The following is a 131,450-nucleotide window of genomic DNA, read 5'->3' as shown; positions in this document are numbered from 1 at the left end:
CTAGGAATGAATGGGACCCCCTGCCTAACACCCCCCCATGGACCGAACGGGGGTTCTCCTAGCTTATACCCCCTTCTAGGAATGAATGAGACCCCCTAGCTAGCACCCTCCCTCCATGGAACAGGATGGGCTCTCTTCGCTTTAATCCATTTGCCACCCAGCTCTCCTCCTTTTGCCTCTGTGAGGTCAGGGCAGTTGCTGGAGAGACCTGCTTTCTCCTACTCCCTTGTGCCATTTGCTTTTCCTGTCTCACCCCTTCCGCTCCCGTGCACACCTCTCCGGGATCGGTCGCACGTGTCGTGCACACCCCAGATCAGTGCAAGCAAGTCACACCTGCTTCCTAGCCGGCTGACACCTGCTTTGTAACTCGCACCCTGGGCGAAATCCCTCCCGGGGCCACTTGGCGATCAGATGGGAAGGGTGCCCTCCTATGGCAGGCATGAACTGGGCCCAGGGAAATGCGGGGAAAGTGGCCAGAGGACCACAAACAAGAGGGCGAGGAGGAGAGAGACACTCCCCGGCGAGTTGGAGTCATTCGCTCCCTGGCCGACTCCCTGTACCGGCTCCTGTTGCTTCATCCCAGGGTCCCCTGCTCGCGGACCGGTTCTGCCAGGCTCAGGTTCCCTCCGGCATCAACTCTGCGTCGTAGGCCAGAAACGCCAGCCAGGTTCCCTGATTGCTGGCCCCCCTTGAGGTCAATGCAGCAGGCCTAGTCCCATGCAGAGCCCAGCTGGGGGATCCCGGAGTGGTTCTGCCTTGGGGAAGGGTTGTTGGGGGGGTGTATGGGGAGAGTGGGCGCAATCTCTGCTCAGGCCTCCTCTAGGCCCGTCCTGTGAGTAATGAGGGGAAGGGAGCTGCAATTAGGGTGACCAGACAGCAAGTGTGAAAAATCAGGATGGGAGTGGGGGGTCATAGGAGCCTATATAAGAAAAAGACCCCAAAATCAGGACTGTCCCTATAAAATCAGGACATCTGGTCACCCTAGCTGCAATCTACAGTTCAGGCTCCCACCAACCCACCCTCTGAAGGTCACAACACGTTGATCAGGCCTGACTCATCCAAGCATCTTTAATGTTGCAATGGACAAATAGATGTAGGAGTCAGCCAGATTTGCCCTGTGGGGGTCCATGACCTATCAGGTCAAAGGGCATCTGGGGGTGGTGGGGTGACCAGCTGCCTACTACCCCTCTCCCCAATCTTAGGGGACTAGGGACACTCTAGGAGTCACCCAGACTTTGGCTGGGCTGTGGCTGCTGGGGTTGGTGTGGCCTGGCCAAAGGCCCCATTTGAAGAGTTGAGGGGAAGCAGGCACCAGCAGTAGAAAGTGGGATCTAGAGAAGAAATGCCTGAGCCGTACCCAGACAGGCCGTTCCAGGCACGGACGCCCCCTTCCTCCTCCCCGCTCACATTTGGAAATCTTCGGCTAGGAGGGGGGAAAATGCTTCCAAAATTACATTGTACAATAGCTCCTGTCTCTGACTGCGAATGGAATTGTGTCTCTTGGAGCAGACGTAAAGCAAAGGTCTTCACTAATCGTTGTCATTTTTACAGGAGGTGGTGTGTTGTAACCCCATTGTCCTGGCCAAATTATACGCAGGGTAATTACATTCTACCCCCTTAAATTCTCCCCTGCTATTTCAATTGGTTATTGCAGTATGGTGGTGGTGTGAGCTGTTAAACCAGCTGCAGCTTTCCACCCCAGAAGCAGCTGCATTTTCAGTGGCGGGTAAAGTGAGCTCTCTGTCTAAAGCACATTGAGATCCTTCCAGATGAATAGCAAGATTGTTACTAGGGCTCAGCAGGAATAATATTTATTCCAGGCTGGCAAAAACAGCACTGAAATTTGCCAGCCCATGCACAAAATTGACTCAGTGTGAGCGTGCCAAAAATGGGACTGATCAATAAAGAGACTTTATGTGGCTGTCAAACTGAACATTGCGGGGCTGACTTATTCTAGAGACACGATGATTATCATTGATAGGAGGCTCCAATCCAGATTATTGAGAGAAGGGGTCATTTAGGGCTGCAGCACTGCACTGTGACTCAGGAGACCTCAGTTCAGGACTGGGCTCTGACACAGAATGGCCCAGCCGCTCTCCTCAAAGTTATGTTAGGATCTTCAATACCTTTGAGGATTTGGGTCTTACTCACTCTGTGCCTCAGTTTCCCATCTGTGAAGTGGGGCTAAGGCTTCTCATTTCTTGTCTCTGTGGACTGTAAACTCTTTGGTGCAAGAACTGTCTCTCCTATGTGTTTGTACAGCACCTAGCACCATGGGGCTTTGTGCTCAGTTGGGGCCACTAAGTGTTACTGTAATACAATTACTGAGATGACTGGGGTCCTATTGGGTGCGGTGCTGTACAAATATATAGGAAAAAACAGTCTCTGAGTTTACTGTCTGAAGGAGGCAGAAACAGGAAGGGCAGGGGCCAGGGATATAACATGCCAAGAAGTAGCCACAGGGTTGACCGGCACCTCTTGGATGTCTCTGAATGTGAGTCTCTTAACATAGGCTAGGGCTAAAACCTAGGTGGTAGGTGGTTTTTTTATATGGTTTTAGAAAACAGCAAAGGCAAACTGACCAGGTTGCTCTCTGCCACAGTCAGGTGTAAGGGGGATAGGGCACAGAGCTAGGCTTCAGGAGCCCTGGGCTCTGTTCCCAGCTCTGCCACTGACTGCTGTGTGACCTTGGGCAAGTCCCTTCCTCTGTGCCTCAGTTTCCCCCACCCTTCCTCTGTCTGCTCTCTAGGGCGGAGACTGCGTCAATGTGACTGCACAGGACACAGCGCAGTGGGATCCCAATTTTGGTTAGTGCCTGAGGATGCTAAGGTAACATGGATAATAATGTCAGAGAAGTGGCCATAAGGCCGGAAGCTGATCCGCATGGCTTTGAGGGGCTCCCGCTCAATCAGCTTGTGGGGAAGCAGGGCTCGAGTCAATTTGTCAGGCTTGGCTGAGGGCAGTGAAGGAGTATTTCAGTGGCTGACATTTGGATGTGAAGCGTCCCATTTCATCATGCTCGTCCCGGGCTATGAAACCAGACCTGTTTAGCAATGGTGAGCAATCCCTCCTACCACTGCCGGATGACAAACTGTGTGGGATAGCCATGGGAAAAGGCTGAGTGCTCATCCGACATGTCCCTTCTTGAAAGGGGATGACGGGCGAGGCCAGGGCAGCCTGTGGCTACTGCTGGGTGTGGACAGCACCGGAGACAGCGGGGGCACTTGGAGAAGACCCTCTTGCTTAGTGGCCCCAGTCCTGCTTCTCTGACAGGACCACCAAAGGATATGCAATAGAAGGAGTCCCCTTTTCCCCCCATCCTGGAGTCGGATGACATCATCACTGTATTTTTGCAGATCCACCCGGGAAGGCCCACCAAAGTCAGGGGGGAAGAGGACAAACCCACAAGGCTCATGGCCTAAAAATACAATGAGAGGAGGATCAGGATAGTTACTTGGGGGGGTGGGTGGTATTCGAGTGCTCGGAGCCCCCTCTTTGTTGCATCGCTTTAAGCTGGACACGGTGGGCATCTCGAACTCAGCAGAGATAGAGACCACAGCTCAGCATGTGGAAAACACACAATTTTATTATGGTACAAAACACAAACCCACAAGCCATCACCCCAGGTCTCTTCATAGCAGCAAAGGATCCTACATGGTTTCCTCTGTGGGGCTCCTACAGTAACAGCTTGGGGGACAGGAAAGCAGCCCAGCACCCAGGGTCACGAGCAGCCAACTTCTCCCCTAGCCAAACTGACCACGGGTGACTGGGCACCAGCCTCTCCTGTCTCCCATGCCCCACATCAAGCATTGGAAGCCAACAAAACCTTCCTGCCATCTCCCCAGGAGCAGGTACAAGGCAGCAGAGTATCACTCATTGCCAATTCCATCCTTGTATCCTACGTGCGGACGGCCACATAGGAACAAACCAATGAGCCAGTTGGTCTGGTGTCTTGTCTCCTCTCACACTGGACCTGGCCAATGGCCCATCTAGCCCAGGGTCCCCACGTCCCCGATCAGACCAATGGAACAACATCTTTGACCCCATCAAATCTAGTCAATAGTCCACCTATCCCGGTGTGACAGGGATACCGGATCTCCTAGTCAACTCCATTAGCCCATCAAGCCTAGTCTCCCTGCCTCGCTGATGGACCCAGCCAATAAGACAGGGGTAGTCAATTCTTTTTCGTCAAGGTCTAGTTAAGGTCCGGACTCCAGAGAAGAAAAAACAACAGTGATGATAAGTAAATAAAAGAGGTCCATTCAAAAAGCATCTGGGACAGCGGTAAGGTTTTGGCCTGCGGTCCACCTATTGACTACCCCTGCAATACGGTAGCCCCACCTCACTGCCACTTCAGATCCAGCCAGTGGCCCATCTAGCTGGGTCTCCCCACTCCCTGAATCAAGCCAATTCGTCTCTGTAGCCCGGTATCTCCTGGATCAAACCAACACGCTCATCCCACCCAGCATCCTTCCCCCAATGGTTCAGCTACCCCACCTCCAGCTGTGTCTGACATCAGATGCTCCTGTGCTGTATCTACCGATGTGATACTCTGCTCTGAGGAGGGGAAATTCCCCCACAACCATCCAGCTAGGGATCAGCTTATGCCCTGAAGCACAAGTTTCAACGGCACTGCCCCACCTGGCTTGGTATTCCTGCCTGTAGGTTCCTCACCTTCCAGGGAGAGAGTGGAGGGCTAGGAGATGCTTGAACTAGTGAATTCTGAAGCACAGCACCAGCAAGCCCCTCCTGAAATCCCCACTATGCAGCAGGCTGGGCTGGCTGCAGCAGGCCGGGGACCTCGCCAGCAGTCTCTCCCCACCCAGTTTTACAGCCAGCATTGCCCCATAAATCAAAAGCCTGATGGACGGGGGCTGGGTTCTGAGACATCCTAGCTGCAGGGAAGGAGGTGGCGAGCAGGGGAGAAGCTGCCTAAATCCCCTGCTTCCACTGGTTTCCCTTCCATAGCGTTCAGCCACCTTGGGACAGACCTGTCTTGTACATGACTCTCTGGATCCAGGCACCAATTCAGAGGTCTGCTTCAAAACGCAGTTTTGTCCCCCAGCCTCTCCACTGCCTTCGCCAGCAGAAACCAGGCAGGAGCAATTCTATTAGGGGGAACAGCGATTTTGCCCACTATCGATGGAGGGGGCAGGCCAGATGTGATGAGCTGAGCCCAGATGCCAAGGAATCCACCCCAACACCCAAAGGCCCTTGTGTTCTCAGGACCTGTTCACGGGGCACAGGAGGGAGAGATCAGACCAGCTCTGCTTCAGAGCTCCCAGGGAATGATGCCCCACATCTGCTCTGGGATGGAAACCTGTAGCCATAAGCATGTTTAAACTGTGGTCACTGCTAACAAAGGGGTCAGGTCACCCAGCCCAACTTCCATCAGCTTCACTGGAAACCAGTGGCCTGAGGATCTATCTACGCTGGGCCATTCAGGAAAACTAATCTGAATTAATTTTTAAAGTGGATTAGTTCAACTGCATTAAACCTCTGTGTGGATGGCCTTATTCAGAAGTAATTTGATTTAGCTTCATTCCCATTTAACTAATGCACTTGTAAATTTACATCTGTAGTTAATCCAAATTATCTACTTTCCTGAATGTTCTTTTATAGACATGACCAAAAAGGCAAAGTTTAGAGCCACATACATACTTGCTCAAAGTTCAGCAGGGCTCTGGGTTCAGCAGGGCTCTGGATGGACCAAAACTAGAATTGTTGATGCAAACTCTACTTCTCCCAGCTCCAATTCCTGATACTGGGGGTAGGACACTCTGAACCTGGATCTAAACCCACACTGCTTTTGCTGCATAAATAACCAACCAGTTATTAGCAAGAATCTAGCACAGTCTCCTTGTTGACAGCACAGACAGGGATAGACTCTAGTTAAGGTAAGGTGGTTTTGGATTTTCAGTGGTGAATATAAATAACTGTTAATTTCTTCCTCCACCTAGAAAGTTATTAAAAAAAAAAACTCCACTGAAATTTACAAGGAGGGACATTTAAATACAGCGGCAGCCAGTTGTATCCCTGAAGTTAATGGAGGGATAAGCCAGGCCTCTGTTTTTTCACATAGGGAGGCAGCTATCCATCTCTTCCGCTCTCTGTTCTGTCTGGTAATCAGTCAATTAACAGGAGGATTTTATTTGTGACTGATGAATTGTGATTTCTACAATTGTGACATTTGGTCTGAATTAGTTTGGTGTCCCGGTTGTTTTTGTTGTCACTTTCTTGAGAGGGTAAAAATGCAAATACAAAAGAATCTGAAAATAAATCAGTATTATACCCTGGAAGAGACAGTGGGTGCACTGGGAATGTGACTAAGCCAATCACACGGACGGACGTCCGAGAGGGAAAAGGTCCTTGAGGAAACTGTGCTAGGGAACGGAGGAATCCTGCAGCCTTTACTCACACGAGTTATTCCAACAAGACTCAGACTTGCAACACGTTTAGATTCTTTGCCCTCAGCTATCCACGAGTGTCTCAGAATTTCTCAACCCTTTACCAAAGCCTGGCTGCAGCGAGCACAGTTCTGATCCCAGCCCAGATGGAACCAGAAACGAGCAACTGGTTTTTGAGACCGGTACTGGGCAACTGCCCCACCAAAGGTGCACATTAAACGAGCTTTGATTCTAAGCTTCCATCCTCCCCAATTGGCAAAGCCTGGTTTCACCTTATTAATAATAATAATAAAATAAAAATAATAATAATAAATCAGTCTAAGATAAAGAGCTCGGCTCATATTCGGAGATGGGTCTGAACCTCCTCCAACCTCCTAATGCTCTGGAAGTTAGAGGCTTCTTGGTCTCCAAACTCCACTCTGAATTTGGCAAATTACCCCATGTTTTAATAATGGGCCAAACCAGGATATCAGCTGTGAAAAATCCCCAGGCCAGATTCTTGGCTGGTGTCAATCAGCGCATTGAATGGAGGGGAACCGAAAGACGCCAGCTGAGGATCCGGCCCCCAGAATTTTGGATCTAGAGGTAGCCACAGCCATGTTTTAAAACCTCATCCCAACTCTAATGACAGAGGCCCAACCCTCCACTCCCCACAGTTACATTTGCGCTGGCGAAGATCCAGTCTTACTTGCTTGAGGGTTCTGCCGACATTTCGGAAAACAATTATATGAAACAACTACTTCATTTAAAAAAGGGGGGGTAGGATCAAGAGAAAAAAAAACAATAAAGTTTCCTTCAGGATAAACTGGTTGAAAATCAACAGTTTAACAAAAAAACAAAAACAAACAAACAAAAAAAAACGAACAGGGCAGGGGGAGGGTGGAATTTCTAGGGATGTTTCCCAACCCATCAGTTTCCAAAGCACAAATGATAATCTAGGCATTCAATAAATATCGCTGGAGTGCAGAGCTTGGGATCAGGCTCAGAGCAGCCTGGATTCAGCTTCCAGTGCTAAACAAGACCCACCCAGCCCAGGTGCTAAGGGAGAGGGTGGTTTGACGCTCTCCTCCCTCCCTGCCTGGCCCGATTGGGCCATAGGATCGGAATCCGGCTGCTGCCGGCTCCACTGGCTTCCCAACGCAACGCTCACCTGCCCCGGGGGCGAGCGGGTGACGGCCGGGAGAGGGGTGGGCGTGGGAAAGGAGCAGCTGCACACGTTGGGCAATCGCACAAAGGCTGGCACGTTGCACAACTCGCCCAGCAGCCTCAGCGCAGGCCCCCCCCCCAGGCTTCCCCCTGCATCCCCACCCCAGAGCGACGCTCCCCACACCCGAGTGGCTCATTGCGGGGTTTCTCCCCCCCAGTCCCTGTAGGGCAAGTGGGTTCCCACCATGAGAAGGCTCTCTTCTCTGCGGCTTAGCCCATCCCTGGGCATCAGCCTTGACTGGATTCGCCCACCCCACCCAGGGAAGATTGTCCTCCCAGTGCAGCCAAAAGCAGGAGGGGGCAGAGGTCACATGGCAGAGCCTGGACCCCCGTGGGAACCGCCTGAGGCAGACTCACGGGGGCCTGAACATCCAGGGGCTCCACTGTGGAACCGCCCCCTGCTTGGGCTGATGGGGGTGGGAACCCCTGTCCCTTTGGCGGATCATAACAGTGGCTGCAGGGACCGACAGCCGGGAGCGGGGCTGTAACAGCTAAACACGGGGCCTTCGAATGGGAGGTGTCGAGAGAGGAGATGCCGAGGTTGGCTAAGCTACTCTGGGGGTGGGGGGGATTTGCCCCCACACCTAGAACCAAGCAAGTCAATGCCCCTGACTCTGGTGGGTTCCAACCGGGGCCAGCTTGTCCCCTACACTCCATGAGCTGGGCAGCTCAGCTGGATCCCCGACAGGAGCCTGCTGCCTGGGTGTACGACACGGCAGCCGCTCAACCTCCCTTGAGCACCCTGTGGGGGCAGCTCAACTTCCCCCCACCCCCGCCCCGGGTAGCTGGGCAGGGACAGCTTTGCCCCAAACCATGCCGGGTCAGTAGAGACCGAGGGCTCTCTGCCCTGCGGCAGCTTCGAGGCTGGATTCTAAGGGCTGATCCCAGCTCGTACATGTCTTGGGGAATGGCGGGGGTCTGTTCCTTTGCGGGGGGGGGGGACCTGGGGGGGGCTAAGGGAGGAGGAAGAGCAGTGAACCCTTCCGCTCCCCCTCTCCAGGGGGTTCCCTTTGGGACAAGCTGCTTGTAAATGAGCCTTTCCCAACCCGCTGTTATAGTCTCCCCTTTTGGCCCCAGACGTGTCTGGACGGCTGCGGCCAAGAGGGAAGGGCCCTGGGTGCTCCGGGTCCCCCTTGATGTTCTTTCCAAGCAGCCTCCCTCCTGCCAGAAGTTGTAGCAACACAAAGCAGGGGGTGGGCAGGCGAGCGAGAGGATCCCCGAGCAAGCAGGGAAGCTTCTGCAGCCCAGCGAGAGCAGCCAGATGAGCGAAACCGCCCCAGGGCAGGAGCCAGCTTCTGGGAGCTTCCCAGGCAGGGCAGCAGGGAGCAAAGGGGATCGGGCCAGGAGGGTCATTTTGCAGGGTGGAATGTGAAGTGCGCAGCAGGGTGGGGTGGGGGTGGGGGGCTGGAAGAGGCGTTGAGGAGGGGAAGAGGAGAAAATGGTCCGGGGGTGGGGAGAGGAGAGGCGGTGGATGGGGGAGGGGAGGAGGTGATGGGGTGGGGGAGGGGAAAGGCAGCAGATGGAGGTGGTAGGGTGGCCTAAGACCACCCTCAGTTCTAGTGTCTTGCCTGCCTCTTCTGCCAGCTGAGCCCAGAGCACAGCTCTCCAGACTCTGACTTTGCTGTTCAGCAGGGAGCATCTGGACCCGGGACACCAGCCTCCACCGAAGACATCCCTCCCCGCCCCGCCACTTTGCATGGGGCCACCCCCACCTCCTGCCCTGTACCTCCACCCCATCAGCACAATTCCTCAACTCAGATCCTTCAAAAAAAGGTCCCAGCCCTTAACGCCCTTCCTCTTCTGGTTTGCAGACCAGCCCTCGGGCCGGACCCTCCCAGCCCCTTAGGGGAGGAGAGGCCCTGTGCCCAACGCACCGAGATCGCATCCTTTCCTCCTACAGAATATATAGCTTCATGCTCAGAGGACAAGCCACGTACGCCCCGGCCCAGGGATCATGGCCCAAAGCATGGCCCTGCCAAGGGAGACCCGGCGCGGGGTAGGGAGCGTCCATCCTGCGGTACCGGAGAGAGGAGGGGGCATCTCGGAGGGGAGAGAGGCTCAGTTGGGCTGGGTCGCAGGGCTGGAGCTGCCAGCCTCGGGCTCCCTCTTGCCTTTCCCCGGAGGGTCTGCCCCGCTCTTGCCCTCCCCCTCCGCTCCCTCTTTGGCGCCCTCGTGCGTCTTCATGTGCTTGCTGAGGTGGTCGCTCCTCATGAAGACCCGGCTGCACACGGGGCAGGTGAACTTCTTGGTCCCCGTGTGGGTCTGGAGGTGCCGCTGCAGCTCGTCGGAGCGGGTGAAGCGCTTGCCGCAGAAGAGCCAGTTGCAGACGAAGGGCCGGTCCCCGCTGTGCCACCGGAGATGGGCTTTCAGGTGGGACGTCTTGGCGTAGGCCTTGCCACAGCCGGGGATGTGGCAGTTGTGCAGATGCTTCTTCTTGGCCCCGTCCGGGCATGGACCCACCCTCTCAGCCTCCTGGCAGTTTGGGCAGTTGCACACTGCCTGCCCGGCACTCCGGGGCACTGATCGCCTCGAGCTCTTTGGCCTAGCAGTACCATCCACAGCCTGCTCGAGAACCTGCGGCTCTGGAGGCAAGTCGAGTGGCTTCAGCCCTTCCTGGCCCATCAGGTGCTGGGCCGAGGGCAGGAGGTGATGCGGCGGGCCACAGAGCTGGTGCTCAGCGGAGCTGTAACCCCCCAGCACAGGCTGGAGTCCACCCACGGGGCCAGGGGCTTGCAGGCTGCCCTGAGCCGGCTGCAGCTCCATCCAGCTGGATCCGGCATGGAGGTCCCACCAGGGATTCACGCCGCCATCCTCGGCGGCGTTGTTGGGGTGCGAGGGCCTGAACCAGGGCTCATAGGGGTGCGCCATTTCGGGAGGCGGCTGCAGGAGCTTGGAGTATGTGCCGGGGGCCAGCAGGCTGTCACCATCCAGGTCTAGCCTCGAAGAGCCATGCAGATCATAGCCAGGGGCAGCCGCGAACTCCACCCCGGGGCCTGCCAAGGGCAGGTGCTGGAGCTCTGTGGGCTGGAGAGGGGAGGGGAAGTCGCCGCCCGCCTCGGAGTTGGCGTGGGGCTGGTAGGGCTGCAGGTCCAAGCGCGGGGAGGAGGCGCGCGGCGTGTCCGAGTGCTGATTGGCAAGAGACCCGCAGACAGCCGTGAGCATTGCCAGACTCCAGAGCGGGGCCGCAGCTCCGGCAGACCTGGAGCAGGAGAGAGAGAGGGAGAGGAAGGGGTCTGAGTCGGGAGTCATGCTCATTCCCCTCCCATGCACTTAACCCTGCACTGCCTTCCCTTGGAACTGGCCCGAGTTTGCCCTTCAACCATGGAGCCAGAGATGGGTCTGGGCCAGGTCATTTGTTTCACTGGGGGCTGGGATCCTGCTGAGTCCCCCTCTGCACCAAGCTCGGCACAGGATGCCAAATGCATCCCGGGAGTAACCCCACTGATTTCGGTGGATGAATATGGCCAAGAGACTGCTCCTTTCTCATATGGCTGTGCCACCAACCTCCCAGCAACCGGACAGAGGACACCAGGACAACAACAAGACCTTGGTTTTTCATATTATTTGTATTTCCATAGCCCCCTAGGAGCACTGGTCTGGGATCCAGACCGTGTGGCGCTAGGCACTGTACAAACACAGACCATAAAAGATGGTTCTTATCCCAAGGGGATTGTCTAGAGAGCTTTTCAATCAGTAGCTCTCAAAGGGCTGTATCATTATCCCCATTTTACAGATGGGGAAACTGAGGCATAGAGAAGAGTAGTGACTTATTGAAGGTCAGTGGCAGAACTAGGAATAGAACCCAGATCTCCTGAGTCCCCATCCAGTGCTCTAGCAATTAGGTCACCATCCTTTGCCCCCAACCCTGCCCCCAAGGGCTGATGCCCTCCAGCTGAAAGGCTGTCCAGTTGGGTCATCGAATCAGGGGAGGCGAGGTGGACAGGACAGAACATGAGCCTTTCACCCTCACACTCATCATCCAAAGCTGGTTGGAGTCAGTGGAAACGCTCAGGTTGACTTCAATGGGCTTTGGCTCTGTGACGCGTGGCAGGTGGTGCTAAGAATCCTGAAGCAACAGACACCCTGGATGATAGATCTGATGCTGCTCCCCATCCCCTCACAGCTCCCCTCTGTCCGCAGAGCCCCTGAGCTGCCCAGCCCTGTATGGTCCCTGGACAGCATCTCAGCTTTGCATCTTCCCCTCTGTGCGCTGTCCAGATGGCCAGGGTGTTTCTGAAGGTATTTTAGAGGCTCCTAAAAAAGGAGGGGGAGGAGCAGATTTAAGTATAGTTTAGTTTCTGTTCCTAAAAGGCCCTCGGAGACAGGCCCCTCTAATAGGCAGCTTCTGGGAGGTGGATTACAGTAATTACAGACTGATCGTCTGCGTTGCTGGATGGAAGAGGCTCCAGCTTTGCTCTGGAGCACCTCTGAACTGGGCCCGGGGTGGCAGGGGCGGTGGGAGGCCTAGTGGGGTATTTAGAGCCTTGTTCTGCACAGCTCCGTAGAACGCCCCAGAACAGGCCCGCGGCGCTGCTCGTCGGGCCCATCCCTGCGGGAGTGGCGCTAAGAACACAGGAGCTGGTCGGTCAGGTATGGGCCATCCCTAAGAGTTGGCCCATGGAGGTATCCTGCCTGGCGCAGCGGCCAATCTAAAGCAAGCCAAACCTTGCCCCCATCCTTCCCTCCATAAGGTAGCTGGCTAGTCATGCAGCACCGTGCACAAGGAAAAGCCTTCCTCACTGCCCCTTGTGACTAGTATCCTGAGCGATGGTGCCTCGCTGGCCGGCGCTTGCATTTTAGGGCTAGAGCTGGGGTCTCCCCAGGCAGACAAAGCCCCCCCACCCTCTTACAGGGGAGGGCTGAGTCCCTGATTGGAGTATAAACAATCACTAGCTTGTGTGTCCCTACGGGATGGAATCAGGATTGCTCAGTCATGTGCCATAGGCCCAATACTGCCATGGGGCTTCTCAGCTTCCGTGGTCCTGGCTCTGTCTTAGGAAGCGTCTGAGCGCTGCCCCAGCTGACGGGTTGCAATCTGCAGCAAAGGGACAACAGGGAAGTCCTCAGAGGACTGGGACGATGCCGGGGTCAGCAGTAGATGTAGAAAGGAGCTCAGCCGTCCCACAGAACAGAACATCACTGCACTGCATCACTCACAAGGAGGCCACCAGAATGTAGGTTACCCTTTGCTGCAGAATATACAGGGCCGAGACTTTAATCTTGGGGCACAGCCTCCTGTCTTTCCCTTGTGTACAGCTGATCCCCAGGAGGGAGGGACAGATGGACACCAGATCCTTCCAGGGGACAGTTCCACTGGGTTGGTCCCACCTGGAGCTCAGCTGCTTTCCAGCACCAACCCCACAGCACCCGATTTCATCTCATGCTGCCTGACGGCAGGGTTGCGATATTGATGCAGCATTCACACCAAGCCCATGGGCATTTCACAGGGCCTCAGCTCTCTATCTTGCATACTTATCTGGCCCCTGTATCACCTGAGCATTTCAGTGTCCTACACATTTATCCCGATAACACCCCTGCAAGGGGCAATTGAGGCACAGAGAGATTTCATGACTTGCCTGCACAGGAAGCCTGCCGCAGAGCAGAGACATGAACCAGGGTCTCCCAATCCCCAGGCCAATGCCCTAACCATTGGGCCACCCATCCTCTCACATGAGGCAGGCTGGTGGCCTTTGCTCTGGCACCAGTTGTCCTTCAGCACTCAACAGCAGTGGGCGTGGGCCATCCGGCTGCCGGTCAGGACAGACCTGTGCAGCGGTTTAGACCACTTCACTGGAGGCTGATGCTGGTCACCATCCCCAAACCACTAAACTCCGTTCCCCTCACTCAACAACCCCGAGTTCCCTCTCCCTTCCCGGCTGCACTAGCAGACTGGGGGCTGCAACAGTGATGCAGAAGGCAGCCTCTGGTCCGTCTGGGCAACAGTGCCAGGGTAACAAGCAGAAGTCTGGGCGATTGACGGTGGCACAAGGGAGTTAAGGGGTCAGTTTAACACCCCATGAGCAGATTTCTGGGGAGCCAGTGCTGTGACTTTCCAGACTCTGATAAATTTCAACTGGGAATCAAGATGGTTGTTAAACGGCAGCCAGTGCCCAGCAGGGCCGCAGCTGCAGAGCCTAGGGATGCTAAACACAGCACCATTCGCTGCTGCAGGGCAGCCACCACCACAAAGCAGCGTTCCCAGGCAGCTGGGACACAGAGCCTACAGCTCCCACTGCCCAGATGATATGGGGGCAGGAGTCCTGTTCTCCCTGTAACCATGTCAGCAGCTCACTCAGGGCCTGTCTGCCTGTCCCAGGGCAGGAGTCGCCAGCCAGCCCTGCCCTGCTCCACAGCAACTGAGATCAGGGTTCAGGGCCTGTGTTGGGTCCCACGGGATCCCCGTTTGTTTCTCAGGATCCCAGCCGGTGACTCACTCTGCTGAGCTGTGGAAGCCCCATTGGGGCGAGGCGCCCCACCCCAATGTCGAAATCCACCTGCCAGTACTAGCACCCGCCCTCAAGTTTCCACCAGGAGTGGTACCCAGTCTCCTCCCTGGGGCGCAGCCCTCGCTCTGCTCCAATTGTCTCCTGCCCCCAGGAGTCTTGCTCGGCCTTGGTACCCTGTACCCCATCTTGCTCCCCCACTTGGCAGCTCTACATACATCCTCCCAACGCGCACTCTCCTGGGCCCCCATAACCTTCCTCATCTTCCTGCTAATGACCATTCGCTGGAGACCCAATCCAGACAGCCCAGCACTGCACAGGAGAATCCTCACCCTCAGGCCAGGGGATGCTGGAAAATCCTGACTCCATTTGGACAGAACCAAGGAAAACCGAAAGCTTCATTCCCCTTACTCTCTCCCCACTTCCCCCTACCCTGCCCTGCATTGCTACGGACAAATATGTGCAAATCCGCATGTATGACGACACGGAGAGGTGTGGGTGGACGTACGGGAATAGGGCAAAGACAGCCCTGACAGCAGGAAAACAGGGATAAAAATCCACAGACACACCAAGAGGTGTCCTGGAAAGAGGATGCATATGCCAGCCCCAGATGTATAGAAATCAAGAACGATGCTGCTCCAGAAATGGTCGCTACCAGCAGCATCCTGAACTTCCCCCCATATCACCAGGGCAGCTGACGGGAGTTTTCTGTCCCCTTTCTCATGCGTTGTCCCCCACAGATCCTCTCACCGAAGGACCTGCAGCAGCGCTAAAGGGGACACCCAACCTCAATTAAAAAACAGAGCAAAAAAATCACACCCTGTCGGAAAGCTTTTACCCGCCGTTGTTATAAGTAACACCCGGGAGGGGGGGATGGGGGCATGCTTATGTGACAGTTGCCGTGTTGGCCAAAACACTAGGGATTGAACCAGTGATCTCTTGAGTTAGAAGCTAGATAGGCAGGCCTCTCTAGCTGGAGGTTTGAAACAGTTGGATGGTGTCTGGGGATTGGCACAGAGAAGGATTTATAGCACTCACTGCCTGGTGGGGGACACTCAAGGCCATCTGAGCAGGTGGAGGTGACAAAGATCAGAGGAGAAAATACATTTCTCTGCTTTTTTTCCCCTTGTTTGTTTACAGCCTCTTTAACTGTGTCTCAAGTCAGTTTCACAGCTCCCCTCTGGCTAGTCAATTTCCCCTCTGAGTTTGTGTGGGTCTCTCATCCCAAGAGGAGTGGAGGGGAGGGAGAACAATTATTGTACAGGCAGGGAGATGGGGACAGACTCCAGGCCTGAAGTTATGTTTGTTTCAACATCAGAAACTGACTAGAGTTCACACTGATGGTGCCTGACTGAGCAAACAGGTTCCTCGTATATTTGGACTCGGGACACCAAATCCAATTCTCTGCCCACTCAGAAACTGTGGGGCTCAGAGCCGAGTTCAAGTCTCCATAAGCCTTAACCAGAAGAACACTCTTTCCCCCACATTTCGGTGGGGAGGTGGAGCTGGGAGTGGAATTCCCTCCCAGGTGGCATTGCTCCAGCCTCATCTTTGGCTCCATGACGCTGACCATGCTAGGGTTCTGGTCTGAAACACACTTGCAGCATAGGGTGGACTGTGTCCACATCCAACAAAAATCACAACCCCATGAGAGGGTGGGGCCCAGTGCATGATTTTAGCTAGCAGGGTGGCTTAAAGAGTAACACTTCCCACCCTACCCCTGCAATCCAGCATGGACTGGGAAACTGCACTACAACCATGCTAGCTACAGCCAGGTCCAGAAGCTGCTGTCATCATGGTTCAGGCCAGACAGGGCCCAACAGGGCAGGGTTGAGCTTGCTTGGGTGAAGCTGACCTTCTGGACAAAGGCTTCATGGACCTTCCACCACCAGGGGTAAGGGAGCAACAGTGCCTAGGAAAAGCAAAGCAGGGAAGGGAACTAACCAAGTAGCCAACTGGGAAGGTGCCCAGGGTGCTGATACGATCTGGGCTGGCTTCCCCAGAACTGAGCAGGTCCAGCTGCTGATGGAGAGAGGTGCGTAAAGGGTTAACACTGTGGTGGGGGGAAAAAATCAGGAGAGAAAGAAGATTTCCCCCCCCCCCCGGCACAGAACAGCAGAGCCCTCTTTAACCACTGAGTTGCCCTGAGCCTGAGGGGTGCTAAGGGCCCTCAGGTTTCTCTGACATCAGTGGCCACTTGAGGGCATGTGGTGTATCTCAGGATAAGGCCCACAAACATGGCAGCCCTCTGGCCAGCAGCCGGGGGCAGGAACGGATGTGGTCCCCTCTCTGTATGGAATCATGGGCCAGGCTGCATCTGTGAACAGGTGCCCAGCTCCCTCCCTTCCTGCGTGGCATAAACAGATTCAGCCAAGCAGCCCCTAGGAGATCTCAGCGCCCAGCCCTGCAGGACCCACCCCGGCCTCGCTCACTGGTAAAACGTGCAATTCAATAGCCCTTTCCTGCAGAACTCAGACAGGCTCCTACACTCCCCCGCCCCAGGTTAATTGCAAACACACACACAGACTCCATCAGTAGGAAGCTGGATCCCTGGGGATGGCTCCTGCCGGGATCCAGAGCTATCACCAGCAGGCCCAGCCCTGCCAGCACAGGACTCGGGTTGACTCCAAAGGGTAGCAGTGTCTAGGGGAAGAACTGAGCACAGGAGCCATCAAAGCCAGGCTGCGCTACATGGTAAAACTGCTTAAGAAGCAACGGTGCCCTGAAAGGACCCAATCCCTCTTAGGGCCAAGCTAGGACTCTGCAGGGCCAGTTTCAGCGTACAAGGTTTGGGTGACACGGGGATCTGTCTAATTCCCCTGCTAAGGAGCCAGGGCAGGCATAAGTCCTTGCTTTGCCTCTTCCTATCCCAGCTCTCTCTAGGCTCCAGTGGGGATGTCAACATCAGTCTAGACCTGGGGCCAATTTGTCACCTCAGTGAGGCACGCACAGATGCAGAATCATCCCCCTGATTTCCCAGGAGTCATTCCGGATTGACACCAGCAGAGAATCAGATCCTCCTTCCAGTTCTACACTTGGTTAACAAAGCAGAGGCCCCACCCACTGCAGCCGCTCCTGGCCATGTCACTAACACATGGTCTCTGAAACATTTTCCCATCCCCAGTCAGGACAAAAAGTTGGAATCGTGACAATTTTTGTGAACACACGCGACATCTTTGAAATAAATCTCTCTCTTTGATCCAAAACCAGGAACTGTTTCATTCAGAAAACACCAACGTTTCCCAAAAATAGAAATCCAAACATGTTTTCAATACAGGAAATCCATGTAGCCACTACATGCATTCCACGAAGTGGGTATTCACCCACGAAAGCTTATGCTCCAAAATGTCTGTTAGTCTATAAGGTGCCACAGGATTATTTGCTGCTCAGTACAGAAAAACCGGCCAGCAGCTCCCGTGAGCACTTTTGGTTTTCACATTTTCCAGCAAAAATAAATAAATGTGTTGATAAATTCCTGAGCAGCTCCACTAATAAACCCCTCAAGCCCCTTTCCCTGCACCCCCTGAGGAAAGTCTAAGATGCACGAGCACCATTTTACAAGTGGGGAAACTGAGGCACTGAGCAGAAACCAACAACAAGCTGCTGGTGGCCGGCATTGAAGAGGGGGGTGGCAGGAAGCCAAGATCATCTCCCCTTCAATCGATCCTGGCCAGGGGTCCAATCAACCACAACCTTGGTGGCGGGGGACAGGGGCTGGATTGGGCCCAGTTCAGACCAGAGGCTGGACTGAATTAATACCAGCCTAGCCCCCTCGTAGGGCATCCTGAGCATATCCCACTTTGCACCCCGGCCCCCTGTGCATTGGGGGGCCGCCCTGGCGCAGCTACCGTCGTAGCGGGGGGGAACCTACCTGGGGAACCGCGGCCCTTCTCCCCCCACGCAGCAGCGATCGCGGCCGCAGGAACTCCCGGGGCTTCAGCAGCAGGTGCCCCACGACGGGAGAAGGGAGGACCCGGTCCCGAGGCCCCTCCCCGCCTGGCTCCCAGGGGCGCGGAACGCCCCTGGACACAACCCGCTGCCCCCCAAGCGCCGGCGCCGCGGACAGCCGCCCCCACTCCCGCCTTAGCATCCGCGGGGGGCGCGCCCAGGGGCAGCCCCACGAAGTTCTGCTACCTGCGGATTCAGCGGGGCCCGGGGGTGCCGCGATCTCCCCGCGGAGCCGTCCTCGCCGGGGCGCCCGGTCCGCCCGCCCCACGGGCAGAGCCCCTCGGCCGCTGGCCAGAGCCGGTCCCCGCAGCCAGTGCGGAGCGAGCGAGCCCAGGTGAGCAGAGCGATCCCGCCCCGACTCTCGGCCGCGCTCCGCTTCTCTCCTAGCCCAGCTCCGCCCCCCTACCTGCCCCAGCTGCTTTTAACCCTTCCAGGCAGGGCCGGCGCCGCTGACTCCCGGCCCCGGACGGCCGCGGAGCCCACACGGGGGGTGGTTAGCGGGGGGACACCGGCTCCAGCGCTGGGCTCCCTCCCAGCTTGCTCCACGGGCCCGATCGCGGGCAGGGCGATGGACACGTGCTTGGCCCACACACCCCGGCCGGACACACCGGAACCCGCCGGCTCCTGGGCGCTTGGGAACGTAACTAGAGTGAGGCGTGATCATTAGCACCTCTGGAGGGGTGGCCACCGGCTGCCTGGGCCGGTCTCTCGCCTCTGTGTAGCTGTAGACAGCTGGGGCTTCCTAGCAGGGACCCAGCCCTTCTGTTGGCACTGCAGCCAGCTCAGCACACCTTTGGGTGCTGTAAAAAGAGAGAGACAGAAGGGATGGGGGATAAGTAGATGTGGGTGCATGGGGATGGATAGATAGATGGATGGGTGGATACAAAGAAGAGGGATCAGAGTAAAGGATAGATAGATAGTGGGGTGTGTATGGGGATGGATAGATAGATAGTGGGGTGTGTATGGGAATAGAAAGATAGATAGTGGGGTGTGTATGGGGATGGATAGATAGATAGATATTGGCATGTGTATGGGGATAGATAGATGTGCAGGGGACCAGGCAGATAAATGAGTACATGAGACTAGATAGCTAAGATACAACAGAGAGAGATTTGAGAGATCAAGTAGAAGAGGTGGCTACTGGGTATCTAGATGAGATCAGCTGGCTAGATTAGCCTGATGGCGAGTGCCTGACAGCTACTGACATTCCTGGCAAATTCTGGAGAAAGCCCCAAAGCAAAACACAGCTGACCCCATTCCAAACTCTGCTCTCGGTCACCTGGAGGTCACAGGAGGGCACTGCAAACTGAAGCGACTTCGCTCTCTGGGCTTTGTCGATGGAGTGTGTGGACACAGAGGGATGTTTCTATTTGACTATGAGGGCCCCCGCCCCGTCCTTTCACCAACCCTCCTCCCACCCCTTGCATAACCCACTGGCAGGAGCAACAACGCAAAGCTCTGCGGCCCTTGGCTGGGAGACATCTCGCTGAGGGGGCCATATTGGCTGTTTGTGGGCCATAGCGGTGAGAGGCAGCTGCATGCCAGGTGTCCTGATTTAGGAGGGACAAGTCTCTGTGGCCAGGAATATTGGCCAGCCCTCCAAAGACCGTTCCTGGGCCCTGATCAAAGCTGACTAAGGTCAGCGGAGTCTTTCCATTGACTTCAATGAGAGCGTATCAAACTCATGGGGGTGAAGTTGTCTGGCCTGCGCTATGCACGAGATCAGATTCAATGACCTAATGGTCCCTTCTGGCCTGAAACTCTGTGAGTCCGTTAGATTGGGCCCGCCGGCTGGTGCACATCAGTAGAATGAACAACCATGTCCCTGTTTTCTTCCTGGAACGTCCCTGTTTAAGGATGGCTAGAGCTGGCAGCTGGGCTGGAAAAACCCTCTTCGATCACTAGGTCCATCCACTTCGGGAGGAAGAGCAGTAGAGAGCAGACTGTAACCAGACTGTAACAGTATTCAAAAAAGAACTAGATCAGTTCCTGGAGGATAGGTCCACCAATGGCTATTAACCAGGATGGGCAGGGATGGTGTCCCTAGCCTCTGTTTGCCAGAATCTGGGAATGAGCGACAGGGGATGGATCTGTTGATCATTACCTGTTCTGTTCATTCCCTCTGGATCACCTGGCATTGGCCACTGTTGGAAGACAAGATACTGGGTTAGATGGACCATTAGTCTGACCCAGAGTGGCCATTCTTATGTTTTTATGACATCCTATTAGTGGAGGGTCAGCTCGACTCCTCCAGCCTACAAGCAGCCTTCTACTCAAACAGCAGCAGTCCTGCTAACTCCGAGCTGGCCAGAGCAGCCTGTCTTTATGGAATACAAACGGTGTGTATCTCTTCTTAGACCAATAGACTGGGAGTGCTTTGTAGCAGGGACCATGGCCTTCGGTTTGTGCTGCAAAGCGCAGAGCGTAGCTAGATACACCCATCCATCTTTAACATGTCTACTGAGTAGCATCTAAAAGCTCAAAGAAAGAACAGAGGTACTTGTGGCACCTTAGAGACTAACAAATTTATCTAGATAATACTTAGTCCTGCCATGAGTGCAGGGGACTGGACTAGATGACGTCTCGAGGTCCCTTCCAGTCTCTCTCTCTCTCTCACACACACACACACACAGAGCTAGGCCTGTAGAGAGAAATTTGAGGCCCCACGACATCCAGTTTGCTGGGGCCCCACTGTCTCCCATTTCACTTTATTTACACAGATGCTACAGATTTTTTGGCGGGACTCTGAGCTCAGGGCCCCAGTATGATTTTCCCTCCCTTACTCCCCCCTTTTGTCAGCCCCACACACAGCCCCTGCCCCAAAGATCTTGCAGGCTAATAAATCATAAACTCCAGCATCAATAACTCTTGATGTTCTGGAAATCCCCCTGCTGCGGGGGTAGGCTCTGGTGTGGATCTGTAGCCAGGAATCAAGCCCTTTCATGCATCCCAGAAGCACCATACTTTGGTGTTCTCCTCCCGCGTACGTAATCCAGTGCTGGCTTCTAACATGAAAAAAATGGTTCACAGGAAACCCCATGGGAAGATGAAAGGCTCTCGATTCCTGTGAACTGGTGACAGATCTGCAGCCAGGAGGCCCAGCCACTCCTTGGAACCCTCTGAGATGTGTCAGTAGTGGGAAAGGACAGGCAGCGGATGACTGTCCCCATCCAAAGCTGGGCGAGGCTGAGGCTGGCACTCGGACCTGGTGCAGGGGTCACTCTGTTCCTGGATGGAGGGGAATTTCAGGATTAACCCTTTCACTATGCTGTTCCTGTGGCTGCAAATGGGAAATTTGTTTACCATATCTTGCTAGGGGCTATTCTAGAGGTATGTCCCACTGGGCTAGGGTTCTGTGCTCCTGGGTTCTCTTCCCAGCTCTGCCAGCGTGGACGATTATGAGTCAGTCACTCCCCCCCACCCCTTGTCTATTTGGACTCCTTGGGGCAGCAAAAGTCTCCTACCAACACAACCGGGTCCCAGCCTTGGCTGGATCCTTTAGGCCCTACTATAAAATAAATAACGACATCAAGTGTGAGTAGGAAATATCGGCCTGCTTTGACTCTTAAACCACGTTAATGCCATGGGAGTTTCCCCTGATTCACATGGCTCTCGGATCACAACCTGGCGTGCGGTCTCCTGATTTCAGTTTCAGTCTCCAGTTTAGCCTGGGCAGCTGAAGCAAAGGAGCCGCTCTTGTTAAGCGTCCTGTACGTGATGAGGATTAGGCGCGGCCATGTGTCACACATCGCTGAAAGTGTGTGGGGATGTACAGCGGCTATGGTGTGTGAAGGTATCGAGGTTGAATTTCAGATGCTAAATTACACGGCGTGTAGAAGGGATTAGTCTGGCTCGGGAAAGGAGCACTCGCCTTCTTTTCCTAATCCCTTGCGTTTCTCAAATGCCTTTCATCTCAAGGAGTGTACAAGAATCACTTCCCCACTCGCTGAGATGCAGCCCCTCCTGGAGAGAAGAGCGGCCACCGCGCAACAGCTGCCCAGGCAACCTGCTGCCGCGGTTTTGGACAGACAGCTCTGAAGGGTCCCAGTTCCAAGGGAGCCCAGCTGGGGAATGTACAAAGGCAGAAGGAAATAGCCACGTTGGGATTTAATATCCCTACTCTTGCAAAAAGCGCTGTGGGCTTGCCAATGATCGTAAACAAATCAGGGGCTAGGTTTTAGGTCTCACGCGAAACAGGCACCCCAGGAACTTGGGCTAGATCGATGCGTTTGATAGCAGGGAGAAGAGCACCACCTGGACATTCACCAGCCTCCCGTCCAGCAGCTGGGAGTTCCACAGGCCTCTCCCATCCTAGCACTGATCCCTGCTTAGCCCATGAGGCCCCAAAGCAAGAGAGGGATAGGTATTCCTAATGGCATCCTTGCCCTCCCCTCATGGCTGTTTATACCTAGCGCTGCACCCTACAGAGACTCCAGAGAGTTTCCCATGCCTGCAGGACTTGCTGCTCTGGGGAGGTGCAGGGCAGAGCATTGTGAGCCAGGTGGGGGATTTCTGCTTGTGGTGCTGAGAGAGTCTCAGGGAGGAGGAGAGGCTCCTGCGCTTGCCAAATCCTTTGTGGAGGAGCTTTTGGTTTAATCCCGGAAGCGCTGGCCTGGCCGGGAAAAGCTCCAAGGAGCTCAGCGATCCCACAGGAAAGAGGATTGCACCTCGAGGGAGCAGCTGTGGGGGCTTCCGCTCCCTGGAGAGGGTGGTGTGGTGGAGTGGGGGAAGGTCTTCCTCTCGCCAAAGGGGAATAGGACTCCAGAACTGGCTCCGAGCTGTGCTGGTAGGTGAGATCCTCTCTGCCAGCTGCTGCATGGCACTTGGCACGGGCCAGGGCACTGGTGCAAGGAACCCCGCAGACCCACACTTGCCTTTGTCTAGCTTGCCCAGGTACCAATAGCTGGGAAGACATGGCAGCACGGGCTTGGAATGCCAGTACGTAGCCAGGGTTCTGGGTGGGTTTGTAGTGCACACCACTGCTATTTTCAGCAGTGCCAGCTAGACCAAAGCCAGAATGGGGGCGCCTTCCCATGCCACAATCCCACTCCCATTGCAGCGTTGGCATGCCGTAACAATGGATCGCTGAGGGAAAAGGCTCAGGAGCAGACCTGGCTGGAAGTTTGTCGTCATTTTGATAAAAAGGGCCATTTTTGTCTCAATCGAAACGTTTCGAGCCACGTGTGGATTTCTACAAAATTTCTTTACAAAAACCACCACCCACACACAACGTTTCAATAATGTCCCGCCTGGACATTTTCATGATGGGAGGTCTTGGTGCTCTTTGGGAAATGAAATTCCTGGGTTGTTTATAGAAGAATACATTTAAAATAGTTTTAAAAGATTGGAAACAGAACACAATGTTCCAGGCTGATCAGAAGGAAGCGTTTCCTTCAATCCAAAAGGAGATTTTTTTTTCGGAATTTCATTGTGGGAGAAATTTGGAGGTGGGGATGATCCATTTTGGAACAGAAAAATATTTGAAATCATGGACTTTTCCACGAAATGGAAAATCCAGTTCCTGTCCGGCTCTAGTCATTATGCACTTTTTCAGGTGGGGAAACTGAGGCACAGAGCAGAAAAGAGGCTTCCTCAAGGTCACACAAGGAATCTATGGCAAAGTGGGAAACACCTGACCACCGGACCTTGGTAATTTGTACCGGCTTCCTCCCCCTCTCACCTGCCCTGCTGATGACATTCCTCAAGCCCAACCTGCAGTCCCCCATTTATTCCAATCCTCTCCCCCCTGCCCTCCCTGCCCAGCAGCTCTGCAGATACACCTCATTTCTGAGTTGCCCCCTTGCTCCCATTTAACGGACCCCTGAACTCCCCCCATCCTGCCAGCCCTGCCCAATGCACCTCAATCCCAACCTGCCGCCCCTCCACCCCCCGCATTATCCCACTCCCCGCCTGCACAGGTCTCCTGATTCATCTCACTCCTCAACCCGCCTGCTTCCACTCTCACCCAGCCAGCCACAAGACTCTCTGAGTCAGCTCAGCTGCAGTTCGCTGATACATAGCAAGGGACGCCTGGGAGCGACGCGCCTGGGGGCTGAGGGCAAGGGAGATGGAGAGAAGTTACCAGATCCTAGGGGCTGGGTGGAGATCCAGGCCAGGCTGGGGACCCTGCTGTGGCACAGAGGAGGGCAGTGGTGAGTCGGGGCCCCGGCTGGCACAAGGTGGCCAGCACAGTGTGTGAGGCTGCCCGAACCCCACTGGGAAGTGGCCTGGGCAGGACAGAGCACCCAGCTTTGACACCGCAAGCACTGGGCTCCTGCTAGCCATGGCCTGGCCTGGGCTAGTGATTCCTGCTGACCCAGAGGGGGACGGATGCTCCCCACACCTTGCTGGGTTGCGCCGTGATTCTAGGCAGCGGTGTGATGGTACCTCTGCCCTGCAGCACCCCCTGCTGGCCAGACTTGACTCTGCACCAGCCCTGCCTCTGTTTCCCCCTTCAAGGGGTGCCTTAAATAAACTCCACACAGCCTTTATTTTTGCTCAAAGAGGTCCCATCTCCCAGCGCCCAGTTTACTGGTATAAAACGTCGCTGAGTCCTGGGGACTTTTCGACTCCTCCCCCCCAAAAGTCTAGTCTCTGCAGCTCTTCACTGCCACCGAAGGCCACTCTCTGCCCTCCGTGGCTGGAGTCTTCCACTCCTGTGCTCCCGCTGGCCAAACGCTTTCCTCCTGGTCAAAGGTCTGCAGGAAACCTCGATAATTCCCACTCACAGCAGCACCCCCAGGACCCTTCCCCCAGTTCCCTGTAAGCCTGTCCCTCCCCTCTCCGGTCCCAGCAAACACCCTCTGCAAAGAGCAACAGGTGCACTGGCCCCTGCTTCCTCCGAACAGGGCCAGTCACCCTGTGAGAAGGGGGCTGGATGGAGCAGGACTCTCCCCAGGCCCAGGAGGGCCTGAGCCAGTCACCTCCTGGCATGGCTCCCTGGGGGTCAGAAAGGGAGCCAGTGGCAGCAGCCCCTGCATAAGGCTCGTGGTTACTTGCCTGAGTCCAGGCTAGAGGGCCCGGCCTGGCACGGGCTCAGCATAGCACCGGGTCCCAGAGTAAAGGGAGTGGGATTGGACTGTGGATTGCGGCCCACCTGGAGTGGGGGTGATGTGCCCGCCTGGGGCATTGTGTCTGGGGGCTGTGTGGGCCAGAGCAGGACTCCAGGCGAGACCCTGGCTTGGAGATACCAGGTACTGGACGGTCAATCAGCCTAGGAGAGCTCGGGGAACACGGGAAGCGTCTCCATATGGCGACTCTGTTCCTGCCCTGCCAGCACCAGCACCAGGAATGGATCCCTCACCTTGGGCAGTGCAGAGCCCAGCCAGGCACTGAGACTGGAGGAGCTGCTCTGCCCAGGGGGAGGCGCTGTGCTGGGGTGGAGTCCTGGTTTTTTTAAGTGCAGGTGCGCAGCCCCTGCAAAGGGGACGGGCACAGGCCCTGCAGCAGATGCTGGCAGGGAAGAGGTTAAGCCCTCTGCCCCATTCCCCCAATGACAGCACAGTGTCCATATGCTGCCCTTGCTGGATTTAGCATACATCAGTGGGGGCCCAGGCTGTGGGGCTTTCCCCTGGGAAGGGGGATGACAGGGGGTTATTTCAGCACCCACCTGGTCCCACCTCTGTCCCTGCTTTCCCAGCCCTGGCCATGCGATACCCGAGCCCCACCCTGCTCCTAGGGCCAGGTGCCCTTGGACACGCCCTGGCTCTGCCTTCCCTGCTGATGGGCTGGGCTGCAGTCACAGCCGTCACTGGTACCCAGCCAATTGGACCGGTTTGGGGAGGTGTGGCAGGCAGGGTGGGATCTGCAAGGGGAGAACCAACCTGCCTCAGGTAGGAGGGGGTCTGGGGAAGGTGGATGGGGTGCAGAGGGGGCAACAGAGGGAGGGAAGGGGCAGTGGGGGGTGGTGGAAGGTAGATGGGGTGGAGGGGGGTGATGGAAGGAGGATGGGTGCAGTGAGGGTGATGGAAGGAGGAGGGGTGCAGTGGGAGGTGATGGAAGGTGGATGCGGTGCAGGGGGGTGACAGAAGGTGGATGGGGTACATGGAGGTGACAGAAGGAAGATGGGGTGCAGTGGGGGAGATGGAAGGAGGATGGTGCAGTGGGTGGTGATGGAAGGTGGATGGGGTGCAGAGGGGGCGACAGGGAGGGAAGGGGCAGTGGTGGTTGCAGGGGGGTGACAGAAGGTGGATGGGGTACATGGAGGTGACAGAAGGAAGATGGGGTGCAGTGCGGGTGATGGAAGGTGGATGGGGTGCAGGGGGGGTGACAGAGGGAGGGAAGGGACAGTGGGGGTGATGGAAGGAGGATGGGTGCAGTGGGGGATGATGGAAGGTGGATGGGGTGCATTGAGGGGTGATGGAAGGAGGATGAGGTGCAGGTGGTGACAGAGAGAAGATGTGGGTGCAGTGGGGGATGATGGAAGGCGGATGGGGTGCAGGGGGATGATGGAGGGTGGATGGGGTGCAGTGGGGGGTGATGGAAGGTGGAAAGGGTGCAGGAGGATGACGGAAGGAGGATGGGTGCAGTGGGGGTGACAGAAGGTGGATGGGATGCAGTGGGGGTGATGGAAAGAGTATGGGGTGCAGAGGGTGATGGAAGGAAGATGTGGATGCAGGAGGGTGCTGGAGGGAAGATGTGGGTGCAGGGGGGGTGACGGAAGAAGGATGGGGTGCAGGGGATGATGGAAGGAAGATGGGGTGCAGTGGGGATGACAGAAGGTAGATGGGGTGCAGGGGGGTGATGGAAGGTGGATGGGATGCAGTGGGGGTGATGGAAGGAGGATGGGGTGCAGAGGGTGATGGAAGGAAGATGTGGATGCAGGAGGGTGCTGGAGGGAAGATGTGGGTGCAGGGGGGGTGACAGAAGAAGGATGGGGTGCAGGGGGTGATGGAAGGAAGATGGGGTGCAGGGGGTGACAGAAGAAGGATGGGGTGCAGGGGGTGATGGAGGGAAGATGTGGGTGCAGGGGGGGTAATGGAAGGAAGATGGGATGCAGGGGGTGACGGAAGAAGGATGGGGTGCAGGGGGTGGTGGAGGGAAGATGTGGGTGCAGAGGGGGTGATGGAAGGAAGATGGGGTACAGGGGGGATGATGGACGAGGGAAGAGGCAGTGAGGGGGATGCGGAGAACTCTAAGGGGAGCGGGAGTATGGTCAGTGTGAAGGGAGTTGGAGGGGGAATGAGGGGCAAGGGGAGAAATAGGATCTGCTGGGGGGTGGGGAGGTGCCTATGTACGTTTAGTGACCCCCCTCTTTTACTGGTCAGCAGGGGCTCCCACGGCACTGGCGCCTCACCCCAAGGTTGCCAGGCGGCTGAGTTGCTGCTCCAGGGGTCTGTCTTGCCCAGGCATTGGGGACAGCGCTCCCAGGCCGGCATGACGCGGGGGCTGCCTGATTCCTTGAGGGGCTGCTCCCCAGATGCAGTCCACGGGGCTGCGCTGATTGACACCACCGGAGTATTTGGCCCCGTCTCTAGTTCAGTCCTTTCCCCTCGCTCCCCATCCCTGGCCTGCACCAGTAACGGCTCAGCGGCCCAGAGCCCCTTGCGGCCTTTGGAAGGAGTTCAGTGGTTGGGAGCGAAAACGCCCATCCACAGAGAGCGGCACCTCCCCTCCCCTCCCTCCTGGCTCTCTGGGGAGCTGCTCCCAACCAGTAATTAGAGGTTGGGGGGCCGAGGAGATGGAGGGAGAAGAGAGGCCCCGCCCATCCCCTGTGGGCAGAGCACTTCAAAGGGACTCCCAGCGCTTGTGAAACTGACGGGCAATTTCCTTTTCTGTCATAAAACAAATTGTAGTTTGTCAGGAGAGCTGGGTTGGCCGCTCAGCACTTGGGGGCCACGTGCGTGCATGTCCCACAGGCCCGGAGCCCTGCACAGGGCCGTGGGGCAGGGCCGGCTCCAGGCACCAGCCGACCAAGCACATGCTTGGGGCGGCACCTTGTAAGGGGTGGTCAATCTTGGGGTGGCAGGGGGTGCTTGGGGTTTGTTTGTTTGTTTTGGTTTGGTAGGGCGGCGCTCGAGGTTTGTTGTTGTTGTTTTTGTTTCAGCGGCGTGGCACGGCGCTTGAGGGGAGTGTTTCGGCAGCGCAGCGCTCGGGGGGTGTTTTGGCAGCATGGTGCTTGGGGGGGTGTTTTGGCAGCACCGCACTCAGGGGGGTGTTTTGGCGATGCGGCACTCGGGGAGGTGTTTCAGTGGCATGGCACTCGGGGCGGGTGTTTCAGTGGCGCGGCGCTTGGAGGGGGTGGCACAGCGGGGCGACACTCTTTTATTTTGTTTGGCGCAGCAAAAAAGTTTGAGCTGGCCCTGGCTGTGGGGTAGGGAGTGGCCATGGGGCGGCCAGCGGGCGTGTGTGTGAGGGAGGTGCAGAGATCAGCAGCGATGCTGAGACTGGCTGGGCGGGCAGGAGAACAATCAATTGCAAAGCTCCCCCACCCCCACCCCCGGGATGGTCACATGTGGCGGTGAACTCCTTAGGTCAAAAAGGCAAAAAGCCTGATTCTAGGCTCACTGACACCAGGATAAGTCCTGGGTCAGCCCACGCAGTAGCACAAACTGAGGGCAGGCCCAAGGCGAGCATCTGTGGGTCTGATTCTCCCACCTGGGCAGAGTGGCTGTGGACAGGGTGCACAGCCGCAGGGGACCAGCCCTTGCAGTTTTTCATTGCTCTGGAAGTTCTGTCTAATTCACCCTTTCCTGCCGCCTTAGGAGATCAGATGTCGGTTCACGAACATCTGGCACCTTTATCCCTTTTGCTGGGATTTTCATTCCCCTTCATCCACTAGCCGAGACGGGTTGACGCATGTGCATGGGCAAGAAACCTCAATCCATGGGCCACTTGCCTGCTGGCAACTTTCCAGATTTGAGCAGTGGGATTGGCCAGCTGGGGCTTTCACATGCTATCATTTCCGCCCCCTAATGGGCTGGTCCAACCTCAAGGAGAGCTAAACAAGACTTTGATCTCTCCAGCAAATTCTGGATGTCATACCACAGGGCTGCAAGCTGGGACTCCGAAGTCCTGGCAGGAACAATAGTAGCAGAAAGTCAGGAGGGCCGGGAAGGCGGCTGGAACCGAATCCTGCCTCAAAGCAGCTGAGATGTTTGTGATTGAGGTTGGAACTGTCAGAAGTGGGGTATCAGAGGGGTAGCCGTGTTTGTCTGCGCCCACAAAAATAACGAGGAGTCCGGTGGCACCTTAAAGACTAAGATTTATTTGGGCATAAGCTTTTGTGGGTAAAATACACACTTCTTCAGATGCATGGAGTGAAAATTACAGATGCTACAATTCATTTGCAAATTTAACACCATCAGTTTGGGCTTGAGTAGGGCCTGGGAGTGGCTGGCTCACTACAAAAGCAATTTTCCCTCTCTTGGTATTGACGCCGCCTCATCAATTATTGGGAGTGGACCACATTCACCCTGATTGAATTGGCCCTGGCAACACTGGTTCTCCACTTGTAAGGTGACTCCCATCTCTTCATGTGTCAGTATATTTCTGCCTGCATCTGTAATTTTCACATCTGCATCTGGAGAAGTGGGTCTTTTACCCACAAAAGCTTATGCCCAAATAAATCTGTTAGTCTTTACGATGCCACCAGATTCCTCATTGTAGAAGTGGAGGAGGGAGACCGGGAAACCCAGTCATGGGGGAATTCAGCTTTGGGCCTGGCATCAGAGACCACTCAGCCTTCAAGACGGCTGGTAAACACAGCCAGGCTCGCTCAGGGCTGAAACCACCCTGCAGGCTGACACATCATCGCCACGCAGGACCGGTCTCCCCGGCATTGGAGCACATGAGGGATTAGCCTCGACTCGGTGTGGGGCTGGGACAAAAGGGGCAGATCGTCAGGAAGGGCTGGATCTGTGGCACAGCGCAATGGGGATTCTGTGTTGCGCTCTCCTGGGGGAGCGGTGCAGAAACTGACCTCTCATTTACACTGAGGGTTAACTCAGGGGGAACATGGTCCTAGGGTTTGTCTGTGGTGCAGTCACAAGGGCTGGGGTTGCAGCTAGCGTAGACACAGCTGAGCTAGCTTTAAGCTTGCTTGCTGGGTACTGGAGCAGCGAGGCCGTGGCATCATGGAACTTCCCAGCGCAGACTGGTTTGGCGGTGAAATTTGCACCGTGACACAGCAGCGAGCTCTTGCCATGAGACCTGACGAGTACATGCTAAGGCCAGAAGGGACCATTCTGATAATCTAGTCTAACCTGTACGTCACAGGCCAGAGAAACTCACCCAGTGCCTCCTGCATCAAGTCCCGAACTGCTGGCTGAGCTCGAAAACCTTGTGGAAAGAGATCCAGTCTTGATTTAAAGACTTCAAGTGGTGGAGAAGCCACCACATCCGTAGGTAAGTTGTTTCACTGTTAATTACCCTCACTGCTAAAATCTGCACCTTATTTCTAGCCTGCATAGATTGCTGCAGCAGATTGCCTCAGAGGGTAACATTTTAGAGATGCCCTCCATCCCCTGGGTGGTTTTATTTTCTAAACAAAGGCAGGATCTCTAGACTATCTTCTAGTCAGGTTCTCACCAGTTCATGCTGAGCCGCAAGGAAGCATTCATCACTAGGAGTCTGAAACGGCCTGGGGGGGTTGACCTTTCAAATGAACAGCCTCCCCGTGCGTTTCCTAAGGAGACCTGACAGCCTGGAATCATTTAAACCCAACTCTGAATTAACCTGGCAAATCTCCCTCCCTCTCTGCAGCCCACAAGCATGTTGTCTGGCAGGAAAGGGTGGTCTCCTCTTTGCCAAATTGAGAAGCCACTGGAAAATCATCAAGAAAAATCATCCCAGATTCATGGGACACGTGGCAAGACAAGGTCTCTCTGACTTCAGCTGAGGGTCTGCCCGGAGCATCTCTTTGCAAAGTACAAGCTGCCCCTCGAAAAAACCCAACTACTGTCTGGGGATTTGTCCTGCTTTGAGCAGGGGGTTGGACTAGATGATCTCCTGAGGTCCCTTCCAACCTCGATATTCTATGTTTCTATGTAAACAGCAACAGCCAGTCCCCGCCCCAGAGAACTTACAAGCTAATAGACAGGACAGGCAAAGGGTAGGAGGAAAAACTGAGGCAGAAAGAGGTGAAGTGACTCATTCAAGGTCATCCAGCAGGTGCAGGGGCAGAGTCAGGAACAGACCTGAAATCTCCTGACTCGCAGTCACTGTCCTACCCATTAGACCATGCCATTGTATAGGGATAAACATTTCCCAGAACAGCGGGAGTTAAACTAAGCATGAAAACAATGTCTCAGACACACCAGGAAAGTTTTGCAAAAACCAGGATTTTTTTTCCTGGGTGCTGGGTGGTTTACAACCCTTCAGAGATCACTAGATTTCCCCCATTCGCCTGTCAATGGGCACAATTTTTCCATCGCCCTGAACCTTGTGCCGTTATTTACACCTGGGCAAAGCCGGGTGTAAAGCACCAGCATTCGGGTTGGGTGGTGTTTTGCACTGGGGCAAATGCTGACTTGCCATCAGGTCCCCAGCTGGTGTAAATCAGCATAGCTCCATCGACGTCAATGGAAAGGCACCCACTGACACAAGCTGAGGATCGGGCCCAGCCCAGGAGTTGTAAAGAAACAGAGATTCAAGTCCAGGGCATTTCCCATAAACTTCCTATCAAAAACTAATGACAAACAAACTGCAGCCATTCAGCCCCCGGTTCTGTCCCCATATGGGTCTTTGAAGTGCAGGGAGAATGACTGAAACAGCCCTCCTGGAAACCCAGCTACCCCAGGACAATGGAAAGCAGAACTGATTAGAACCACTGTGAAATTGACCAGTCTCCAGTACTTTCCCTGTCTCGCATGGAGCAAACTGCAACTCACCAGCAAAGCCAGCTGTCTGAAGACCCCCAGCGACTGCTCCCTGCACCACAGCTCAGGGAAACTGGCTCTAAGCTCCTCAAACAGAAGGGCCTAGATCCACAAAGGTATTTAGGCTCCTATCTTCCACTGAGATCAATATGAAGTAGGCGACTAAACCTCTTTAAGGATCTGCACCAAGGGCGTTAGAGAAATACAATAATTCTCATTCAAGCCAAATGCAGGAACAGGTTCGTTTAACAGGCACGACCAAAGGGAGCTGAACTTGTGAGCCATCCACGTGGCATGATGTCACAGCCGCCCCCCCAGGCACTGATGCCCCACTGGAGCTGGGTTACCCACATGTAAATTACACCTTTCCTGGGTTATGTGCCCTGCAATGAGATATACAAACCATGTTCATTCGTCGAAGAAATCACTAACGCGCCGGTTAACGATTTAGGCCCAAACGAGCAGATCAGATTTAATCTTAAGAAGGTGCTGTAATTGCTCCAGTTGAGAGCTGGTTTGGATTCAGTTCCCTCTTCTTTTCGAGCTGGGAGCCTTTATTCCTGACACCAGGCACTCGCTCCCCCTATAAATGGGACCCAGCTGTCTCTGAGAGAGCTGCCGAGCAGGACCTCACTCTGCAGGGGAATCCTTCTCCGGAGGAAGGAGGGATGTTGCAGTGACCAGTCAGAGTGCTCAGCCCCAGTGAGCTAGGCAGGTCCCATTTGGCCAGCAGAGTTTTGTAGAGCAAAACTGACCTAATTAGAATGGGTTAGAGCAGGGGGAAGGACAGTCCCATTGCATCCATCTCCTGTATCCAACATAGACCCACTGACACATATGCTCTGCATCAGAGGCACTGTGCCCCACACCCAGACCCACTGCAGCATCTGCACCCACTGATCCATCATGCTACATCAGATGCACTGCACCCCCCACCCAGACCCACTGCGTCAGGGACGACAGCACACCACTCATCTGGCGCTAGCGCCAGGTATCTACAATCACCGATAGAGACACGCTGATGACACGCATGTGTGGATGCACACACAGCAGTGGTGGAGGCTATGTCCATGCTACAGTGGCGCTGCCGTAGCACTGTGGTGTAGACACTTGCTATAGCAACAGAGGTGGGGTTTTCCCCCTCCATCTCTGTGGTAAATCCATCCCCTCGAGAAGTGGTGAAATTCTGCCATCAAGCCAGCGGCACCTATCCGGCGGCTTGGGCCAGTTTCACTACATCTCTCAGGAGGGCAGATTTTTCACACCTCTGAGCAACATACCTCGGTCGACCTAAGTGTTAGGTGCAGAGCAGGCTGGATTTGTGTTTCAGAAGGGCTCTTTGCAAAGAATGAGCCTGAGATCGCAGCATTCCCCCTCCCCTCGCTGCCAGGCCCCTTTTCCAGCAGGGGCTTCCCCAGCCGAGGCAGAGCAACTGGGATTGGCCTTGCACCTTGTGCAGAATCAAAGATGCACCCCCACCAGCTCAAGCAGCTGGACTCCGGGTGAGGCGAGGGTAATAAATCAGAGAGATGACACTCCCGCGCCTCAGCTGGTGTCACTCACCCACAGCCCTGTGCTGCAAGAGAGAGAGAGACGCAACAGTCTCATCCCCCGGGTCTCCTGATTGCAAGCGCTCCCCTGGGCAAACCTGTCAGACCAGCTCCGCCTTCCTGCAAAGCCGCTGAGCATGGAGTCCACCTACGGGCTGCAGCCCTCAGCTGGGTGGTGAGACGCTGCCTTAGGTAGGTCAAGCAGGTGCCCTCCGCCAGCTAATGCCCCAGCAGCTCCTATGGTGCTGCCAGGCAGGGCTGGCCTTACCATGAGGCAAACTGAGGTGCCAGACTGTGGGGAGGGGGGGTGCCACTAGGACCCAGAGTGTAGAAAATTGTGTCTGCTGCTGGTGCATAAGTATTGTCTCTACTCTAGATGCGCAGAGATGGAGGAAGCAGGGCACAAGAGACATAACAGGCAGGCAGGAGAACAGGTGAGAGGGAATGACAGAAAGCAGCAGGAGCTGCAGGGAGAGAGAGGAGGAGGAGTCTCTTGTATACCCCTCTAACACCCCTAGGAGCCTGCACTGATTCACGCCAGCTTCCCAGGGAGCTTTCTGTTTCCTGCTGCTTCCCTGAACCCACTTGAGGAGAACAGGCAGACAACTGAAGTAGTAGGAGCCAGTTAGGCCCTTAAGACACTGATATCTTCCCTCACTCAGGCCCTGCTACCAGCCTGCTTATTTGTCCCCTTCAACTGAATGTTGAGAGCCACTGTAGCTGGCACGGAACAGCAGTCATGAGTGAAAGAAGAAAACGCCCCTCTGGGGCAGCATTCAGGAAAAGAAAGCAAAGGAAGCTTTTCTATCTAAGCAGGAAGGAGCTCTCCTGAGATACGTAAACACAGATGTTCACGGTGAGCCTTCCGGCCCCAATGAGGATGTGAGTGGTGAGGAGATGCCTGGTCTTCCACTTAGTCAGAGTGCAGGTGATCTGACAGCTACTGCAGCATCCAGATCTCCATCTCAAAGGGATGTAACCGTGCACATTCCTGAAAAAGTGTGGTGGAGGCACAAGAAACAGCTGCTGCTGAGTTTAGTTCCTTAAGTCTAGAGGATCCAGGACTGTGGACCCATTTGAGCAGTAGCCTGAGGGACTTCCTTGTACTGCCTGGGCCACAGCAAGTGAAAAACTTCACGTTCCCCAAAGACAATGAAAATAGAAGTTTCCATCCAACACATTACTGGCGTGAAATCCCCAATGATGACAAAGTGGAGAGGCCGGGGCTTATGTACCCCAAAACTCAGAATGCTGCATACTGTTTTTGTTGCAAACTCTTCCAGTCTAATGTTCCAGCCACATTGGGTTCTACAGGAACAAAGGACTGGAAAAATCTGGCTAGGAATCTGGCATGCCATGAGAAGGCAGCAAATCACCAGAAAGCATTCCATAGATGGAAAGAGCTTGAGATGAGACTAAGATTAAAGGCCACCATAGATGATCAGCATTGAGAGAAGATTACATCAGAGTCTCTTTACTGGCAAAATGTTCTGAAAAGGCTCATTGCCATTGTGAGAATGCTTGCTACCCAAAACCTAGCACTGTGTGGCACTTCAGATCAGCTGTATGTGCCAAACAATGGAAACTTCCTTAAAATTGAGGAGCTGATGACTGTGGCAGATTGTGGCAGATCTGAAGTCAGCAAGATATTACTCTGTTATTCTGGACTGCACACCTGACATCAGCCATATGGAACAAATGACTTTAGTGGTGCGTTTTGTAACAACAACAGAACCTAGCGAAAATGTCCCTGCAATGGTGACTGTTAGCATTTTCTAGAATTTATTGACACTGATGATACTACAGGAGCTGGTATGACAAATGTGTTTCTTTAAAAGTTGAAAGATACGGAAATTGTGATAGCTGACATGAGAGGGGGCTATGACAGAAACTGTTTGTGGGAGAACAGTGGCAGAGGGAAATGGAATCACCAGAAAAATACATAACTTCAAATTTCTGTGTGGCTTAGTGTTGTGGCATGACATACTGTTTGAAATAAATATTGTAAGCAAGAGACTCCAAGGTGTTGACCTTGATATAAACTGGACAAAGCAAAGTCATACCTACAGTCATACCAGTTAGATGAGGGATTTCAAAACATTCTGAAGAGTACACAGAAATTGGCAGAGGAACTTCATACTGAAGCTATTTTCCCACCCATTCAAGGATACAAGAATCACTGAAGAAGAAGACATTTTGATTATGAGGCATGGGATAATCCCATAAGAAACCCAAACAACAATTCAAAGTTGATTTATTTAACCGGATGCTAGATTGTGTGATAGAGTCAGTTGAAGAACGTTTCATGCAGCTCAAGGAACACAGCAGTATATTTGGGATGTTATAGGATATTCCAAAACTCCTCACTCTACCTGAAGAAGACCTACACCAGCAGTGCAGGGCACTAGAGACAGTGTTGACACATGATGACATGCGCGATATTGATGCGAGTGATTTAGGTGATGAACTGAAAGCCCTTTCAAGATACATTTCAGCAGGATCAACTCCAAAGGCTGTTCTGGAATATATGTGCACAAATAAGATGATCACCCTCTTTCCAAATGCTTTTGTTGCTCTGCGCATACTTCTAACACTTCCTGTAACTGTTGCCAGTGGAGAACGCAGCTTCTCCAAGCTGAAGTTAATACAAACACATCGACGCTCCACAATGACACAGGAGGGACTGGTCAGCCTTGTAACCATCTCAACAGAGCACGAGCCGGCCCAGACTGCGGACCTTCAGGAAGCAGTTCAATTCTTTGCAACCAAGACGGCTTGGAAAGTAGCACTCTGATTATTCAAACAGATACAAATGTCGGTGTTTACTATGCAGACAAGAAAAGTTACATTTGCTATTCAGGTGTTTGAAAGTTAAGTGTTACTTACAATTTTTGAACAAGGCATTTTAAGTTGTTAGTTCTCCTTTATTGCAGTAGGCAGCAGAGCAGTACCGTGAGAGGAGTAGAACAGGAAGAAGGCAGAATTGAGACCTCTCAAAGTTTTGGCCCAAGCGAGGGATTATGGGGGCGTCATTTGAGCTCCCTGCCTCAGGTGCCAAAATGTTGAGGGCCGGCCCTGCTGCCAGGACTAGGAGACCAACAGGTCCCGCACAGCCGCGTGGCCCAGCAGGCCCACTGCCAGCAGGGGGCAGGGGCAATTCCCGCCCCATGGTGGAATATTGCACAATTGGCTGCTGCCCCCTTAAGGAGCGAGGAGAAGGGCTGATTGCTGTCAGAAATGGTAGGCTGGAGTAGATGGCTACAGTCAGCTGCAGGGAGATTGTCACAGGGTTCTTTAAACACTGGTCCCCATTCCTCCTCCCTGCCTTCCTTGCTCTCACACATGTGCGTGCACACAATCATGCACAGTCACCCTAACCCAACATACCCCAATATCTCTCTTTCTGCCGCTTCTGGACCCAGTCTTGCAAGAGTCCAGGTACAGGCTTGGGTCTTATATTAGTACTCCAGGATTTATTTGTAATAATCCATAGGTCTCATTATGTCCCTTGTCTGGGGATGAGCAAATAGCGTATGAGTGGGAGGGCCCTTTTGAAGCAACATCAGCTGAGCCTCAGAACAGCCCTGGGAGGTGCGGGGGTGAAATTAGTCCCTATTCCAAAAGGGTCAAGTGAGTCAGAGAGAGGTTAAGTGACTTGCACAAGATCACCTAGTAAATCAGTGGCACAGCTGAGAAATTTACCCAAGAGTCTTGCCTCTCAGTCCCCTCTGCTCTGACCCCTAGACAGCATCCCTCCATAAAGCAACAAAGAGAACCCAGGCATCCTGGCTCGGATTCTGCCTGCTTCAATTCCCAGACGACACATCCTCCCAGGACCAGGAGAAAAACCCAGGCTTCCATTTCCTGCTGCTGTAAGTAACCACTAGACCACAGTCAGGAACAGAACCCAGGAGTCTGGCATCCCAGGCCCCCAACTCTTCTATAACCATTAGTCTCCACTTCCCTCCCAGCTCTAGGAAGAGAAGTCCTGCTGCCCCCTTCCTGCTGTTCCGGCCCCTCAGCAGTCTTGCTCCATCAGCACAGACTGAATACAAGGCTGCGGCGGGTAGGGCGGGGGGAGAAGCAGAGCAGGAGGCAGTGTCAGGGCCCAGCGGAGGGCCGGGTTTGGGAGTTGCACCCGGCTGCCAGGCAGTGAATAAGCAGGAGAGCGAATGAGGAGGGGAAGGTAATTAAAGAGGAAGGCAACTCGCCACAGCAAGTTCCCACAAATGAAGGCCCCGGGGCCACAGACACCGCACAACAAAGCACCGAGCAATTATTTGGCTCCAGTGGGAGAGGATGGTCCCATTCGGAGCCGGTTTCAGCTGCCCGCCCTGGGGCTGCTCGGAGGTTTGGCACAAGGGGACGTGGCAGGGAGCTGTGCGTGGGTGAGCGCCCTGCAGCCGCAGCCACCCCCACCCGCTGTGCCACAGGTGAGGGGGAGACAATGCCCACCAAAGCCCACACCCTTCTGTCCAGGGCATTCAGAGGGGGCCCTTGTGGAGCGGGGATGGGCTCCAGGAGTCAAAATGCTCCTTAACCCCTGGGTCAGCCCAGGTCTATGCCCATCATAACAACCCACCATAGCTGCCAGTCACAGTAACACACCTTGGCCACCCCAATACCCATCATAGCAACACTCGATGTCCTAGCAACCCTCAATGGATATCCTGCACCTGACATAGCAACCTGCCATGGACACTCCAATAGCTGTCATAGCAACCCACGCTGGAACACCCAGTCGCCCTGACACCTGCCATAGCAACCCACCCCACAGCCGCCTTGATATGCATCATAGCAACCTGCCACAGCCACCTCGATATGCATCATAGCAACCTGCCCTGGCTGCCCCAACACCTGGCATAGCAACCTACCCTGGAATACCCAGCCACTCCAACACCTGGCATAGCAACCTACCCTGGAATACCCAGCCACTCCAACACCCATCATAGCAACCCGCCATAGCCAACTTGATACGCATTTATGACAGCCACCGCCCCTGCCCTCATGCATTCTGTCCTGCGAGCCTCATACTGCCCAGGGGATGCAGATGGCAGCCTCTGGGCTGCACCCCACCAGCAGCTGCAGAGTGGCTTGTTTCACCCTCTAATCCTCCCCTAAAGTCCTTCTCCTGGAGTGGGAGGAGATCCTGCAATGACTGCTGGGAAGGGACGTGCTCCCCAACTGTAGGCGAGGGGCCTTCATTGCTCTGCACCTGGGGCAACCATCGGCGCCAGTGCACGTGGGTGTGACCAGATCCCAGCAACCAGGGGGCCCTTCCTTGGCAGGCCCAGCTGCCCCTCTGCCCTGCAGGTCAGAGGCACATGGGCAGGAGACACTGTGAGAAGGACATTTGCTCTTGATCCTTTCCATTTCTAGGGGTCATTGTCCGTTCTTTCTTCACCTCCTGCTGCTGGAGCTGCTCACGGATCCTCGGGAACTCTTCCCCAGGCCATGGGCCCCATCCCGCTAGCAAGGTTCAGAGACGGGTCCAAAGCCCGTTCAAATTGGTGGATGGGCACTCGTCGAATGGGCTTTGATACATCAGCCAAAGCATTAGTTGTTGAGCCCTCTGGGGTGGAGCCTGAAGAGAGAGCGATTGGGACTGCGGATGAATTTGAGTCCCATCCCCGCTGGCTGCCCCTCTCCCCTTCCTTATTCCTTGCCCCCACCGCCTCCTCTGTCATGTTTGACGCTTCAGATGGCCCCTCCTTGATGGGCGGAAGCCCTGCCATAGACAGATAAATACAGGTGGGAGAGACAACGGAGGTTTATTTATGGTGCCGGATCCACCCCTGGCGACAGGATTCCTAGCGCATCACAGGCACTTATCTCTACAGTCGGAAATGGAGTCCCAGCCCTGCCCCTCTGGGCCCAGGCCAAACAGAGCGAAAGGCAGGAGGGGCTGGCCAGGGTACCGTCCCCATTGACTAACCCTCACGGCCCCCCTGCTAGCACAGTCCTGGACAACCCATCCATCCACAGCTCTGCTGATACCCCTCACCCCGACCGACATCCCCCCTGCTGTCCCAGTCCTGGGCAACCCACACAGAGCTCTGCTGAAACCCCTCACTCCCACCCCACAGCCCCCCGCAACTCTGCTGATACCCCTCACTCCCACCTCACAGCCGCCTGCTATCCCAGTCCTGAGTGACTCACCCACAGCTCTGGCAATACCTCTCACTCCTACCCCACATCCTCCCCCCAGCTCTGCTGATACCCCTCACTCCAATCCCACAGCCCCCTGCTATCCCAGTCCTGGGCGACCCACACACAGCTCTGCTGATACCCCTCACCCTGACCGACATCCCCCCTGCTATCCCAGTCCTGGGCAACCCACACAGAGTTCTGTTGAAACCCCTCACTCCCACCCCACATCCTCCCCCCAGCTCTGCTGATACCCCTCACTTCCACCCCACAACCCCCTGCTATCCCAGTCCTGGGTGACCCACACACAGCTCTGTTGATACCCCTCACTTCCACCCCACAGCCCCCTGCTATCCCAGTCCTGGGTGACCCACACACAGCTCTGTTGATACCCCTCACTTCCACCCCACAACCCCCTGCTATCCCAGTCCAGGGTGACCCACACACAGCTCTGTTGATACCCCTCACTCCTACCCCTCAGTCCCCCCAGCTCTGCCGATACTCCTCACTCCCACCCCACAGCCCCCTGCTATCCCAGTCCTGGATGACCCACACAGAGCTCTGCTGATACTCCTCACTCCTGACCGACATCGCCCTGCTATCCCAGTTGTCAATTACCCCAGACCAGAGGCTGCCAAATCAGCATGGGGATGGTGATGAATCTGTGACAGCCCTGGGCGGAAAGCAGTATATGATGTTTAACCCTTTCTTGGACAAGTGCTCCCATGGTCCAGGCTGCTGGGTTTAGAAGTCAGGACCCTGCAGTGGATGATGCAAACGAGTGCTGACTAGGCACCAGTCGGTGGCTTTGAGTTCAGTCTTCACAAGCCCTTTCAGAGTCCCTGAGGCGGGGGGATTGGGAGGCACCAGGTGCCAGATGGCTCCTGCCTCCTGACTCACAGTGGGGATGGGAGAGATAGGCCTTAAGGGAGTTGGGTTTCTCTCCGTGGGGGATAGTGGAGCTCAGAGCTCTGCCCACTCCCTTGATAATCAAAGCAATTATCCAATTAGCCACCCTGAGCAAAGTCCTGGGTGCCTGGTGTGCATCCTGAGATTGCCACAGGGGACTAAACCTGCAGCAATCCGGCCTGGAGCTCCTAATTACAGAGTCCACAGGGCCATCACTGGGTCCTCTCTGACTTTTAGCGTTGGTCCCCTGATTCTGTTACACCACTGTGGCCTAATAGCTCAGGTCCTGATCTAGGACTCCAGAGATGAGAGTTCAACTCCTGGCACTGTGGCTAGCCTGCTGGGTGACTTAGGGCAAGTCATGTCGCCTTGCTATGCCTCAGTTTCCCCAGTTGTAAAACAGGGCTAATGTTACTGACCTCCTTTGTAAAGTGCTTTGAGAATTGCTGATGGAAAAGCAGTGGTGAGAGCTGCAGGTGCTCTGACCCCAGGAGGGCTGCCATCGGGCAGGAGCTCCCAGAGACTGCAAAGCCAGTGGCATTAACCCCCCTTCAGAGCCCACAGGCCACTGCAATCGGGCTTCTCAGTGCACGTGTGCAGTGCACTGGAGCTGGTCTCTTCCTTGAGGCTCGGCTGGAAAGTCCCGGCTGACTGGAAACATGCCTCCCCCTCCTTCTGGGTGAGGGTCTCCATCACACACTGAGCCATGCGGCCCTCGGAGAGGCATGGAAGACCGCTTCTTACTCAACTCACCGTGGCCAGGACCACATAGCAGGTCAGTGGCAAGACTGGAAATAGAATCCAGAAGTCTACCCCAGGCTCCCTCACAAAGCCAGGAAAAAAGACCCCTTGGCCTTAACGGTTTCCTGCTCTAACCACTATGCAACACTCCCAGCCAGAGCCAAGAACAGAATCCAGGAGTCCAGAGTCCCTCTGTGCCCTTCATCCCCCACCGTTGTCTAACCACTACATGGGGCTTCCCCTCCAGCCCCATCTGGTGATTCCCCGAGGTGTTAGAAAGGACCATCTCTTGTAGCTGCCAGCTACTGACGCACGAAACTGTCAGGGCGCCTGGTCCCCTTCCCTGGACCTGGGGTCTCCCATCTCAGCTCCACGCCCATCCCAATCCCATTCCCTGCCACCCCTCCCCTGGCTTCTCTGCCTTCTTAGTGCTCTGCTCTGTCTCCCCTACTTCCAGCGCTGTGGCCAGTCCCTCACTGCTCCTCCTCTCCCTGCTCCATTCCCTTCCTCCAGCCAGCATGACCCTTCCCAGCACAGTTCCTTCACCTCCAGCTGCTGCTTTTCCCCAGCCTCTCCTGGCCTCTGGAGCCGAGTGGAGTGAATTCCCCCTTAATCCCCAAGCCAGGCCTGTGCTGAGACACTTCCTCTAGGGAGCAGAAAGAACCGTTCGGCTGTGGGATAATCTGCCCAGGGGAACGAGGGAAGTCCTGTCACTTGGGGGCAAGGAAGAGGGTGGACTATTGGGAAGATCCCTGCTGCACTGATATCAAGGGATGGGGCAAGTGGGGCCTTTCCCTGAGTCTCTCTGTCGCTCGGGCCCTGGGCGCCCCCAATTCTCCTGGCCCCCCAAAGCCTTTCAGGGGCTAAGGGGCCTGCACTGCATTGGAAGAAGCTCCTATTTCCAGCCCGCTAGGCCTTGGTTCTATGGCTGTAGGGCATGTTGGGACCTGTCTTCCCTACTGCAGTCCGCAGGCAGGCCGGGGTAGGGGTAGGGGTCTGTAAAATCCTTTGCCTGCTCTCTGTTTGAAGGGAGATCAAAGCCCAGGCTCCAGCTGGAATCCTAGTAAAATCTCAGTCATCCGCTGAATTCTCCAGCCGCCCGGGGAGCCAGTTCTGGGAGCTGGGAGGCATCCCTGTGCCCGCAGCTGGGATAGAGCTCTGTGCCCAAACGACGCATTCTCCCTGGGCGAGGGGGATCTTGGTTGTACATCCTCTCCAAACTCTGAACGCTAGGAACAGCTGGCTCCCTTTGCAAGATGGCCTGAGATCTCCTCAGCTCTCCTCCGTACATCTAGCTAGGATGGTACTTAGATGAGGCCTGCAACCCAACCTGCACCTGATGGCCCCTGACTACAACTCTCTGGGTCAGATTGGCGAACAACCCACCCCTCTAGGGGCTGGGTTGGTTCTGATCACCTCCTCTTGCCCATGGGGTCGGCATGGCAGCAACTGTCTGCCCCGCTGCCGCTGTCTTGCTATGCTGTGGGGTAAGCCTGCAGATGAGTCGCAGCGCCACGAGGCAGTGGGGCTGGTGGGGGCAGCACACACAGCTGCCACAGCACAGACCCCACAGGCATGAGACAGCCCGAGATGGAGCGTGGGTGCGGGTCAGAGAGCGGAAAGGCCCCCCCAAGTTGAGCACCAATGACAAGGCAGCGGTGGCAGGGCTGATGCAGATTTGTGGGGAAGCACTGGGTTGGGGTCAAATCTGAAAACAACTTGACCCACTTGGGTGCGAGGGGAGGGCAGGTTGGGATTGTACCAGGGAAGACCTCAGGGAGTGGCATAGATGATACAAGAGAGGGGCGCTGTCTGAGCCAGTGCTGACCTTAGTGTGGTGCTAGGGTGCAATGGGCTGCAGGTCCTGGGGCATAGGGCACTGTTTGCTTTGATTCGGAAGGGAGTTGAGGACAGCTGTCCTGGTGGAGCTGCTGAAAACCAAAGTCCTGAGCACTTGTGCTCATTGGTGACCTCATGGCTTTTCCCACAGTGGGATGGGTGACAGCACAGGTGTTGTTAATTACACTCCAGCTTCGGGACGCCTCTTCTGCTCCTCAGCCCCAATCAACTTTCCCAACAGGATGCAAAAACACCCCTTTTTTTCGTGCACGTTTGCAGTCTGATCCAACTCCCCCAGAAGTCAATGGGAGTCTTTCCCTTGACGTTGTACAGTGACGGGAGCGGAATTGGCCCGTTGAGGGAAGAAGCCAGTTCAGGGACAGAAGGCCCAATCGTGTTCCATTGAAGTCAATGACAAATCCCCCTTTTTTACTTTAATGGGAGCAAGATCAGGCCCCTAGGGTTAAGGTCTTTAGGGAAGGGACTGTCTTTTTGTTCTGTGTTCGTACTGCAGCTAGCGCAGTGGGCTCCTGGCTCAGGACAGGTGCTAGGAAGTGTTACTGCAACACAAATAATATAATGATAAATAACACAGGCATCAAATTTATGATGATTATTGATGGGCAAGAACATGTATTATGAATAGGGCCGTTGATTAGTCGCAGTTAACTCTTGCAATTAACTCCAAAAAATTAATCATGATGAAAAAAATGAATTGTGCTTAATTGCAGTTAAACAGCAGAATACCGACGGACATTTATTAAATGTTTTGGATGTTTTTTCTGCATTTTCAAATATATTGATATCTATTACAACATAGAATACAAAGTGCACAGGGCTCACTTTATACTGTTATTTTTTATTACAAATATTTGCGCTGTAAAAATTATAAACAAAATAATAGAATAATAGACTATTAGGGTTGGAAGGGACCTCAGGAAGTCATCTAGTCCCACCCCCTGCTCAAAGCAGGACCAATTCACAACTAAATCATTCCAGCCAGCGCTTTGTCAAGCCTGACTTTAAAAACCTCTAAGGAAGGAGATTTCAACACCTCCCTAGGTAACCCATTCCAGTGCTTCACCATTCTCCTAGTAAGAAATAGTATTTTTCAATTCACGTCATACAAGCAGGGCCAGCTTTAGGACGTGTAGAGCCTGATTCGAAAGAGCTGCCGCTGAAATGCCGCCGAAGACAGCGGCAGCTCAATTGCTGCCGCTGAAGATAGCGACGGCAATTCGGCGGCAGCTCAATCGGTTGCCACTGTTTCCGGCGGCACTTCAACGGAGGGTGTGGGGACCCTCTTCCGGATGCTGCGGGGCCCTCTTAGGCATGGGGCCTGATTCCCGGGAATCGGTGGAATCGCCCTAAAGCCGGCCCTGCATACAAGTACTATAGTGCAATTTCTTTATCCTGAAAGTGTAGCTTAAAAATGTAGATTTTTTTTTGTTACATAACTGCACTCAAAACAGTGTAAAACTTTAGAGCCTGCAAGTCCACTCAGTCCTACTTCTTGTTCAGCCAGTTGCTAAGACAAACAAGTTTGTTTACATTTACAGGAGATACTGCTGCCTGCTTCTTCTTTACAATGTCACCTGAAAGTGAGAACAGGCATTTGCATGGCACTTTTATAGCCACTGTTGCAAGGTACTTACATGCCAGATATGCTAAACATTCATATGCCCCTTCATGGTTCAGCCACCATTCCAGAGGACATGCTTCCATGCTGATGATGCTTGTAAAAAAAAAATGCGTTAATTACATCTGTGACTGAACTCCTTGGGGGGGAAATCCTATGTTTCCTGCTCTGTTTTACCCGCCTTTCATGTTATAGCAGTCTCGAATGATGACCCAGCACATGTTCGTTTTAAGAACACTTTCTCAGCAGATTTGACAAAACACAAAGAAGGTACCAATGTGAGATTTCTAAAAATACCTACAGCACTCGACCCAAGGTTTAAGAATCTGAAGTGCCATTCAAAATCTGAGAGGGACGAGGTGTGGAACATGCTTTCAGAAGTGTAACACTCCAGTGCAGAAACTACAGAACCCAAACCACCAAGAGAGAAAATCAGCCTTCTGCTGGTGACATCTGACTTAGATGATGAAAATGAACATGCGTCCGTCCTCTCTGCTTTGGATCTTTATCGAGCAGAACTCGCGATCAACATGGAAGCATGTCCTCTGGAATGGTGGTTGAAACGGACATATGAATCTTTAGTGCATTTGGCATGAAAATATCTTGCGACGCCGGCTACAACAGTGCCATGTGAATGCCTGTTCTCACTTCCAGGTGACATTGTAAACAAGAAGTGGGCAGCATTATCTTCTGCAAATTGTAACCAAATTTTTTGAAATCAATATATTTGAAAATGTAGAAAACACCCAAAAATATTTAAATAAATGGTATTCTGTTATTATTTAACAGCATGATTAATTGTGATTAATTTTTTAAATCCTGTGATTATTTTTTAATCAATTGACAGCCCTAATTATTAACCTATAATCATTAATATTTGTTTTGTGTGGTATCCAAAGGCATTAGGTGCTTCAGACAGATTGTATTTTGAGGTCAGGCCATCCAATGGGCTATATTGTACCTTCAGTGAATTGTATTAGCCCCTATGTTCTCTTTAAATTGTTGTAAGAATGCCCAGAGCAATCAGATGGGCCCTTATTATTATAAAGAGAAAGGAAGAAAGAGAGAACAAATGCATGGAATATGTTATTCCTGTGTTTTCAAACTCTGGCCAGAATCTGGTTGGCAAATATCACTCTGCCACGTAGGACAGAGTGAGTACTGCAGGAACCCTGAGAACTGATTTGCAAATTCAGAAGCATTTGATGCCCCCTGGAGTTTCAGAATGACCTTTTCAGTCAGCTTCAGCAGACATCAGCTTTCAAGAGCCTCCCTCCAGTCTTGCTAGATTCCACACAAGGGATGATGGTAAATCAGGTCTAGTTGCATGTAAACAGTAGCCTCTGTCTGTACTCTGATTTCAGAGTGGTAGCCCTGTTAGTCTGTATCAGCAAAAAGAAGGAGTACCATGCCACACTGGGAGCTGCTGGATTCTTAGCATTTGTGAAAATCTGGCTCTTGTTTAGGTGCCTAAACAGGATTTAAAAATCAGGGGACAGCTGTGTTAGTCTGTATCCACAAAAACAACAAGGAGCCCGGTAGCATCTTAAAGATGCTTGGGGCATCTGAAGAAGTGAGGTTTCTTACCCACGAAAGCTTATGCCCAAATAAATCTGTTAGTTTTTAAAGTGCCACCAGACTCCTTGTTGTTTTTAAACAGGAGTTGAGCTCTTTTGACAAATCTGTTTCCAGTCTTGCATGCTGAACATTTGGCCTCAAGAACAGAGCCAGGAACAAGGCAAAGGATTCTAAAAATCAGAGCTCTAGCATTTAAATTGCATGTTCCCTTAACCTCCTTTTCCTTGCCTGCTTGCTCTTGGATTGTGAATTCCTGGCAGCAAGGACAGCACGTGAGTATTTGGATAGCCCCTAGCACTGTAGTGTGTGATACAATTCATAATAATATGTAAAAGGAATTTATTAGGTATTAATATGTAACTTCCTTCATCACACAGGATCCCACAGCACTTTCCGTACAAGAAGGCAATGAAATGCAACCACTTCTGTGGTGGAACAGGGCAGCTGATCACATCAGTTTCCAAAAAAAGTGGCTGTTGATTGATGTGTCTCTAATGTGGCAGAAGTGCTGAGCACCCACAAAGCCAGTTAGTCATTGGGAGCTTGGGGAGCTCAGCACCACTGACTCTCCAGAGCTGGGCACCCAACAACTGCAGCCAATTTGGAACAAGTTATGTCCATAGGGAGACGTAGAGGCCCAGCACTGAAATGCAACCACCTCTGAAGTGGAACAGCTGTCACTGTTACTAACCTTCCAGAATTCACAGCCCAGCTGATTTAGAAGAGCCAATAGGAGGGTGAGTTGGACCGTCTGGTTTTTTGATTGGCTATTATACGTATCAATCACATCTATAGCGACCAATCGCATAACTCTACCGAAACAAATCCCGCCTATTTTTAGTCTACTTCTCCCCCCAATTAACTTGTCAATCAATTACTAGTGGGCGATAGTTTGGTTTCCCGTCTATTGGTAAGCCTCACCGTCAATCAGAAATTGGTCTTTCTATTGGTCGACCAGATCCGTCCGTCATTCTCAAATCAGCCGCGCATTGGTGCAGCCGGCTCTCCATCAGTGGGCTCGATTGATCGGCGGAGACGCCAATCAGGCATTAGTTTCTCCGGATTGGTTAATGCAAGCGTGTCCCTGCTCCCATTGGCCAGAAAAAGTGCTGGTCGGGTGGGGATTGGCCGTACAGCAGCCGAGGGGGCGGGGCGTTCAGGGCGGTGCCCGGGCGGCCGAGGAGGAGGAAGATGGCGCCGTGAGGGGGTCGGAGCCGCCGCCGCCGCCTCCGCTCCAGCCGGGTCTGTGCACTTCGCTCACCCCTGCCCAGGGCGGGGGGCCGGGCGGGCAGGTCCCGGGAGGCCCCGCCCCGGGCCCGCGAAGGGGGCAGGTCGCGCGGGAGGGGCCGGGCCCGGGGCCCCGGCAGCGGGGGAGGGAGCGGCGCCGACCCTGGTGGAACGGGGACCCGGAAGGGGGCGTGGGGCCTGCTCCGCCCTCCCCGGGCTACGGGCGGGCGGCGCTTCCGGGCCCGGGAGGAGGCGGGACGGGCGGGGATAACCCGCCTCCCCGGGGACCCGCAGCTCTTGCTGTGCCGGAGTCTCGCGGGGACTTGCATGGCGCCCCGGTGCATTGGGGGCCCCGGGGGAGGGAGGTTTGCATAGTCCCCCGGTGCATTGGGGCAGGCATTGTGGGACCAGGGATGGGCAGGGAGGTTTGCATGGTCCCCCAATGCATTGGGCTGAACATTGGAGGGGCGCTAGGGATGGGCAGGGAGACTTTTGTGGGGTCCTCTGGTGCGTTGGGGACACTGGGATACGGAGGTTTGCGTAATCCTTGGTGCATTGGGATAGGGTGAGGGACACTGGGGTTGAGGGACATGGAGGTTTGCATGGTCCCAAGTGCATTGAGGTGGGTGTGGAGGGCACTTTGTGTGGCACCTTGGGGAAGGGGATGAGTAGGCTGCCCGGAGATGGGAATGGTGCATGGAGGGGATTAACTGGATATCTGCTTCCCTACAGTACATGGGGTATGGTGGGGTGAAACTGACGGGGTTAGCAGGGGTGTGTGGGGATGCAGGGATTCTTGGTCCCTGGGTGCTTGGAGCTGGAGAACCTCACCGGCATGGGATGCTTTGGGAGCCACAGGGTGCAGCAGGACTGTTGCTGATGAAGTCTCTGCAGGGCCTGATCAGCCCCTCATTCCCTGATGCTGCTGGAGTCCCAAGGGCTCCATGTAACGTGTTGTTTACTATCAAGCAGTTAAAATATCCACACCCTCCATATGTCTCCTACTGTCTGTTATAGGAAGGCTGTGAAGTACGGCTTTAGAGACCCGAGTCTGGGACCAAGTGACTCAAAACAATATCTTGGGGTTAGGACTATGTTAAGTCTAAATTATAAGAGTGTGAGTGCCCTGGGAGCCAGTCATCTTTATAACATGACACATATGTAGTCAAAGCACCAGTAGCCACCTGTAGTACTTTGTCAACGTTTGCACTCCCAGTGTTACAGTGGTATGAAGCTGAAATGGTGAGGGATTTCCCCAAAAAGTCTGCTGAGGACAAATTCATTCAGCAGACTCTGGTGTAGCAAAGTAAATTGTAAGCCTTGTGCTGTCTCAGTGCAGCCTGATGTGCTGGTTGCAGATTTGGTTTTAGTGAAAACTTTCTTCTTTGAGGGAAAAGACAGCATTAAAGAATCAGAATTGATGACAAAGAATTGATTGATGAAGAAACTCCAGAACTAACATATTGTAGTTTTGGTGCTAGAGCGATCACTCAGGTTAAACATCATATCTTAAAAACATTTTGCCTTAGTGATAAATACTTAAGAATATTAAAGGGGTGCTGTTAAGTTGAAATTGACACATTTAAATTTTTTTTTGTTAGAGATCACCCTTTGAATTCTGAAAATAAATTTTATATAAATACAATTTTCAGTTCCCTTGTGGATGTGTATAACGGTCTTATTACTTATTCTTTAGTGCCAATTATACTAATTTATATCTAGCAATAAGAAGGTGCACATTTTACAGGGAGGATAATTAACCACTTGAGCAGCTTATCTATGGATGCAATGGAGTTTCTATCACTTCAGATTTTTAATAAATCAGGATTGGATTCTCTCTCTCAGATGTATGCTGTAGGCCAACCAGAAGTTATGGCTTGATGCGGAAACAATTTGGTGAAATTCTCTGGTCTGCGGTGTGCAGGGAGTCGGACTAAATGATCACAGTGGTCTCTTCTGGCCTTAAATTCATAACACTTGTTTTTCCTTTGCCAGCTGCCTCTATATCAATGGTTCTCAACCTTTCCAGACGATTGTACCCCTTTCTAGAGTCTGATTTGTCTTGAGTTATCCCGCCCCAAGTTTCATCTCACTTAAAAACTACTTGTTTACAAACTCAGATATAAAAATACATAAGTGTCATAGCACACTAGTACTGAAAAATTGCTGACTTTCTCATTTTTGCCATATAATTATAAAATCAATTTAAATATAAAATGGTACTTACATTTCAGGGTATAGTATATAGAGCAGTATAAACAAGTCATTGTATGACATTTTAGTTTGTACTGACTTTGCTAGTGCTTTCATGTAGCCTGTTGTAAAACTAGGCAAATATCTAGATAAGTTGATGTACCCCCTTGAAGATCTCTGCATACCTCCAGGAGTATGTGTACCCTGATCGAGAACCACTGCTTCACAAGGTGACAGTGAAAGTAACTAAACACACAGTGCTTGCCAATCCACAAGGTAAACATACTGAAAAAATACATTTTCTGTAACTTCTTTTAAGCTGTGCCTACACTGAAAATGCTACAACAGCACGACTGCAGTGGTGCTGCTGTAGCGCATCAGTGTAAACACTCGCTGCGGCACCAGGAGGGGTTCTCGTGTTGCTGTAGGTAATCCACCTGCCCACAAGGCGGTAGCTAGATTGACAGAAGAATTCTTCCGTTGACCTAGCACTGTCTACGCTGGGGGTTAAGTCGGCTTATTACGTCTCTCAGGGGTGTATGTGTTTCATCACAAGCTAATAAGAATGACCATACTGGGGCAGAACAAAGGTCTCTCTAATCATCTCAAACAATTTTACTAAGATCCATTTTTTCCTCCATTAGCCTTAAATTTTGGACCTACTCTATCTGGCAGTCCTATTAAATGTGGAACCAGAGCTCTGCTCACCTACCCAATGTGCATCTCCAAGCATCTTGTTGACACTAAACAAATAATAAATAACCATTGTGAGGAATGAGAATAAAAACAAAATTTCTCCCTCAGCTGACTTTTATGGTTTTAGTAATTATTTTTAAGTTTCCCGAATCTGCTGTCTGACTGCAGTAAACATATATTTCTAATCCTCTGCTAAAGAGGAAGCTTCTGTCCCCATCTTTCAGTCAGTTTAACATCTTACTCTTTTTTAGGCCTGTCCCCACTAAGGGTATGTCTACACTACCTGCTGTATCGGTGGGTAGTGATTGATCTATCAGGTATCGATGTATCGCGTCTCATCCAGACGCAATACATCGATCCCCGAACGTGCTCCCCGTCGACTCCGGAACTCCACCAGGGCAAGAGGCGGAAGTGGAGTCGACGGGGAAGTGGCGGCCGTCGATCCCGTGCTGTGAGGACGGAAAGTAAGTTGATCTAAGATATGTCGCCTTCAGCTGCGCCATTTCTCATAGCTGAAGTTGCGTATCTTAGATTGGTCCCCCCCCAGTGTAGACCAGGCCCAGGGACAGGGCTTTGTTACCTAAAGCTGTGATTTGGTGAGGTCAGCTGTAGCCACATATACGAAGACTGCTTTTGGTTAGGTGGCTGCTCCTTTGTGTTTTTTATTTCCAGTGTAGTTTCTTTCATACATGAGCTCCAGCCATGCAGTGTGATCCATATGAGTGGGAAGGATGGTTCAGTGGTTAGGGGGCCAGCCTAGAAATTGAGCAATGTGGGATTAAGTCCCTGCTCCATTACAGCACTTACCATTTGGCCTCACTGTGCCTCAGTTTCCCATATGTAAAATGGGGACAATACGTTCCTACCTCACGGGGGTGTTGTGAGACTAAATACATTAAAGATTGTGAGGCCCTTGGATCCCACAGTAATGTAGATAGATAGACCTTTTACACCTATGCAGTCTTCATATCTGTGTAGGAGACTGCCTGCGTAGACCAGACTGCAGGACTTGGAGACATGTTCTGCCGCTTGTGGTACTGAGTGTTGATAGATGTCTTATGTAAGTATTTGCATAGGCTCTTTATACTGAGAAGGAAGTTGTAGATACAAAGGAAAATTTCCTGATGGCAGAACCTCAATGAAAGGGGCTAATTATCATTAGGAAAAAAAAAAAACCCCAAACCACTCTTCCCTTTATATCTTTTGTAGAATGTTGAAGATAATGGCAGAGTTTCAAAAAATTAAGTCTTGTGACAAGTGAAGGAGTCGCCTCTCAGAAAACCTACCAATCGTGCTGGTGTGAATGTTCCAGCTGGCTTCTAACAGGCGTTACTACTGGCTGGAAATGGGTTCTTATTGGCTGGCGCGATTGGTAAGTTTTCTCGTTCTTCTTCTACAGCTTGATTGCTCAGATTGCAGTCCTGTGGAGTTTTTAAATGCATCCTGAACTAATAAAGAGAGCTGTTTAGCCTGCGTGCTTAAAGACTTGGTACCTAGACAGTTAGCTAGTACACACATATCCCTGTTTGTGTATCCTAGGGCAGGAACAAGTCCTAATTGTATTTGCTCAAATAACTTGATAAAAGAAACAACCAGCAGTTTTCAAGGTATCTTTCTTTCATCTTCCTCTCAGAAGGCAAGGGAGTAGGAGAACATCAGATGGTGTGATGTTCAGACTGGGCTTACCTGGTGATATATTTTTTTTTGCACACAAGCGCGCCTGTGGCAAGCAGAGAGCCGAAGTACAGTGGGAATGGGGTAGACCGAGCGCTCTTTGACAGGTTCAAGAGGTGTTCTGTTCCGTTTGGCACTTGACTGTAGTTGTAGGTTTACAGAAGGGCAAAGTGACTCTGAATTGTTCAGTGACTTCTTGGTGAGTAAGTGTGTAGTTCACAGCAAACTGCTGTTAGATGATAAGTGGTGATTGTTTGCCAAGGAGGAACTTCTCCTGCCTCTCATAAAGGTCTGTAGCCCAGAAGACGACAGGTTTGGATACATTTACTCTGGCAAATTCTGGTTCTGTCCCCAAATCTAAACTGGACGGAGAGGTGGGCTCCTGGAAGTTGTGTTTAAATAGCCCATTGGTCTTACCATGCTGTAAGTGGATTTGCACTCTGCTGCCTTTCAAAATGTCAAACTGTCACCAGGGGACGTTGGGAGGAAATGGTTGGGTGACAGATTAACACGGGGTTCAGACAGCAAACACAGAGAGATGACTTCTTCTCTCTCCACATTTATCCTCCTAACTGATTTATAAAGGTTAATGACACCCCTCCCCCCCACCCACACTCCCTTAATGTGTTTCATTTTTTGCTCTGGCTTAATGTCATTCGTGTGCCATCCAAGAAGTTAATCCATAGCAGTTCCTGCTTCTGCTGAAAGGGAGGGTGCAGTCATTTAGGTTGGGCAGGAGTTCAAGCCCCTGGTTTTCTGGGAAGAATGTGTCCTTTTATCACAGGCCAGCTAGCTGGGCACAAACATCTGATGCTTCAGTGGTGGAGAGGTTACCACAGTGAATGAGCGAGAGTGGCTTGAAGGAATGGGTGCCCTTCTATCAGAACTGGTGCAAATAATTTCCATCTGATGATGTCCCAGGCTCTGGGAATCTCTAAACTGACTCTGTGAGGATTTATGCACTTGGCCATGGCAGGATGTGAAAGAGCCTTTGTGTAGCTTTGGGAGAAGTCTGGAGTCTCTCCTTACTCCGTATTGAACTGTCTGCTTTTGGGAAGTGGACTCCTGGGTGACTTGGCTAGGAGCCTGCTAGTTCAGTTTTCTTGCCACTCTCTGTTTGGGGAAGATTCAGCATTGCTCACAGAGAAGTTTTCTGTCTCTGCTGACCAACAATAGTCAGTAACCTGCAGGGCAGTCAAAACAGCAAACGGGAATGAGAGCATAGGACATTGACGGTACTAAGTGTTCTGGGTTTAATTGCATCTGAAATAGATAAATAGCCTTTGTCCTCGCCCTGAGCTGCATTAAGCTCAGATGACTGGCTCCTGTGTTGAGTAAAGTGTAGAGACACAGTGATTCCTAGAGTTACTCCTTAAACTGATATAACATACTGTGCTGCTTGATTTGATTAATTCACTAGGTCTCTCCATCGACCTACCTGTAAGAAATATTGATGTAATTCCGTTATACTTACTGTTTATTATTTGTATCATGGTAGCCTGTAGGAGCCGCAGTCACTGACCATGGCCCTATGGTGCTAGGTACTGTACAGTTACAGAACAAACAGGGTCCTGCCCCAAACAGCTTGTGATCTAAAGACAAGACATGAGACAACAGGTGGATACCGACAGATGGAGGAGCATAAGGAAACAATAAGACAGTACTGGTCAGCACACCAGCTGCCTAACCGTTGTCAAGTTTTTTAGAGGCATCGTGGCCCAGGAGCGTTTGAAGGAGGTCATGGGGGTGGCTTTGCAGATGGTTACAGAGATTCTCCTTCCATACGTGAGAGGCCGTGTGGAAGAAAGTGCTATTGAGCACTATTCAAGAGCTACCCACCTTGTCTGAATCACTGGAGATGTAGTCAAATCTTCTTGTACCTGGTGGTAAATAGCCCCAGGGTTCACACTCCTGGCACTTCAAGACTGTATTCCTTTCCTCCTATCTTTTCACAGCCTGATGCAGACTCAGCTGTTGTGTGCCATGTGTCTCCTGTTGTATAGAGACCATGCCTGCCATTCTGTTTCTCTCCCATTGTGGTGTCTTCCCTCACACTGTTGCTTAGGGTGTTGGGTGCTGTTCTTGGGTGGTGTGGATACTGCATCCTTGATTTGATCGCTGTGGCTCATGGCGAGCGCAGGATGCATGGGTACCATACATCTCCCCAGGGTTGGCAGCTGAAGCTGGAGAGCTGAGCTGCAGTACAACCTGCCTACCCATTCTGAGATCATCCCAAGCTTTGCCGTGAAGACCTGTCTAATTGTAAATGGGCTCCTTTTGCTCATAGCAGCAAAGGGAAGCAAACTAGAACTAAACACTTCCCCTCCCTATTAGCTAAGACTTGGCTTCTCCATGTCATGAGTGGATCACTTTTCTTGGACTTTAGCATTTGCCTTCTGCTTATGGGGAGGCTAGGTCTCCACTAGGGGAAAAAAGGTGGTTTTGCATCATGTGTTAGTGTGCTACCATGGACTAGGCAATTGTTGTTTTTACAAGTGTTTGCTAGTTGAGGTAAACCCTAGGCCCTCCCCATGTTCATCTCGACACTCATGAAACTACAGACTGCCTTGTCCACACTGGGATCCTACCATGTGCAAAACCAACCTTTTTCCTAGTGTGGATGCAGCGTTTGGTTGGGGCGAGTGTACTGACAGTGTTTCTGACAGTGGGTGCCAGACCTTTAGGCCTAGGATCATCCCTCCCTTTATCTCTCTAAGGTGTGAGAGTGGCTGTGAACATCCATGTTCCTCAAATGTCCATAACTCCATTTCAAACTGGTACAATCACTGGCAGGGTAACGCAGAGAGTCCGGGCTTAGAAAAGCTCCCACTTCTAGGTAAATATTATCTAACTTTTGAGCCATACCAAGATAGTTAGGTGGGATGACCGGGTAATTTACGAAAGGAAATATCATGGATGAAATGTCTTTCTACTCCAGGACAAAAGACACTGCAAGTTCTAAGGATTTAGGAGGGTCTTTCCCTGGCTTCACTGTATTTAAGCCTGTAAAAAAACAATCCTTTCTGCTGTGCTCATTGCAACCTTCCTCATTCCCTGCTGTCTCGCTGGAGTGCGCAGAGTGAGTGTTAGGGCTGAGAAGTTGAGAACTTGCCCACTCCTGTCAGAAGGATGTTCAGTGGAGAAGCACAAGTATTTCCATTAAGTGCTAACAGTACTAACCTTTTCACTGCTGACGGTTCTACTGGAAACCTCCAGGAGTGCTGTACCTGTAAGGTTCTGATGCTGTGTAACAGGAATATAGTATCTAATCAGAGTACTCCAATAACTGACATGGTTGCTACTGCAGTCTCTGCTTCCATCTGCTAAGTGTATCAGGCAAGCTCTTTTCTTACCGTGTCTCCACCTAGTGTAGCCTGACCCGAACGCTTCTCTCTTCCCATTAAGTTGCCTATTTCAAACTCCGTATACTCCACTGTCTAGCTTTGGCTCTGATGAAATCATCCACCATGTTTTCTTGTCCTTTCGTTTTGAGTGCTGCAGCTATATGTCCTCCCTGTCCAGCTGCATGTTCGCATTTTCCTTTCAACCTCCCACAGTTGCACTGCCAGCAGGGGACCTCCAGCAGAGGGTTATCCCAGAATTGCACAGTGACTTATCCACATTCTGCACCAATAACACACCAAAGTAATCACAGCACTGACTGTGTTTCCAACCCAAAACAGCATTAAAACTTTACCCTGATAGAAAACTTCAGGTATGTCTACACTGCAAAAAAATACCACCATGGCAATGAGTCTCAGAGCTGGGGTTTACAGCCTCAGGTTCGCACTGTGGCACTGAAAATAGCTCTGTAGGCCGTTTGGACTCCGAAGCCCGGGGAGTGGGGTGGGCTTCAGCGCCTGAGCTCCAGCCCAAGGCAGAATGTCTACGTGGCTGTTTTTAGTGCCAGAGCACAAGCCTGAGTCTATAGACCCAGGCTCAGCGATGCCTTGCCACAGGGTTTTTTTGGCAGTGTAGACATTCCCTTGGAAGCAAACAGAAGGTAGCATGGACTTGCAGACAGAGTACTGTACTAGGAGTGAGACCAGAGGATCTACTCTTCTTTCTGCTGCGTGGCCTGGGGCAAGTCTCTGGGCCTCTGTTTCCCCTCCCACCCTTTCTCTGTCTGGTCTGTGTAGATTGAAAGCTCTTCAGGGCAGGGACCGTCTGTCTCTTCCTCTGTGTTTGTACAGCACCCAGCACAGCAGGGCCCCGAGGTGCTGCTAAGACACAAATAAATAATCGAGGGATCCAGCCATTTCCCTCTGCTGTTTGCTGCCCACGGTGACATAATGGTTCCTTCTACAGTTAACAACAATCTGTGCAAAGGTTGAAATAACAAATTGCGGAATGATAAAATCCCACTTCACATTAAGGCGCACGCTGCCAGTAACTGAGCCATTTGTTAGGTCAGCGCTGATGATTTCAGAGGGCGAGATCAGTTCAGAGGACTGAAGTGTTGTGTGATTCCTCAGGGGGTGGAGGTGATGCAGAAGGGAGAGAACTATGCTCCTTGTTGTCACCATTCGCCTTACTCCTCCCTCTGTGTCTTTCCTTCCTGCAGATCAAGAGGACAGCATGGCCGCCACTGCAGCAGTGAGTCCGAGTGAATACCTGCAGCCTGCTGCCTCCACAGCACAGGTGAGAGAGAGATTGCCTGGCTCTTTACTGTGGCATTGAGTGCTCTGGGACACACCCTACTCACAGCTGTGTAATGTGCTTGTGAAACCGTTTTGCTAGTGGCTGCCTTGCTGCACCCTCAAGAGATCCGCATCTTCTGCAGAGCTTCCTCCCCTGTCTCTGTAGAGGTTGGTGCTGTTGATTCGGAAGGAAGAGTGGCCTTGTAAAACCCAGGACCAGAAGCCAGGTCTCCTGGTTTCTCTTCCTAGTTGTGCCGCCGAGTCACTTTGTGGCCTTGGAGAAGTCCCTTCGCTTCTGTGTGTCTCATTTTCCCCATTTGCTTAATGGGTCTAGTAACACCATCCTGTCTCCAAAGGGGGATGTGGCGGTATGTGTACGAAAAGTGCTTTGAGATCAAAAGCAGCAAAGAATCCTGTGGCACCTTATAGACTAACAGACGTTTTGGAGCATGAGCTTTCGTGGGTGAATACCCACTTGGTCAGATGCATGTAGTCCACTACATGCATCTGACCAAGTGGGTATTCACCCACGAAAGCTCATGCTCCAAAACGTCTGTTAGTCTATAAGGTGCCACAGGATTCTTTGTTGCTTTTACAGATCCAGACTAACACGGCTACTCCTCTGATATTTGAGATCAAAGGCGCTAGTGATGGGTAAGGAAGATTCTGACAGCTGTACAGAAACCTTAGACGCTTGCTTTGTGTTTACATCACCTCTGAAACTGATCTTCTGCGTCAGCTGAACCAACTCAACTCGACCTCTTCTCTCATTCCTGTCTCCTCCTCTAGGACTCTCAGCCCTCTCCACTAGCCCTGCTTGCAGCGACATGTAGCAAAATCGGTCCTCCTGCCGTGGAAGCCGCCGTCACTCCTCCGGCCCCGCCTCAGCCCACACCTCGAAAACTTGTCCCCATCAAACCCGCACCAGTTCCTCTGGGTTCCAGTAAAAACAGCTTTGGGATCTTGTCGTCAAAAGGGAACCTCTTTCAGATCCAGGGGTCTCAGCTTGGGACATCCTATCCCGGGGGGCAGCTGGTCTTTGCCATTCAGAATCCAACCATGATCAACAAAGGGGCCCGCTCGTCTACGAACATCCAGTACCAGACTGTCCCACAGATTCAAGCAGCAGGGGGGCAGACCATACAAGTTCAGCAGAACCTTGCCAACCAGATTCAGATTATTCCCGGCACTAACCAAGCGATCATTACCCCCTCCTCTTCCACACACAAGCCTGTGCCAATCAAGCCGGCTCCTGCGCACAAGGCCGGGGCATCATCTGTGCAGAGTGCAAGCAACGTCGTCAAGCTGAGTGGCGGCAGCAACGTAACGCTCACCCTGCCGGTTAATAACCTGGTGAATGCCGCTGAGCCTGGCGCTCAGGCTCAGATCATAACCGAGAGCCCGTCAAAGCCCTGTAAAAAGACTAGAAAGAAAGCCATGTCACCAGCCCAGACGACAGCCATGGCGGTGGCCGAGCAAGTAGAAACGGTGTTGATAGAGACTACAGCAGATAACATCATCCAGGCAGGAAATAACCTGCTGATAGTGCAGAGTCCTGGCTCAGGCCAGCCAGCGGTGGTGCAGCAGGTCCAAGTGGTCCAACCCAAGCAAGAGCAGCAGGTGGTACAGATTCCCCAGCAGGCCCTGAGAGTGGTCCAGGCGGCCTCTGCTACGCTCCCTACCGTCCCCCAGAAGTCCTCTCAAAACTTTCAGATCCAGGCAGCTGAGCCAACTCCTACCCAGGTACCAGGTCCTTAACCCTTTCTGGTGGGTACATCTCTGTCTGGGAGATCCACCAGGGATCCCTGACTCAGTGCGTGGTGCATAAGGAAAGGCAGAGTGGCCTGGGGGTACTGCATGAGACAGGAATCTCTTTGCAGGTAGGGTTTGTGTTTAGAAATGCCTGGGCAACTTCTCCTTTCAAGCTGCGTATTGCAAGCCCAGATTTCCATGTTATGCAAGCACGGTGGTTTGCTGTCTCGCGAGGGAGGTGGAAGACTTATTTAAGTCTGTTGTACAGAGAGGGGTTGATGTCACTGGTGTGTGGCAAGCGGCCACCTTCCTGTGTGTCAGAAGCTTTTCTTGTGATGAATCCTTGCAGGACTTGCCTTATTTTTACATAGCCTGCTCCTGATTCTTGACTGATCATGACTAGGTGGAGAGATCCAGGGCCATCCTGATGCTGGGAAGGCACAGAAAACTCCTCTAGCAGGCTGGTCGTAGTGTGTTAATTACATTTAATTCCTCATGAATTGCGGACTTACTACGGCCTTGGGTGTCCTGGACCTGAAGCTCATCATTCTGATCCTGTGGGTCACACCGGGCCGTATTTGTGCTCTTGCTAAGCGACGGCTGGTCTGATTCCTTTCCCGTTTCCTTCTTCCTTCAGGTCTACTTCAAAACCCCTTCAGGGGAGCTGCAGACTGTGCTGCTTCAGGAAGCCCCGGCTGTGACGGTGGCCCCTTCTCCCACCTCGTGCAGCAGCCCCGTGTCCCGCAGCTCCCAAGCAGGAGGAAGCTGCAAAAAGCCAGCTGCACGCAAAGAGCGCACCCTGCCAAAGATCGCCCCTGCCGGAGGCATTATCAGCTTGAACGCGGCCCAGCTTGCAGCTGCGGCCCAGGCGATGCAGACCATCAACATTAACGGTGTCCAAGTCCAAGGAGTACCTGTCACCATCACCAACACCGGAGGTGGGATATGCATTGTTGCACACTGGTTCTAGGGATCTGACGCGGGGCAGGGGGAGAAGGAACTATCTGAGCTCCCAAAGCCTTAATGTTCTGGAGACCAGGAACTTCCTAGCTGGCAGCGTAGATTTCAGTTGGATTCCCCCTCTTAAGCCAAGCCCTGGTGCCCGTGACAGAGTATTGCAGGGTGTTAACTGCCCTACAATTCTATAGCCCCTTTCATCCCAAAAGATCCCACGTAGCATCTCTGCAGCCCTAGGGAGGCCTCTCCAGGCCCTTCCTGGGAAAGCATTGCCCGTCAGATCAGCTGTGCTGCGCTCCAGCTGGGGATGCATCACTTGGAAGTAACAGAGGAGGAGAAGGACCTCGGAGTATTGGTTGATCACAGGATGACTGAGCTGCCAATGTGATATGGCTGTTTAAAAAAAGCTAATGCGGTCTTGGGATGCATCAGGCGAGGTATTTCCAGTAGAGATAAGGAGGTGTTAGCACCATTATACAAGGCACTGGTGAGACACCATCTGGAATACTGTGTGCAGTTCTGGTCTCCCATGTTTAAGAAGGATGAATTCAAACTGGAACAGGTACAGAGAAGGGCCACTTTTGGATGATCTGAGGAATGGAAAACCAATTTTATGAAAGGAGACTCAAAGAGCTTGGCTGCTTTAGCCTAACGAAAAGAAGGCTGAGGGGTGATATGATTGCTTTCTACAAATATATCAGAGGGATAAATACCAGCAAGAGAGAGGAATTATTTAAGCTCGGTACCAATGTGGACACAAGAACAAATGGATATAAACTGGCCATCAGGAAGTTTAGACTTGAAATTAGACAAAAGTTTCTAACCATCAGAGGAGTGAAGTTCTGGAACAGCCTTCCAAGGGGAGTAGTGGGGGCAAAAGACATATCTGGCGCCAAAACTAAGCTTGAAAAATTTATGGAGGGGACATTATGATGGGATCAATTAATTGCCTAAATTAGGCTATTAATTGATCTTTGACTATTAAAGGTAAATATGCCTAATGGCCTGTGATGGGATGTTAGATGGGATGGGATCTGAGTTACCACAGAGAATTCATTCCAGGGTGTCTGGCTGGTGAGTCTTGCCCACGTGCTCAGGGTTTAGCTGATTGCCATATTTGGGGTCGGGAAGGAATTTTCTTCCAGGGCAGAGGCCCTGGGGGTTTTCGCCTTCCTCTGCAGCATGGGGCACGGGTCACTTGCTGGAGGATTCTCTCCACCCTGAAGTCTTTAAACCACAATTTGAGGACTTCAGTAGCTCAGACATAGGTTAGGGATTTATTACAGGAGTGGGTGGATGAGATTCTGTGGCCTGCGTTGTGCAGGAGGTCAGACTAGACGATCATAGCGATTCCTTCTGACCTTAAAGTCTATGATTCTAACAGGGGGTTCACAGCCTCTCTGAGCTACAATGTTAATTAACGAATGCAGGGATTGATAGTCACACCTGTCTGAGGGCTAAGACTTGCTCTGTTTAGTCCTGAACCAATCTCCCAAAAGTCCTGGTAGATGTAGGGACCAGTGAGTTTTAAGGTCACCCTCTTACCAGACCACCCCAAGACTAGAGGTAGATGGTTTGGAGAGCTGGAATTCCTGCTTCGTCCTAGTCTATCCCTGTCAGGTGATACCATCCCTCCATCTGATTTCCTTCTTGATTCTTTTGCCTTTCAACTCCCAGTTATTTAAGCAGCAGCTATTTAAAACAAAACCATTAGTGCTGGAACCCAGTGACTGATACCACACAAAAGTTTGGAATCCCAGCTTCCAAGCAGAGTAAAGCCTTTATCTCTTATCTCTGGCACAGGGGTTCTCAAACTTCATTACATTGCAACCCCTTCTGACAACAAAATTACTACATGACCCCGGGGGAAGTAGGGGGCTGGAGACCAAGACCTGCCATCCTGGGTGGGGTTGGAACTCGGCCTTAAGCTTAAGTCCTGGGCCCCAGCAAGTCTAACGATGACGCTGGTGACCCCATTAAAATGGGGTTGCAACCCACTTTGGGGTCCTGACCCACAGTTTGAGAACCGCTGCTCTAGCAGGTGGTGAGTTATTCCCTGCCACAGTCACATGGGGAAGGCTATTGTGAAGGTGCCTCCAGTAGTCAGACCACTACAGATGCTTTCAGGATCTCTCAAATTTTCCAAGCGCTGGTCCCGGACTAGTGATTAGAAAGAAATCCAGTGAATTCTGAGTGGCTGTGCCTCCTGAGCCATGGCAGCTCCTGCTGGAAAATATCTATTTTCATAATGCCCTTGCTGTTCAGTTCTGGACACAGCCCTGTGTCCCCTTCTTAGGGCAAGTGGCTTTCCTACTATGCCAGAGAAAATATCAAAACCACAGCTGCGATCCTGCATTTGTGCAGGCTGGAGGTAATGGTGAGCGTTTGGCCTGGTCTACACTGCGGGAGGGGAGATTGATCTAAGTTACGCAACTTCAGCTATGTGAATAACGTAGCTGAAGTCGATGTACTTAGATCAACTTACCGCGGTGAGTCGACTGCTGCTGCTCCCCCGTCGACTCCGCCTGCGCCTCTTGCGGGGGTGGCGTACAGGAGTCGACGGGAGAGTGCTCGGGGATCGATTTATCGCATCTAGACTAGATGCGATAAATTGATTCCCGCTGTATCAATCGCTATCTGGCAGGTAGTGTAGCCAAGTCCCCAGATCTCTTTGGCAATAGAGAGGTTGCAAATACTGCACTGCATTCCACTCCTCCTGTTCCAAGGTGGCATGGCAGACATAGACGCTTCCTTTCATAGCTGACTGCAGAGAATCATTGCCTACATCTGCCCCCACCCAACGGAGTAGATCGACCCATTGCTCTCAGTGGCAGAGATCAGATGGGAGGCTTTTGCTGCAGGAAACATCAGGAGAGGAAGTTCTGTCTGGAGAAGGGCCATCTGCTTTCGGATCCAGAAAGACATGCCAGAGGGCTTCTTCCTCAGCAGGATGTGGGAAGATTCCCAGACGGATTTTTAAGTTGGAAGCTGTTCTTCCTCTCTTGGCTAAACCAAAGCAGTGTAAAATACGGAACAGTTGCTAAGTGAGTTGCCATGATTCATGGCTTGCACACAAATCTGTCTCGAAACGAGCAAATAAATGAATCGGCACTGGCAGATATTCACCCCTGTCAGCATCATCCATCATGGTGCAGTGGTTTCACAGTAAATTACCAGCCTCCAGCATAGGGTAGATGGCTGAAGAGGCTAGTCCTGAGATGATAATGGGACCTTCCACCTCAAGGGTTGCAAGTTCAGATCCAGTCCAGGCTCTGCAGGGCCTGCTGGCTGTTCCATACATGAGATGAGTTGATGGGTGTCTCAGCCCATTTTCCACAGAGACGTCTCCACTCCCCAGTTGGCACTTATTGGCCACTTGCTTGGAGGGCCTCCGTGGTGAAGCCAAGCACTGTGGAAGCTGAGCTGCCCTCTCAGCTGCAGAGAGAGGATCCCTGCAGAGCAGTCTTGAGGCATGCTGGAGGGAAAGCATGCCCTGTCGATGCTGTATTTGCTCAGTAACTACAGGGCTTTAGTCTGAAGAGGCGCTGAGCTGACCTTTTTCAGCAGCACTGAAGGATGTTGGATTTCCATCATCCAGGGGCCCTGGGAGGATCAATTCCACTCACTGACATTGACACCAGTTTTTTTCTTTCCAGCCCCCGGCGTGGCCCAGGCTCCTGCGTCCCTGAAGCCAGAGCTGGGAGCTGGCCCCTCAGGGTGCCAGGTAAGTCCCGTTTTTTTTGTAAATATATTGCACGTTTTTTCAAAGTTTCTTTTTTGTTTCCTGTTCCTGTTCCCCACCCCAAAGGGTTAACCTGAAAACTTTGAAAAACCGCACAGTATATTCAGAAAAAAGGGACTTACCTTCCCCTTAAAGGGCCAGCACCATGGGGTGGGGGATCCAGGGCCTTTGGGACACTGCATGCTGGAGTGGCAGAGAGGAGAAAGGAATTGCTGAGTATGGACTGGTCACATTATTGGAGCTGGTTCCTTTCCCTTTGCCAGGCCTCCCTTGTAAGGATTTGATCTGCTTAGGCAGCTGGAGCCTTACCTGCGTGAGGAGTATGGGAAAAGAGGAGTGTACAGCACCATCAGCGAGAGGGCTGCAACTCCCCTTGGAGTTGGGGGTCCCCAAGGGGGACACTGAGCAGCAGCCTTAATACCCTTCTCCCTCTGCTTCTCATCCGCAGGCCAGCAGCAGCTGACGGTCCAAAACGTGTCTGGCAACAATCTGACCATCAGCGGCCTGAGCCCCACCCAGATCCAGCTGCAGATGGAGCAGGCACTGTCCGGGGAGATCCAGCCTGGCGAGAAGAGGCGGCGCATGGCGTGCACCTGCCCCAACTGCAAGGACGGGGAGAAAAGGTGAGTGAGCAGATGGGGTGGGACAGGCGATGGGTCAGGTGGGGGAGACACACAGTGCCAGCCGTCTTCGCCCACCTCCACGTCAGCAAGAGTAACGGTTGCGACGGTTTCCTATCCCTCCAGGTCAGGGGAACAGGGGAAGAAGAAGCACATCTGCCACATCCCTGAGTGCGGCAAGACTTTCCGCAAGACCTCGCTGCTGCGGGCCCACGTCCGCCTGCACACGGGCGAGCGCCCGTTTGTCTGCAACTGGGTCTTCTGCGGGAAGAGGTTCACGCGCAGCGACGAGCTGCAGCGGCACGCCCGGACGCACACAGGTCTGTTGCCCGCCGCCCCTGCTCCCCATCTCCCGTGTCCTGCCAGGATGTTTTGCATGTAGTCGGGAGGAGAGCCCTGCCGCGTCTTGGAGCTGGTCTTGTGGGACTGTCTTCCCCGCTCCCCTGCTTCTGCTTTGCCAGTAACCCCAGAGCATGCTGCTGCCTTGCCCACCGAGGCGATGGGGAGGGGGGCTCCAGAATGTACGGGGTCTCTGCTGCCTTCGCGTTGCCCCAACCACAGCTTGGCACAGATCTGTCATCTCCCTGCAGGGGGAGGGCCAGGGTTTTAGCTGTGCATACGGGAAGCTGGGCGGGAAGGGGACCATGCATCGGTGCTTTCCACCTTCCTGGCATGAGGTTGCAACACACGCCCTTCCAAGCTGGAGCGATCGAGTCTTGGGTGCTTGGCTGCAGCAGAGCGCCAGCCTCTGGCGCATTGAACGTTGCTCTTGTTTCCCTGGCAGGTGATAAGCGTTTTGAGTGTGCGCAATGCCAAAAGCGCTTCATGAGAAGTGACCACCTGACGAAGCACTATAAAACCCACCTGGTCACCAAGAACTTGTAGGATTAGCGGCAGCCAGACAGGGACCGCCAGCTGGCCCTCTAAGCATCGGCTAAGCCCTGCACTGTCATGGACAGTCCCCGGCAAGGGTACGGCGTAGGGGTTGGGCAACCAGCCAGCCTGGTAATCCGCAGCCGTAGTCGCACTCCTGGCTTTGATACCCTCCCAGAGGTGTCTGCGTGGGGAGAGGAGTCATTGCTGAGCTTCCTTCCTTAGAAGCCATCCACCTTCCAGCCCAATCCTTGGGAATCCAGCTCCTTCCTCCGCAGAACACGTCAGAGCTGGACGTTGATCGCACGGGCCGGGACGAAGGAGAAGCTCTTATTTCCAAAGGAAAATGCTGACATAGGTGCGAGTGGCAGCCCCTCCTCGCTGCGCTGCAGGCTGGGGGGACTGAACAAGCAGGGCCATGTGTAAACGGCACAAGGATGCCAGCGAAACTTTCTCACGGTGGGCCCCCTCCTCCTCCCCGCGCTTGTGAAGCTTTGACACAGCAGGGGGCAGCACTCCACAGACAGCCCACCCGGTGCTGTGCGGCACATTCCTACTTTATATTTAAAATCTATAAATATCTATAAATATCTCTCTATATAAACTCCTTTGGAAGGTCCTTTTTTTCTATGGAAATTGTTGCCTTACGCTCCCAGCTCCCGAGTATGAACACTGTGTATTGTGAGTGCTTTTTTTTTTTATTTAATTGTGCCTGGTTAATAATCTCCCCTCCCAATCCTTTTCCCTCTAAAGTTCTTTTCTTTTCCAATAATGAAGAGGGTTTTTTTCTCTCCACTGATTTATTTTTCCTTTTCATTTCCCAGTGACATGGCGTTTCCTTTCGAATCTTGGATCTTTAAATCCTCTTTTGCCCATAATGCCCCCCCACACACACCTCCCCGCAGCCCATCACTGTGTATAGTGTATATTGTATCATAGACTATATTGCTTCCATGTTTACTACATGTTTCAAAAACATATATGGCTTGTTATTTTTGAGCTTTTAAATTAAAAAAAAAAATCCACTTTATTTTTTAGGTGTAACTGCTTGAGGTATGTTTTATGAATTAAGTGACAGATCTGTTGTTCTTTATTAACGATGTAACTGGCTGGCTGGTGCAGAGTCAGCCAAGAGTTTTTTCTTGCTAAATAAATTTAGTCGCCAGAGGCAAACTCAGCATGGGAAGCAAAGGATCCTTTGTCTCGTAAGCGTAACGCCCAGTAAGAGAGACCAGCTTTTGAGGAGAGGTGAGAAGGTTAGTTGGGGGGTGACCAGGTCAGTTGTTTAGACACAGCACTAAGAGACCGCTGAGATTTCAACCCCGTCCACTGAAGCCACCTATGTTGTCTCTGCCCCAAGGAGCTGACAGTCTACCTAGACAAAGCAAAGGCTGGGAGGAGAAAGATCGGCACACAGAGGGGAAGTGACCTGGTCAGGGTCAGTGGCAGAGCTGAGAATAGAACCCAGGTGTCCTGAATCCCAGGCCAATGCCCCACCCACCAGACCACACTGTTGTTTGTATTAAGGCCCCATTGTGCTAGGACCTGTATTGTTAGAATAAGAGACAGTCCTTGTTGCAAAGAGCTTTACAGTTGCTGCCCACTGGCTTTCATCTTTTGGAATAGCTCTCTAATCCTCCCAAGCTTCACCCAAAAAAGGATCCTGTCGGTGCACTCAGGCCAGACCTCAGAACCGTCTGTGAGTCCTTCCCTGGATGGGGCGACACAAGCTTTACCCTCTAACCTGCCTGACCTTGGGAAATGAACTGCTGGTTCCCCTCAGACGAGTGTCCATGTCGAGATGAACCACCATTGCCATAATCCCCCTTGGGGGCATTCTCAACCAAAAATCAGATGGAGGGTGCTGGCCCCTTTAAAGTCCCTTCTCCAGGGCTGGGGCACTATTGGGGAAGCCCTTGTGCTGTCCCTGCTCTGGGTACCCAAAGGCCTTCAATCAAGCCCTGTTCACCAGTACTGGGCAGGAAAAAGTACAGCCAATGACTTGCAAAAGCTGCCCGGTGACCTGGAGGGCGAGAGAAATTGCTCAGGAACTGGAGTCGTTGGAAAGTGTCCCCCTACCTCCATCCCTCCCCCTCCACACACACAGCTGCCCCTGCTGGGCTCTGTTAACATCTCCGGGAAGGGAGAGAAGGATCTTCTTAAAGGAGGCAGCATCATTGTCAGCTCATCCTTGGGAATGGGAAGGTGGGAATTGTTCCATTCTGAGCCTGCCAGATGAAGCCAGTAAGTGCACCAAACTGGCCACTTTGAATTCTCGTTCCGAGAGGCCTTCAGGCTGGATCATGGCTCGGGGGGTCGGTAAGAAATAGTTCAGCATCTGGGACAGGAGGGAAGAAACTACAGTTAAAATTACCCAGTCTGTTTTGGCTGTGTCTACTGTAGGTTGCTTAGCGTCCCAAGATGCTACTTTTAATCTCTCTAACAACCCTAGAGACTCTAAATTCCACCATGCTCTGCCCCCCAGCATAGGGAAGCAATAAGGAGAAACAACTGAGCCTGCACTGTTACATTCCAGCCTTTATTAGGGAAGTCGGGAAGAGAGGAAGGATTATTTTATTTACAAGAAATAGAGTATTTATAGGAACTTTCTTTATGGGGGGGAAAATGTCCCGCCCCCAGTTAAATTCTTACATCTACAGCGAGCAGAGAAATTGTCAGTTGAGCCACGCCATGAGTCTTCGCATGAGAGCAGACCTTGCTGGATGGGAGGGAGACTGAATCCCGCCCCCCTCCAACTCCAAAGACTTAAGGCTCTGGGTTTATCTACAGGCTCAGCTGGTAAACAGTCTGGTAAGAACTGTTTCAAAGCAGAAGTTCCCCTGCTCTTGCCAGAGTGTCCAGTGCCGTGACTGCAGCTTGGGCCCCGTTGCACTGCCGGCACTGTCCCTCTTCCAGACTGATGCGCTGGGAGAAGCGCTTGCCCAGAGGCGGGGGAGAGGGCTGCAGCGTTAATGTTCAGCATCGCGGAGCTGGGATTCCAGAATGGAGCTGACAAGTTTTGAAAGAGGACAAAGATTTCCCATGGGTGAGTGCGGCATCCCCAGTGGGATCAGTCCTTCCTCCTCAGGGACTCGTTAGAACGGAACGTCAGAACTATGGCGGCAGAATGCACCTGCCAGCTCTCTTCTCCCCCAGTGACCCCTCCCCAGGAATGCACGCACTGAGGTCTGCATGCTAGGACTGACTGCCCCAGGATGGCTACACAGCAGGCGCTTCAGGCCCCGCAGGGCATGTACTAAGTGCATGAGAGCTCAAACTGCACCACTGCTGCCCCTGTAAAGTCTGCCAGGAGGGGCGCATTATCTCCACCGTGCTCACCCTCAGAGCAGCTGTGTGGGAGGGGACCTGGGCCACCAGCACCCCAGCGTCTGTTGGAGTGGGGGCGACGACGGATCTTCTGAGGAATGTTTTCGGAGCTGGTTTGCTGTTGGACGTTTGGGAGGCTCTGGCCCAGGCACCGTCTACTCCATCTTGATGATCATTTTCTTGACCGCCCTTCGGGAGGTGCCACACTTGCTGTTGATCACGGCGTTGAAGTTGCAGCTCTTGCCGCACACTTTGGTGACATACTCTGGAGGAGGGTGGGGAGGGTAGAGAAGTGGAGCAAAAAACTAGAGTTGTTCTGGCTTTTTATGAATCCACTGAGATGAATCCTGCCAGATCCCATCATGCAAAACCCCTAAGATCCTGCAGCAAGTAGGACCAAGACAAGGACAGCAGGCTCTCATCTCAGAGGTGCTACTAACTTGCTGTGCGGCCTGGGGCATCACCTATCCAATCTGATCTTGCATTTAGCACGGCGGTCTCTTCACCCTCTGTGTCTGAATCCTTTGCTGCCAAACTGGGTGGTAATCCCTACGTCACAGGAACTGCGCAAGGACGGCTGATTAACTAGATCAGAAATGCTAGTGAGTTGAAGGCTTGTAAAGCGCAGGGGGACATGACTGGGGATCTGGGCTGCTGTGGCTTGTGGGTGCCCAATCTGAGACTCCTTGATGGGGTTTTCAGAAAGCACTTAGCACCGGCACTCCTGAAAATCAGGACCCTTTAAGGTGCCACGAGTGGACCCTTTCTGGAAACCTTGGCCTGCATCTGCTGTTAGAATTGTTCCGGCATCTCCGCCTGTCCAACCCAGGCACACAGCTTGGGGTATTAAAGCTAACCCTCTCTTTCTCACTACTAATGCTGGGTGGTTACGTTTTGGAATTCGCTGGGCCGGGCCCAATGGCTCTTTTGGCAGTAACAATGCTGCTGTGTTTGGGGTCATGCACTACGGCAGAAGGGGCAGTTGTACCAGCACAGATGAGGGTACGGATAAAATATATTCCCAAATAGCAGATTGGACGGTTTGAGGGGCTGGGAATGGCCTCTGAGCTTTTCTTTAAGTCCCCAGTTCAAATCAAGCCCAGCTCGCCAGGGACTGAAAAATCAGCATCTCCCTAGGGTGGTGCATGGTCAAAGTGAAAGGAGTGGGGCGGCTCGGTCCTTTTGCCAGTAGACAGCAAGTCCCGATCCCCAGCAGCCGTCACCACCCTGGCACTAACTGGCCAGCTCTGGCAGTCTCAGCAAGGGAGCTGAGAACTGAACCAGGCATGCAGACGGGAGAGGCTGCCTGAGGAAAACCCCAAGCAGGCCTCAGCCCCGTTGGCTTTGCTGTGGGACGGACACTCGAAGTGACCCTGCCGGTGCTATCCGCCAGCTCTGTGGATTCAGTCTCAGGCAGTCCGACTTCGCACCAAACAGAACCCCTCGTGCTGGGCAAGGACAATGGAGGAGGTGAGCAGAAGGAACCTGTCGGCCAGGATCAAACAGCGTCATCCTGTCCCGTCTGCGAGGGATTGACACCATGTGCGCTCTCCACCTTCCGCATTGTCGGGAGCCCCAGCCTCGCCCCATCTCCCTCCACAAAGCCCCCTGCCCACCCCCCCTACCTTTGATAGCATTTACCACTGCGACCGGCAGGCGGATGGGTTTCTCCATGGTCGTGTTGTTGTGGGCGATGCGCTGGCCGGTGGCCGAAGACCTGGCGAGCGTCTCCCGGGAGAAGAAGTAATCCAGCAGGCGCCTGGTCATCAGCTTGGGCTTGTCGGTAGAAACCTGCGAGAGGTCGTCCAGCTGGTGGTGGGTGATGTAGACCCCCGAGTTGGGGATCAGCTCCAGCTTGGGCCTCCCATTCTCCTATGGCAAAGGGAGAGAAACCCCTCGTCCTTCTGCCCTTTGTGGGTGCCTGGAGTCTGGGGAGACTCAGGCAGACCTTACCGTGCAGGCTAAACAAGCAACAGACAATGGGCTAACCCCCGCTGTCCTGTCTCAGGCCCAATCCCATTGATCTCAGCCCTCATTTTACAGATGGGGAAAGTGAGGCACTGAAAGGCTGCGTAACTTGCCTTGGCTCACATAGCATGTTAGTGGCAGAGCTGGGAATATAACCCAGGAGTCCTGACTCATCTCCTGCTCCAACCACTATACTACACTCCATCCTACAGCCAGGATTAGAACCCAGGATTCTTGCCCCCTGCTCTAGTCACTCGACTGCACTCCTGCCTTTCAACTGGAATTTAAGCAAGGGCCTACTTTAAAATAGGGCAGGAAGGTGTTTGTCCAAGAGCAGCGGCCACACACAGCACTCCAAGTTGAGTCCTGCCTATCACTCTAGATACTATAGGGCAAACCTGCACCCTGTTGGTCTTGGGAGAGATGCCAGAGCTTGGATAACACCCCCGGAGCCAGCAATAGGAGTCTCCTCTCTCACTCAGCCAGGAGAGGGTTAATGCTCCATTTCCGCAGTCCTCAGGAATCCAGGCACCTTTTAAGGCTGGAGCAGCTGCCTGTTTGGGCTTGGTTCTTCTGCCCAGCACGGCTGGGGGGGCAAGCGCGGGCCCAGGGAATCACAGAAGCCTGAGTTTGGCATGTGCTGGCTGATCGGTAAAAGGAAGAACCGAGGTGTGTCTGTTGCTGATTTAGGAACACCCTGTCGCAGCCATTTCCCCAACCCGTTCAGAGTGTGCCTGGGCCCCTCTTAAGAGAGCTGGAAGTGGTATGGGTGGGGCAGAATATCTGGCTTTGGAGCCTTTGATCCAAACAAATAGGGAGGGGATCTCAGAGCAGGGCCCAGTCAGCTTCCCTAGGGACGCTGGGAAGTAGCCGTGGTCCCTCCACGTTCAGCCTCTGCCTGGACAAGTGTGGGACCGAGGTGTCCACCTGTCCTGCTGGAAGGGTAGGGATGGTCCTGGCTCCAAGGAGAAAAGATAATGCTCAATCCTCCCTCTCCCCCCGAGGCATACGCGCCATCCCCTATTATGGCTACTGCTCTCCCGGGGTCCCATTAGGCAGCATCCCCAGGCATTCAATGAGCAATGGGCAACATAGGAACCGATCGCGGAACACCCACCTCCACGGGCGACGCCCACACCGGGGTGCCATCGGGCAGCGTATCTTGTATGTTCTCCTCCCATAAGCAGGTGGCGTCGCTGAGCGTGACGGGGCTCCCCGAGCCGTCCTCTGTGCTCAGCCAGGGTGGGAAGCCGCTTGGGACCCCAGCTCGCGTCCTCCAGACCGGGGGGCTTTTTGGGACTTCAGCTGGGGTGCACCTCTGCTCCCCCACCGTGGGAGAGGTGAATGGCTGGAGACCATTGGCCTGCAATAGGAGCGAATGCATGGGGATGCCACAGACAGGGATGTGTGGTGGAAAAACTAAGTGATAAATGAGCTACCCTTCTCTGCCTCCACCCCCGCCTGCTTCCCAGGAGGGGATAGGCCCTCCGTAAGCTCTGGCCCAACCTGCTTTCAGTTCTCGGCTCCTCAACACCAGAAAGAAACTGAAGGGTGTTCAGAGAAGAGCAGGGTCCTGGCTGGAGAAACTGAGCTAAACTGGTGAGGCTTGGCTAAACAGGAGGACGTGATCAGAGGCTATGGAGGGAGGAAACACCAAGGGGGTGCCCAGGAGCCTCTGCTTGCCCCTGCAATGATACAACGGGGTTTAACTGGGATATGGGGGCAGGGGGTGAAGAATGACAGCAGAGGGTGTGGGATCCTCTCCCCAGGAGCAAAATCCCCCCATTGCCTGGAATAGTTAAAATTACACTGGGCCAACCCTTAGAAAATGTTCTCCAGGGCCGTGAGGCTGCGCAGATGGGCTCAAATGGGGTTTCTTCATCTCCAGCCTCTCTGATTCGTACGCACCCAGGGAAGCCTTTTGCCTCCAAGGTGCTGGTAGCTACTGCTCGGACAAAGGGAGACACTGGGGCACCCACCTGCAATGCTGCGTTGCTCTCCAGCAAACCCACCAGGCCTTTCAGGAACTGGATGTTGCTCTTGTTGATGTCTGGGGAGAGACACACGCACAGAGATGGAGCTGAGCATCGCAGAGGAATTCCATCCCTGGACAGACCTCAGGCGGAGCTGGGCACACGCGAGTCCCAGACATGCACAAACAACGAGTCCTTCCCTAGCCATCCTGCTGCTCACCTTATGCCCACTTGCCCACAGCTCATACAGGTGCATGTCCCTTTGATCCCAGCCCAGGAGCCTCTCTACAGACCTGGCGTTCATGCAGCTGCCCAGATGGCTGGCCGTGCTCTTCTCTCTAGGCAGCACCGCTAGAGTTCCAGCCACCACACTTGAGCTGGAGGCAGGACCCCATGGAACCCCCAGCCAGGTGCAGCGGGAGGCCAGAGTCTGCTGCCAAGCCCAGATTGTCTCTCACGGGTATTCCCAGCTCTAACCTAGGGACATGGGGTTTGCCCAGCCAGATCACACCATTGGTCCATCAGGCTGAGCTGCTGCCTCCAGCTGGGGCCAAGGCCTGACACCTTGGGATAAGGTGATGCCCCCACTGCGCACGCTCTAATGCCTCTAGCCAGCTGGGCACCATTTTAAGGGGGGAATGGAGAGACCAGCTGAGGCCTTGGAGCCTGAGAGCGGGTTAACACCATCAGAGCTGGCATAGCTGCAAACTGCCTCCATGATGTTAAGGCAGGAAAGGAAGGAGGATTCGGTTACCAACACCGCTGGTTCCGGACCCCAGCACCGTCCTGCCCACCGATGCCCCTGCCCCGTTCCTGCTGGAGAGGAGGTCGTTCTGCTCCTCTAGGTTCCGGAGCTGGCTCTTCAGCTGCTGATTCTCCAGCTCCAGCTCCTTGATCCTCCTCTCCTGCCACATGGCGGCCTCTTCCCGAGAGGCGAGGAGATTCCGCAGCTCGGACATCTGCAGCTCCAGCTCCTTGACCAGCTCAGCATATAGACCCGTCACCTTGCTCACTCGGCTGCTAATGCTGCTGCCTCCTGAGGGAACTCGGCTACTCCATGGGCAGCCGTCCTCGAGTCCGTTATTCAGGGATGGAGACTCCAGCTGCTCTGTGCTGGGCCTGTAGAGCACTGAGGCCCCAGAATGCGCAGCTCTGGGATTGTCCAAAGTCCTGGTGTGTGGCAGCCCGTCCTGGGGACGTCTCCTGTGGAGATCCAGGCTATTGCTCTGAAGGACATGTCCAAAGGGGGACGGGCCCTGGGGCTGTGGCCCGCTCAGTGCACGAGGGAAGTGAGAGACAAGGCTGGGACTGGCCTGGGGTCCGTTGGAGAGCCTGGGTCTTTTCCGGTTCTTGATCTCCTCTTCCACGCACAGCAGAGAGTGGCTGGGCCTCCCAAGGCTGCTCAGGGCTCCATGAGGTTGGGTGCTGGAGACAGACAAAAGCCAAGAAGAAGCAAGTATAATTAAATCACATCTTTCCACCCTTTACTGTCTCCAAATACTGTACAAACTGTGTGTATGCACATATAGCAATCAGATCACCCACCAGTGAAATGCAGCCACTTCCAGGGTGGTATGTGGCAGCTGTTTAACAGCAATTTATGGGAGGAAGTGAAGGAGAATGTTATATCCACTTGATATTCCAGGGGGAATTTCTGGAGGTAGATTGGAACTGTTGGAATCTCCACCACTGGGCAGCCTACTGGGGCTAATTCTTGTGAAAAGTTCCAGAGGATCTTTAATGGCCACAAGCCTTCAGGATTGTGGCTTTCAGTGTAATTCAAAAGACAGTATATTCAAAGCCCCTCTGATTTCAGTGAGCATTGCAGGGGCCTCCCACATCTGCAGCTCAAACCTAAATTGCTGCTAAGCACCTCCTGGCATGGTGCCGAATCACCAGCACTGGGGTGGTCTGTGGAAGTCTCCTGGACAAAGACTAGGCTCTGCTTAGCTTGTGAGATCAGACAGGTCCTAGTGACAAAGAGAGCTCTTCCATTACCCCCCCACACCCCCCATAGCTAACGCTATTGTATTCACTCTGTCTAGGACAGGGGTCGGCAACCTTTCAGAAGCGGTGTGCCAAGTCTTCATTTATTCATTCTAATTTAAGGTTTCGCGTGCCAGTAATACACGTTAATGTTTTTAGAAGGTCTCTTTCTATAAGTCTATAATATATAACTAAACTGTTGTTGTATGTAAAGTAAATAAGGTTTTAAAAATGTTTAAGAGGCTTCATTTAAAATTAAATTAAAATGCAGAGCCCCTGGGACTGGTGGCCAGGACCCAGGTAGTGAGTGTGCCACTGAAAATCAACTTGTGTGCCACCTTCGGCACCCGTGCCATAGGTTGCCTACCCCTGATCTAGGGACTTAGATGGCCCTCCCCACTGCAGCATCAGAGCACCTCACCCTTATTAATGGACTCAGATTCCAAGGCCAGAAGGGATCATTGTGATCATCTAGTCTGACCTCCTGCACACCACAGGCCAGAGAACTCCCCCAAACAATTCCCAGGGCAGATCTTCTAGAACAACGCATCCTATCTTGTTTTAACATTGCCAGTGATGGAGACTCCACCATGACCGTTGGTAAATTATTCTAATGGTTAATGATCCTCACTATTAAAAATTTACACCTTATTTCCAGTCTGAATGGGTCTAGCTTCATGGGAGCGTGTTAGACTTTCCCCGCTAGAGTGAAGAGCTCATTATTATATATCTGTTCCCCATGTAGGTACTTACAGATCAAATCACCCCTTAACCCTCTCTTTGTGTCTATCACTACAAGGCATTTTCTAATCCTTTCCTCCTACTTGTGGCTCTTCTCTGACCCTTCTCCAATTCATCTTCAGTTGTGGACACCAGAACTGGACTGTATCCTCAACACACACCTGGGATATGGGGGAACTATTATCCCATATCCCACGTTACGGGCAGGGAATTAAGGCACGGGATGGAATAAGCAGCCTAGAGAGTCTGCAGCAGAGATGGGTGTAGCACCCAAGTCCAGCACCCTATCTGCTATGCTCACACGCGGTTCTAAATTGTAGCTGCTGCTTCAGGGGCTCTGCAGAGTCATTCTCTAGGAATTGGGACCTAATAAGTGGGACCAGAGGGCTACAGGGAATGGGAGCTGGGGCCTTTTCCCTATCAGGGACTGTTCAGATCCAGCCCAGTGACTGCCAGCTGTTACCATCTTCAAGGGATTGTAAGAAACAAGTTTGAGGGTCACAATCCAGTTCCTGCTGGGCTGGTGTCCCATAACAGCAGCAACCATTAAAGCTGGAGGTGTCAAGGAGGGGAAGAAGTAGCTTGTCCAAGGTCACCCATCAAGCCAGGAATCAAAGCCAGGTCTGCTGAATTCCAGTCCAGTGCTCTAACCTCTAAGCCACACTGCCTTCTGCAAAAAGTCACTTCAGGCCCCCACTACTGTGCCTTCTCACCAGTTCTCAGTGGGTCCAGCTGGGTGAATCTGTTGTGGCATGCCCTCCCTCATACCTGGTACATTCTGGGGGGGCGTGTCCTCGGGACTCCTGGAGCTCCAGCTCCTGGGGCTGCTGGAAGTCAGGGCTGCAGAGAACAGCACCTTCCAGCCCAGGCTCAGGCAGTTGGTACAGTGGGTGATCATCCAGCTGCTTGCCATCTCCCATCCCTTGCTCCATGGCCTGGAGGTGGCTCTGCAGAGCCTGCAGGTCAGTGACACGACCAGACATTGGCTCTCATAGTCACACCTTCCAGCCCCAATGAAACATAATGGAGGAGAGGGAGGAAAATTCAACCTGCTGGAGAGAGAAGGGGGAGAGAGATGGGAAGAGACACCAGCAGGAAAAAAGAAATGGAAAAGGATTATACAAATACCAGTTTTGATCTGACACTGTCCTAACACCCTCACCACTGGTCCAGTTGATCCAGCCCCCAACTTCTACCCTCAGGACTCACACACACATTCTCTTGGTTTAGGATTAGTTTAGCTTTCCATCCTTCTCTCTGATTAGCCCCATCACCCTCTCCTCTGATCTGGTTCCCTCATCTCCCTCCCCTCTCTCTGATGCACATGTCTGGCTCCTTGTCCCACATGTGATTCCCCAAACCTTCTCTAAAAACAGCCCTTTTCCTATTTTGACACCTGTTTCTCCCTCATCCTGTTCCTGTGTGGCCCTGCACTGCTTTCTGCTCCCTTCTCCTCCTCCTCCCTTACTACCCCTGTCCTGATCACCCACTTTGGTCCCTCTTTGCTCTCTGTCTGACCTCCTCCCTTTCTTGTAACCTTATAGAATCACAGGACTGGAAGGGACCTTGAGAGGTCATCCAGTCCAGTCCCCTGCACTCCAGGCAGGACTAAGTATTACCTAGATCATCCCTGACTGGTATCTGTCCAACCTGCTCTTCAAAATCCCCAATGATGGAGATTCCACAACCTCCTCAGGCAATTTATTCCAGTGCTTAACCACCCTGACAGGAAGTTTTTCCTAATGTCCAACCTAAACCTCCCTTGCTGCAATTTAAGCCCATTGCCGCTTGTCCTGTCCCCAGAGGCCAAGAAGAACATTTTTTCTCCCTCCTCCTTGTAACAACCCTTCATGTACTTGAACCTGTCTAGTCCTGTCTCTTTTCAGCTCTTTTCCCTGCTTTCTTTCCTTGTCCTCTGTTTGATTTCCCCCCACTCATGACATCTGTCTGATCCCCATCCTCTTCTCCTTGCCCTGACTGAACCCACTTGTCTCCTGTCTGGAGCCTTGTCTGTCCCCCCACTTCCTCCTCCTCTCTGTTTTCCCCACATGTCCCCTGTCTACCCCTTCCCTCTGTCTATTCCCCCACATGTCCCCTGTCTGCCCCCTCCCTCCTTGCTCCTGTCTGTCCCCCCCTTCCTCCTCCTCTCTGTTTTCCCCACATGTCCCCTGTCTGCCCCCTTCCCTCCTTGCTCCTGTCTGTCCCCCCTTCCTCCTCCTCTGTTTTCCCCACATGTCCCCTGTCTGCCCCCTCCCTCCTTGCTCCTGTCTGTCCCCCCCTTCCTCCTCCTCTGTTTTCCCCACATGTCCCCTGTCTGCCCCTTCCCTCCTTGCTCCTGTCTGTCCCCCCTTCCTCCTCCTCTCTGTTTTCCCCACATGTCCCCTGTCTACCCCTTCCCTCTGTCTATTCCCCCACATGTCCCCTGTCTGCCCCCTCCCTCCTTGCTCCTGTCTGTCCCCCCTTCCTCCTCCTCTCTGTTTTCCCCACATGTCCCCTGTCTGCCCCCTCCCTCCTTGCTCCTGTCTGTCCCCCCTTCCTCCTCCTCTCTGTTTTCCCCACATGTCCCCTGTCTGCCCCCTCCCTCCTTGCTCCTGTCTGTCCCCCCTTCCTCCTCCTCTCTGTTTTCCCCACATGTCCCCTGTCTGCCCCCTCCCTCCTTGCTCCTGTCTGTCCCCCCCTTCCTCCTCCTCTGTTTTCCCCACATGTCCCCTGTCTGCCCCCTCCCTCCTTGCTCCTGTCTGTCCCCCCTTCCTCCTCCTCTCTGTTTTCCCCACATGTCCCCTGTCTGCCCCCTCCCTCCTTGCTCCTGTCTGTCCCCCCTTCCTCCTCCTCTCTGTTTTCCCCACATGTCCCCTGTCTGCCCCCTCCCTCCTTGCTCCTGGCTGTCCCCCCTTCCTCCTCCTCTGTTTTCCCCACATGTCTCCTGGCTCCTGTCTGTCCCCCCCACGTCCCCTTCCCTCTGTTTCCTCCATGTGCTCCCTGTATGGACCCTCCCTTTCGTCCCCCACCCCCTGTTATCCACCCCCATCCTTCCCTCCCCCCGGGACACTGTACCTTTAACAGCCCTTCCATGTGCCTGTTTACAGCCCTGACACCATTTCCTGGTCCCCGAGTCCCGCCCCTGCCGCTTGCCCACTGGCTGAAGTCTGGCCCTGTCTCCCGCTGATTGGAGACCAGGGATCGGTTCCCTATTGGCTGCTGGGACAGGGGCGGGAGCTGAAATCGCCCCGCCCCAGCGTGCGGGACGTCCTGCCCCCCTGAAGGGGCGGGGTCCTTGCGCGCGCGCGGTGGGGGCGGGGCTACGATGGGATACGCCGCGCGGAGCGGGCTGCGCGTTTGGGCCTGGCTCGGCTCCCGTCCCCCTCGGCAGGTGCCGGCGCCGGCTGCAGCCATGGACCTGGGGCCGCTGAGGAAAAGCTACCGGGGGGACGAGGAGGTGAGAGGGGGCGGGGCACGTGGGAGGGGTCCCGGCGGGGAGGGGTCCAGGTGGGGGGGCTCCGGAGAGGGGTGCGGGGGGAGGTGTCCAGGAGGGGTGTCCCGGGAGGAGGGGTCCAGGTGGGGGGTCGCTACAGGGAGGGTCCCTGGGGACGAGTCCAGGTGGGGGGGGGCTACAGGGAGGGTCCCTGGGGAGGAGTCCAGGTGGGGGGGCGCTACAGGGAGGGTCCGGGTGGGGGCTTGGTGGCGGAGGGGCACGTGGGAGCGTTCTAGAGGGAGAGGGGACTTGAGAAGGGGGGGTCCCGATGGGGGAGGGGCTCAAAGAGGGAGGAGAAGGGGCGAGGAGGAAAGAGGAATCAGAAATCTCTGCTCCTCCTCCCCTCCCCCAAAGGTGGGGTGCACATCACCCTTCCCCCACAGGTGCCGGGCCTCGCAGGTGAGCTGGTCTTTACCCTGTGGCCCCCTGAGGCATGGTGCTCCCTCCCCTAGACACTCCCCCAGATCCTGCCCTGCTCTTATCCAAAGGCTGGTCGGGGGGATCATGGTGGGGATCACAGAAAAGCCCTGTTAGGACCCTGTTCATCTCTAGGGGGCCAGGGTGGGTTCCTTGCTAACAGCCAACCTGTGGCTCTCATCCATCAGAGGACAGTACGGAGACCAGCAGTACAGCAGGGCTCAAAGAATGACACGAGTTCCTGGAGCACAGGTCCATCAGTGGCTATTAGCCAAGACGGTTAGGGATGCAGCCCCATGCTCTGATTGTCCCTGATCTGTTTGCCAGAAGCTGGGATTGGACAACGGGGGATGGATCACTTGAGAATTACCTGTTCTGTTCATTCCCTCTGGAGCACCTGGCATCTTCCACTGTTGGAAGACCGGACACTGGCCTAGATGGACCGTTGACATGATCCAGTCTGGGTGTTCATATGTTACCCACAGGGCTGTGCCTGGCTTTAATAGCCCGCTGTTCAGTCTAAGGACTTGGCTGCATGAGAGAGTTATAGCCGTATAAGATAAGGTGTGAATTTAGATTGTAGCTGTACTGGTATAACCCCGATGTGAACACTCTTATTCTGGTATGAGAGGGCCTTTTGAGAAGTTAGCTTATGTCCATTGGGAAGGGTTGAAGTTAAACCAAAAAATCCCCCCATTTATTCCAGAATAAATAGGTCCACGTGGGAAGCTACACCAGTATAATTATATCAGTATCAGGGCTTTGGAGCGGAGCTGGACCGCGGAGCAGCTCTGGAGCAGTGGAGCTGCAGGTTTTGTCCTGGAGCTGGAGCGGAGCCGGAGCACAGCTCCAAAGCCCTGATCAGTTTACCGGGTAAAACTTTCCCATGTAGACAAACCCTGACCCTCTGAGCATGTTAAAACAAGTGGATTAATCACCATAACCACCTGTGAGGGGCCTAAATACTAATCTTAATTTACAGGGGAAACTGAGGAACGGAGAGGCAACAAGAGGGTAAGGTCATGCAGAGCTGGGACTAAAATCCAGGTCTCCTGACTCCCAGGCCCATGATTTAAGCTTCAAGACCAGTCTTTCTATTACTCAGCATAGGACAAGACAGCAGCTTCACAGAGCTCAGCTGACCTAAAAAAAAATCAACAAGCAATGAATGAAATAAAAAACCAGCGAGTGTTCCCCAGTGGCTAGAACAGGGAGATGAGCAGGGCAGGGTCATGACTTTAGGTTCTGTTTTGACTGTCATTGGCTCATTGCGTGACTTTAAGCAATCAGAGATCATCAGACACCGTTCAGTGGGCTAGGAGTTGTGACGCTGAAGTCATGTGGGCTGGTTCCTGCAGCTACAAGGTTAGCAGGATTTGAGATGATGCGTGGGGAAGCGAAGGATCCTGACGGTTGATGGGTGGGGGATGTAACACTTCAATTCTTCTGCCCCTCTCCCCATTTCTGTCCTGTGCAGGCATTTGAGGAGAAACATCTCGCCTCCTTTGACCCAATTAAGCAGTTTGCCATGTGGTTTGAAGAGGCCATGCGGTGCCCCTCAATCGGCGAAGCCAATGCTATGTGCCTGGCCACCAGTACCAGGTGGGCATTGCAAGGGAGTCGCTGGCCCAGAATCTCTCCTATCTGCGTCTTTGGGTGGCTTCCTTTTCTGCTTTCCTGCAGTGAGGTGCCCTGCCAGCTTGCGTATCCTGAGCTGGGTAACCTGGCGAGTAGGGGAGCAGACAGCATCTGGCGTGTTTGTATGGATAGTAAGGAGCAGATCCAGAGGCATAGCTATGTGTTGGAACGGGACTGGACGTTTGCCCTGTTACATCAGACAGGGGACCCAGCCAGCCCATTATGCTGGCTCCAGCGGGGTCCAGTCTCAAATGCTGTAGAGGAAGGCACAGAAACCTGTAATGTGCATCTTTCTATAATGAAGTATAGGGTGAGAGAGGGTGGTGAATCGTCCTTCCTGATCTCAGCAATGCTCAATTCATGACCAGAAAGAAGAGGGTAGATTCCCTTCACCTTTGCCGGGGCAGGAGGGCAGTCTCTGGAATGTACGTATGTATGTGGCTGCACTTCTGTGTTGACTGGTGCATTTGTTCCCTGGCTCAGGGATGGGAGGCCCTCTGCCCGCATGGTGCTCCTGAAGGGGTTTAGCCAGGATGGCTTTCGATTCTTCACTAACCACGAGAGCCGGAAAGGAAAGGAGCTGGTGAGAGCTGCCTCGTGGGTTACAGACCAAGTCATTCATGGATTTGTGTGGGGCATGTCACTGAGGGCTGGTTTTGGTCACGCTCTGGCTCTTCTGACCGGGGTGGGCATGACGCCTGGAGGGAGAATCTCAGGGGACATAGGATGTTGACCAGCAAGCAGGTAAACTACCCGCTGGCCTGTATTTTCCATGTCTGTGTGGGCACCCGAACTTTGCTCAGATGAGGGGCGGGACGCTGACTTGGCAGGTGCTCAAGGTCTACACCAGGCTTACATCAATTCAAGTGCACAGCAGCTGCCTCTCTCCTTTGTTATAGAAGAGCAGCCCACAGACAGCCCAAGGCACTTTGGTCCCTGAGGTGTATGTTGATCCCGGGTGTGGGGATCAGAGAGTGGGAGAGAGATGTCTCCTTGTGCCCCCCTCCATTCCCCATCCTGATTTGATCGAGCTGATGCATAGCATGTTGGCACCTCCCCATGGGCTGTGTTGGCTTAGGCTGTCTTGTGCTCTTAAATTCCTCCAGGTCCCAAACCCTTGGGCAGAGTCTGAGCTAGGAGAGGTGGGTAATTTCTCTAGCTTTTAGGATGTGACACATTACCCAGTTGATGAGTCCTTTGTTTTGTGCTTTTTATTCCCCCCGCCTCCCAACTCTGCAGGACTCCAATCCTTTAGCCTCAGTCGTCTTTTACTGGGAGCCCCTTAATCGCCAGGTGAGTTATGCCTTCTGATCCCGACGAAGGGGAGGAAGCGGCAATGGGGATAGGCTCAGCACCCTGCATGCAGTATCATAGTTACATTCCTTCGCTGGGATGCCCTGGTGAGGCCTGTTTGGGCGAAGTGCTAGAGGAGATGGCAGATGCAGTCTGCTTCAGAGCCACACCGGTCTCCCTCACTCTCAAAGTGCAGACCACAGCACTGAGCAGAGACCCTCTGTTTGCTCATCTTGGGCTGGGGAAGCTTCTTAAAAGATCAAAAACGGCTTCACACCAGATGGGATGGGTGACTGGAATCTGTAACTTATTCAGCTCCTTGGGGGCTGCGACTTTGACAGCTTGAGGTATTCTTACCGCACCAGAACCGTGCTGGACTAGCTTCTAGGTTATGAACTGCTTACAGAGAACGCTCACACACCACTGAAAGCAGCTGCCTCTGGGATGGAAGGTGGTAGCCATTTAACAGCCCTCAGCAACACTTCACAATAGTTCTTAGAAGGGGAATTGAAGAATAATGCCAAGAAGTGAGTCTATTGACTTGAAACTGCAGGATGATTTAGGTCAGCAAAATATAATTACCAGAGTCGGAGACTTTCTCAGCAACGAACCAGAGAAAAAAGGAAGGGAGCGGCAGGTTTCTTATGGGAGGAGGAAATCTGAGTCTTTAATAATGGACAGTGGGGAGAGGCACTGAAACCAATTGAGTTCTAAATGGATCTCGCTGGGTTCTCTAGACCTTCTTCCCAATTGACTCTGCCTGAGGTGGCTGTCTTTTGGGGAGCTAGCTCTGGAGAGGAGTTAGAGCTCTTTCTACCCTGCAGGATGTGATGGTGATTCAAACGGCCTCATCGCCATCTCATGCCGGGGTTGGTGATCACCTGTTATAACAGCAGGGAGCGGAGTGAGCACTTGACTTGGCGAATCTGCCTAGGGAGGATAGCCTGATGCCCCACCCTGGATCCTAATCTTGTTGGCAAAATGAACTTGGTCTCCTTCTGGCCCCTAGTGGAAGTGTGCCCACCTTCCTGGGGCCAGGTCCCATCTCACTGTGGCTGTTGCAGGTGCGTATCGAGGGCTCTGTGGAGAGACTTCCAGAGGAGGAATCGGAGCACTACTTCCACTCCCGGCCCCGAAGCAGCCAGATCGGGGCTGTCGTGAGTCGCCAGAGCACAGTGATTCCCGACAGGGAGGTGAGGCGCAGTGGGATTTGAGGGTGGGGTGGATTGTGCTGGATTCCAGCCCCTTGGGTTCCTCAGAGCTTTCCCCAGGGACTCTTGTTCCCTCGCTGTGTGTCCCAGTGCATCTTATCTCCTGCTGGGTGCAGTGAGGGCCCCAGGCCATACTCTGCCTGCTTTTTGCATGCATGCTGCATGGCAGGAGGCCCCAGGCCTTCAGACTGTCTCTCTCTCCCTGGCAGTATTTAAGGAAGAAGAACGCAGAACTGGAAGAGCTGTACCGGGAGGGCACTGTGCCAAAGCCTGCGTACTGGTGAGTGGTGCTTAGTGGGTAAAATCTGCTTTTGTGTAAGTTAGGCCTGGTCTTCCACTCTCTCCCTTGGGGTCCCTTCCCATTCCTCCACTACACCTCCGAGTGCCTCAGCTGTGGCTATTAGAAACTAGGGGGATGTTGGTTTCCTTAAAACTGCCAGAAGATCTCGGATTCCCGGCTGGTAGAGATGGACAGACAGCACTTAGGTTTAATCTTTCCAAAGGGTGATACCTCTCCGTAATGTTGCTGCTGCTTCCCCCTCTGCCAAGTGCTGCCCTGCAACATCAATGATAGATTTAGATTGAAGGCCAGGGGCAGGGCTTGAACCTAAAGCTTTCATGCAGCTGAGTACCAGCTCCTGACAAAGTCTGGATTTACTTAAAGGAAGCTTTGGGAATCGGTTAAGGTTGAGATTGGCCAGCTTCTGAGCCGTTCCCCGCAAGAAGATGTGGAGCTCATCCCAAAGCGGCAGGCATCATTGGGCTTGACGTGGTTGTGTGCAGACACTTCACGTCTTTTTTACGTGCCCACAGGCCGTCGTGATATGTGCTGCGTAAAAGCTTAGCTCCATCTGCTTCGTCGTAGGGAACTTCCTGGTCCCGCTTGGCTTTGTATGAAGGCTGCTGCTGTGCATGGGTGCCTCTAACAGCATCTGTTTTTCCCTCAGGGGGGGATACATTCTGAAACCAGACGTTGTGGAGTTCTGGCAGGGCCAAACCAACCGCTTACATGACCGCATCGTCTTCCGGCACCTCCGGGACGCCACTGCCCCCACGGGACTCATGACGCACAAGGGAGAGGGGAACTGGGTGTATGAGAGGCTTGCCCCTTGAAGGCCAAGAGCGAGAGCATTTCACACAGGGACCTGGGATATTTTCAATACCTTTTTGCCCCCACCCCCTTACCCAGGAGCGGCGAAGGATGGGGTATGGCCCCCTTGCTCCTGCACTTCACAGGGCAACTATCTTAACTTTTATAAAACCACGGAATATTTGGGGGTGCTCAGAGGTGCCAGATTGGCAGCCCTGGAGACTGAAGCCCTCCATCCATCCCAGTGGGAGCTTCCCCTGCCAAGGTGTGTCTGCCCTGACGTAAAGGGGCAACTCTAGGCCTGGGATCAGTTCAGTCTCCGAAGCTTATCTGATCCTTGGCACCTCTGCTGAGTCTGCCGATGAAGCATGTGTCTGTGGGGGCAGTTAGTGCCAACTGTGTCATGTGAATGCTGCTTCACAGGGAATTGGGCTGAGACCTACCAAACTCATTTCACAGAGAGGCCGTTGGCTAGTGATTCCCTCAGATCTCTTGTTGATTATCTGGACTGCCTACCAAGGGGGTGGCTGAGACCAAACCACAGGCAGGCTGGCTCTCCTGGACAGCCTCTCTGTCAGCGCCTCCTGCCTGAGGGCCCTCCCTGTTTTAACCTGCCAGTCCTCAAGCCCCAGTGTTACATGGGGAGCAGACATGTTGTGTGCTCGTTAGCTGTAATCGGGTGTTTAATCTTGTCCAGTGCTGCTTTGAGTGCAATAACGTAACCGATTCTGGATGTGGACGGAGCAATCATGTTGTTCGTAATGTCTGTGTGATCTGTATAATCTGTGTATAAGGATGTTCTCCTGTCAGACTCCAGCCTGAAGGCTGTGCCTCTGGGCTCGGAGCTGCTTTTATCAGTGCTGGTGTATAAAGTCTCCCTAAATGTATAAACTCACAAATAAAGTCCAAGCTGACAAGTGGAGCTGGAAGGGGATTTGGTTTACTATTAACTTGTATGTTGCTGTTTTTAAAAGGGAAAAAAACATGCGTAAGCAGGGGAGGGACTGGTTTGTATTATTCTGTCTGTCCAGCAGCGGGAGCTGCGTTTGTTTTTCAATCGCTCCCCCTGGCAAGCTGGCGGTGCCAGGGGCCTGTACCCCCCAGCAGGGGGAGCTGGTCTCCCGGCCTCCGAGCAGAAATTCGTCCGCAATTTGTTTTCTCCCTGGGTTTGCTCTCACTTTCTTGGGTTGTGTCCCAGTGAAACTGCAGCCTGATAACCTCTGCCCCCTTCTGGCTCCTTGCGCGAGTTTGTACCCTTAGTCATTTGCTTCCTCCCCAGCCAATCGGGGTCAGGGGCTGTCGGCTGTTTCACTTGTGATGGCAGGATTCCCATGCAGCAGGGGGAGTGACCTCCCTTAGTCCCAGGCCCGTCCCCGTCCCTCCTTTGCCACCTCATCACTGCGGAAGAGCAAAGGTAAAATCCATGGACTGCAGCTGGGAAGCGCCCTCCTGTCTCCCAGTCCTACTTTTATCTGCTATAAACACTTGTGAGCAATGAGACCCTCCCCCTGTGGGGATTGTTTTAGGAAGGCTCAGAAGGGGGCAGTTCCTTTGTCTCCTGCATGGCAATGAGCTGCAAGTGAAGTACAGAACTTCCATTCCCCTGCACGGGGTCTTTCAGTTAGTTGTCTGGGTTTCTTGCCTGGCTGCTGTCAGAAGCAGGTCTGCTCTGGTATAGCAATTGCCCCCTTGTGCTGGGAGCAGCGAGGGGTAAGCAGCAGCATCCTGTGGCAGGGAGGGATAGTGGGCAGGGGGAAAACAGGTACAGCAGCTGTCCTGCCGTGAGTGCCTCCATCAGCCTTCATCTGGCTGCAGAGCTAATCAGGGTGTTGCTCTTTCAGCTGCAGGTGTGGCAGCCTGGCTGAGCTGAACCCCAATGTACTATGTGTTTTGGTGGAAGTGCTTGGGAATCTTAGTTCAGGTTAACAGGGACTGTTGCACGTCCTCTACCCTTTAACGAAGCATTGAACTAATTAGTGAACTTTCACCGTCCAAGGTAGTCATGAACTATAGGGGATGGATACCTTTAACCAAAGGGATGGGTTTGTTACGTATCCTCTCACTGCTGTCACAGGAGCAGGTGCTTAAAGTCCCCCCCAGCTGCAGATATGGAGGAGAGCTGCAGAAGCTGTGTGGCTCTCATCAAAATACAGCTCCTCTTCAAAACCTCCCTCCCTGTAAGCTAAAATAGCTACATCCAGACCAGTCACAGGGTAACTGTCCCTGCTGCTTCCCTTTTCTGCTTACATTCTGTGTGCGCGAATACCCCTGCTTCTAGTGCATGCTGCCTGCTCCATTGACAGACAGGCAGTATTTCCAATCCAGCATCTGCTGCTGGCCTGAACTCGCTTGTCTTGCAGCGGGGGAGGTTCATCTGCCTAGGATCCCTTAGGGGTGCAGTGGGTTGTAATGGAGTGGCAGACCTGGCCCAGGGTTTTGCTGGGAGGCTCAGGGAACCAGATGTACCACAAGCAGGTTTCACTCTCAGCCGACATTTGCATATGCTTAATGGTTCATATTCAAATGAAGGTTTGAAGCTGCAGCTGATCTTTGAATGCCTGAGGGGAGCAGTGCAGATGAGGGAAAGCTGAAGAGAAGGGGGACCCCTAAATTCTGATGCAGATGGAGGAGCAGGATTGTCAGCCTAGAATACATTCTGAGGGTGTCTCACTGCAGCAATGGGAAATGCTTGGGATGGGTCACAGGTTGGCTCTGAGCAGCAGGGAAATGTGACCCCAAACCCGATCTCTGCAGGAGGGGAGATCCCAGCTCTGTGTGAAGGGTGGAAAATCATCCAGCAACAATAGCTTGGGAGTGAGTCATTCTCCACACCCTCTGCTAACTAAACAGAGAGGAGCATTGCAGATCCTGTGGGCTAGCTGTGTGCCCAGGAGAAGGGCTTGCCTCGGGGGACGGTAGGGAGCAGGTCTCACCACACTGGGCTGTGGGAGTCCCAAGGGCAGAGGTTGTATCCAACACAGCTCTGGCTTCCAGTACAGGCCAAATAGCTGTGAGCTGCCTCCACCCCTCCTGGGCTGTTTCACAATGAAACTAGCAAATGACAGGGAGATAGTGTCTGTTGCTACCAGCTGTTGCAGTGGTTGCCATGGCAACTTCTGCCTGACATGGCTTGAGGTTGTAAGTAGTACTTTAAACCTTCCATAGCCCCCTTTCCAAGGGGATCTCACAGCATTTCACGTACAGGTGAGCTCCATTTCACCAAGAGGTGAAAAGAGGTTTATCTTATAGATAAACTAGGAAAGTACAATTTAGATGGGGCTACTATAAGGTGGGTGCATAACTGGCTGGATAACCGTACTCAAAGAGTAGTTGTTAATGGCTCCCAATCCTGCTGGAAAGGTATAACAAGTGGGGTTCCGCAGGGGTCTGTTTTGGGACCGGTTCTGTTCAATATCTTCATCAACGATTTAGATGTTGGCATAGAAAGTACGCTTATTAAGTTTGCGGACAATACCAAACTGGGAGGGATTGCAACTGCTTTGGAGGACAGGGTCAAAATTCAAAATGATCTGGACAAATTGGAGAAATGGTCTGAGGTAAACAGGATGAAGTTCAATAAAGATAAATGCAAAGTGCTCCACCTAGGAAGGAACAATCAGTTTCACACATACAGAATGGGAAGAGACTGTCTAGGAAGGAGTATGGCAGAAAGAGATCTAGGGGTCATAGTAGACCACAAGCTTAATATGAGTCAACAGTGTGATACTATTGCAAAAAAAGCAAACATGATTCTGGGATGCATTAACAGGTGTGTTGTAAACAAGACACGAGAAGTCATTCTTCCGCTTTACTCTGCGCTGGTCAGGCCTCAGCTGGAGTATTGTGTCCAGTTCTGGGCACCACATTTCAAGAAAGATGTGGAGAAATTGGAGAAGGTCCAGAGAAGAGCAACAAGAATGATTAAAGGTCTTGAGAACATGACCTATGAAGGAAGGCTGAAGGAATTGGGTTTGTTTAGTTTGGAAAAGAGAAGACTGAGAGGGGACATGATAGCAGCTTTCAGGTATCTAAAAGGGTGTCATCAGGAGGAGGGAGAAAACTTGTTCACCTTAGCCTCCAATGATAGAACAAGAAGCAATGGGCTTAAACTGCAGCATCGGAGATTTAGGTTGGACATTAGGAAAAAGTTCCTAACTGTCAGGGTAGTTAAACACTGGAATAGATTGCCTAGGGAGGTTGTGGAATCTCCATCTCTGGAGATATTTAAGAGTAGGTTAGATAAATGTCTATTAGGGATGGTCTAGACAATATTTGGTCCTGCCATGAGGGCAGGGGACTGGACTCGATGACCTCTCGAGGTCCCTTCCAGTCCTGGAGTCTATGAGATTTGCACATCTGTGGTAGAGCTGGGTATAGAACAATGGAATCCTGACCTCCACCCCCCGTTGTAATCACCACTCTTGTGCCAGAGCCAGGATTAGAATCCAGAGCTCCTGACTCACAGTTCCCTGCTGTAACCACTGGACCACAGGTGGACATGGGTTGGAGGTACCCAGACTCCTTTGCTAAGGTGCAGGTTTGTTTTCCTCTGGCCCTTTGGAGTGGGGCCCAGAAGCTGCTAGAGCAGGTGACTGGGAGGCAGAATCCTTGTGTGCTATTCACAGCTCTGCCGCTGACTCACTCTGCGCCCTTGGAGCGGTCCCAGCTCTGCGGGTGGAAGTTCAGCCATCCATAAAATTGCAACAGCGCTTGCCTGCTTTGCAAGGGCCGGGGGGGATGAGGGGGCGGGTGAGAGAGTCAGGGAGCATCTGTGAAGCCGCTTTGGAGAGGGAAAAGGTTAGGTCACTGATGTTTGGGTTTTAAATACTAAGCAAGACTCTGGCCAGCCTTTTCCATTGCCCGATCGGAAATGGAATCTGCTTATGTCCGTTTCTGAAAGAGGAAGGATGACTGTAAGCGAGTGGACTTACCCCTGTGGTGTCTCCTGCTGGTTGTCCTCAGGAATTAGCTCACCAGCTCTCTGGAGCACCCTCTGCCAGCCGGTGATCCGCTACCGCTGGGCCACTGTGTCCCTCCCAGGACCCCAGTGCCCCTTTAATTGGGTGCTGCCCCCTGGCAGTACCCCCACAGTTCTGGGTCTCCCCCTCCCAGGGGAACCCCCACCCACTATCCCCACTTCCCCTCAGTCTTGGCTACTGCCCAGTCTCCATCTAGCCCCCATTCACTGGGGCAGACTGCAGTATAAACCACTCATCACAGGCAAAGGGGTTTGGACCTGCTGCCTCTGGCTACCCGTGGGCTGCACCTGCAACCCAGTATCTAATAGGCCTTACCAGGCCTGCAGCCTGGGACTTTCCTAGGCCGAAGCTCTGCGGCTCCCTTGGCCTTTCTCCAGCCCTGCTCCACTCCAGATACCTGGTTAACCTCCCTACAGGCAGGCCCTTCTCTCTCTGAATACAGAGAACATACCTGGCTCCCAGCCTTTTTATAAAAGCCAGCTGTGGCCCGACTGCGGCCACCTCCCCAATCAGCCCAGCTTTTAGAGCTGCAGCCCTCTCCAGGGCTGCTTTAAGCCCTTCAGAGCAGGAGCGGGGGAAGTACCCCGCTACAATGACCCAGTGGTTAGACTGCTATCCTGGGCAGTACGGCATTTGCATTCAGTTCCTTGCACTGCTACAGACTGCCTGGTGACCTTGGGGAAAGTCACTTGGGCCCAGATCCTCAGTTATTTAGGCACCTAACTCCCATTGAAATCGCTGGGAATTAGGTGCTGACACACCTCTGAGGATCTGGGTCTTAGGCCCTTGTGCCCCGGTTCCCCAGCTGTAAAAGGAGAACAGGGCTTGTGACAACAGGTACGTTAAAGATGGCGGCCAGATGCCTACCCCAGAGCGGGTTATTTTAAAATGAGAACATTTCAAAGCAGTGTCTTTTAAAAGAGATGAAAATGTTTCCTACTCCGGTACCAGGAGTCAGGCCACTGGGATGAGACATTGTCTGGTTGGCTGTGGAGATCAGAACTGTGGACAGAGACGCAGGAAAGAGCAGGAGGTTCTGCTCTTGACAGATCAGAGAGTAGCACATCGATGAACGAACTCGAGCAAGGAACTCCCCCAAAATACAGAACCTATCTTAAAGGAGCGGCAGCATACAGCTGCTGCCTGTCTCTGCTTACAGCTTTGCTCTGCCGCTCCCCATGTTCGCATGGCAGTGGTGCTTAGTAACCCCAGTCTTGGACTGGGCCTCTGTTGCGATAGGTTCTGTACAAACATGTTAAGCTGACAGCTCAGCTGCTTCCTGCTGAATTATTTCCTATCCCAGGCTTTACCGAGTGCTCTAACATGAGCAATGTAATCCTGTTTAATAGAAGATTAAATGATGAGAATATTTTTCCCCCTCCCTTGCAGCTTTTCCATTGTCGGTTTAGAGCCGCTATACCTTGTATGCAGCTGAGTGTAAGCTGGCCAGTCAGGCTGAGGACAGCTAGGGTAGCTACAGTGAATCTGACGACAGAGGAAATAGACCAGGATTTTCTACTCACAGTGACCAATTACAAAGGTGAGTAAATTCCCAGCATTCACAGCTGCCACTGATTTTTCAGCTTGAATTTTGCTTTAAAATAGGGTTGCAAATGCCCAGATGCTGCGGTATGGGCTGCCGTGTAAACAGATCTCCAGCTGCCTACTGCCTTTCCTTCTCCATCCCCATAGGTCTTAGCCAATAGTTACATCCTTCTTCCTCTCCACCCACCTGTTCAAGGAGCTGTGATTCTCACTGATCACTTGTCTGGGACAAAGAACACCTTGTGTGTCTGCAGAATTCTTCCCCTGTTTATTTTGGTAACAAACTATAAGGGTGGAGGCTGCTGGGGAACACAATACCCCTGGGTTATCTAGGGGCTGTGTGTTTGTGGAGTGGCTCATTATTGGAGGCGGGCGTCTGAATCAAAGCTGGTGGGATAATATGGCCTTTATAATAACTGGAAGGTCACTACTTCCTTTCCTTTCGGCTTCAGGCTCAGCCACTCCCTGCTAATAAACAGAAAATCTTTTTGAGCGTCCCTATTTGTGCTGATAACAATGCTCAGGCAAGGAGGGGCCCAGCCTGATTCACCTCGCCCTCCTGTCCGCTGGGCCAGCAGGTTTGACTCCTAGCATCAGGAGATGCGGTGGGGGGCACTGGTAACATGAGAGGGAGTGCCAGGGCTGGATGTGCGTGAGTGTGGCTTTCACTGGAATGGTGTGTCTGAATGCATCCCTCTGAAGCGGTACTGGAACCGGAGAGCTCTGCACAAATTAAGACTAAGCTTGATAAATTTATGGAAGGGATAGTATGATGGGATAGCTTAATTTTGGAATTGATCTTTGATTATCAGCAGGTAAGTATGCCCAGTGGTCTGTGATGGGATGTTGGATAGGATGGGATCTGAGTTACTACAGAGAATTCTTTCCTGAGTGCTGGCTGGTGAGTCTTGCCCACAGGCTCAGGGTTTAGCTGATCGCCATATTTGGGGTCGGGAAGGAATTTTCCTCCAGGGCAGATTGGCAGAGGCCCTGGAGGTTTTTCGCCTTCCTCTGCAGCGTGGGGCATGGGTCACTTGCTGGTGGATTCTCTGCAGCTTGAGGTCTTCAAACCACAATTTGAAGACTTCAATAACTCAGACATAGGTTAGGAGTTTGTTATAGAAGTGGATGGGTAGGATTCTGTGGCCTGCTTTGTGCAGGAGGTCAGACTAGATGATCATATTGGTCCCTTCTGATCCTAAAGTCTATGAGTCTATGAATGCACCCTCCTTCTAAAGCACTTCCCCCCAATACGTCTACATGCACGCTTCACCTCTACGGCCTCAAGAGCTAGAGTCTGAAAGTAGCGTTCCATAGCCTCAACAGTGGCACCAGTTAGGCCGTGAAGACTCATCCCCCACAGCTAGGTGCAGGGAGACACCATCTCCTTTAATTTAGATCCAGTATCACCTGCCCCCTTGTCTAGTGGTGGAGGGTGAGGGTCCCTCGATCTTTCCGAGCAGAACAATTTTCAATCTGATCCAAGCCCTGGGGTGTTTTCACAGATCAACCACTGAGCTCCCTTTGTTTTCAGGTTTGTTTATTAACAAAGAACATCTACAAACACTTACAAAAGATGGGTCTTCAAAAAACAAATCAATGTCCGGCTCCAGATATGAGCCCTAACTATGAGCTACAAGTGTGTTTTGTCTCTTAAGGGTGCAAGGTGTTTACCTCCCACCCCCAAGCCACTGCAACCCGCCTTCACTTTGTGTATGGTGGCCAAACCTCAGTCTCACTAGCACTGGGAACAGTTCACCTTTTAACTGCCCACCCCCTGAATTAGTGACTCTGAACATGAAGAAAGTGCCAGCCAGCCAGGAAGATCAAGGCCTCTAAAGTAGCAGCAGCACAATGGCTCTTGGAAATTAAAAAGGCCAGCAAACTTTTCCTTTTGTAACCTGGTGGGGGGGAAGGGGGAGAGAACTCTGCATCATTGCAACAGGCGCTTCCGCCAAAAACATCATGAATTCAGCAGCTGCTCCTGTGCGCAAAGTTCAGCAAAACACGTGCATTTTATGAGTGCAAAATGGCTTGATGAGTGAGTTATTAGAATCTCTGCTGCTAAAGTCCATCTGGGCTGCCAGGCATGTGTGACTGGTAGCCACTCAGAGGCAGTTGAATTCAGTTAACAAATAACCTTGAATTTAAGTTACTGGGAGCATGTACGTGTCCTTTGCAGAAGGAAACTTAAAAGTGCCATTATGGTCAGAAAGCTGACTCAGAAGCTGGCCCCTTCTTGCTCATAGCAGGAAACTGAGGCATAGTCCAGGCTTTCTCATTCCCGATGCTCCCGTGCTAATCGCTACTAGACAGTCTGTTCTCTCCTCTTAGAGCGTCTCTAGCAGACTCCAGCTGGTTTCTACATCAACCAGTGCTCAGCAGTGAGTCTAAGAAAATAAGCTCTCCGGGCCGTAACCCTGTTCCAAAGCCCTCAGACCCCCTACCCGACTGGCAGCAGTTTCTCCTATCAGTGGAATCTTTTGTTCTCTTACCCCAGCACCCTCCCGCTGGCTGGAAGATCAGATCTACTCAAGTGTTGCTCTGTAGTAGCTGGAGGCCAAGAGAGGCTGTTGCTACAGCTAAGGGTGGTTCTCCTTTAGCTCAACTGGCTGAGTGCTGCTCTCCAAGACATGAAGATCACGGGTCCTGTAGCCTTTAGTGGCGCAGTTCAGCTGGTGACTGCCTGTGGCCAAGTAGTTCTCTTTCCCAGGCCAGGGAATAATCTCTGTGGTATTAAAAGGTGCAACCCTGTCTCCCAGCCAAGCTTATGTTTATCTTTCCTGTGTTGGTGGGTGCGGACAGAGCGGAGGCGAGTTGCTGGGCAATCCCCCATGGCTGAGCCAGATGAAGTTCCTACCCCTTCTTAGGCATCTTCTAGGTGCAGTGGTAGAACAACAGGATGGATGAGAATGAACTGGCTCCTCCCATCCCATGCCCCCTGCATGGAGCGCTGCCTCTAGCCACAGGCCCTTGGACACTGCTGAGCCGAGGGTGTTTGCAAGAGGCCTCTGAGCTGCTCTGTGTTTGACTCCTCCCCACCTCCAAGGCTTGGACACCTCCAGCTCGTGATGATCCCCCAGTGGCATTTATTTTAAATAGGATGATTTGTATTTAAATAAAAACTATCGAGTCCTTTCTCCTTCGCGAGTGCACGTCAGGACCGAAAGTCTTTGAAATCTACAGCGGGGTGGCCCCTGCCCTCTCGTTACTTCATTTGCGGAGAGAACAGAACTGACATCTAGGCTGGCTCTGAGTCGGGACGGGTCCATGCGCGATGATTTCAGGGCATTGGTCCCACCCTGCAGCGCTTTCCCCCCAATGCCCACTTTCCCCTGCCTCACTTCTCCTCCCGCTCGCCATCGGCAAAGAGGTTGGGGTTTTCAGCCAGCGTGGCTCGCACTTTCTTCTTCTCCTTGAAGCGCCCAGAGTGGGAGACTTTGACGTGTTTGCCTTTTGTGTTCTTATCCACGATCTTCTCCAGCCGGGTGTTGAATTCACTCTCGGTGCCACCGTTGCTCCCTGCCTCTGTCCACGTGGCCTCCTGGTGGTTCTCGTTGGCATAGATGTCTGGGCTCTCGTACAGGACCTTGGGGGTGGATTTCTTCTTCCGCAGGAAGGTAAGCTTCCACCAGCTGTTGGTCTCTGCCATGGTGGTTTCTCCTTGCTGGTGGCAGAGGAGCGTGTCTCTAGAGAGAAGACAGATAGGTTAGCAGACCCTTTTCCTAGGGTTTGCTGTTTGCCTGGACAATTGGATCAGTTTTACGCCACGCCCTCCCTTGGAACGGAGATGGGAACCCTGGATCTTCAGCTCCAAAACCACAACTGCTAAGGCAGAGCTCCTTCAGATGGCAGAGTAAGGACAGGTCCCTTTTCTACCCTGTGGGCTGATCATCAGAGGGCAGCATTGCTTGCCCACACAAGTCAGTACACTCCATTATTCACCCCCATTCTTCCCCACCTGCTTTGTCCCCACTTTTGCCCGTCCCCTTTCATGGGCGTGGGTCAGCGTGACCATCCCCCTGCTGGTTGGGATTCCCTTCAGGGCCCCTTGCCGCCCCAGGGAGAGGGCCATTCCGTTCCCCTCCACCCCAAGGACCAAGGCTGCCGACAACAGAGGAGGAGCAGGAACGGAACCTGGGTTTGGCATGTGGCATCCCCCGTGCAGTTGTTTCTGAAGAAGCTGCTGCAGTGGTTGCTGTGAGGGAAACTCACGGCTCAAAACTCAGTTAAGTCTCGGCAAGGCCCCTGCTGAGCCCAAAGTCAAAGGAGCAGTGGCCCCCGCAGCTGTCGCTTTGTGGCGCTGTGTTTGCAGCCTTGACTCACTGCAACGTGACAACGCAGCCTGGCACAGCAAGCCTTTGGCGCCCGCAGCGGGAGCTATTCATTTGCAAGATGCTAGGGCACTAGCTTTGGAGGCGGGAGGCCTGGGAAGGGTTCCTACTCCCAGCTGAGCTGCTGATCTGTGGTGGGACATTGGGCCATGTCACTGCCTAAGCAGGGAGTTGGACTAGATGACCTCCTGAGGTCCCTTCCAACCCTGATATTCTATGATTCTACCCCTGTCTGTGCCTCTGGTTCCTCTCTGTTGCTTGTCTGGTCTACTTAAATATCAGAGCAGGGATTCTCTTGCGATGTGTTTGCACAATGCCTGGCAAAATGGAGCCCTGATCTTGCCTGGGACCTATAGCCACTAATGTGTCAAAGAGCCACCTCAAACCCATTTATCTTTGTCCATGTCAGTCCATGTTCTCATTGCTATTTTTCTCCCCCTCTCTCCTCTGGGCGATTCTTTCCTACTCCCTGTTGTTGCATCCTGGCTTAATTTGACAGAAAATGCTGTGGGGCCACGGCCCAGCTCTTATCCTGTCTTACCCTGCCTAAGCGTGCTCCCGATGATAAGAAAATCCAGCTGAATAATTCTGTTGAACTGAAATGAGGAGTCCAGTGGCACCTTAAAGACTAGCAGATTTATTTGGGCATAAGCTTTCATGGGTAAAAAACCCACTTCTTCAGATCTGGACTCCTCGTTGGTTTTGTGGACACAGGCTAACATGGATACCCCTCTGATACTTGGCTCTATTGAATGGGGCCATCTGTGGGGCCCGTAGGCATTTTGTCCATATGAAAGACCTAATCCTGAAGCAAAACTTGCATGGGGCCTTTGGAAATTTGGCCAGAGTAAAGCTGAGCCATTTCCTGTTCATCCCCATTTTACGGTTGGGGAAATTGAGTCACAGCAAAGTGACTTGCCCCAAGAGTAGAGCTAGAGATAGAATCCAGCGTTCCTGATGCCTCAGTCAGGTCCATTCAGTATATGTGGAGATATACCTAGCTCACGGAGCTGGAAGGGACCTTGAAAGGGCATCAAGTCCAGTCCCCTGCCTTCACTAACTGGGCCTAGTACTGGTTTTGCCTCAGATCCCTAAGTGGCCCCCTCAAGGGCTGAACTCACAACCCTGGGTTTAGCAAGCTAATGCTCTACCACTGAGTTATCCCTCCCCTTGCTCCTGCTCTAAGTCACAAGGCCAGAGGTTCTCAAACTGGGGGTTGGGACCCCTCTGGGGGTCACGAGGTCATTTCATAGGGGGTCGTGAGCTGTCAACCTCCACCCCAACCCTGCTTTGCCTCCAGCATTTATAATGGTGTTAAATATATAAAAAGGTGTTTTTCATTTATAAGGGGGTGGGTCGCACTCAGAGGCTTGGTATGTGAAAGGGGTCACCCATACAATAGTCTGAGAACCACCGCACTAGTCCCTACAGTTTCAAGTCCTTGGTTTCCACCCTGCCTCTTTCCTGGACGGCAACAGCCTCCGGCATGATCCCATCTGGGTGTTTGCTGAAGGCGTATCTCACCCTTTGATCGCTCCCTCCAGCTGTTTGTACAGAAACATTCAATCGCTCTGTAGCCAGGGTGGCAGCCGGGAGGGGGAAGGGAGGTGGTGGTGGTGGTGGGGAGGTCAGTCCCTCATGGGGTGTCCTGTACACAGGCGCATCAGCACTGCCTGACCTAGAGATACAGCAGAGCTCTTGAAGACATTCAGCAATATACTGGAGTGAGTCAGAAAAACCTCACATGGGCGCAGCTGGGCAGCCTCCCCTGGGTCGGTCTGTCCATTTGTGCAGCCAGGGAAGGGTAAGAAAAACAGGCCCACTCCATGGAGTACCAGTCTCCCCTGATCAGTCCGTAGCAGCCTGACTGCCAAGGAAGGGGTGCAGCACTGGGGTCATTAGCTGTGGAAAAGGCCTGTTTGATCACTGAGTCCATTTGCCACTGCCCTGCAGAACAGCACCCGCCGCTAGAGGCAGCTTGGTTTTAGGGGCTGTGGGTCAGAGTCACCCCACTGGAGAGCCACAGCCGTTCTGTTGACTTTGGCACAGCTCACCTGGATTTGTCTTTATGTAACCGATAGAAACTTGGGCCTAGTCCCCAAAGGGTTAATCCTACTGTTGGAAGCCGTCTGAATGATGGATAGGGTGTTAGACGGGGTGTTTTGCCCTTCAGGCGCCTGGCTCTGCGGGGGCACCTCTGATTCCGGAGTGAATGCCGGACAGCCGGTGGGGTTATGTCACCGTTTGGGAGCGGAGGGCTGGGAGAAGGGCGAGGTGTGTGCGGGGGGGAGGGGGGGTGCTGAGGATAAATGTCAGATTCGGGTCCCCTGCCTCAGGATGAGGATGGAACCCGGGATAGGTTCAAGGACACTCCCCCACCATAGCATGGTCCCTTTCCCAGCACAGAGCCCGATCGCTTCCTCCTAGGCTCCTTTGCGGCTTGCATCCTTTCACACCCTCAGCTGCAAGCCGGAGAGCAAGGGGGAGTGCTCTGTTGCCATCCCGCTCTAGGCGAGTTGCTGCCTCGAGAACATCCTGTTCAGAGCTGCTGTGCCCCCTCTCACTGTGTGCTGAGCCCTTACCATGCACAGTGCCATTTGTTTGTCTGTCTGAGCACCTGTATGGCACATGTCTGCACAGACGCTCTTGTGCGGACATATATGCACCTGCTGACAATCCAGTGCATGCATCCGTCGCATGGCTGTAAATCCACCTGCAAACAGAGCCACACATACCCCGAGATCCCTGGGTACGTGCAAACTGTGGCCGGCACAGTCACAGGAGGACACGTACACACACACACACACGCCTGCACACACAAGCAGCATAAACGTGCAGGGAAAATTCCCATGTGAAAAATGAGCCAGCAGCGAAACCTAGTCAAAGTCACCCTGGCCCTGAAATCCAGTGAGTCTCTCTGGGGAAATGGAACCCACAGTTACATGCAGTGACCTCCTGTACTGAGGGAGGGGAGAGGACACAGTGAGGCTGCCAGAGGATGTGGCCCGCTTGGTTGGCTAGGAATTCCCTGGGCTTCCCGGCTCAGCTGTCCTCTTGCCTCCTGAGCACAGCATGCCTGAGACAGGCCCGAGCCCCCCACAGGTGCTGTTAGCCTTAGGGGGTGCATTTCCCCTCTCCAGCCCCATGACCGAGTGGTGGAGTTCTGCAAGCTGAGAGGTCAGTGTTACATCAGCTGGGGGGTTGGGGGGGATGATTTCAGCACAGGCAGGCTTCTGGGGTGGGGGGTAGCGAGGGCACATCCTGTGAGAAGTAGCAGTAACCTTGGGCCAGGTCCATCAGATATTTCAGCAAGTTAAACATTTATAGCTCAGACAGAATAGCAGAGCCCAGGCAGGGGTATATGGGGAGTGGGAGGTGCCAGTCCCTCATGCCTGGTGGGGAAAGTTTTCAGTGTCTGAGATCTCTGCCCTCTGGATCCCCCCGATTACCCCTCCCACCATATTCATTATCTCAGTGCCCTGAGTGGCCCATTTCCTCTGCAGATGGCATGAGAGACCTTTCTCCATGCAGCGCTTCCTGGAGCCCTGTGAGATGAGACTCCTCTCCTGCTGTTACCTACCCACTAAACAACCTTCCTAAATTCCTACTGGCCACCCCAAAACCTATACAGCCCAGCCCCATGCAGGAGATTCCTATGGAAGGAGCTGCCGCGGGACATCCTGCATGCAGTCGCTTTCACATGTCAGTGACCCACTGAGGGTGGGAGAGCCCCTTGCCATCTGTAGCCGGCGTTTGCATGTGACGGGGGCCGCCTCGGCGAGGGGAGGGGAGGGGAGCTGGTATAACCCTGCAGAGGCTGCAAATGGCCAGTATCTCTACACCCCACTCCCATCGCCCCTTAACATTCGTTTGGCTACCAGCATGCCAAGGGTTAAGCTAAAAGCCCATTTGGCTTGGAACAAACACTATATCCCCCCGTCCGTTGGCGCTGCCGCCATTAGTTCTGTCCTGGAGAGGCCCCAGAGATGCTTCAGCAGTTCTAGTCAAGGCTGAATTGGGCTAGTGGGTTGTTAGGCACCAACTGCCTGTTCCACCTGGGAAGGCTGAACCATGACCAAAAAAGCATCCCATGAAAGGTGCAGGGTTGATGGCCCTTGATAGCCACCGATCCGGGCTAGCCAGGGGAAAGGCAAGGTACCCGTCCCCCCAAAACGCCCCCTCTGCATGTGCCTCCATCTCCAGGGCTCAGAGGAGTTGAGTCTCCCTGGCCCATTGACTCCTGGGCCTCCCTGCTGAGAGGGCACCATGAGATCCAAACAAATGCCCCTTATACGCCCCCCCCCAATTCCCATGGATCCCCAATCACACGGGAGCAGCTTTTGGTCACTGCCAGCCTGGGCTGGAGGTAACAGGCCCTGCTTGAGGGGAAAGGCTCCGGCTCCCATTCCTGACCCCACAAGCTGCCCAGATCGCCCCTGGATCATGGTCAAGCCTGGCCGGTTACAAAGAGCTGCCAAACTTCCCACCTCCTGAAGCTGGCTTCAGACCCGATCCTGCACCAGGTTGGCCTGTCCTCGGCAGTGCTGCTCAATGAAACATTCATGGAGGCGTGGGGGCACGACGGCTGGGCTCAGGTTTCCCTCTCCTGCCCCCCACTCATCCCCCAAAACACCCAGGCCAACGTACCTGCTCTGATTCAGTCCCTTGCTGGGTGTGTTCTGCTCCCCAGGGGAGCACTCAGGGGCAGGAGCGAAGGGACTGAGGGCCGGGATAGCTCCAGGGCGTTATTGCCAGCTGAGGGGCTGGCAGGCTGAGCTGCACCGGGAGAGGGTGGGGGCAGCGGCTGTCACATCTCAGGTGCCTGCGGAGGCAGGTGCAGGGGTGCTGCTATTATACCTGTTGCTCCCTTTCGCTCTGTGTCAAGGTTAATCCGAGATCCAGCCACTCCTGCCTAAGTAAACAGGAGCAGAGGCTGGGCCAGGGGAAGCTCTGAATATTCATGACAGGGGAAACCCGATCTGGGCAGCTGCTGCCACTGGCTTCCTACAGGCCGCTCAGGTTGCTCTCACCTGGGGCATGGGGAAAGGAAGGGGCAGTGGCTTCTCCAGAGTAGGACTCCCACGGGGAGGGTCTCTAGGTGGCCTGACACCCTGATGCTTGGGCAGCAAAGGGTTAAAGCGGCTGGTGCCGTTTGCCTAGCAGGATATTGTATTTTCACTATTCTTTCCTTCTGAAGGATTAGTCGAAACTAGACTGGCTCAGCTGGTTGCCAGACCGGTTCCTCTTTCTGTGCATCTCGGCCTCGGTCCTTCCTCCATCTTCGCTTTCCTCTGCAGCCTGCCCCCGTCTTGGCACCCGCCCACACCAGGCCCAAGGCTTGGGCCTCATCACTCTCCTCTTTCCCACCTTGCTCGGCTGCTGTGGGTCCATCTCAGTGGGGACGACATCAGAGTAATGGCCAGAGAGGAGGAGTGTGGAATCAAGGGAATCAACCCCCTAAAAATCTTACTGTCATGGCCCCAGAGGCAGCAGGGCCCCGTTGCAATCTGCTGCGTTATGGGTTAGGAACAGGCTAACACAGGATGCTCCTGCAAGCAGAAATTGTATCTTTCTGAAGGGCCATATGCTGCCCTCAGCTGCCCCCGCTGCCCCATACTTCCCTTGTCTGCAGTGGGGTTACCTGGCTTTAGCTGACGGCAGAACGTGGTCTTTAAACTCTGCTGAACCGACCTGTTCCCCTTCACCCAAAGCTCGGCTTCTGCTTTTCGTACAAACGATCCTTCCGGGCAGCTCCAGGGAAGGAGTGAAAGTGAGTCCAAAGCTGCCATGAATATCACCGCTTCCTCCCCCGCAGGTGGATGGAACCAGCTCTTGGATCAGCTCTGGCGGGCATGAGGCCTGGTTAGTTTACTTCCAAGATAAGCGGCCCTGCCTGGCAGGATTTCAGACCCCAGAGCTGAGCTCTCGTTTGTTCTTAGCTGCTTGGCACTAGCTATAATTTTAACAATATTAATGCTTAGCTATATCCAGCCGTAGATCTCTAAGCACTCTCCAGAGGTGGGCCAAGATCCTGTATCCCCATTTTACAGATGGGAAAACCGAGGCACGGAGAGTGAAGTGATTCGCCCAAGACCACACAGTGAGTCGGTGGTGGAACCAGGAAGGAATCCCAGACCTGACTCCCAAGCCAGCTGCTCCTTCTATTCACAGATCCGGTGACATAGGAACTGCTGCTGCAGCTCCGATTAGTGGTCTATCCAGGCTGATCTTCTCTGCTGGCCAGTTCTCTGACGGTGCAGTCCCAGCTGTTCTACACTATCCCAGAGAGAGAAGCATCTTCCTGACCCCCATCTGGCAAACACCTGTAACTGAAGACTGGTGGATCTGCTTATTTTTATCCTAGCTGCTTTCCCTGCAGATATGATTCTTATCCGTCTGGACGTCCAATGCTCTTTTGAAGCATGCTCCACCGTTTGACTCATTAACATCCCGCCTATCTACCCAGCCATCTATCCTGCGGCAGCCGGTTCAGTAGGTTAACTGTATGTTGCATAAAATAGCGTTTCTGTTGGGCCATTTTATAGGTCAGCCGTTCTCTTTGCTCACTCTACAGCTCCTGGAGGCTACGGCTCAGGTTATGATGCATACAAGGGGAAGGGCAGGGCAGTGGTTTGAGTGGCGAAGGGGAAGTCAGGACTCCGGGGTTCTCTGCCCCTGACTTCCTGAGGTGACTTGGCCAGTCATTTCACCTCCGTGGCCTAAATCTGAGACCTGCATGTAAATCCAAGGAAAATGGCCTTTCCCATAGCGCTTGGCACAGCCTTTAGCCCCTAATACTCTAGCTAGAAGGCGTTTGTGCCTAGCTGTGCATGCACTGAGAAGGCCCGGGGATGATAGTGCTTTGCCTGTCTCTAGTGCTACCCATATGAGGAGCTTAAAGCCGTGAATGAATTAGGCCTCGCTACTCCCCAGGAGACAGGGACTTACCATTCTCCCTGTTTTGCAGAAGGGGAAACTGAGGCATAGAGCGGGGACCTGGACTGCCTGAGATCACGCAGCGAATCAGTGGCAGAACCGTAACGGGAATCCAGGAGTCTTGCTCTAGCTACTCGTGGCGCTGTTTCCCAAGTTATGCACAGGATGGAAGGGCAGGCTCCCCTAGGGTTATACTGATTCTCTGATGACCTTTGAAGGCTTCTCTGAGTGCTGCCTTCTAACCCTTCCCCAATGGGGCAGGAGTGGACAAGGAAGACAGAGTCCTGCGTCTGGGGCTCTGGAACAGATGAGGCTGGAACCAGAGCAAGCCAGGAAACGTTCACATCCAGGGAATAAACAAAGGAACCAAAATGGTGGAGCCAGTCCGACCAGGGTAGGGCGGGTATGGCCTTTGGGTTGCTCAACCAGACCGCACTCCTCTTCGGCACAGCTGAAGTCACGGAGGGTGGGTTTGCCAGGACTCCCTGGTTCATGATGAGGCTGATCTGTTCCTGGTAAATCTTTGCTGGGATCCTTTGTGTTTCCAGGAAGCTAGTGGAGTTCAGCCAAGGAATCTGAGGCGATTCCTTAGCCGGAGGCAATGGATGCTGCTCCTGATGCCTGGGGGTGCAGAGGAGGGTGACACTGAGTGGGGGTGGGGGGCGGGGGGGGGGGACTGAACAAACAACACAAACGGGAAGAAAGAGCAGAGTGTGTTCAGGAAGCTACAGAAAGTGCATTGACTCCATGCCAGCGGCTGGGCTGCCTGGGAAAACCCAGCTCCGGGCTGTGGTTTACTTTCACCCCGACGGGAACTTTTCACTGCTCTGTTGCCAGCTTCCATGTGGCTCTGAGCTCCTTGCCAAGCTCCATGACTTGGTGGATGCAGGCAACCCTATGTGCCTCTTGCGCATTCCCCCACCCTCTCCGGAGCTGGGGCTGGAAGCCAGGCTTTGCTTGACAGAGGTGTTGGTGGGACTCTGGAACCTACTGTCATGGGGGGAGGGATCGCTCAGTGGTTTGAGCATTAGCCTGCTAAACCCAGGGTTGTGAGTTCAATCCTTGAGGGCCCAATTTGGGGCCAAAATCTGACTGGGGATTGGTCCTGCTTTGAGCAGGGGGTTGGACTAGATGACCTTCTGAGGTCCCTTCCAACCCTGATATTCTATGATTCTATCCCCATCCCCAGGTGGTGCCAATGTGGCTCTGGCTGTGGGCATCTTCCAGGGAACTTTGGAGGGGGTGGGAGTCCATTGAATCTCCCCCCTCTTTATGGGGGTCCCTTCTCCTCGTGGGAGATGCCACAGTCAGAGTCTGTGGGGTCTCCCCCATGAGTGGGAGCCTTCAGGGTGCCCTCTCTCACCTCTTGGAGGACTGCCTGGTTTCAGCCCAATCTCCAGGGAGCAGGCTCTGGTGGAAAATGCCTGTCGGGGCCCTTCAGAGGAGCTTCCGTCCCTAGCTGCCCTTCCGGAGAGCCCGCTCAGGGCTGCTGGTGTCCAGCTGTCCCAGGCACTGTCATGCCTCCCTCTCTGACAGGTGAAAGACCTCAGCTACCTGAACACATGGTGCTGGGCAGATCAAAGGAGTGGGCTGCCTGGCCCCATTCATCACAGCGACAGATCCAGTCGCAGCGGGGCAATCAACGTCACTTCGGCATGATGTGTGGCAGTGACCAAGGGGTCAGCCTCAGCCCCAGGCTACAAACAGGCTCGGTGGAAACAACTGCTTGATGGATGCAAACGTTATCTAGGAGCCAGGGGTTGTTTGTGTGCGTGCGTAGGTGAGGGAGGGTGTACCTGGCTTGCATAGTTCAGTGTGTGGGTGCTCTCCCTGTGTCCATGTGCAGGCATAGCCCAACGTGCAGGGAGACTTGTTTGCCTGATCAGTTTCCCACGTGCAATCTCCTGCAGCTGCCTTGTTTGACAGCTGAACCCTCATTCAAGGGCAGCAAGTTATATGGACTCAGGGTGCTTGAGCACCAGGAATATTTAAGGCTGGGGGCTGTGCTCCATCAATATTTGGAGCTGGGTTTCTCCCCTGGCCCTGCCTGAAAGAAAACAGCCGGTGCCTCTCTCCCTTGCTTGTGCTGCTTCTGCCTGAGGCTATAGAGGTCAGCTGCGGGCAGCCTCTTGGAGCACCAGGGGAGGGGAAGAGGGACAGAGGAGGCGACAGGGGAGGCACACACATGCTCGGGAGCTCTGCCCCCCTGCACCCACCTGGAGGAGACGCCAAGGGGGCTTCCCGCCAGGAGATGGACATCTGGGGTGGACCTCACTCACCTGAGCAGCTGCTGGGGCTTTGGTGAGGTTTGATCCTGTGATCTACCCCCTCCCCCCGCAGTCCCCACTCCTGCCCAATGCTGGGCAAGGGGCAGCCCCATCCCCAGTGAGACAAGGGTGAGGGGCAGCAGGCTGCAGCAGGGGAGGAAGGAAGCCACATGTGCTGGCAGTTCTCTCCCCCTCTGCTCCCCAGCACCCACCCACCATAGGGGAGATGGAGGAGGGGGGCTTCCTAGACCTGAGCAGCTGGGGCTTGGGTGAATTTTGTGACACCCTACCCCCCACCCCAGCCACCACCCTGCATTCCCCACTCCTGCCCCATGCTGGGCAAGCGGCAGTTCCATCCTCCATCCCCAGTGAGGCTATGGTGAGGGGCAGCAGCAAGGGAGGCCACACATGATGGCAACCGCCCCACCCCCCGGGACCCACCATAGGGAAGGTGAGTGGGCTTTCTGGACCTGAGAGAGTCCCTAGGAGCATGTGCAGTGACCGTGGTGCAGAGTGAGTGTGCTGCGGGGGAGGGGGGGGAGAGGAGGGGTCCTTCCCCTGGAGCTTGCTGCTGCCAGTAAGGGGGCGGGAGTCCTCTCTGGCCCTAGCCCTGGGGCAGCCTGTCTGCATCCCAATTTTCTTATCCCCAGCCCTGCCACACCCCAGAGCCTGCACCCCCAGCACCCCAACCCTGAGCACTCTCCTGCACTGTGAACCCCTCATCCCCAGCCCCACCCCAGAGCCCTCACTTGAGGGGGAAAACGTGCAACTTAAATTTGATGGTAAGTTTGGAGTATCATTGTGTTTAGCACAATACTTGATTATTTCACACCCTTTAAAGTATACAGGTGTTACAAAGTGGGAATGTTCGTAATGTTTTCTCTGAATACTGTGTGGGTGCCTCTGTTTCCCCTATGCTTTTCTCAAGGATCTAGATGGTGGGATAAGGGGGTGTGATTGTTGTAGAGCTCTAGAGTGCCAGTGTGATGCCGTCTGCACAGAGAATGGCCGAAATCCTGTCTCCGGGCAACTGATGTCCTGGGCCGCTCTCCTGCAAGGTGCCAACTGAAGGTGTTGGAGAACAAAGAGATCAGATGGCCTCCTAATGCCTGGAAAAGAGACAAAGGCCAGAGGAGGGAGTGTCAGTGCCCGTGCAGACTTCTGGGAAGCACATGGTGTGGAAGGGGATGCTGGGATGCTTTGGAACTACTCCATACAAAGCCAGTCAGGACTCTGGGGGAACTTCCTCTCTCTGAGCATACTGTCTCCAGGGCAAGAAGCTGACACCTTCCTGGGTCTGACCTCGGAGCATTCAGCATGCCCTTCCACACTGTGCTTTCCGCAGCGAGTGTGCCAAGGCAGGTCCTGGGGCAGCCGGAGGTCCCTGCACCCCAACTGTGAAGTCAGACGTGACTCTTAGGCAGCCGGTAAAACAGAAGGTTTAGTAGATGACAGGATCACAGTCTAAAACAGAGCTTGTAGGTACAGAAAACAGGACCCCTCAGTCAGGTCCATCTTGGAGGGGGTCGGGCCTAGACCCAAGTTCTGGGCCTCTCCCCATTTCCCCAGCCAGCTTCAAACTGACACTCCCTCCTCTAGCCTTTGTGTCTCTTCTGGACAAGGAGGCCACCTGATCTCTTTGTCCCCAACACCTTCAGTTGGCACCTTGCAGGGGAAACTAAGGCACCCACACAGTATTCAGAGAAAACATTAAGAACATTCCCACTTTGTCACAACAGGTGCAACAAAATATCATTCCGTATATTGAAGCAGGCAAGTGCTGCTTCTGACTTTCCACTTTTAATTGACCCTTCTAATCTTGTGGTGCCGACACATCGTAGCTTCATTTTATATCGGCTTAGAGGAGGGAATGGGGGGGGCACCATTTTGGGCACCACCAAAAATTGTACAAACCTGCCGCCTATGCCCACATTATTGCTAAAATCAAATTCAACAGAGTCACTCAGCCAGCAGCGACGTGGGCTGGAGCCGCACTGTGCTAGCCAGTCTCGTGCTGCCATCAGGAAAGCCGCGGGGGTGACAGATGGCACGTTGCTCTCGAGCCATTGGCCAAAAGCACAAAGCCTCTGTCATTCAGACACCCCAATGCTACCCCGGCTGATGTTTTCGGGAACCTTTCCGTGGTTCCAATTCCAGCTCTGGGGGTTCTGGGGCCTTGGCCCCATGTTTTTCTGTATTAAAGTCACTTGCTTAGTAAACTCTGGAATGGTTCTTCTGCTTCCAGGGCTGATGAGAGCGGGGGAAGCTGGCACAAATTACCAGGACCCGGCGGTCTGGAAGGGGGCCCGGGGCCCAGCTTCATCAGCCCTGTTTAGCTCGTCTGCCCTTGCTGGGGGGCCTGAAAAAAATTTTCACCAGGGCCCGAACCCGCTCTCAGCGGCCCTGTCTGCTTCATTCCCAGCTGGACTGGTTGCCTCTGGTTTCCCAAGTTCTTGTTTTCATGCAGATGAATGAATATTATAATTCAATACTAAATAATGACTATTAACTATGATATATATTCCCTTCCCTCTGAGGATCTTATCGCGCTGCACAACCGTTAGTGAATTCTGCCTCAGGATCTGGCCAGGCTCAGAGGTGCCTAAGGGTTATGGTTTCCTTAGTCAGGTGACTATGTCAGAAGCGCAGCTTTCATTTTAAAAAGGAAGTAGATCTCAACCTCTCCTGACTGCAAGGGAAAGCTTGAAGATGTGAAGCCTGAGTCTGCAGAGAGCCTGGTGCAGCAGCTCTGAGAGTTGTGAACTGCCCCATTCATCTGTAAGGGGTGATAATGTCAAGTTGTGTTGTTTTGGGGGAAACCTGCCCACCCCACCTCACCCCGTGAGGAATTTGCGTGTGGCAAGAGTAGAAGAGTTCAGTGGGTCCAGCCATGAGTGGTGGGTATCATAGGCTGGTGGAGGTGGTGCCTCCCCAAACAGCCAGGTGTGGTCTCACCTACGCTCCATCCCCAAGCCACCCTGCCTTTGCTTCCTGCTCGGTGCAGCTCCACTAGTCTCCGTGACCCCTGCTTTGGTCTCGCCTGGGTCACCTGCCCTTCCAGTGCTCTGAGGCTGGGGCACTTGGGGGCACTCTTGGGTAGGGGCCAGCAGCTGCGCTGGGAGGACCCCTGGGCTCTGACCACGGGGTTGCAGAAGGAGCAGGGCTGGGAGCTAGCCTCCCCCAGCCGGCGGTTCACGCGCCCAGCACACCTATTCTTCATTCACACCATTGCCTCCTTGCTGAGACTGCCAGCATTAAGGGCCAATTGGTGTCACGTGTAATAGATGCTGAGGGACCTCTGGGCGGAGGCCCATCAAACTCATTTCACATAGATCAGATAACTTTAGGCTGGCTTTGAATCACTGACATAAAGGTGAAAAGCTCTTTATCCTGTCACCAAATCCCGAGCTAGTCAGTTGCTCCCAATACAGACATTCCTAGGTTAGAACTTCACTGGCAGATCCAAACCCTCTGAACCTTCACCCCACATTCTGCCTTGTTCCCGACATGCTTCATACAGAGACATCGAACAGAGACATCTTTTCCCTCCACCTGCCACCATGAAGGTCGTTACTCAGTGGCCAGTAGAAGCTATTTAAGAAAACCAGCATCTATATAAATCCAGTCCCTAGTGCCCTCGCTCGACACTGGGCACAAAACATGGCTTCACATTGCTTTCACGTTGGCCACAGACTCATAGACTCTAGGACTGGAAGGGACCTCGAGAGGTCATCAAGTCCAGTCCCCTGCCTTCATGGCAGGACCAAATAAACTCGCACCCAGCGATTTCAATACTCAGGATTCCTCCCAGAAAGTGGCCTGGGGTATCTGGGATTTAAGGTGGCTTTAAAGGCAGCCTTAAAAAAATAAAATACACACAAGGAAACAGTCTTTCCCCGCGTTAATCCAGTGTATTTGCATATATGGGACTGGAAGGAGGAAAAAGGTCAAAAGCAATATTTTTCAGGCCCTGCAACAGGACAACAAGCAACTGGCAACCTACTCCGTGCCAGCTATTATATCATGTGTGCCAAGGTTACACCATGTGACCAACTCATGGGGGAAGCTAGCGGAAGCAAAACAAAATCAAGGCGGTAGCGGGCTCCCTGTTTATTGAGGACACCCACAAAAGTGCTACTCAGAAGACGGGGTGGGGGTTATGCAGAAGATTTTGATTTTGTGATCACTGGGACTACGAATTTACCCTAATCATGAGATCAATTGGAAAAAGTCAATGAACGTTCATAAGATGTTACACTCGCCTATCATAGCAATTGTTGATGGAAAGTAGGTCAAGCTGTTTTTCAGTAATGAGTGTCATGAACAGCTGCAGGAGGACCAGACAGACTACATTAGTGCAAATAAAAAAAGGCTCCATTGATATGATTCAAGGACTATGTTGACATCATGCTTGGCAAAGCTAGAAGTGGAACCAGAAATTAATGAACCAAAATGGATGCGTCAGATATTGGGCCTAATTGGTGGACAAAATAAGGAGTGGGCTGGTCCACCAATCACTCCCTTTTTTGGTCCTTAAAGAAGAAGACTTGGTGGAGGGGAGAGACAGAAGAACAGATGGAGGCTACTGGAGCAAGTTTCACCAGCATGGCTGCCACCCACACTGTTCTCTGGGCCCCTGGGTCTTCATCCCCCCAATCTTAAGAGATGTCCTGACCAGACCGGGTCAGAGAGAGGGACCTAGATAACATCACACGTCCACTTGCTCCAGCTAAATCCAAAATGCCACCTGGGATGAAACGGAATCAGACTGTAACAACAACAGCAGCTCCAGCCCATGTTAAAGTCCTCTCTTTTCTCTGAGACTCCGTGGGGGAGGTCATATCTTTTATTGGACCAGTGTCTGACGGTGAGAAAGACAGATTTTCAAGTTCTTCAGGAAGCTTCTCTCTCTCACCAACAGAAGTTGCTCCGATAAAAGATATTCCTTCACCCACCTAGTCTCGCTAATATCGTGGGACTGACCCTGCGTACATCTTTGACACTGTCAGACAAGGAGGCTTTTCCTTCTAAAGCCTCACTGCAGCTCATGGGACTTGCTAGAACGAAAGCCTGACTCGGTCCTTTACATTGCAGAGGCTTTTGCTGTTTTCCTGTCTTTTCTGCCTCTTTAATGAAAGGCTAGGTGTGTTTTCAGGGCTGTCTTTGCCCTGGTACTAGGCAAATTCAGGTCTCTACCCCGGCCCTTGTTAACGCTGTTGGACAGTGTGTGGGTGAAGTTAACACCTCTGGCCCACGTATTCCAGCTAACTTAACACAGCAGCCCCCAACCTGTTGCTGGGGGCCTAGGGTGACCAGGCAGCAAGTGTGAAAAATGGGGATCGGGGGGGGGGGGGCTAATAGGAGCCTATATAAGAAAAAGACCCAATCGGGACTGTCCCTACAAGCTTGGGACATCTGGTCACCCTGCCCTGCCCCCACTGCAAGGAGCTGAGGGCCCAAGGTGCCCTGATGCTGCTGCCAGGCCAGCTGGGGGCTAGAGCTCGGTTCACGCACACACAGCACGTGGAGGGGTGGGCGATGTCACCTAACCCTGACTGCGCGTGCGTAGTAGAGCACATTTTCCCCCTCTCGTTCGGGCCTGAGATTACAGCTCGCTGGGGCCACCTACCGGGCAGTTGTCACCACTGTCCCCTTCCCAGCCACCTTCTAATTGGTCAAAGTGTCTCCCTCTCTCCAGCCAATCGGAGCGCCGGCACGTTGCACTTTGCTTCCTTCTGATTGGGTGCGGTAAACCCGTGACTGCGTACGCCCTGATTGGTCGCGCAGGCCTGGGCTGCTGCCCGGTGATTGGCTGGGCCGAGGGGGCGGAGTTTCCAAATTTCGACTGGGACAGGTACGAGCGGAAGCGAGCGGCGGCGCGGGAGGCCGGAGAGAGCCGGGCGGAGGGGCATGCAGGTGGGAGCGCGCCACCCCCCCCCGGCCGGAGCAGCCCCCCCGGAGTGTCCTCTGTTCCACCCCCCCGGCCGGAGCAGCCCCCCCGGAGTGTCCTCTGCTCCCTCCCCCCCGGAGTGTCCTCTCCCCCCCCCCCGGCCGGAGCAGCCCCTCCCGGAGTGTCCTCTCCCCCCCCCCGGCCGGAGCAGCCCCCCCGGAGTGTCCTCTGTTCCCTCCTCCCCCGAGTGTCCTCTGTTCCCTCCCCCCCGGAGTGTCCTCTTCCTCCCCCGCTCGAGCAGCCCCCTCCGGCCAGGGTGCCCCCCGGAGTGTCCTCTGCTCTCTCCCCCCCCGTCCGGAGCAGCCCCCCCCGGAGTGTCCTCTCCCCCCCCCGGCCGGAGCAGCCCCCCCCCCGAGTGTCCTCTGTTCCCTCCCCATCCTGCCATAGCAGCCCCCCCGGAGTGTCCTCTCCCCCCCCCGCTCGAGCAGCCCCCCCCGGAGTGTCCTCTGCTCCCTCCCCATCCTGCCATAGCAGCCCCCCCAGGAGTGTCCTGTCCCCCCCCCGAGAGTGTCCTCTCCCCCCCGCCCAGGGCAGCCCCCCCCCTGAGTGTCCTCTGCTCCCTCCCCGGCCGGAGCAGCCCCCCTGAGAGTGTCTTCCCCCCCTGCCGGAGCAGCCCCCCTTCCCTGGCCAGGGTGCCCCCCCAGAGAGTGTCTCCCTCCACCCCGGAGAGTGTCCTTCCCTCTGTCAGAGCAGCCCCCCCCGAGAGTGTCCTCTCTCCCCCCACCAAGGCATCCCACCCCGAGAGTGTCCTCTCCCCCCCCGGCTGGAGCAGCCCCCCCGAGAGTGTCCTCTCCCCCTCGCCCAGGGCAGCCCCCCCCCGGAGTGGCCTCTGTTCCCTCCTCCCCCGAGAGTGTCCTCTGTTCCCTCCCCATCCTGCCATAGTAGCCCCCTCGGAGTGTCCTCTCCCCCCTCCCTGCCGGAGCAGCCCCCCCCAGCCAGGGTGCCCCCCGGAGTGTCCTCTGCTCTCTCCCCCCCTCCCGCTCGAGCAGCCCCCCTGAGAGTGTCCCCCCCACCACCAGGGCAGCCCCCCACCCTGGAGAGTGTCCTCCCCCTGCCGGAGCAGCCCCCCTTCCCTGGCCAGGGTGCCCCCCGGAGAGTGTCTCCCCGCACCCCGGAGAGTGTCCTTCCCTCTGTCAGAGCAGCTCCTCCAGAGAGTGTCCTCTCTCCCCCCACCAGGGCAGCCCCCCACCCTGAAATGTGTCCTCCCCCCACTAGGCACTAGCACCCCCCTGGAGAGGATCCTCCCTCCCCCACACCTGAGCAGCTCCCCCCCTCCGGGCTGCTGGTTGTCTTGGATTTGCACCATATACGTTTCTCTGAGGCCTGGGTTCTCAAGCTGGGGGTTGTGAACAGGTGTCAGGGAGCTGGTACCCTGCTTCCCTTCCCTTCCCATGATAAATTGGAGGAGAGTCTCAGCTAGGTGAGTGGGGCTTCCACTGTGGAACAGATCGATGGAGGAGTGAAGTGTCCCACGCTGGAAAGGTTGAGAACCGCTGCTCTGATCTGTATTCCTAGGGGCTCACAGGGCCCTCATCCCCCTAGTATCTGAGGCCCAGATCCCCAATGATATTTAGGCACCTAAATCCTTCAAAGAAACAATTGAGAAATAACCTCTCTGGTTTCCTCCTGGAAGAGTCAAACCTACACACACGAAATTCTCTTAATCAAGCAGATTACACTGACTCCTTGTGTGCAGGAGTGTAGAGCTGTTATAGGAGAGCTAAATATTTTCATTTAGTTCTAAGCCCCATGACACCCCTAGTCCTTTGGATCTCTTGTGGCAGGGAGTTCCCCAGTCTAGGCCCGACCGCTGTCCGAGTTCAATCTCCTGCACTCGCTGTACTAGGTCGACTGTTTTCAGAGTTCCGGTGGAAATCTCTTCACTTATCCTCCCACTGACTTTTAGTCTCCAAACAAAAACAGTTGCAAACGTTCGGTGCGGTCATGACAATGCTTTTGTCATGCACTGGCTGAGCATAACCTCACCCGTTGTCCCCGGATGTCCTCTGTCTGTCCAGGAAAGTAGAGCATCCAAGCTTGGATCAGCACCGCAAGAGACTAGACCTTTGCCTTCTGTTAGGACATGGAACACAAGGGCTGGGAAGCATTGTTTGCTAGGAGCTGGGGTAGCAGGGGAGTGTCAGAGATGGGCTGCATGGGTTTGGCAGAAGGCAGATGCTAGGGGTGTGGGTGTGTTGGATGGGGAGTATTATAGGCCACACACTGGCTTTGTTACTTGTGTTATCAGGCTTTGTTCATCCTGGAGATTCTCCCTGTTTATAGCAACGTCTGTCTCTCTTCACCAGGACTATCAGAATTTGCCGATTGACATCCAGACAAGCAAGCTCCTAGGTAGGATGCTAGCTCCTGTCCCCACCTTCCAGCTGGAGAGGGAGGGTGTTTTGGTGCATGTTTTTATGCACTGGGAAAGGGGCACATGCTGGACGGGGTGAGGGGTCAGGTGGGCCAGAGAATGGGCCGTCAGCGTGCGTACGAGTTTCCTTCCACTGTGAAGCTTTCGTCCTTCCGATTTCAGCAGGACTCGGGAATGAGGAGAGTTTGTCGTCATTTCTTCTGTTGGGGTAAAACCCCGAAGGAAGCAGAGCAGAGTTGCCCCCGTCAGCACAGGCCTCATATTGATTAATGGGGTCAGCATATGGGTGGGGCTCTGGCTTGCCCGTTCTGGTCATTGGAGTCCTCCCTTAATCCCCCGAACAGGCCGGGTGCGGATCCCCTAGCACACTGACGCACCTCCTCACTGCTCAGAGAAGTAAGAGAGAAGTTAGTTCATTCTTTGCCTCTCTCTGCTGAGACAGCCACCAAGGAGTGGGCAGGGAGAGCTTGTGGTGCAGCCCCCACCCACCCCCCGAGACCCTCCAGCTCAGAGGGGTTACTGGACAGCTGCCAGAGGGTGACGATGGCGTCTCGTCACTACCCATTTTGACCACGTTTGCAACAGCTGCGTAGAGGTGAGAAACTCCTGTCCCTGAGCCAATGATTGGAAACCACCCCCAGCAGTGCCCTCCCTCTGCCATTTCCCAGCTGCCTCTCACTCCCGGTAGCGGACACCGAGGTGTTTAACATCCATGTGTCCCTGCTGCAGACTGGCTGGTGGACAGGAGACACTGCAACCTGAAATGGCAGAGCCACGTGCTGACTATCCGCGAGAAGATCAACGCGGCCATTCAGGACATGCCAGAGAGCGAGGAGATCAAGCAGCTGCTCTCAGGATCCTGTGAGTGGGGCTGGGGAAGGGAGGTGGATCTCCCTGACGCAGGTTTGGGTGCCAGCGTCTCAAGTGGGGGTGACGGATCCCATTAATGCAGGGGATTTGCCATGAAGGCCGTTGACGTGCGTGGGGCCTGGTCAGTCGCTTGGCATCCTGTGGCCCTACTGGCAGTTCGCTGCTGCGATCGAGGGTCATGAGCGTGTCCATCCCGGAGCTGAGGGGCTTGTGTGTCCCCCTCCTTGTCCTCAGTCATCTCTCACGTACACTAGGCCCAATGCAGATGCCAGAGGAATCCAGCCCCAAGGGCTTCGGGTATGTCAAACATCTCTGTTTAGAAAGGAGACAGAAGCCCAGTGACATGTGCCCCCTTGCCCTGCTTTTGCACGAGTGTACAGTGCGAAGCGCTGGAGCTGTGCACAGCAAACCTGGGAACCTTGCCCATCCCTCCCCCTCAGCCCCGGGTGACTGGGTTTCGCTTCCTGTCTGCTGCCGTCCCAGCTCTCTCTGTCCCGTTCCAGATATTCACTATTTTCACTGCCTGAAGATTGTGGACATTCTTAAAGGGACTGAGGCCTCCACTAAAAATATCTTTGGTCGCTACTCTTCCCAGCGGATGAAGGTGAGCAGCCCGTGGGGGCTGGCCCGGGCTGTCGGACTTGTCCAAGAATTTGCCAGGCTGGTTCCACTTTCAAGCAAGTCAGGCTGAGCTGGGCTGTTAGTGGGATGAATGGAGCCAGCGTTTCTAGGGTGCCAGTTCGAATCCAGCCTGAGCCTACAGCAATTAGAAGCCGTTGCTCTCTGGGGCCTGTAGAGTGGCCCCTATGTGAAATGAGGAGTAATAATAATAATCCCTAGCTCTTATCTAGTGCTTTCTATCAGTATCATCATCACTGTACAGGTGGAGAAACCGAGGCACAGAACAGGGAAGTGATTTGCCCCAGGTCACTCAGCAGGCCTGTGGCAGAGCCAGGAATAGAATCCAAGTCTCTTGAGTCTCAGTCCAGTGCTCTGTCCACTAAGCCACCCTGCTGGATGGATGCTGTCAGTTCAGTGCCCCGTGTTAGCGGGTCCCTGGCACACAGCCCACCACCTCAGCTGAGAGGCCATGGACTGACTGCCCCGTTCCCAAGCACCGAACTCCCACTTCACCGCCAGGTGTAGCCATGTGCCCTGCCTCTGCTTGTTCTTTGGCTCTCACGCTGCACGGGCCGACGCTCAGGGGCTTTGCGCTTCTCCGGCTGTGTTTGGCATCTTCTCAGCCTCTCCCTTTTTCTGCTCCCTGTTCCAGGACTGGCAGGAGATCCTGTCCCTGTATGAAAAGGAAAACACCTACCTAGGTAAGGCAGCCTCACCTCACCGCATTGGGGCGCTTAGGCGTTTGGCAAGGGACAGCCGCCTGCTTTCTTCGTGCCAGAGCTCGGGTGTGACTTGCTGGGGACGGCGTCTGCATGGCATGAGCTCACCTGTACTCCAGCTCTCACGTGCTGAGCTGTGTCCCGTCCCATCCCCACTTCCCCTAGCCTTTTGCAGCCCATATAAACGAGTCATTCACCCAGAGCCACGGTGGGGTGGGGGGCACAGAAGCTGTTCTGCACCGGTGGAACTGACCGTCTCAGCAGGGTCAGAACTGAGGCACATTGGCAGCGTGTGTGTGTCGGGGGAGACCTGGCAGTGGTGGCGTGGTCGCTGTGGCCATTCTGGCATAGAAACCTTGGCTCAGTACTGGAATTACACGTCCTTAACGTGAGTGGTGGGGCTGGGACGAATCGGTCAGCGCTCAGAGAGGGAATCCTGCGGCCTTGGCTCAGGGGCTGCAGGTTGGCCCCGTAGCCTGGGTGCCTGCCAGCGCTTGGCCCAGCTTTCTGCATAGGAAAGGGCCGTGCCCCAAGTGTCTCCTCTCCTGTCTGTCCCCCACACCCCGCAGTGGAACTCGCCAGCCTTCTCGTGCGCAACGTCAGCTATGAGATCCCGTCCCTGAAGAAGCAGATCAGCAAGTGCCAGCAGCTGCAGCAGGAGTACAGCCGCAGGGAGGAAGAGTGCCAGCTGGGGGCCGCCGAGATGCGGGAGCGCTTCTACAGCTCCTGCAAGCAGTACGGCATCACCGTGAGTCCCTCGCTGGGCCTGGGAGGGCCAGGCCTGCTCAGAGAATCAGAGATTATCAGGGTTGGAACAGACCTTGGGAGGTTCTGGTCCAACTCCCTGCTCAAAGCAGGACCAATCCCCAACTGAATTACCCCAGCCAGGGCTTTGTCAAGCCTGACCTTTAAAACCTCTAAGGAAGGAGATTCCGCCACCTCCCTAGGTAACCCATTCCAGTGTGTCACCACCCTCCTAGTGAAAAGGTTTTTCCTAATATCCAACCTAAACCTCCCCCACTGCAATTTGAGACCATTGCTCCTTGTTCTGTCATCAGGTACCACTGAGAACAGTCTAGATCCATCCTCTTTGGAACCCCCTTTCAGGTAGCTGAAGACAGCTATCAAATCCCTCTTCACTCTTCTCTTCTGCAGACTAAATAATCCCAGTTACCCCCTCCTCGTAAGTTGTGCTTCAGCCCCAGCTGTGTGCCCCCCTGTGCCCGGGAGGGGCCGGGCCTGCTCAGAGAGCATGGACGCTGCCATAGCCTCACACAGCACTCGCCGCGTGCCTGCCTGTGCCCGGGAGGGGCTAGGCCTCTCCTTTCCAAGAGGGTCCTAGCTCCTGCCACCTCTCCCCATCGCTTGGATCCCTGGGCCTTCAGTGCCCTCTGCTGTGACCCACCCCTGCGGTACTGGAACACTCTCAGCGCTGCACAGCCATTCCTACCTGTGCCCTGAACAGCCCTGCCCCCGGCTCTACCTCACCTGCCTGTTACCAATGGCCCAGCCCAGGAACCTCCTCGTTTCCATGGCCCAGTTTTCAAACCTCGGGGCCTTGCCAGGACTCTGGGCATGCCTTCCCCACACCCCTGGGAGGCTGTCTGAGCAGGCAAGGGCCGGCTGTGGCTAGGAGGACACCTGCATTGGAAAGTGCCTCTCTTTCCCCCAAGTCCTGAGCTGGCTTCTTGTCCCCAGCTGCTAGTGCCGCTTTGTGCCCGTGGAACTGCCCGTGCTGCCACCGCTCACCCCTGCAGAGCCACTGGGCTCTGGTTCCCCTGCCTCTCGTCACGTGCTGACAGGACGATCGAATCCACTCTCTCCTGCCTGTTCTGCGCTCCAGCAGCTGAGTGTCTGCCCCGGGGGCTGTCCCCTGGCAACCCCTCCCAGCTCCCTCTGGGTCCATTGGTGGTCTCCTGCCCGTAAGCCAGCTTGTGCCCCAGCATTCTCTAGGGCTCCTTGCTCCACCCATTGCTCTCTAGGGCTCCTTCCTCCACCCACTGCTCTTCGCTGGAATCAAATGCTCCCTCCCCCCAGCCAGGCAGCCCAAACTATCCCCGTGGTTTGGCTGGGGGGAGGCTGATGGCCTGAGTACTTGGGTCCCTGCTCTAACGCCCCTGCTCGTTCTTGCTGTGCAGGGTGATAATGTGCGCCGGGAGCTGCTGGCCTTGGTGAAGGACCTGCCGGCGCTGCTGATGGAGATCGGGGCTGGGGCCCGGGTGCTCTCGGAAGCCATCGATTTGTACCAGGCCTGTGTGCAGTTCGTGTGTGAGAGGTAGCAAGACACCTGCCAGGGGAACGCCTCGCAGAGTGTGGGGGAGGCAGACTGGTCCCTCTCTCCCCCAATTCGAGCAGGACTTGATCCTCTGCTTCAGTACTCGAATCCGGGACAGCGTGGAGGTGTTAACAGTGCTGGGCTGGGTAGCCCCACATCCGGGCATGTTAGGGGGCAGGCCAGCCAGATGTGCAAAACCCCTGAGAGGGAAGAGGATGCTGGGGCTTCCTTCCGCTCCAGGGTGTCTTTTTCCTCCCTCCCCTATCCTGCAGATAAGTGGGTTTCTGGAGATCTAACACACACCGCCCCCCGCCCTGGCTCTGGTTTCACACCCACCTTTGCTGCTCAGTTTCCCAGCTGAGATCTGCCCTTGGAATTCGCTGATTGTGGAAGCCCTGGGCTTTTCCTGGCTGTTTGGGCACATCTTTAAATACCCCCATTCCAGACAGAGCACTGCCGGGCTCAGTCCCTGACCGTCTCAGCAGGAGTACACTGCCTGGTTTGCTGCCTCCTCGGTTTCTCTCCAAATTCCCTCCTCCCTCCTTGGCTGGGGGGGTCAGAAACCGCAATAAGCCTGTTTCCCCTCTCTGAGCCAGTCACGTCCAGCCGGTGCCATTGCTGGGAGAAGGGGTCGTTATCTCAGTGCCGGAGAGTCGAGCTGGGTCCTTGCTGCTGCTGCTCCTGGCGGCCGCTGTCAGGGAGATTCCCCGGTCACAGCTGATGCAGACCCCCAGCCTGCTCCCCCATCTGTGGGGGGGTGCAGCTGGCAGGAGCAGAGCCGGGGGGAGGCAGAAGGGCTCTCAGTGTCCGGCTGTCCTGACGCTGCCCCGGCCCTGTTGTGTGTTCCAGCGCCACGGAGCGGGTGGTGCCCATGCTGCGACACGTGCAGGAGCGCGGGAACACGACCGTCTATGAGTGGAGGAGGGGGGTGGAGCCCACCATGGTGGAGCGTCCACGGGCAGAGGAGCTGCCTGAGCAGCAGGACGAGGAGGCGGTAGGTGCCAGCAAGGCTGTCATCGAATGGAAGGAATATGGCCCAAGGGGGGTTGCTAAGCAGATGGGCCTGAGTCTAAATGCCCTGTGGGCCTTGTATGAGACAGAGGCAGTGGGGCAGGCACAATGAATTGGCCCAAACTCAACCCAGTCTTTCCTGATTGGCTTATTTTCATTGGCTGGTGGGGCTGGCTTCATGCTGGGAGCATCACATCTGAAACACCCAGATTCCGAGGTTCACTTCCCAGCAAGGCCGACTCAACCCTACATCTTCCCCAGGGAGAGAAGTTGAGTCCCAGGAGACACCTGAGAAACCCAGGTCCTCTCTGCTCTGCATGGGACTCAGAGGTCCTGGGGTTTGGTCTGGGGTTTGCTCCTGGGTCCTTGGCCAGAATGTTCCCTCCGCTCCTTGCTATAGACTGCGCAAGGCGCTGGTTCCGCCCCAGAGGTGGCTGCATTTCTTTGCTGGGAGAAGGAATCCCTAGCGCTTGGGGTCCTTCAGTGCAGTGTAAACGTACAGGACCACCCTCCTCCCTGCATTTTCCAGCGCTGCCTGGTCATGCCGAGGTGGCTCCTCTGGGACTTCTGGCATGATTTGCAGCCTCCCGTAGAGCACCTGAAACAAGCTTCTGAGGGTCACCCCTGGCTTGTACGAAGGGGACGCTGGTCTGCCAGGCACTTGGGCAGCCTCTTCCAGAGCGAGCTGGGGAAGCGCCTGAGGGTCCAGAGCAGCGAGAGGAGAGGTGCCTCCATGGGCCATGGAGCTGCCATCTAGAGAGAGCACAAGGGTTGGCAGCTTCAGGCTCTTCCAGCCTGGTTCTGGTTAGAGCTCCTCTCTCAGGGGACGTCTTTCTCTTCTCATTGCAGATCGACTGGGGGGACTTAGGGGTGGAATCTGTACCCACCCCCGTGGGGGCTGATTACAGCATCTCCGGTGAAGATGGAGCCCAGGCCGAGGAGGTGGACTGGGGGATCTCACTGGAACCTGACCCACAGGTGGGTGTGTGCCGTTCCCCTCTTCCCCCCGCTGGGCATCCACCGGCGAGACAGCTACTCACCCCGTAGGGTCACAGCCATGCTGCACAGTGCAGGCTGGATCTGGTCTGGCTGGGACCCTAGAGGAAGGCATAGTCTGTGGAGGCAATGTTGCCTAGTGGCTAGAGCACTGGACTGGGACTCAGACCTGGGTTCCATTCCCAGCGCCGCCACTGGCCCTGCTGAGTGAGTTTCCACCCCATACCTCAGTTTCCCCATCTGTAAAATGGGGATGAGCCTATGTAAAGTGCTAGCTTTTGGCTGCTTCTCTCTCAAGGCAAGGGCAGCTCAGGGCTCCCACCTTGGGGGCAGCACTATGGGGCAGAGTGCCCATTCTTACAGGAGGCTGCCTTTGACTCGCTGCAGGGAGCCGGCTCTGACGGGATAGACTGGGGAGATGGGAGTGGTGGTGACCCGGTGCAGATCACAGTGCTCGAGGCTGGCATCCAGGGTAAGGTCCTCCTCCTCTGCCTCTCCGCAGCCCCAGAGCGGCTGGCAGTGTCGGGGCAGTCGAGCACTGTGGGCTGGGGGGCTGGTATGGGAATTCTTGGGAAATGTACTTGGGAACCGTGCAGCTGAGATCATAACCTCTGCCCACCCTCCAGTGCCTGTCTGTGGCCTTCTCCTTCCCAGTGTCTAACCCGAGGCGACAGTGGCCTTAGAGACGCTGTCACACTGGGGTGCGGGCTGACTCCCTGGCGGAGCTGGGGGGTGTTGTGGGGGGAATTTTGCTCGGAAGGGACAGGGTGGTGGCAGCTGAGGTTCCCAAATGAGTCAAGCCAGCAGAGCTCTTCCTGGTGTGGGGGAAGGGAGTCAGGCCCCTGGCACGGCCAGCTGGGCACACCTGGCACGGGAGTGGAGTTAGCACCTGAATGAAAATCAGGCAGCCACTAGAGGGCGCCGGGGGATGATACTTCCTACCTCTGGCAGTGGGGTTGGCATTGGCTTTGAGTGCAGAGGGATGCCAGGTCTGGAAAGAGGCCGGCTACGCCCCTGGGGACTTCGCCAGGGCAGCCGGCCCCAGTTCTCTGCTCACCGGGCCAGTCCTGCTGGGCAGCTGCCGCAGGAAAGCATGTGGAGCTCTGTGGTGAGGGGCAGTCACTCGAGGCGATCTGGTTCCCGGCAGGGAGCCCGCCCAGACCCTCCGTGGCTGCTCAGTGAGGTCTCCCCCTGCCCTGCTTCCCAGCACCCTCTACCCCGTGTGCTTCTGTTCAGTCCCAGATGGAGTCGCCCGAGGGCCTGATGCTCTGACCCTCCTGGAGAGCCTGGAGACCCGGAGCCAGTTCATCGACGAGCTGATGGAGGTATCCCAGGACAGGGCTTATCACACGCTAAGGAATTAAGGGGGAGTGGGGCATGTTGCTTGTCCCTCTTATACACCTGGGAAACTGAGTCCCGGAACCGCCTAAGACATGCTGCCTCAATGGCAAAGCCTGGAATAGAACCCAGGAGTCCTGAGTTCCAGACCTCCTTGTTCTAATGGTTGGACCCCCAGAGCTGGGAACAGAACCTAGCAAGCCAAACTCCTGATCATTTGGCCCCCCTGCCTCTCCCACTCTAACCGCTAGCCCCCGATTCACAAACGTAGCTAGCTGGGTACTGGAGTGACTATCTGGAGCTTTGAGGGGCATTAGAGAGCTCACAGCAGCACTTGTCTTAGCCAGCCCTGTTCATAGCCCCAATCCGGACTGGAATCTGGGCAGCCGGCACTGTGCTGCTCTCTGGCATCTCTCGGTCTTCATGCCAGTGCAGCTGAAGCGGGAGGGCTGCCAGTCTGTGCGTCCCCCAAGGTGGGGCAGGGCCCTACCCCCTTCCCTTTGAGCACGGGCACTGCTGCACATGGGCTCCCCTTGGCAGGCCGCCCAGCACAGCTGGGGTGAGCTGCAGTGCGAAAGCTTGACGTTGGGGTTCTGGGGGTTCGTGACAGTAGTGGAGCTGACACCCCAAAGCCTGTTCCCTGGCTGGGCACCACAGAAACCCTGCAGGCAACAAAGGGCCCTGTTTCCTGGGAGCTCTGCATGGCACCTGCGTCCAAAGGATTTCTGCCTCTCTAGGGAGGGCTGAGCCAGCTCGCGGGAGGGAAGGGGCCCCGTGTCCGGGCCCTTTCACTCCCTTCAGGGCTGCAGGAGCTCCGTGTAGGGGGCAGAAGGGGTTTTAAAGGGCTATGCTCCACGTACGGTGGGGTGTCCATGCCTGCTCCCCACCCTGTGCCTGCCCTTCCCTCCCCAGCTGGAGACCTTCCTGTTCCAGCGCATCGTGGAAATGAGCGAAGAGGCTGACGTGGTGTCTGTGAGCCAGTTCCAGCTGGCCCCACCCATCCTGCAGGGCCAGACCACGCAGAAGGTGGGCGCCATGGTGTCGGCCGTCCGGGAGCTGATTGGCCGGCTGACCAACCTGCGGATGCAGCACTTGTTCCTGATCCTGGCCTCCCCAAGGTGTGTGGGGCCCCCCTCCTCTCTCCCAGCCTGCTCTGTAAGGGGGATCCCTTCCTTCCTATGGGGGTGGGGAAGTTTGTCCTCGAGGGAGGGGACCCTAGGATCAGGGTGATGGAGTGAATTGACGGAGCTAGCTCGGGGGTAACCTTTGCAGAGGCAGCCCCTGGGGGTGGGGGCAGTGGTCTTGGTGGCGTTGAAGAGACGGGTGTTGATGTCACACGTGGGTCTTGGGGGGCAGGTACGTGGACCGGGTGAGCGAGCTCCTGCGCCAGAAGCTGAAGCAGGCGGAGCTGCTGGTGCTGAAGAAGGAGCTCACGGCGCAGAAGAGGCAGGAGGCGCTGGAGGAGCAGGGGGCCCTAGAGCCCAAACTCGATCTGCTGGTGCAGAAAACCAAGGAGCTGCAGAAACTAGTAAGAAATGGGGAAGGGCCCACGGCACCCCTGGCCTTGGGACATGGGGCCCCGGTCAGATCTCGTCCCTGTGATGTGGGGGCCCCTGGTCAGATCTCACCTGCACGGCATCCCCCTCCCTGTGATGTGAGGCCCCCCGAATCAGAGGCTGACTGCATGGTGCCCCCACTTTTTCCCATGTAGCTGCAGGCCCCGCCTTTGATTTGATGCACAACAGCCCCCAGCCTGCGTAACTCAGGCTCAGTTGTCTTGAGCACTTCTGCGTCCCCCCCCCCCCACCCCCCCGGATCAGAGAATATCAGAGTTGGAAGGGACCTCAGGAGTCATCTAGTCCAACCACCTCCTCAAAGCAGGACCAACCCCCAGACAGATTTTTACCCCAGTTCCCTAAATGGGCCCCTCAAAGACTGAGCTCCCAGCCCTGGGTTTAGTAGGCCACTGCTCAAACAACTGAGCTATTCCCCCCAGTCATCCTTGGGGGGGCTGCCCTCTGCCCCAGTAACCTCACCCCGGGCCTGAGCCTGTGCCCTATCTTTCAGATTGAAGCGGACATTTCCAAACGGTACAGCGGGCGCCCTGTGAATCTGATGGGCACCTCCCTGTGACCCTTCTACGGTGATGCAGCCCCCTATGGAGCCGGGGTCCCACAGAGGGGCAGGACAGAGGAGGCGTTCCAGGGGCTCTGTTAACCAGGACTTGCTCACGTTGTACAGAGCAGATGCCCTTTCCAGGGGCTCCAGGCAGCCAGGAGGGAATTGCTCAATAAAGTGGGGGAAGCTGCTCCATTCCCCACCTAGCCCCTCATGTGAATTCACGCCCCGATTCCCTTGGCCCGGCCTGCAGTCTCTCTCACTGGGGCGCTGGCCCCCCCTCCCCCTGTGTCTGACCAGGACACTGATTCCTCCCCCTGCCCCAGGGCAGACCCCCTGTGCAGCTCAGAGGGACCCTGATCCCTGCCCCGCTTTGAGCAGGAAGATTGTCACTGGGTGGGGCCCTAGAGGCTTGTGTTCCTTCCCCGGAGCTGCCGTCTCACCACTGCCACCGCAGGGATTGGCCCAGCGCCCAGGGAGCTGAACCAGGGTCAGGCGAGCAGCGGTGCTGCCAGCAGGAGCCCTCGTTTTCCCCCAGCCCGACCCCCTTCCATCAAGCCACTGCCACGTGCTTTACCTGGCTGCCTATAATCAAGACAGCTCCCAACCTCGGCCTGCAGCGCCCCGCTGGCCTGTGGCGAGTGCAGAGGCTGTGAAATGCCCCCCATCGGCCTGCTGGGAACTGCCTCTGCTCCCAAGGGCCCCTCAACACCTTGCTCCAGGCTGGGCCCTGCCCCCCTTCCAGCTCCCGGGCGGCTTTTGGGGTGAGGGTTTGGGGGGGTGATTCAATTTTAATTTCATAGCAGAGCAGTTGATTCATGGCTCTTTGTCGCCGGCGTTGACTCCCGTAATGACTTTCCATCAGAATGAAAAGTGGAGTGACACCACTCATTATTCCTGCTGCTTGTTATCTCAGTCGTGGGGAGGGCCGCCCCCTCCCCACTGCCTTTCAGCCGGCCCGGACAGTGAGTGATGGCCCCTATTAATCACCGACCCCACGGACTCCGGCGGACACACGCTATCCGCAGGAGAAGGGGGAGAGAGATAAGGCACCGGCAACCGCTCCGATCAATTAACGTCAAGCGGCGTCACCCCTCCCAGCCCCTCAGCCTTGTTCCCTTTGGGGCGGGGGGTGATGGGAGGTGGGCAAGGGACAGGAAAGGAGCGTTTGCGCCTCCTGGACTGATTGGATTCCCTCTGTCAGGGGAGCCTACCCCCAGTCCTTGGCAGTCCCCAAAGCCAGCTCCATGCTGGGCTTGGAAGGCCTTGTAACCCCCTCGTGGCACGTCAGCCAGTGGAGGGCGCATCATGGAAGCTGTTTATTTTGCATGGGCTCTCCCTGCCATAGACCATTGATCCAATCCCGCCTGCTGTCCTGCCTCCTGTCCCTTCTCACCAGCCCATTGGTCCAATCTCATCCTCCATCCCGCCTCCAGCGTTGACCTGGATGCTACCTGGCATTTCAGAAGAAATCGCCTCCCATCCCCAATCCTTCCCCTGCTCTCTGCTCAGCTCTTGCTGTGCCCTCCCCTGGGCAGGGAGGGGTCCACCTGACCTCTGGCAGTGAGGGGGATAGCGCCTGCTACATGCTCAGAGCTGTTCAGTTGGAGAGGAAGAGATCGCCCTGCCCCAAGGAGTTCCCCGTGTGAATAGCCAGGGTGGGAGAAGGGCTGCAGCCCACCAGCAGAGAAATCCGGGCAGGTGGGGATCTAGGCAGCCACTTGGCTCCAGGTTGGTTTGGGGGTGGGGAGAGGCAGGTGATGGGGTAGAAAGAGACAAGGGGCGAGGGAGGGGTATTGTGCCAGGCACAGCGTGAAAGTCCAGGTGAAGATGGCGATGCAACTGGGCCAGTTAGTGCCTGTGGGTTGGCGTAGCACGGGGCGAAGCCCAGCTAGCAGGGGAGAGACCTGGCGTTGCCGTGAGGGGGAGCTGGAGACTGAGGGTTCTGCATCCGCAGCTCTTGTGGGACTCCTTGGGGGAGGAGAGAGCATTGGGGGCATCCCGCTGCCACCACCCCCACATAGCAGGGAATCCATTGGGCCTGGCACAGCTGCCGCCTGGCAGTAGGGTGGCCTGGCAGGCCCCTACCGGTCTTGCTGCTGGAGTGCGCCTGCCCTGAGCACCTAGGCCCTGCAGCGGCAGGCTTGGGGCCCCTTGTGGCTTTCTAACGTAGTGCTGGTGATGTTGCCTATGGGCTGGGCCCACGGCAACGGGGCTGGCCCTTGGTGAGCTACTGTTGTGGCTCGTCACCTCTGCCCCGGCGCGGCCACATAGGCAGGGTCCCCTCTGCAACTCAGTATGTGGCGAGCTTGTCAGCTGTTCCCCTGAATGAATCCAGGGGCAGGGAGTTCCCCTGGTTAACGATACAGCTTTGCTCCATGCTGCAGCTTGGGCAGGGATGGTCCCATGCGTGGCATGGTTTGACGGAGGCAGGTGCTGAGTGGAGCGGACGTTGAGCTGAGCTTTGTTGATTTCAGATGTGGGCTTTCAGTGAGTGCCCTTTGCTGGCATCCCTTGTTTTGCAGGGCAGCCCCCTCTCCTCTTCCCTTCCCCTCCCCAGCCCCAGCGACACAGGGCAGCTCTGATTTCATAGAATATCAGGGTTGGAAGGGACCTCAGGAGGTCATCTAGTCCAACCCTCTGCTCAAAGCAGGACCAATCCCCAGATTTTTACCCCAGTTCCCCAAATGGCCCCCTCAGGGAGTGAACTCACAACCCTGGATTTAACAGGTCTATGGCCAAACCACTGAGCTATCCCTCAGCAGTATCTGGCTCTGTCAGCCCCCTTCTTCAGTGACCCTGAACCCCAGCTGACGGGAGCGCCCCCTAAGAAGCTCAGGGGGCCCCATCCAGTCTTCATGCTCGCTCAGTGTTTGCCTAGGCATGGCCCCAGGTGCTAGGTGCTGTGCAAAGACTAAGGCAGGCCCTGCCCTAGAGAGCGCACAGTCTCGGTCGCAGGGTCTCCAACTTTCCTCTCAAGGCCCTTCGTCCACCCCAGATGCACCTTGCTGGGACAAGAGGGACACCGAGGGGCCATCTCAGCCTGGCCGGGTGCTTTGGGCTCCTGCAGGGTGAAAGGGGAGCTCCTCCCCCAGTGCCCGTCCCCCCCTGCTCTGGGAGTGGCCCCAGGTCTCGCTGATGTACGTGGCTCCCTCTGGAGCTTGCGTTCTACAGGGTGAAGCGAGAGCTGGTTGAATGTGCTGGATCGAGGGCCCTGGATCCACCCGCAGGGCAATCCCCCTGCTGAGCCATGGGGCGGGCAGCGCATTCTGTCTCCCTGGCCTGTCCAGCCCTGGGCTGCCTTCTGCAGGGGGTGCTGTCTAGCCAGGAGCTGGACTGAGAGCCTCCTCCACTCGGGTCTCTGCCTCCCCAGGCTGGGTTTGACCCGGCAGCATGGGGGTGATAAGGCTGCAGCCCAGACACCGGAACCTCATCTCCCTGCAGAAGCTCCCCACCCAGAGGCCCACAGGCCTTCTCCTAATCTCCCCCCCCTGGCACCCCTCGGCTGTCTCAGTCCCCCAACCCCCTCCCCTGTCAGGCCCCTACCCCATCCTGCTCCCAGGCCTGGCATCGGGCAGTGATTACTGCACCTGGTCAAGCTTGAGGGGCAGTGGCAGTGGGAGGGACCCTCACCCCAAGGATGCCTCGTCCCCACATTCCCTCGTGGGAATCTGCAGGGGCTGCGGACTCTGCCTCAGAAGGCCCTGGGGAGATTGGGCCCATCCCTCACCCAGCCAGGAGGGGTCACGGCCGAGGAGGCTGCGCCTGGATGGAATGAGCCCAACCTCTGCCCTCGCCAGCCCCTCTTGGCCCAGCTCAGCCAGCCTTGTGGACCTGAGCTCCCTCCTCCTCAGTACCCACCACCCGTGGGCCTGCTCTGTGTCTGAGCAGCTCCCGAGGGTCCCCAGTCCTGCATTCCTGTGGATCCAAACGACCCCCTTCCTAGCGCTCCCAGCCGGGCGCTAGCAAGGTCAGCTGAAGCTGGCAACTGGGACGGGGGGTGTCCCACCCGACCCTTCCCCCTGTGAGCGGGACTCCCCCACGCTGAGCTGATGGAGCACCTCTGGGTGGGAGCTATTCTCTGGCTGGAGCCCCGCTGCCCTCTTCCCCCCATCCCACTGCCCTACCTTAGCATGGCAGAGATGCTCCCGGCCTGCCTGATGCCCTAGCAGAGCTGGGCAGGCTCGCTATGCCCTGTCTGGTCTTCCTGCCCCATCTCTGCCCGATCCCCATTTGAAATTAACATGGGTGAAATATTGAAACTTCTCCGGCGTGTCTCATCCAAAGTTCTGGGCTATTTCCCACCTTGGCGATCCATTAACGTCACCCCACTGCCCTGGCCCCCCGCGCTGCCTCCCCACAAAACCCTCCGCGCCGCGAGCCCATTTGTCAAACACTGCCGCAGGCTGCGCTTGGCTGTGTCTGAAAGGACGAGGCGCCGCTGCAGGGGAAGGTGAAGATGAATAAAGGGGCTATGCAAATTGCTGCTTAATCTGCAGAGAAACACCCATGCTTGGGGGAGACTCTCATTACTCCTCGTAACTGTGATTAACGGATGAATTAAACGGCGCCCGTAACCCGTTCCTGGCCAGGGGAGCGAAGGCCCCAACTCCCCGCCCAGTGCCAGGAGAAGGAGATGGCAGCAAAGCCAAGTGGAGCCCCTTCCTGCATTGGGAGGGGGCTTCTGCTCCGGGGGACAGTGGGTGCCAGAGAGGGGCAGATCAACACTTGTCTCCCAACCTGCTGTATGTGGGGGCAGGGGCAGAAGCTACTTGTGAATTGGGGGCAGTCGGGAGGGAGGGAGAAGGAGCCTGGGTCCTGGAGGTTCCTGGCTGCTCTCTGGCCTACTCCAGACCCTGTCCCTGCTCTGATCCTGGCCCCGCTCTCATCGCCAGCTCCTGCCTGGGCATGCATGAGTTTACTCAGGAGCAGAGCCTGGCACTAGTCCCCTCCCATCTCCCCCACCCCTGGCGGTTGGGGCTGCAGTAATGGGGCTGTTGTGTGTGTTCCAGTAGCGCCCGGTGGCCCCAGCTGAGATCTGTGGCCTGGCGTGCAAGGTGCTGTACAGAGGCAGTCCTTGCCCAGAAGAGAGGAGCTAGGAGCATCGTTTGGCCCCTTTTGTCCAGCTGGGGAAATGAGGCCCCGAAGGGGTGGGGTGACCCGCCCAAGGTCACCTGGCAGAGTTGGGACCCACCATACTCCTCCGCCAAGGTGAGGGCTCTCTGGGCGTGCCCCAGGGCATGGGGATGGGTAGCATTACGGGGAGATAGTTGGAGGGGCCAATCACCAGAGGCCACTTGCAGCCCTCCCCTGCTTTGCAGCCTGTCTCTGGGCTCTTCCAGGCATGTTTATAAGGGCCCAGGGAAGGTAAGTGAGATGCGCAGGCAGCAGACACATGACAGCCTGGGCAGGAAGCTGAACAGCCCTGCCCCCCCATTTTGCACTAAGGGGGGGCCATCCCCAGGTGGGCTGCCCTGGCAGACTCCCCGGTGGTGAGCAAGAAGGTGCTGTCCCCGGGGGCGGGGGGGTGGAATGCCTGGCCAGCGGCAGGGGGATCCTCGCCTCCTGTGCCAAGGCCCTGGGTGCCCCGGGGAGTGAGGCAGGCAGGCGGCGGTTGCCAGGGAATGAGAGATGACAGGCGGTGCTGACAGCCGGTCCATCAACGTGACGAGGAAGAGGCAGGATTAGGTCCCATCTTTTATGGTGTCACTTTGTCGGTTGGGGGGGAGCCTGTCACAGAAAGCAGGGCTGACGGCTCAGCCGGGCCACCCCCGTCGCCCCGATCTACTCGCACAGACCCAGCTGTCATGGCTATTAAACGCCTTCATCTGTCCCCCTGAAAACCCTCATCAACACCTTGTGCAAGTCCCTGCGCTGCGGGGAGAGACGCAGCAAGCGCCTCCTCGGCCCTTCCTTCCCCAGTGCAGCCAGGGCTCGGCCCCACTCAGGTGGATGCAATGGGTCAGGCCAGTGCCCCCACTCCCCCTCCAGTATGGGGGCAGGAACCAGCCCAGTTCCCCCACACACACACATTCCCTGCTGCAGTATTGATGTGGGAGATGGTCCAATTCCCCCCTCCCCCTCCAGTATTTGGGCAGGGGCCGGCCCAGTCCCGCCTGCCAGTATCAGAGGAGGCCCCTGCCTTGCTCCCCTCTCCCCATCGTTAGGGGTGGAGGTGAGTCCAACAGCCCCCACCCCTGCTATACGCTCTCTCTGTCTCTGTCCCACCTCCTGTTCTCAGCCATGCTGCCCTGGGTCCTGGCTGTTCCCGGGGCTCTGTTTTGTGTGGTCTCAGCTAGGGGCCCCGTGCTGGGCATATCCCTGTTCCAGCTGGTGGGACGGCCGCCCCGCCCAACTCTCCCTCCATCTGTGAACGGGGAGGCGAGGAGGGCATGCATTTGCCAATCTCACTCGCTGCCTTTCGTGGCTCCTGCTGTGCCACGTGCTCACAGCTTCGTAGCAACTGAACTCAGCTCTGTTTGCACAGAAAGCACAGGAGCCCTCTCTTACATGAGCAAAAGGAGAATCTCTACCGGCTGGTAGCAGTAGAGGACTTATGAATGGGCCTGAGCCAGCCAGCAGAGGGCAGCAGATGGAGACACAGCAGCTCATTACTCTAGGTTGTGACCCATCAGCAATAGCATCCTCCACCTCTACAGGGACTTTTACCCTGAAGGACCCCAATCTGGCCTCAGTTTACCTGTTGCCAGGGTGGGATGCAGCAACCACCTCTGGGGAAGGGCATAGCAGCTGTTTAACAGAGCACAGCCGCATTGTATGGCAGCGTAAGGCATCGAAGGGATTGTAGGAAAGGCAGATTGCAAGCTCTTTGGGGCAGGGACTGTCTTTTTGTGCTGTGTTTGTTCAGCACCTCGCGCCATGGGGCCCTGGTGCACAACTGGGGCTGCTCCAGGCTACCACAGTAGAAATGATCAATACTAAGCTGAAGCTAGCGGAAGAACGGAATGGCCCAGGGTGAAATACATGCAGGACAGCAGGATTAGCCCCTTGAGTCCTGCAAAGAGCTACAGACTCTCTGGCGGATCACAGGGCACCTCGGTGCCCCATGCCCCGTGTACACCCCGATGATGCGTGACCCCAGAGCTCGCTCCCCCACCCTCACTCAGCAGGCTCCGAAAACCCTCACCAAACAACACGAGATGCTCACGCTGGCGTGAGAGCACCCGGGTCTCTATCCCTGGGGCCTCGGACCACAGGTAAGCGGCTGGTTTCACTTGGGATCCCTAGTGCCGTCGTCCAGAGCTCCACCGGGGCACCTCCCAGCCCCCTCTGAAAGGATCCCCCCCCTTGAGTGTGTGTGTAGGAGCTAGAGCGCATGGGTAACCTCCCCATGATGTGCTCCACTCGGAGTGTTCCTCCCAGCTGAGGATCTCGGGGCCCTTCAGCCTTGCCAGCCCCACAGGGGTCCAGATTTGCCAGAGTGACGTGTGACATTGGCTGCCCATCTGGAAATTCCTTAAAGGGGCCTGAGCACTTGCCCTCTGAGAACAAGGGCCCTATAAGGTGACCCAGGGTAGGCCCCCAAAACCATAACTTGGGTTGGCAAATCCAGGCCGGGGACACCGAGGCTGAGAGAAAAGAAGCCACTGAGGTCCATTCCAACCCTGATATTCTGTGATTCTGTGAACTGGCCCAAGACAGAGGCAGAGCTGAGGTTAAAGTATAGATTTCCCGGTGCTCTGCTTAGGCCCTGAGATCAACCCCAGATCACTCGACAAATCCAGGCGCAGGATTTGTGAGTGAATCAAATCTGGATCAAAGATTTGTTGCATCCCTGATCTAAACTCAAGAGGCGGACGCTGCAGGTGGCCTTGGTTGCTCGCTTTCAAGGGAGACTCACCCCAGGCCTGCCCTACACCCCTTGTCATGCCAGCTGCTACCCCCCGAGGGGTTCAGCGTGTCTGGCTGGGGGTTGCTAATGGGACCACTCGAGCTGTACCCAGAATGCCACTTGCCCAAAGATCTGTTCTGGGCGGCTTCTTGTGCCATCTTCAAAAGCAGCTGGCGCTGGCTGGTTGGAGACAGGATCCTGGGCAGGCTGGATGTGATCCGGTCAGGCAATTCCCCAGGGAGCAGCGGGCCTGATCCTGCCTGGTGATGAGAATCTAGAATCTCCATTGGCTTGGAGGAGCGTGAGCGATGCTCAGCGCCTCGCGGGAGCCGGGGAACCAGGGGATGGGTCCAGAAGAGGAGGGGGACGGCTTCAGGCCTGGAACTGCTGATCTGTTGGTTCTCCCAGGGGACAATGTTGGGGGGGGGGCTATTGTTCGAGTCTCCGTCTCCCCCGCCCATGCGTGAATCAGGAAAGCTGTCCGGTCTCCATGGCGATGGAGAGAGGAAAGAATCCGGGACAGTGTATTTTTCTCCTATCCATAATAGCCCCTTTCTCCGCAGACACAGAAGTCGCCTGTGGAACTAATTTCCCCCCGCTGCTCGGCTCACAAAAGGCCAGGGGGGAGTTTCACACAGCCCCGCGCCCGACCCCCCGTGACCCTGCGCCGCTTTCTGGGGGCCATTGCTAGCCCCCGGGCGCTGCAGCTGTTCTTCCTCTCACATGGCGGGGTCAGTGGAGAGGTCAAGCCATGGCCTCCCAGGGTAGGGTGGGGAGGCAGAGGGCAAAGGTCAGCACTCTCTTTCCCCCTCGGGGGTCATGCCTGCGATTGGCAGGGAGAAGGGGTGGGATCAGGAGGGTCGGGGCTGGGGGGAGTCCTTTTAATGTGAAATTAAAAGACTCTTTGCAGAGCAGCAATCGGTTGGCGGTGCTGCCAGATTTTGCTGTTGTGTGGGAAGCAGTAGGGGGGTCTGCCATGTTCCCCCTTCCCCTGCCCACCTTATTACTCTGGTTGCCCACTGGTATAATTTAATAGGTCCCACTTGGCATCACCCCGCCCCTCTCCCCCAGAAAACCCTCTTGCTAGAAAAAGTGTTTTATTAGAATGCCGTTCGGTTCTATTATTAATATAACTGTCTGGGCGCCGTCCCCAAGATCTGATCGCGCATGAAATATTGGCCTCTAATGCCGATCGCTGTTCCCATTATCTCCAACATTCCCGGGCGATAATGACAGAAAAATAAAATAAACCTCGTCCCCAGCTTGCTGTAATTAGCATTCTGGGCTGGCGGGGGGCGAGGGGGAGAGAAAAAGGCAGGTCCGCCGTTGTGCTGAGGACTCAGGCAAGCTGTAAACAGAAGGGATGGAGGGGGAAGCTGGAGACAGCTGGGATCTATCTATCTTCACCATACACCCCCCAATATCTATCTATCTATCTATACAACCATCTATCTATCTATCTATCTTCACCATACACACCCCAATATCCATCTATCTATCTATCTATCTATCACCACGGTATCTCTGCCCCCACTGGATTACTGTATCTTG

The 131,450-nt window shown here is 54.4% G+C and overlaps 6 protein-coding genes across 17 annotated transcripts; 3 read left to right on the top strand and 3 right to left on the bottom strand.

The window, feature by feature from the left end:
• Positions 1 to 9,671: 9,671 nt before the first annotated feature.
• On the bottom strand, positions 9,672 to 10,775 carry SP6 (Sp6 transcription factor). Its single transcript, XM_050934841.1, has one exon. The coding sequence runs from the start codon at positions 10,773 to 10,775 to the stop codon at positions 9,672 to 9,674; it is 1,104 nt and encodes a 367-aa protein (XP_050790798.1).
• Positions 10,776 to 51,159: 40,384 nt separating this feature from the next.
• On the top strand, positions 51,160 to 65,776 carry SP2 (Sp2 transcription factor). 2 transcript variants are annotated; one of them, XM_050934823.1, is made up of 8 exons: positions 51,160 to 51,400; positions 51,550 to 51,712; positions 56,579 to 56,655; positions 57,444 to 58,397; positions 59,044 to 59,344; positions 63,554 to 63,728; positions 63,852 to 64,045; positions 64,510 to 65,776. In XM_050934823.1, the coding sequence occupies exons 3-8, from the start codon at positions 56,593 to 56,595 to the stop codon at positions 64,608 to 64,610; spliced, it is 1,788 nt and encodes a 595-aa protein (XP_050790780.1). In that variant the 5' UTR covers positions 51,160 to 51,400; positions 51,550 to 51,712; positions 56,579 to 56,592; the 3' UTR covers positions 64,611 to 65,776. The 2 variants fall into 2 exon arrangements, with proteins under 2 accessions (XP_050790780.1, XP_050790779.1); XM_050934822.1 differs by having other exon boundaries at positions 51,160 to 51,712.
• A 1,342-nt stretch (positions 65,777 to 67,118) lies between these two features.
• LOC127040547 (uncharacterized) lies at positions 67,119 to 77,738 on the bottom strand. Of its 7 annotated transcripts, none has more exons than XM_050934826.1 (7): positions 77,648 to 77,738; positions 75,362 to 75,645; positions 72,621 to 73,291; positions 71,873 to 71,943; positions 71,011 to 71,256; positions 69,551 to 69,797; positions 67,119 to 68,190 (listed from the first exon to the last, which is right to left on the bottom strand). In XM_050934826.1, exons 2-7 carry the CDS (start codon positions 75,574 to 75,576, stop codon positions 68,081 to 68,083), a joined length of 1,560 nt encoding a protein of 519 aa, XP_050790783.1. In that variant the 5' UTR covers positions 75,577 to 75,645; positions 77,648 to 77,738; the 3' UTR covers positions 67,119 to 68,080. The 7 variants fall into 7 exon arrangements, with proteins under 7 accessions (XP_050790783.1, XP_050790784.1, XP_050790785.1 ...); XM_050934827.1 differs by having other exon boundaries at positions 75,362 to 75,642; positions 77,648 to 77,719; XM_050934828.1 differs by lacking the exon at positions 77,648 to 77,738 and adding an exon at positions 76,213 to 76,606 and having other exon boundaries at positions 75,307 to 75,645.
• Positions 77,739 to 77,887: 149 nt separating this feature from the next.
• On the top strand, positions 77,888 to 102,138 carry PNPO (pyridoxamine 5'-phosphate oxidase). Of its 5 annotated transcripts, XR_007771460.1 has the most exons (9): positions 77,888 to 78,029; positions 79,960 to 80,084; positions 80,604 to 80,703; positions 81,360 to 81,413; positions 82,478 to 82,606; positions 82,834 to 82,904; positions 90,083 to 90,233; positions 96,231 to 96,376; positions 100,623 to 102,138. XR_007771460.1 is itself a non-coding variant. In XM_050934849.1 (7 exons), the coding sequence occupies exons 1-7, from the start codon at positions 77,898 to 77,900 to the stop codon at positions 83,735 to 83,737; spliced, it is 777 nt and encodes a 258-aa protein (XP_050790806.1). In that variant the 5' UTR covers positions 77,888 to 77,897; the 3' UTR covers positions 83,738 to 84,636. The 5 variants fall into 5 exon arrangements, 1 of the variants encoding a protein (XP_050790806.1); XR_007771459.1 differs by lacking the exon at positions 96,231 to 96,376; XR_007771462.1 differs by lacking the exons at positions 96,231 to 96,376; positions 100,623 to 102,138 and adding an exon at positions 91,773 to 92,999.
• Positions 93,301 to 100,608, bottom strand: PRR15L (proline rich 15 like). Its single transcript, XM_050934869.1, has 2 exons — positions 99,220 to 100,608; positions 93,301 to 93,927 (listed from the first exon to the last, which is right to left on the bottom strand). The coding sequence occupies exon 2, from the start codon at positions 93,888 to 93,890 to the stop codon at positions 93,579 to 93,581; it is 312 nt and encodes a 103-aa protein (XP_050790826.1). The 5' UTR covers positions 93,891 to 93,927; positions 99,220 to 100,608; the 3' UTR covers positions 93,301 to 93,578.
• A 7,470-nt stretch (positions 102,139 to 109,608) lies between the features above and the next one.
• CDK5RAP3 (CDK5 regulatory subunit associated protein 3) lies at positions 109,609 to 122,279 on the top strand. The gene is made up of 14 exons (XM_050934833.1): positions 109,609 to 109,691; positions 112,032 to 112,077; positions 112,829 to 112,960; positions 113,473 to 113,573; positions 114,243 to 114,291; positions 114,879 to 115,057; positions 116,448 to 116,584; positions 117,434 to 117,578; positions 118,445 to 118,573; positions 118,979 to 119,063; positions 119,828 to 119,916; positions 120,842 to 121,047; positions 121,286 to 121,457; positions 121,997 to 122,279. Exons 1-14 carry the CDS (start codon positions 109,686 to 109,688, stop codon positions 122,060 to 122,062), a joined length of 1,542 nt encoding a protein of 513 aa, XP_050790790.1. The 5' UTR covers positions 109,609 to 109,685; the 3' UTR covers positions 122,063 to 122,279.
• The last annotated feature ends 9,171 nt before the right edge of the window (positions 122,280 to 131,450 follow it).

This window comes from Gopherus flavomarginatus, chromosome 25 (assembly GCF_025201925.1).
Source record: "Gopherus flavomarginatus isolate rGopFla2 chromosome 25, rGopFla2.mat.asm, whole genome shotgun sequence".
NCBI classification, from domain to species: Eukaryota; Metazoa; Chordata; order Testudines; family Testudinidae; genus Gopherus; species Gopherus flavomarginatus.
Note: the sequence above shows the minus strand (reverse complement) of the source record. Positions and strands in the feature narration are given on the sequence as shown.

Coding starts and splice junctions, on each gene's coding strand:
- PRR15L (XM_050934869.1), bottom strand. CDS start 93,890: ATGGCAGAGACCAACAGCTGGTGGAAGCTTACCTTCCTGCGGAAGAAG.
- LOC127040547 (XM_050934826.1), bottom strand. CDS start 75,576: ATGTCTGGTCGTGTCACTGACCTGCAGGCTCTGCAGAGCCACCTCCAG. Junction 71,257..71,872: donor AGAGCAACGCAGCATTGCAG/GTGGGTGCCCCA, acceptor CTCCTATTGCAG/GCCAATGGTCTCCAGCCATT. Junction 69,798..71,010: donor TGTGGGCGTCGCCCGTGGAG/GTGGGTGTTCCG, acceptor CCTTTGCCATAG/GAGAATGGGAGGCCCAAGCT.
- PNPO (XM_050934849.1), top strand. CDS start 77,898: ATGGGATACGCCGCGCGGAGCGGGCTGCGCGTTTGGGCCTGGCTCGGC. Junction 80,704..81,359: donor GCCGGAAAGGAAAGGAGCTG/GTGAGAGCTGCC, acceptor CCAACTCTGCAG/GACTCCAATCCTTTAGCCTC. Junction 82,607..82,833: donor CAGTGATTCCCGACAGGGAG/GTGAGGCGCAGT, acceptor TCTCCCTGGCAG/TATTTAAGGAAGAAGAACGC.
- SP6 (XM_050934841.1), bottom strand. CDS start 10,775: ATGCTCACGGCTGTCTGCGGGTCTCTTGCCAATCAGCACTCGGACACG.
- CDK5RAP3 (XM_050934833.1), top strand. Junction 113,574..114,242: donor ACTCTTCCCAGCGGATGAAG/GTGAGCAGCCCG, acceptor TCCCTGTTCCAG/GACTGGCAGGAGATCCTGTC. Junction 117,579..118,444: donor AGCAGCAGGACGAGGAGGCG/GTAGGTGCCAGC, acceptor TTCTCATTGCAG/ATCGACTGGGGGGACTTAGG.
- SP2 (XM_050934823.1), top strand. CDS start 56,593: ATGGCCGCCACTGCAGCAGTGAGTCCGAGTGAATACCTGCAGCCTGCT. Junction 56,656..57,443: donor CTGCTGCCTCCACAGCACAG/GTGAGAGAGAGA, acceptor CTCCTCCTCTAG/GACTCTCAGCCCTCTCCACT. Junction 58,398..59,043: donor CTGAGCCAACTCCTACCCAG/GTACCAGGTCCT, acceptor TTCTTCCTTCAG/GTCTACTTCAAAACCCCTTC.